General features: G+C 47.7%; 5 protein-coding genes across 5 annotated transcripts; 3 read left to right on the forward strand and 2 right to left on the reverse strand.

Moving 5' to 3' along the window:
- Positions 1-20,006: 20,006 nt before the first annotated feature.
- On the forward strand, positions 20,007-37,527 carry MIS18BP1 (MIS18 binding protein 1; the record flags this gene model as incomplete). Its single annotated transcript, XM_079537504.1, is given in 17 exon segments — positions 20,007-20,343; positions 20,346-20,810; positions 21,930-22,061; positions 23,583-24,085; positions 25,770-25,846; positions 26,724-26,854; positions 27,261-27,351; positions 28,184-28,347; positions 30,332-30,498; positions 31,429-31,537; positions 32,128-32,896; positions 33,722-33,891; positions 34,794-34,936; positions 35,852-36,009; positions 36,531-36,612; positions 37,192-37,249; positions 37,433-37,527. Coding segments are annotated over 17 exon segments (3,651 nt in total).
- A 1,772-nt stretch (positions 37,528-39,299) lies between these two features.
- Positions 39,300-99,052, reverse strand: FANCM (FA complementation group M; the record flags this gene model as incomplete). Its single annotated transcript, XM_079537778.1, has 23 exons — positions 39,300-39,533; positions 39,885-40,176; positions 40,784-41,141; positions 42,169-42,699; positions 44,501-44,607; positions 45,484-45,640; positions 46,308-46,439; positions 47,364-47,432; positions 47,534-47,610; positions 48,891-50,772; positions 62,160-62,312; positions 62,886-63,043; positions 67,222-67,453; positions 70,116-70,322; positions 71,163-71,347; positions 72,627-72,728; positions 73,312-73,440; positions 74,862-74,994; positions 75,513-75,644; positions 96,237-96,395; positions 97,079-97,156; positions 97,864-98,036; positions 98,581-99,052. The coding sequence occupies 23 exons, from the start codon at positions 99,050-99,052 to the stop codon at positions 39,386-39,388; spliced, it is 6,066 nt and encodes a 2,021-aa protein (XP_079393904.1). The 3' UTR covers positions 39,300-39,385.
- LOC306947784 (heme-binding protein 2-like) lies at positions 84,083-92,440 on the forward strand (the record flags this gene model as incomplete). The annotated part of the gene is made up of 5 exons (XM_079537204.1): positions 84,083-84,311; positions 88,987-89,078; positions 90,271-90,412; positions 91,699-91,882; positions 92,269-92,440. 5 exons carry the CDS (start codon positions 84,083-84,085, stop codon positions 92,438-92,440), a joined length of 819 nt encoding a protein of 272 aa, XP_079393330.1.
- Positions 99,053-99,120: 68 nt separating the features above from the next.
- Positions 99,121-103,502, forward strand: FKBP3 (FKBP prolyl isomerase 3; the record flags this gene model as incomplete). Its single annotated transcript, XM_079537193.1, has 7 exons — positions 99,121-99,231; positions 99,314-99,415; positions 99,603-99,710; positions 99,815-99,950; positions 100,982-101,049; positions 102,356-102,453; positions 103,272-103,502. 7 exons carry the CDS (start codon positions 99,121-99,123, stop codon positions 103,324-103,326), a joined length of 678 nt encoding a protein of 225 aa, XP_079393319.1. The 3' UTR covers positions 103,327-103,502.
- A 1,850-nt stretch (positions 103,503-105,352) lies between these two features.
- PRPF39 (pre-mRNA processing factor 39) lies at positions 105,353-118,351 on the reverse strand (the record flags this gene model as incomplete). Its single annotated transcript, XM_079537610.1, has 13 exons — positions 105,353-105,469; positions 106,822-106,942; positions 107,484-107,558; positions 108,937-109,121; positions 109,679-109,947; positions 110,038-110,164; positions 110,477-110,641; positions 112,929-113,036; positions 113,406-113,571; positions 115,788-115,955; positions 116,229-116,347; positions 116,986-117,111; positions 118,007-118,351. The coding sequence occupies 13 exons, from the start codon at positions 118,349-118,351 to the stop codon at positions 105,416-105,418; spliced, it is 2,028 nt and encodes a 675-aa protein (XP_079393736.1). The 3' UTR covers positions 105,353-105,415.
- Positions 118,352-121,455: the final 3,104 nt, after the last annotated feature.

Below are 121,455 nucleotides of genomic sequence, written 5' to 3' on the forward strand. Positions count from 1 at the left end.
TCCACGAGCACGGCAGGCTCTTCCTATTAACTACATTACATCATCATTATCAAAGACGAAAGGAAATTAATTTTGTTTTCCAAAGACTTGGCAATAAGTCGGTTCTTTACTTCATCAGACATCTGCTGTTTTTCTGCGTGTGTCATTTGTGAAGCAGAGTTTTCCCTACGACTGGATTCTCGCACTGGTTCGTCATGCGGCGCTGTTTACTGGGGAAATAAAGCGGGGCAGGATTTCTCATTTGCCCCATAAAAGAGTACAGCTAACTGAAAGCCAACACCACCCGCTGTACTGCAGTTCCAAATACTTTTCTGCTTTAAAATAAAGCTCACCAAAGTCCGTCATGCAAAAATAACCTCTCTTGGTCTTTGCTTGAAATTTATTACTGGTGCTGCAGTACTTTGTTTTAACAGATGGGACTTTATCTGCAAATTATGTGGGCAGGCCACAACTTCCCTCGGGAATGGAGGAGTGCTGGTATTTACCCGGGCTCTTATCTTTGCACTTGAGGCCGTATTCTAACCACAAAACTCTATTTTCACTTATCGATATAGAAGACAAAGGACAGAGAATCTTCTGTTCTAAAGCACGCCGCATTCCTAACCTTTGTCTTCCTCTTGTATGTCATAGATAGCAGCTGTCACATCTCTCACTCCAGAAAACTTCTCACCTTTTTAAGGTTCAGTGCGCTCTGATTTGTTTTCATGTTCGCCATATAATTTCATTAACGCTGGACAAATTTACACCACTTTTCACAGTATTCATTTTGCTAAGTAATTTGATGTGGTTTTGTTTGGAGCTTCTCCTCTACTTAATTGCGTTGCAATTTACCCCATAAGTTCTATGTTAAAAATGAGTTTTGCTCACAACAAGCGCTCCTAAAGTACAACAACCAATGCATCAGGAGCCAGAAGGTTCAGAGGACCCCGAGTGCTGTGCCCCCATTCCCTTTGCAGGGACCGGCAGGACCTGATCCTGTGATGAGTTCCATGTAAGCAACTCCCACTCATTACTTACCACGATGTCTTACATATGGCATTCTACATTCTGTCTACTTTTCACACTTCATTTTGCATATTCTCTCTACAAAGATGCTTTTTTTCCCCAGCTATTACAAATACCTCTAGGCGAACCCATTAATCAAAGCCAAATACGAATCTCAAAATGGACTGAAATATCTGACTGTGTTGGACTACTGGATTTTTTTTTCTTCATAAAACCCACCTATTGGATCAGTCAATTTAAGAATCATCATTCAGCTAAGGCTCTTTGTTAATAGAAAGGTTCTCAATTAATTGTCAACTGTAAAACACAAGTAGCTTACATCGCTGAAACCAAACAAGTTGTTGAGCGCAGCTAAACACAGCTTGTCCTCCTGAGCCCTGACGTGCTGTTCCCCAGCCCTACACAAAGCCCTGTTAAGCAGCGAGAGATCTCCACTGTTACTCAGCAGGTATTGGATCAGAGCTCGATCACCAAAGTTTGGTTCTTTTATCCCCAGAAATATTAGTCCCTGTTCCATGGGGAATAAGCAAGAAAATGCAGAGAACAACTTAACATACATTTGTAATGCAACACTATGAAAACCTGGTTGTGGTTCTACCCATTCATATGGGAATTTTCAGTGCTCCAGAACATCACAGAGTCATTGAACCACCAAGGTCGGAAAAGACCTCTAAGATGATCCAGTCCAACTACTCACCTACCACCAACATCTCCCCACTAAAACATGTCCCTCAGTGCCACATGTAGATGTTTGCAGGCAGAGATAGAACACGGATGGTATGGTATGGATCACTGTAAGGATAAGGGGTTTCTGGTAAAGAAGAGCTGAAGTCATACGTAGGGGCAGTAAATAATTGCCAGAAGTGTGACCAGTATGAGAACACAGAATCACAGAATGGCCAGGGTTGGAAGGGACCTCAAGGATCATGAATCCAACCCCTTTACACATGCAGGGCCACCAACCTCCACGTCCAACGCTAAACCAGGCTGCCCAGGGCCCCATCCAACCTGGCCTTGAACACCTTTAAGGACAGGGCATCCATGACCTCTCTGGGCAGCTGTTCCAGTACCTCACCACTCTCTGGGAACAGCGAAGCAAAACCAAATTTCAATATCTTCACTGAATATTCCATTCAAATTCTGACATGTAAGGATAGGAACTCATGTGAAACATGGGTCTGGATTTAAATCTTAAACATCTTGCCATTAAAGTTCAGGGTACGTTTGGGTCACAGCTCAATGCAGGTTTAGATCTCCATGGAATATCAGGTTTTTAAAGATACTTTTCCTTTTCAGACGTGACAGTTACAAAATCCCGGGCACAATAAACCATTTGACTTGGGGAAAAAAGGCTGAGCTATAAACTGAAACCAAAGTAGCTCAACTTGGGAGTGTCCCAGCTGCAGAAAACCCTTAATTTTAAAACACTTTGATTGATCCCCAATCTCTTCAAATTTCACCACAGTAAGGACTGTGCACCCTTCTGAAATCAGGCTATGCTTCAATTACTTCAACCGTGTATAAGTTTCATTGTTATTTGAAACATATGCAAAACACAGATACCAGTATTCTCTACAATTGATTAAATATCTGCCTCATTAAAGAACAAATGTGGAGTATAAGAGGCCCTACTGCGAGGGTTCACTTTGCATCAAGAATGCTAAACCCTGCCAGGGAAATACTGTTCTGGATCAATCCAGTTTAGCTGCACAACATCTGTATTTTAGCAGCTGGACACTCATACCACCAACACCCTCACTGAGGTTTTCACCAAATTTCTGCTGACAGAATAGAGACAAATTGAGCTCCGCACCCTAATTCCTCTCACCTGATTCACTCAAGCAGTTCAAACGAGCAAAGTGGTCAGAAATGGGCCTCAGGTACAACCTTGGAGTGAAAAGCTTCATCCCACAAACCAGCAGTGCTGACAACCAAATTTGGACCGGAGCATTTCGGAACGTTTTACGAGTTCAAAAGCAGCTTACAGAAACGTGAAATCCAAGAGACTGGGAGCCTGGGGGACCTTCACAACAATTACTGTTGATATTTAACCGTGAGATCCCAAGAAACCCTTGTGCCAATTCGTGAGGATCCACATTCTGTTGACCAAGAAGGGTGTAGGTATGGCCAGTGCCACCTTAGCAAGGATGCCAACTGAGCGAGTAGTGCTCAGGATGCTGGCTGGGCCGTTCTTTCCCATCCTCCCTCCACAACCTGCCAAGACACCGCGTGCCTGAACAGAGGAACAGAACTTCCTGAGGCATCCCAGGAAAAGTAATGCTGTGGATTTTAGATGAGCTTGAAGAGCCTGTTCCCAGCAACCTTTACAGAGAGACTCAGGATGATATATCCTGCAACCCAAGCAAACTGCTCCAGAGGTGGTACTCTACATTTGGCTGATATTTGTCACAGGACCCCGTTTCTGGCACCACATACCCCATGGAAGACAACTTCAGGAACCCCAATAAAAAAAAACCAGCAAGAACTCCACAAGAAAAATTTTCACTGAGAGGCCAGTGAGGCCCTGGTACTGCTATCCAGAGAGCTGCAGGTGCCCCATCCTTGGAGGTGCCCAAGGCCAGGCTGGTGGGGGCACCTGCCCATGGCAGGGAGTTGTAACTGGATGGGTTTTGAGGTCCCTTCTAACGCAAGTCATTCTATAATTCTGGGAAACACAGGCCATGCTCACCCAGTTCCAACCACCAAAGCACCATCTGAAGCCACCTGCCCACCCTTCATGAGTTACTACCTGAAAAGGAGGAACCAATTGCAGGTGGATTTATTTTATCTGGGGGTAATATCCAGCCTCTGGGTCACAGGCTGAGCACCCTTGCAGTCAAAGAGCTCTGTGCCATGGGTCTTTCAGTCCTGTGTTGCTACGATTAGATGAGCAGCAGTACAGCTCCACACTACTGCTTCTGAATGGGCACTTTGTCAACAGGATGATTTTTGTAGTTGTATCACAGCATCATTAAGGTTCGTTGGACTTGGTGATCTTAGAGGTCTTCCCCATCAATGCACCCCCACCGTGCCCACTAAGCCACATTCCTGGGTCTAAATCTATCAGGTTTAAATCAATCCCTTTCCAAAAGGGCACTTTAGCATGTGATTACCTTTAGAGACTTATGTTCCTCATCAAGCTAGTAGAATGAAGCATGTCCTTAATGACATAAATTGACAAGAACATGCTTAAGTATTTGAGAACTGCAATTTTCTCAGAACCAACAATGTCACACACTGACTTGACAAAGGAATTGGTCACTTTTACTACAGGGAAAATTGGATGTGGTCTTTCTTAATGCTTCGAGTACGAAATGCAAAACACGGTTTTGCAGTTTCCAGAACAAAGCTGTTCTCATGCACACAGGCATCCATCCTGGCCATATTCCCACACATCTTCCTTCTGAGCTCTATGGGAACCTCTCTTGAGTATACCAGTGAGGTGAATTGCTGCCCTTGTAGCTGCAGGGACAAACATGAAACAGGCATTCTTGGAAGATCATCCTACACTTGGCACAAGGTTTGTTTTCTGAAATGCTGATGATTTGTCAGGGATTCGAAGCCTGATGAACAAGCCCCTTTAGGCCCATTTGGAAAAAGATGAGGACATAGGCATTCCTGTGGCCCTACTGGCTTTTCTTATCCCTCTGTAAAGTAGTTATGAGAATGAATTTGTTCAGTTCAGATGGGGACTTGAGAGGATTTAGCTCCCAAACGCTAATGAGCCTCTCCTAAACATCTATGAACATCTGCAAAGATTCTGAGAGCCACACAGCTTGGTCAGACTGGGGATAGAACACTGCACTGGGATGCCAAGAGATGCTTCCGATATCAGAACAATTTCCACTTCCAGGTCAGGTTTCACGTCTTTGTCCAAAGCGTAATTTTCATAATATTTTCACTTTGAGCAACAACAACAACATGCATCTTTCTCCAGTCTCAGAACAAGGCAGTTGGTTTTGGCTATTGCTTAGAAAAAAAAGAATGACAGAAATATCACCAACCAGTATTACAATGTAAAGCTCCATACAGCACTGCCAATAGCATTATTTAATGTGCATAACTAACCTGATGCTACAACATCCTCCAGATATTTTTAATACCTGAAGGAAGAGCATGATCCCTCAGAACATGCCATGTCACACAGTTATTTATCAGATAAGCATTTCAGCAGCTCACAGCTGAGATAACTCCATAAAAACCACGTCAGCTTATTCTTACTAAGGCTACAACCTTAGTGTGCTTGAGCTTTTCCTTCCCAGAATGAATAAGAAGGGCTGCACCAGACTATTCTTTATGAGTGCCCTTGACTTTTCTGTTCATTTCACAGAACCACAGATAGACATCAGCTGGAAGGGACCTTGAAGATCATCCAGTTCCAATCTTCTGCCACAGGCAGGGCTGGCAAGCCATAGATCAAGCTGTCCAGGGCCCCAGCCAACCTGGCCTTGAACACTTCCAGGGCTGGGGCATTCACAGTTTTTCTCTTACAGCAGGGCAATCTACTAAATCAGTCACAATACTTCAGCAGATAGTCCTGCATCTGATTTGGCAGGACTCGTTGCACGTGGGAAAAAAGGTATCAAGCAAAAAGGACACAAATACAAGACAGCTTACATCAATGGCACGTTGATTAACGTAAATTTCACACACCAATATCTGGGCTCTGTTGTCTCAATCACTGCTGACTTCACCATTGTGAGAATAAGTTGCTGATGGTGGCCAGCCGACCTAGAAAAGAGGGGATTATCTGTATAAAACATGGCCACCCACAGCATTTTAGGACAAGAGGCAATGATCTCAAGTTGCACAAGGGGAGATTCAGGTTGGATAGCAGGGGACATTTCTTCTCCAAAAGAGCAGTGCTGCAGTGGCACAGCTGCCCAGCAGTGGTGGGGTCACCATCCCTGGAGGTGTTCAGGAACGTGGAGATGTGGCACTGAGGGATGTGGGCAGGGTGGGTGGTCGGGGTTGGAGGTCTTTTCCAACGTTAGTGGACTCCAGGACTGTAGAAGGATGCTCCCAGCAGGCTGGTGGGATTAACTGAGGCACAGCCCAGAACAGAGGCAGGGCACTCCATGCTTTCCTTTGGGCACTGCCAGATATGAAATTTCTATGAAGCACCAATGAAATCTGACAATCACTTTGTGGCAGCTGGAATTACACTCTAGCTGGGAAGCATCACGCAGGGAACTGCACAGTAGCGGTTTTTTTTTTCCTGTCCTATTTCAGCTATTTTTTTAGTATCTACTTCTCCTTTTCTCCTGCCCTGAATTTCTGGATTGCAATACAAATTTGCAGACCAAGAAGTACTTGAACATGCCAGGAAAGTATTAAAAGCTTATTAAATCTGCTTGCAAAATGATCAGTGCTTTCGCCCTTCCTGGATGTGTCAAGAAAAGGTAACCATTTCCAACACATTTCCAGCAGAAAATAAGGATTTCCAATCAATAAAATGATATAAAAAGAAAATAGAATTTCAGCACAAAATATAAGTCTTTGGGGATTTAGTCAGAAATTTCCATGGAAGTAGATATTTTCTATACACGCAACAAGTCTAAAGGTCTTAAAAAAAATGAAAGTTAAAAAACACTACAGCAGATTTACTTCCAACTTTAACTTAATGGCTGTTCTTTAATGCGGCCTTTTATTTTAACAGCTCTTTTCTTTTCAGCAAGTCCTTGAGGGCCACAAAGAACAGCACGGCACCTCTGTGACTCCTTGCATAGCAACACAGAGTGATCCTGGAGAGCAGCCAGTGGGCCAGGTGGATAGATGAGGGCTGCAATGATTCCTTAAGGATCTGTGGGTTTATTCGGGGGATTCCTGCCCATTGGCCTCCAAAGGATCCTCCTGAGTGCACCTCCACCACCCAGCACGCATGCCACAGGAAGCTGTAATCCTTCAGGATAGATGCACACAAAGGAAGATGGAGCAGATAACGCAGTGCTGTTAAGCATGCCTCTCATTCACTTAGCAATGGTCTTCTAAAAAATGATATAATTATTTGTAATGCTTCATTAGAAACTAGCCTTGGTGGGGAGGAATACAGCTGAGAGAAGGAATACAGCTAAGGCAGATGTTACTACTAAACATACAAATCATTATGTGTTACAAAGGCTTTTTTTTTTTTTTTTTAAGGGATTTTCTTTCCCTTTTTAAATTGACTTTGCAATCCAATTAATTCGTTATTACTTTATGTATCAGCCCAAGTATAAGATCCCTCCCTCTCTTGTCTTCACTGCTTTAGCCAGCAGCAGAGTCCCGCACCCATGGCCACACATGGGGCAGGGCTTCACATCACAAGGCCCCAGCACTGAGCTGTGGAAAAAAACCTTTCAGCAGCAGGAACAGCATCTGGCTTCTTGGCATGCTCCACACACAGTTGTGCTGACAGATCTAGAGTTGCCTTTTACAGTGTCATACAGGCAGGCTGCTAATGGGATGTCCCTCCCCACTTGTCCTCCTCCACGTCATTTTTCTTCTTGGACTCACATTTAAGCCATAATGAGGCTGCAAGCACTCCCCCCTACGGATGGGCCTATCCCTTCTGCTTCACAGCAAACCCAGCCAAACATCCATACTGAGGCAGCATCTACACATCCCTGTACGGGATTTCCTTAGGAGGGTTCTGATACACATCCAAAACCCAGCCCAACAAAGCAATGGCTGTCTCTGACACTCTCCTACCAGAGGACCTTAATTCCAGCCCAGCATCACAGCCAGCTCATAAAACAGACAGCAGGGGTTCCAAGAAACTGATGTGTCCTGCCCCGGCACTCCGGTTTGTCACGATCTCAATGTGAATCAACACCATTTCAGATTATTTTCACAGATCGCCGGTGTGTGAACCTGGGACATAACTTGTGAACGTGAACCTCAAAGCAAGCTAGCGCTGCAGAAATAAAGTATTCCTTTTACTTACTCATTTAAGCATTCACCGTACCGAATACACAAAGCATTCCTCCTTCCTGTGTGGAGGGAACCCCTCTCCTGAGTAAGCTCATTTTCTTAACACCACATGAATGAAAATCAGCACTGGAAAGCAATTTACTCGAGATCCATTTCTGTTAGTTTATGGAAATATCAAACACCATTTCCTAAATCCATTTGGTATAGTTCACCTGACTCTGATCATCTGGTTGAGAAGGATTTTTCTAAGAGTTTTCATGATATTCCTGCACTATGCCTGTGTGCATTGCTGGGCTCTCCAATTCAAAAGAAGCAGGGATCTCTTTGAAGGAATCCAGCAGAGGGCCACAGAGATGATGAAGGGCCTGGAGCACCTCCAGTATGAGGAAAGGCTGAGTGACCTGGGTCTGTTCAGTCTGGGGAAAAGAAGGCTGAGAGCAGATCTGATAAACGTTTATGAATCTCTGTAGGGAGGTGGGAGGCAAGTGGAGGAGGTCAACCTCTTCTCGGTGGTACGCAGCTATAGGACAAGGAGCAATGGCCTAAAACTTCTGTTATGCTCACAGAGAAGCAAAAGTGCTTCAGACAGGTTCTTAGCAATAGCAGGAAAACATTCAGAGGTAAGCCACCAATCACATACAGAAAAGAGCTGCACTCACCCTACTGGTGAAGGGCATCTCTAGCTATGCACCACTCCTTCCTGAGAAGCAGCCCAAGTCCAAGAGATGCCCCCCTGCTGTGGCTGCCCCTTATGTGAGCCCAGCAGGGGCTCTACTCTGGGTCCACCCCTGCTGGTCCCCCAGGGAGCACAGGTGCAAACTGTGCCTGTGCATCCTGGGCCAGCTGCACTCCCTCACCAGCTGCTCCATCACCAGTTCAAGTTGTGACCTCACAGTGACCCCAATACTGAACAAAGGAAGTTCCTTACTAATATGCAGAAGAACTTCTCTACGGTCAGGGAGTTGGAGCTCTGGAAGAGCCCAGAGTGGTGGTGAGGTCTCCTTCTACGGAGACATTCAGGAGGCAGCTGGACACCAACCTGTGCAACATAATGTCCAACAGGGGGTTGGACTCAATGATCTCTTGATGTCCCTTCCAATCCCTGTGATTCTGTGATATGTTAATATAATTACCTCTAAAAGAAAAAAGTCCAGTTGCAAAAAGACGTACGGATTTCCTGATGCAAACTCTTCAGCCTATCTTGCCGAAAAGTAGCATGAAGCAACTTGCATGGGGCAAGAATCTGGTCAGCCATTCACAGGTGAATGACTGTAACTCCCCAGCATCTGAAACGATTTTTCTACCAGAAGTCAAGCAAGAAGATCTCAGCAGATTGCAATGAGTACCTTACAGGCTCAATGCTGCAAGATAAAAAGCGTGCTGGCCATTTTCCAGCAAGGAACTTGAGCATGTGCTTATCTTTAAGCTTACGAGCAGTCACACTGAAGTCCCATGCTTCATGCCTGAAATTAAACATTAACTCAAGTATTTTGCTGGACTGGGGCCAACGCAATTTAAAAAGTGGCAGCTCCAAAAGCAGGGTTGCTTGGGGAACAGTTACTCAGGTGCACCTCATATGAGCTCAGCCTACAGTTGCAGGAAGGGATGAAAGTGCTGTTGCCTTTCCAGTAAACTCCAGGCCTGTCAGTCTTTCATTTAACCCATGATGGAAATCAGAGCAAACTCATGGCTATGGGCAGCCCATCGTGGCAACTGATTGCCTCTGTCACACGCAATGAGTGGGATCTGAACCCAAATGCATTTGTATCTTATACAAATGGCCTTGCAAAATGTAACACAGATGCAATTTTATCTCAGCCACATAAAGATGGATAAGGTTCTAAAAAGTGGGGTTAGATTATTTGTTCCAGTCCATAACAGAACCTTTTGCAGCATCAATCTGCAACTTCTCCCAGTGAAGTAAATCAAAGAGAGGAAGCGGAGGCAGGAATCAGAAAGAATTAAGCACTGCAAAGTTAAGCTGCTCTGTTTCACACGTGAAATTCGGTATAAAATACTTCCCTATAAATAGTCGTCAATAAACACAACTGCTGCAAATGTATTTGGTAAATGTTGAGGTCAAAGGCCTCAACTGTTTATTGCCTTGTAAACTCAAAGGCAAGTAAATTTATTGCCTGAACGAGCTTCAGAGTATCGGCCATCATAAAAACTCTGCATCCGAGGCACAAAATAGCCCATCAGCTCACACCACAGCCATTCCACACGTAGCTCCGGGGCCACCATGTGCAGCATAATTCAAAGAACCAGAACGTATGTTGTTGCCACGCCAAATATCCACTGCCATGGGCTGGGGCAGAGCTGTCTGTCACTGCTATTAGAACCACCACTGGGAGAAATTATACACTTTTGTGCTTTTAAAAGCAATTTGCTTGCAGCACATTTGCTTGGCATCATAGAATCATAGAATCATATGATGGCTTGGGATAGAAGGGACCTCAAGGATTGTGAAGCTCCAAATCCCTGCCACAGGCAGGGCCACCAACCTCCCCATTTCACAGCAGCCCAGGCTGCCCAGGGCCCCATCCAACCTGGCCTTGAACACCTCCAGGGATGGATGGGGCATCACAGCCTCTCTGGGCAGCTGTTCCAGCATCTCACCACTCTCACAGCACACAACTTCCCCCTGACATCCAACCTCCATCTGCCCTCCTTCAACTGCAGTGTTGCATTTTTAAGTCTCCAACTGAAACTGGAGGAGCACTGGACCCAGTGCTGCACAAATGCATACTGAGCAGCACTATTTACCTGAAATGCTGTGAGAAGACTCTGAAAGTTTATTAGATCTTGGTCTTACAGATAAAAGAACTTTGCTTTAACCACATACTGCTCTTTCCTAGTGTCTTAGTTTCAGCTGGGATGGAATTGTTTTCTTCAAAGAGCCTGATATGATGCTATGCTTTGGTTCTAGAAGAACCATGTTGATAACACACCAGTGTTTATAGTTGCTGCTAGGCAATGTTGCACAGAGCCAAAGAGTGGATGATTGTGTTTAACAGGCTGGGTTGAACCACAGCAGTCAGTTTGGCACCAACACGGGGCTCAGAGGGTTGAGACAACAGCAGATCTGACCAGACTGCATTAACAGTCCACAGAGTGTTAGCACAGTCACCATGTTAACTTTTTGCCTATTTGTTATGGAGCTCTTTGAGATTTTTCTCATGGAACCATACTGTGTAGCACTTTGCTTGCTGCTTATTTTCCCTGCCATGTCTGTCATCTCGAGGGGTTGGATTAAGGTGTTTATTTTGCTGTGCTGTGTGGCATATTATGACAAAATTGGCAGCTGAGAAACTGCTGTTTTGTGTCTATTCAGCTTTGCAATCATCTTTGGGCTATGAAACCCATACTGTCAAAACTATTAGTAATTATACCCTATACTTTGTCTCCTCAAGGACAAAGTTATGGAGGAGATAGGGGAGGACGCTTTCCAGCTGTCTCTGAGCCTTCCTTTCACTGTTCTTTCCTTCCATAGAGCTCTGAAGGGGAAATACAGTCCAATTTGCCACAAGGGGAAAACAAACGCTTAACAATGCACAAATATTAAATATTAAATGCTTTTATTATGTCTATCCCATTGATCTGTTTAGTAAAATTAAGGGATTAACAAATACGTGATATTGTGTTACCCACCAGCACACTTTCACTCAAAAAACTGCACAGCCATGAATTTTCTCTGCATAACATGGAATATGAATGGGGTACTGTTCTTAATCATCCTTCTAATTGTTCATAGGATGGAAATTAGACCTTAACACAGCTAGAGGGCTGTGGGAGGGACACCTTAAAGGTTGCACTGCCACGTGTGTCAGTACCAAGAGCTCAGCATCACCCGCTTTAATTCATTCTTGGAACTGTTTACTAACTGGAGACCAGGTGTTATTCCTCCATGAGAGGGAAACGCCTTTAATTGAGGCCAGTGCATCTCCCTGATGGCAAACGGGCACTCACAAGACACCATGACAACCACTTTAGCAGTGATGGTAGAAATGGAGGCTGGGATTTTTCTACAGTGCCCATTTAGAGGGAAGGCCCTCAGAAAAAAGTCACCTTAGTGAGTGTGTCAGCACAGCGCTTGGCCTACGGGGCCTCAGTTCACACAAGGCTTCAAAATGTTAGTGGAACACACACGTATGGGAAGACTGCTATTTCCAAAATCTGCACCATCCTTCTTACAAAGGAAACACACCACTTCAGTGTCATGTTTTCCAAAACATCTTCCAGGGCAATGCAGATCTGTAACGAACAGTGCCCACCACACAGCGTTAGAAAGGCGCTTTAAAAGCAGCTGCCCTTCAGCTATGGCATTTTGGGGTGGCTTTTGCAGAAGTTGGAGCCAGTTTGTATTTCAGAAAGAAGTAAAGCCCCTCATGACAAATGCATGAAGAAACTTTTCACATCCATGTTTGGCTTGTGTTTGTATCAGCAAACAAGCTTAAAGCACTGCAATGGCCAGGCTATGCAGAGAGGCTCTTGGTGCATGCTCACCAACATCAAACCACAGCAACAGCCTTACAAACTTGAAAATCCTTACGTATTCATCCCTAAGAGCAACACCTTGCGATCCCCACTGTGCAGGCAGCTCTATTGAAGCCATTTCCCTTCATGTCAGACATGGCTTTGGATGTTTGGCAAGGAATCCCGTTAGTATTTTTGTGAAGGAAACCCTCAGATTCCACAGCACGTCCTTGAAAACAGCAGTGCAAGGTAAGCCTTTGGAATTTTACCACTTGCAACCCAATTTCAACTTCGCCTTACGTCACAAGGAAACGGCTTGAAAGCTGATTTCAGTCTGGACTCAAGAGAACGTTTGCTCGGTGAAAGCCAGTATTCAGTGTAACACCACTGCATACATGTGCATGGGATGCCCGGCTGGAATCCTGAGCATTAAGCTCAGGATGAAGGTGTGCTGGTGTTGCTTGGCAGGGAACCTGCTTTGACTGCTTTTGGCTCTGGCAGAGAACATCAGTTTCTAGTCGGTGAGTTCTGAAAACAAAGGCCTTTCCTAATACAGAAATGAGATAAAAGAAGCCCCTTCTCAAACTCTGCTTTGAGCAGTCGTGTATCAATGCCACAACTAAGAATCAACAAGCCATACACAGGAGATCAATAGCAGTTGAGCACAAATGGACACAACATTCCTTGACTCTGTTCCCCACAGCACTTTTGGAGGAGGCTTCAAGGCGTGGGGCTCAGCTGGCAGAGGCACTTTGGTTGAGTTGTGCCCACCAGAGCTCCTGCACAGGTATCAGCTCCCCCTGGACAGTGCAGGCACACAGGTAAGAAACAAATTTGCTTAGTTGCAACATCTTAAAAAATGTAAAAATGCTAAAAAGCCAACTGTAAACTGATCTCCAGCCAAAGTACACATTAATTATACAGCTTAAGTCAGGCGGATGCTCAAGGAAAAGAGAGATAATGTTACACCCAGCTGGATACTTTGTAGTTAGCACAAACGTAATATAAAGCGTACCAGAGTTTGTCAAGTGTCTGTCTGGATTTTCAGTTTTCATTAGTACTATAATTAAAACCACATTTTCAGCTATATTACCTATAACAAGAAAGGAATGAGAAATGAGGTTGTCAAGGTCAGTCTCTCTCTGCTCTTTACGCTGAGTATCTGCAGGCCACAGGTTGTTGAATTTGGTGTAAACCAGAGTAATCAGATGGAATGTCACGTTACAACCAAACCTTTGTGGCTGAACAGACAAACTTGTGAGGTCACTTCCTTTTCATCGCCAGTGGAGCGTATTTATCTGCAGCACTGTGCGTCGGGAAGACGGGCAGGCAGATGACAGACAGGCTGACAGATGGGAATACCAGCGCCCTGAACGCGGCTACGATGGAGCTGATGCACAGAAACATTCCTTTTTAGAAAGCTGTGCTTGAGCTTATGCTGTCGTTGCCTTTCCCATTTATAAGTGACACCACCGTGAATGCTTTTTATGTCCTTTCTGTTGCTTGTCACAGAAGACACAGGGAAGATGAAGCAAGTAGGAACACTGGATAATTTGGATGAGAATAACAAGGTTAAGAACCACTTTTAGTGCTTTGGGGGAGTTAACAAGTTTGCAGGATAGCTACACACCACAGCATCCAGCTATCTGACTGCAGGCTTCCCACCCAGGGGACATACTGATCCCATCAGCAGTGGGTGCCTTAATTAGGTATCAGTGGTGAAAAGCGGCATCGCTTCATTGGAGGCAGAAGAGGTCAACATTTTACTGAGGATCTGGCCCACAAATTTCATTACTAAAAATGTAACTCGTTAATATTCAAGTGTCTGGGACAGATGAGGAATGTGGGCTCCCAAAATGAGTGAGCGGTCTAGAAAGCAAATCTGGGTTTAGCTTTCAGGAGAGGCTGGGGGGAGGGGGGAAAGGGGGGAATAGAAAATGAAACAAACCAAGGCAACTGATAAGTATTAAATATAAATGGCTAGTTTATCTGTGATAATAAAAATGGGGTTTAGTTGGATTCAAAAAAACCAACAACACAACACCAAAAACAAAACGACCTGCTTCAAAGGAGATGAGTGAACCTGCAAAACTGAAAGACTTCAAGATGATACCCCAGGAGATAACATTCTAAGAATAAAGTGCAAGAGCTCATATCAAATACAAAAGGTGTGTTGTAAGGAAGGATCAGAAGGGCAGACTTTGAGCTTCATCTGTCATAAATCAAAAGCTTGTTCTCCGTCATTCTTGTCTATGAGGTCAGCTTTGATTCCCAAGCTGCAATTCCCAAAGGATGGAGGCATTTCTATGGGCAAGGATGTGTCTTTCTTCCCCCAGGCTGGATCTGCCAGCCCTGCTGTCACCATGAACTGTCATTATCTCAATCTCTTTACTGCCCAGGATTGTTCCATCCCGGAGCCACAGGGCGCTACGGCAGGACGGCGAGAGGAAAACGCATTGGAACGCAAAGGGCATTTGTGGTGCATTGCTTCACAAAGCAGTTTATCGTGACAGGCCATCTGCAAGAGCTCAGCCATTGTTAGCGGCCAAACGATTTAGCACTCCGGTCAGCCGGTAACAGGGGAAGAATACAGAATGTGCTGCGAAATAAAAACAATGGTCAAAAATATCAACTGCCCACAAAATCCACCACTAAATGAACAGTGAAAAGTGTATCTACCTGCCCTGTCGTTGGATTCACATCTCTTTCTGTCTGGGTAACTTCAGCACTAATCTTTTAGCTTTTACACATGCAGTAAACTAAGAGGGGGGATGAAATTGGGTGTAAGTTTTTCATAACGGGGGTAGCGAGGTGCTGGCACGGGCTGCTCAGAGAGGTGGTGCTGCCCCATCCCTGCACACAGCTGAGGTCAGGGGATGGGCTGTGAGCACGGATGGAGCTGTGGGTGCCCTGTGCACTGCAGGCAGTGGGACCAGAGGGCTTTGAAGGGCTCCTTCTAATTCATACAACCCTATGATTCGATGATTTCATGAATTAAAAAGTTTTAGTGTTAATTTCAGTTCTATCAGACTTTCCTATTGCGCAGTGCATTCCATCATTTGCTCCATTAGCACTGAATGGTTTTACTTCAGTAATTCTCACTTAATCCAGAGAAACACTGCTGTGTGGCATAAAACCTGATAGTCACTGCAAGCATCTTTAACAAAGATAGCATTTACAGAGAATAATGCAGACATTTGATCCTATGGGCTTCTGCAGATAAAAACCATCGTTCCTTCGGCAATAACTCAGAAAAGCGAGGCAGAAGGGGCACGAAGCCTGGATTTTTAAGACAAGCCCGCCCTCTACTGCTTAGGAGACGGAAATACTGGGGATGGTCACCCCGACCTGCCTGAAGTCTTCGTACAACCAAGAAGAGCTTCCATAGATCCGAGCCCAGGAAAGATCTGCAAAATTCCGTGGCACAGTAATTTGGTGCTGGAGAGTCAGGGAGCGATCAGCAGAACCCACTCACCAATTAACGGCCCCGTATGGCCAGGGCACAAAGCCCTGCAGAACGGAGGCTGACGGTGGACTACCATGGCCTGAGTGAAGTCACATCCCCACTGAGTGCTGCTGTGCCAGATATGTTAGAACTCCAGTATGAACTGCAGTCAAAAGCAGCCAGATGGTATGCCACCACTGATATTGCCAATGCATTCTTCTCCATTCCTTTGGCCACAGAATGCAGGCCATAGTTTGCTTTCACATGGAGGGGCGTTCAGTATACCTGGAACCATTTGCCCCAGGGGTGGAAAAACAGCCTGACAATTTGCCATGGGTTGATCCAAACCACGTTGGAAAAGGGCAGTGCTCCTGAGCACCTGCAGTACATTGATGACACCATTGTGTGGGGCGATACAGCAGAGGAAGTTTTTAAGAAAGGAGTGAAAATAATTCAAGTTCTTCTGCAAGCTGGTTTTGCTATTAAACGAAACAAAGTGAAGGGACCTGCCCAGGAGATTCAGTTCCTAGGAGTAAAATGGCAAGATGGGCATCAACACATCCCAGGAGATGTGATCAACAAAATCACTGCTATGTCTCTACTCACTAGCAAGAGAGAGAGACAATCTTTTCTGGGTGCAGTGGGCTTTTGGAGAATGCATGTTCCAAACTACAGCCTTATTCTAAGCCCCTTTTATCAGGTGATGCAGAAGAAGAATGATTCTACGTGGGGCCCTGAGCAGCAGCAGGCTTTTGGACAGATTAAACAGGAGATAGCCCAAGCTGTGGCCCTGGGACCAGTATGGATGGGACAGGATGAAAAGAACATCCTCTACACTGCTGCTGGAGAGAAAGGTCCCACTCAGTCTGAGGCAAAGAGAATCATAGAATCGCAAGGTTGGAAACGACCTGCAAGATCATCTAGTCCAACCACCCTCCCATTCCTATCAGTGCCACAAGCACTAAACCATATCTTGTAGCTCCTCATCCAGGCGCCTCTTGAACACTGCCAGGGACGGCGACTCCACCACCTCCCTGGGCAGCCATTGCAGTGTCTGACCACCCTCAGGAGAAACCTGAGGAGAAACCTCAGGGATTTTGGAGTAGAGGGGTACAGGGGGTTAAAAGAGTGCTACAATCCAACTGAGGAGATCCTAGCCATGTATGAGGGGGTTCAGGCTGCTTCTGAAGTAACTGGCACTGAAACGCAGCTCCTTCTGGCACCTCGACTACCAGAACTGCTGCTGAACACGTCCCTCAGCACAACATCCCAATGTTCCTGAACACCTCCAGGCACAGCGACTCCACCACCTCCCTGGGCAGCCCGTTCCAGCCCCTGACTGCTCTTTGGAAGAAGAAATGCTTCCTAATATCAACCTGACCCTCCCCTGGCACAACTTGAGGCCGTTCCCTCAGTGCTGTCGCTGTTACCTGGGAGCAGAGGCTGACTGCCCCCTCAGCACATCCTCCTTTCAGGCTGTCATAGAAGGCTATAAAGTCTCCCCTGAGCCCCTTCTCCACACTGACCCACCCCAGCTTCCTCAGCTGTTCCCCATCAGATGTGTGCTCCAGAGCCCTCACAGCTCCGTTCCCCTCTCTGCACACACTCCAGTGCCTCACTGTCTGTCTATCTGGCAATGAGGGGCTTAACACCAAACCCTCCAGACTCAACATACTGCAACAGGCCAGCCCCATCTGCAAACAGACCAGGGGAATAAACACAAACCTCTCCTGGGCAGCTCTGCACTGCCCCAACCACTGGGCCAGGAGAGACTGGGAGAGGATTTGAGCTGGAACTGCCACACACCCACTGGAAATTATTCCTTGTCCTCAGCAGTGTTGTGGCAGCTGCCACAAAGGCTGCACTGCAAAGTGCGGGTGAATTCCTGTGTCTTCAGTCAGATCTGCAGTGTATGGTTAGACACAGGAAAACCTGTGTGCTTTTTGGCTGCAGTGTGCATAGCTTCTCATGGAAACGCTTGAAGGACTTCACCCTTTTTTGTGTCATCTTCAGTGGGTGCTGTCACTGAAGAGTGCTATACTCTAAGTGCAGAGGCATACAAATGAGCACCTGCAGTCCTGTGAGCCATGTCACTCTTCTGCATCATGTTTCTGTCCCGGGGAGATGCTTGATGTACAAAAACCAAGGGAACAAACAGCTTCTGTTGGTCCTTGAACATCTGTGGCACCCATGAGAGAATGCAAATGTTCTGTGTTCCCAAAGCAAGGTTCTGATGGGAGAAGTAGAGCAAAGGGAAGGAGAATGTTTAAAATTAAGATCAGTATTGGTAATTAAAGAAATGTCCTTTTACTGTCAGGTTTTCTGTTTTCTTTTCCTATCATTACTGTGAAGAGCTGCAAAGAGGCATAGACTTTTAGTCTAACTTTTCTTCCTAGAGCCATTTTTCTGGTAGCTCAGTCATTACACTAGTGATATCTACACATCTGCCTGGCTAACTGATGTGTAACTTGCTGGCATTACCTTCACTGCACTTAATCCCCATTTCTTTTTTGTTTTTCTCTATCTAATGGAAGGCATACACCAATTTCTGGGAGAAAACTGTAGTTTTGTTTTAATTTTCCAGGCTTTTATGTCATCCAATTTGTCCTTCAGATTTTTGAGACCTTAAATCAATTGCTTGTATGGCTGAAAAGAAACCCACAGGTTTCTTTGTCAGGGTGGGGAGGGCAGAAGTAAATATACCCATGTTTAACATGTATACGCATGCCTGCACATGCAGGATGGTTTATTATGGCCTTCAAAATTCCCTAGTGGGGACAGTTCTCTATTCCTCTCCCTTTGCTCATTGAGCTCTCAAAGCTTTTGGCCTTGCTTACAATGCCTGTGCATGCCTTCCACTAGAAGAAATCTCTGCAGCATTGCTTACTCAATTACCTAAAGATAAGGAGCTCCTCTCCCACACAAAAAGGCTTCTGCATTCTGATGTGAGTTTGCACAGTGTTCATTTACACACCTTCAACATCAGCCCACATTACTACCCAGTCCCAGGAAACGCATCTGTTCAGCTTTACAGTCACAAGAAATCAGTGGGACTACTCAGATACCTTGGCCATATGCTTACTGACCGGTAACACTAGAACATAAGGTGGGCTAGAAACCAACTGTCAGATGAGATTCAGCAAGAGGACATCCAAGACCTTCCTGCCAGTGGAGAAAGAGGAGGCATATGCAGAAGGCAGAGCATTGTTCCACCTGCCTGGCCATCTGAAGCAGGTGAGCATGGCCTTCAGCTGAGGGGAGCCCTACCCTGCAGGACTTGCTGAAATTGACTTTCTCTTAGTGGCATTTTCCTGTGCTGTTTCCATGCTGTTCTGTACTCCAAACAATCCCCAAGATCTGTGCAGTACCTAAACACAGTATTGATGGGACCTTGCACATATGGAGCATGTTTTGCAGGATGACTCCTTGCTCCTTCAGGCTTCACTGGCATCAAAACAGAGCAGAAGCTGCTGTTTCAGACAACCAAAACAATCATGACCCAAGGCATGCAAAAGCATCAGATGTTTTACCCTCATTCCTGGCCTTGGATATCAGAAGTGCAAACCATTACTGGTTTTAATTTTTACAACCTGACAAGGCTCAGACACAGCTGCCACCCTCCAGGTGTGACCCTGAGCTAAAGAACCTGCAGTTTTTACCTCCAAACCCAATACTGGCCCTGCAACAGTCAGCTCTCATCCATACACAGCTGCTGCTCCACCTGTATGCAGCACCATAAATACCCAAAGAAAATCAATTAACTGCCCTACTATTTCTTGTAAGCTTATGTTCTCCGTAGGCAGCCAGGATTACTTTTACTTCCTTACATAATCAACCGCTCCTCTCCTTTAAGGAACAAAGGAATAGCAAATTAGACATTGTCCATAGGAAGCTCTCCTGGGGCCCAGCATGTAGAGAGGAAAAAAAAAAAAGCCTTGCTTCGCGCTGTTAATGAGGTTTATTTATCACCTGTGAACACCTACAGCTTCCTCAACTACACTCTTAGAGCTCACAGCCCCCTTTTGCCAGAAAGGAGGAACTACACTCACCGAACTTCTTACAGATCCTACTGCGCTTTCCCAAAAGGAAGAAATGCAAAGGCTTCGGCAGGTAACGAGTGAAACAGGTCTCCTCGGCTTAAGAAAAAGCTTCACAGCCGTCTCAACCCATGACAACAGAGGAACTACGCGGCTCTCTCACTACCCTCCCCATCACCCAGCAGCAGCACCAGCTCTGCACACCGCTAACCCAAAGTGCCGCACCGGGGGCCGCCACAGCCACAGCACCGCCCGCAGAGAGCGAGCAGCCCCAGAGCAGCTCTCTGCCGGAAGCACTACCTAACCGGAAGCGGCGCTCTACTATTTCACTTCCGCTCAGCTCCGCCATTTCCGTCCCGCGCCCTCTGACGTCACGCAGCCCCGCAGCCAATCGTCGCGAGGGAGTTCCAACTCAAATCCTCTCCTGTGCGCTGCGCGCGCTCCGTGAGCGGCGCGGGGCGGGGCGGGGCGGGACCGGGATCTGAGGAGCGGGCCGCGGCGGGACGGCCCGCCGCCTCCCGCCGCGATGATCGCCACTCCCCGCCGCGGTGAGATGCCGTTCCAGGCGGTGTTCCTCAGCTCCGTCCCGGCGGGCACGCTCACCCCGCTGAAGGCCCTGCGGTGCCGCGGTGACGCCGCGCTCCTCCCGCCCGGCCCGGTGCTGCAATCCACGCTGCTGGATGGCGGCGGAGGCGGGCGGGAGCCGCTGGAGATCGGCGAGATCAGCGAGATTCGGCCCGGACCCGGACCGCCACCGCCGAAACGCCGCGCACGCGAGCCGCCCGCCCGGCAATCCCCGGCCGCGGCCTTCCTGAGGATGAAGATGAAGATGAAGATGAAGGGCGGCGGCAGCGACCGCATCCTGACTCCCGGCGGGCCCGGGCCGCGCCTTGCGGGCGGTGGGCAGCGCGGGGCCGCGGAGCCGCTCAAGAGAGGTTCGTAACGTGGGGCCGCACGGGGAGCGATAGCGGCGTTCTGCCGGCTGTGTGAGTCGGGGGCGGGGGGGCTTAGAGCTGAAACAGGGCGGTTGGACGCGTTCCTTACCCAGAGGCGGTGCGGCCCGGCGCTGCTGCCCGAAGCTCTGGGCGTTCCTCTGTGTCTGAGTGGGCAGCCTGAGCTGCTGGCACCCGGCACGCGAAGGGGTGGAACTCGATGGTCTGCAAGGCCCCGCCCAACTCCTCCGTGCTGTGTGTGCATCTGCGATCTGTTTGAATCGCAGAATGACAGAACGGCCCGGGTTGGAAGGGACCTCAAGGGTCACGAAGCTCCAACCCCCCTGTGCCATGCAGGGCCACCAACCTCCCCATTTCACAGCAGCCCAGGCTGCCCAGGGCCCCATCCAACCTGGCCTTCAACACCTCCAGGGATGGACGGGGCATCACAGCCTCTCTGGGCAGCTGTTCCAGCACCTCACCACTCTCACAGCACACAACTTCCCCCTGACATCCAACCTCAATCTTCCCTCCCTCAATTTCAAACCATTTCCCCTTGTCCTGTTGTTATCTCCCCTTTCCGAGAGTTGGTTCCCCTCCTGTCTCTAGGCTCCCTTTAGGTATGGAAAGGCTGCAATGAAAACTAGGCTAAACACTGAGCTGTACCTTGCCTGTAGCACAGACAGCTGCTGACTGATTGCTTTTGCTGGGAAGTTGTTGAGTGTTGCTGTGGAGATAGTAGTGCCCAAGCTTCATGTTTAGTTATTAAATAGCCTTCCTAAATCTCCTTGCTGCAACTTAAAGCCCCTCCTCACTGTCACTGTTGAACGTGATAAAAATGAGTAACCTCTAATTTATGCAAAAAGTGAAAATTCTGAAACTTTCCTTTCTAACCCCAGTTTTCTAAAATGCCTGTTTCTATCCTGCATCATCCTATTTGTATCAGTAATGATTTCTGAGTCCTTTGTTCCTCTGTGGGGAACTGCTGGTTAGACCTTACTGCTACAAAATGGATCTCGCTTGCATTCAGATCTTACGAAATGTGTATTTTGCTTCTCCTCCCTCCCGCCCCATTGATTTTCTTCCCCAGTTCCAAATGATTTTTTGAACTGTTGTTTCCAGAATTACCTTGCATTCGGATTCCTCAGAACCAGGCTGTGAAAATGCTGAACGTAGACCCCATTGTGTTGGAATCTCCTCAGAAGTTCTTCTTGCGTGTAAAGCAGAAATTGCAGCAGAAGCAGCAGCAAAAAGGTACTTGGTACTGCCTTTAGAAACACTTCAAAAGCTTGTGGGACTTCAGGACTCTCTTCTTGCTTATAATTTTCGTGTGCTATTGGCAGAATATTGCAGGGTATCATTTGCCTTTGTAGTCTGTGCACAGAGGAAGGAGGTGCGAGAAACCTGCAAGTCTGCCTTTTCAGCCCTGGGGATGGAGTTAAGACTTGCAGGCTGCAGGGCAGGATGCTGCTTGCTGGCACTGAAGTTTGACATCGTTTATCTGTTGGTTTTTTTGTTTGTGTTTTCTTTCATGTGTGCACGTACTGAGCTCACGGTGTCGTGGTTAAGAACTCTTTATAAATTAGGTGTGACAGTTTGGTACTGGAATGGGAATTTGGTGGAAATATCCTAAACTTTTTCTTGGCTAAGTCTTTTCCCCACTCTGTTGCTTTTAATACGTAAAAAGAAAAAGCTTGGTTCCCTGGTGAGAAAAGTGGAACAAAGACTCAGGGAGCTGCAAGCCGGTGAGCCTCACATCTGTGTCTGGGAAGATCACAGAGCAGATCCTTCTGAAAAAGATGTTCAGTGAGGGAGGAGGAGGTGATCTGAGACGGCCAGCACAGCTTCACCAAGGGCAGGGTGTGCCTGAGCCACTGCTGGCTTCTGTGCTGGAGCGCTGGCACCGCTGGGCAGAGGAGGCAGCTGATGTGCCAGCCTGGAGTTGTGCGGGGCCTTGACGCGGTCCTGCAGCGCATCCTTATCTCTGAATTGCAGCGATGTGGATTTGAAGGTGGACTCTTTGGTGGGTTAGGAATTGGTCAGGAGGCTGCAGCCGTGAGGCTGTGGTCAGTGGCTCTGTGTCTGTGTGGAGGCGGCCGCAGGCGCTGTGCTCAGGGGTTGGCCTGCCTTGGACCAGTGTTCTTCATCAGCGCAGGCGGTGGGATCGAGTGCATCCTCAGCAAGTTTGCTGATCACAGCGAGCTGTATTTCTCACTGGTACCTCATCTAAATCTACCCTCTATTATTTTAAAGCTTAGGATTCCCCATATTCATTTTTGTTCTGCATGGTTTCTTGAGAGCAGCTCTGTACGTACGTATGTTGTATCGTTCTTTTCCTAGAATGCAAACCAAGAAAATGATACATGGCAAAGACAGTGTTGTTCAGCTTCAAAATAGCAGTTAAATTAGGGGAAAACTCAGAAACCAATGTCTGTAGCTCCCAGCATAGCAGCAGCATGGGTAGAAATCAAGGTCTTGCAGTTTGGAAAGAAGGATGTGTTTGAGATTCTGTTTTTTATGGGTAACAGAACCTTTTCTCTATAGGAAGAAAGGTAAGTATGCTAATAGATGTGTACATCAGCCTGCTTTTGGGGGAGGGTGGGATGCTTATTTGTTGATCTGTGATGAAAATCTAGTACAAACAAATTCAAAGAAGTGCTTGCTGTGAGGATTGGCAGTTGAATTAGTGCTTTCAGAATAGTAGTGCTAACCATGAGAACATACTTCTATTAACATCACTAATGGCCTTTTTTTTCTTTTTTTTTTTAACAGCAGATCCACCACTTCCAAGCCCAAACAAGCAGAACGTTCCTCCTCCCCCAGCTGCAGAAAAGCCAGTAATCGAATCTGCTTGTGGTGAGCTGCTCCCCAATGCTCAGACAGCGTGTGTGGCTGCTGCTAAGGACAATGAGGATAATTTCCTTGTGGAATCGATGGATGCTGATGATGAAATGTCTCTAAATACAGTAGCAAGTACTGTGGGTGTCCATTGTACCCCTTCTGACCCTGGGGATCAGCTAGAAGGAAGATGTGGAAACAGAGAAGCAAAATGTACTGAGCAGGAGAAAGGACGGCTGCAGCCGAGCAACCAGCGAGCTGAGCACAGAGCAGAAAAGATACTGGAGACTGCAGCTCAGAAACCCACACAGCACTTGTGCAGCGTTGTGCTCTCTCCTCATAAAGCCAGCGTGCCGAGGAAGCAGAAGCAGAAGGAAAACTGTAATGGCCCTTTGGATAAAGCTCGGGCAGGTCAGATCGCTGTCGCAGCCAACAAGGAGGTGGGAGAACTTACTGCCTTGTTTCACCCATAGAGTAAAACTTCCCGTGGGCTGCCTGTAGCTTGTGTCATGTTTTTCTGTCAGAAGTAATGAGTGCACAGCTGAAACTGCTGGGTGTGACTCTGGGATGGAGTCCACCTTCCATGCAGCAGCCCAGACAGGGCTGCACCCTGCGCTTGTCGCTGGAGCAGCAGTGATGTGCAGCACCGCTCCGTCTCTCGCTGGGCAGTGCTGGCACAGCAGCAAGGCTGCCCCAGAGCCAGCGGGGAGGGAGCGGTGCTGGGGTGCTGCCCTATGGCACCCAACTGATATCTCACACCGTGGGACATCGCAGCAGCAGTGGGAGCCGGGGAAGGAGGAGGGGAGCTCTCATTATGGCAGTGTCCTCCAACACTGTGCTACATCAGTTGAGGCTCTGTTTCCTAAGGTGTAGCCGAGCGTTGCTCGCTGATGAGAAGCAGAGAGTAATTTTCTCCTTTTGCTTCTGTACAGTCTTTGTGTTGTTTTTTGTTGTTTGTTTTTTTTTTTTTAATTAAATCAAGCTGTTCTTTAGCTCAGCCCACAAGGCTTCTTTCACCATTTGTTTTCCCCCTGTTTTTTTGAGGTGGCGTGGTGAAGCTGAGCAGAGTAAAACCTCCTCAGACTGTAGTGGTAAATATTTTCCTCTCAAAAGACTTCATTTTTTTTTTCCCAGACGAAGGTTTGGTTGGTTTGTGTAAAAGGCTTTTTCCTTTAGTGTTCACAAGCTGCAGTCTGGGCTCGAAGAGCTCTCAGCTTGAAGGGATTTTCTGGGAGATGAATTAAATACGTTCATTGCCCCACTGCTGTGATGTCCCACTCAGCTCTTGGATGTATAGGCAAAGCTGAGAGGAGGAGGGAAGATAATTCCTAGCTGTAGGCTCGGTGGCCCTTGAGCTCACTGAATCTCTGTGTATTGGATAGGGAGGTGGAGATCTTGGGTTTAGTGCCAGAATACCAAACTGATGTTATGGGAGGCAAGAATTTTTCCTAGAAGTTTAGTTTGCAGATAGAATTTTCTCTTCAATAAGCACTTGGTGGTACTTAGAGCTTGCTGATTCGATCTCGAGGAAAGCAGTGTGTTGTGAAGCTGAACCTCAGCAGTGAGCCTAGGGGCTCCCCAGGGGCTGTGCTTTTGTGGTACCCATGAGACATTTCAGCCCAAAGTGATCTCTTAAAATATGAAGGTTGTGCACAGTGAATGTCCAGCAGTTTTTAGTATTGGACACAGTCATTTTAATGTGCTGAATTTTAGTAAGAATGTAGCTAATAACTTTATTTTCTGATGACAACTTGTTTTTGTGAGCGGTGCTCTGAGGACTGATGGTGTGTAAGAGGGATGGCGTGCTGGTGGTGCTTTTTGAGGAGGGCTTTTTGGGTTTGCTAGGAGCCCTGGCCAATGAGTTTGACTTCCAAAAGCCAATGCTAAGTTTCTCAAAGAGTTTGTTTGAAATTCATATATTCTGCACTGTGATCCAACTTGCTTGTGATTCTACATTTATGCATTTAATGGCTGGTTTCAGGTTTTTTTGGTCTGGAAGATGATGCCTAAATAGATTCTCAAGCTGTACAGGAGTTGGTTTCTACTTTGCCAGCACATTGGCAGTGTTACATGGCTTAGTCTGATACAAGAACCATGGCAGATCTGATCTTTTTTTCCCCACAGAAAAGAATCTGCCTTTCCAGGTGGCGCATTAAAGTGATGAGCGGTAACACTGCAGTGTGCGTCGAAGGAAAGCGAAGGTAAGACCAACATTTCTGATTTAAATGCAGCGTGAGGCATGTTGGAGGCTTTTCAACATCTCAGCCCTAGAGCTGGTCGCATCCCTTGAGATGTGGGGATGAGCTCGTGGGCTTGCAGTACCTTGGTCGCTGTTAGAATCGGTTCCGCGCAGTTCTGCTGCCTGAAGGTCTGAAGAGAGCTCTGCTGTTTGTGGCACGTGAGGCAGGTCAGCATTTGGGCCGTTTGCCCTTAGTGCTGCTCTGCAGCTCTGTTTACTGCTACAAAAGTGTACTTAAAAACATCCCACGGAGGTTCTTTTTACCTTAATGCTCACTTTTATTTCTCACGGAGAGGTTCCCTAACCACTTGTTAGTCTCTAATTTTTGCATGGACTGGAGCTCCTTCTTCAGTTATTGTCTTTTAAATAGAAAGGTAAGAAACAAAATACTCCCACTTAAACTGGACTTGTATAATAGCACCTCTATAAACTTAAACTGGACTTGTATAATAGTACCTCTATAACATCCACGAAGGTATCACTGCAACATGGAGCTCAGTGGAGTCCTTTAGCCTACTTTGATTTTGCAGCCTCATGCCAGGCATGTTCTGTGATGAACACTTGCAGCAGTGGCAAGTTTTATTCTGTCTATATTGTTTTATTTTATATTCTTTTATTTCCTGTCCAAATATTAAATAAGATGTCCAGAAAATCTTCCAAGCTAAGAAAGGAAAACCCAGCACTTCCTACCAGTGTCCGTGTGACTCATCACATGGGTAGTACTGTCACACTGGTGTGGGATAACAATTTCTTGTCTTAAATTCCTCCTTTTATGAAAATTGTGTTGGCTTTTTTTTTTTTGTGCATGTGTGTTGTTAATATTATTTATCTTTTCTTAGAGATATGAAGGATATGTTATGGCATAGCAATGCAGTTGTAGAACGTGTAGCTTACAACCAAGTTAAAACATCATCTGGCAATATCTACCTGCTACAGGGACATATAGATTCTGTTTGGATGAGAAAAGAAGGTAAGAAGATCATTCTTAAGGAGAGCTGTAGAATTATGGCTGCTTTCTGCTATCTTGCACGTACTGCCAAAGTGAATGTTGGTGTTACTCTGCAGTCTGAGCTCAGGGGGCTTTGAATGGAGCTGGGAGCTTTGCCCAGTCCATCAGTGCTGGGTGGGCTTCTGTTCCTGGCTCCCAAAAACTAGAATGCCATCTTCACTTGCTGATGTCTGCATCCTGTGGCCCTCGGTTCACTTCACCATGACACACACAGTTCTTTCAAACTGGCAAAGCCTGTCTCTCTGAGTTTTAAGATGTCAGTGAGTTTCTGAAGTGCCTACAAACGGATCAGACCAAGTGCTATTTCTGTGCTTCCTGATTAACAATATTGCTCAGCTGTGCTTAATGCCACTTCTGTTTCACACAGGATTTTCCTATCAGTTCATCAAAAGATTTAACTTTGGGTTTTCCAAAAGGTGGAAGGAACACGTTGAGGAGTTACTCAAGGAATTAAGAAGGTAATTCCTTTGGCAATTGTTTAATTGTAATACTCTCACAAGTATTAGTTGATTTTTAAGGATCTTAGTGAAAGATGAAAGATTGCAGATGTGTTTGTGGAGACTTTGATCCAGGCAAATTCTGGTCGCTTTGTTGGAAGAATCACATCACAAATCACAGAATGGCCTGGGTTGGAAGGGACCTCAAGGATCATGAAGCTCCAACCCCCTGCCACAGGCAGGGCCACCAACCTCCACATTTCATAGCAGCCCAGGCTGCCCAGGGCCTCAGCCTCTCACTCTTCTTCATAACACTGCTTTGGATTGTTTCTGTTGAGATGGGATCAGCACAAGTGAAGGGCATTGCTGATTCAGTGCCTTGAGCCATGCCACTATTTAGCTACCCTGTGAGTAGAGCTGCACTGTGCTGTTGGGTTTTGCTGGGATGGGGAGAAGACTTGGAGTCTACGTAGGTCTTTTGTTAAAGGGTAACTGCTTGGGGTCTGGTATGGGAACTGCTGAGTCACAGCCTGAACCTCTGATTGATCACCTGAGGTGAGCAATGAGCCAACCAGAGGAGCACAGGTGAAGGCAATCCACCTGTGCTGCCTGGCTCCACCCATCTTAGACCTATTTAAGAGCTGGCTGCCAGTGGGAAAGGGTCTCTTCTGGAGATCTGCTCTGCTGGAGTTTGTGAGTGAGCCCAGGATAGGTGTAAACCTTCTGTTTATTCTCTTTTGTTATCATAGTCTGTTTTGCCTAACTCTCTTGTTTGTTTGGTGATTATAACATCCTAATATTCTTTGATTATACAGGTCTTTATTATTTTTTTTCTTAAACTCTAAATCATTAGGAAAGAACGCAAAAAAAGGATCAGTGAGGATAAAAATGATGAGAGTGACTCAGTGGTGGATACAGATGGGGCGAGAAGTTCGGAAGAGTCACCAAGAAATGTAAGGAAGCGTGGAACGAGGAACACTACGTATGAAGTGCTACCAAGGAAAGATGAGCACACCTGTGAGTCTTGGTAATCTTTTTCTCTAGGGAAGAAATGGATAGCTTGTGATAGCTTGGCTTTGGTGGCGTTGTTGTTTTCATAGAGCCATAGAATGGCCTGGGTTGCACAGGAGCACAGTGCTCATCCAGCTCCAACCCCTGCTGTGTGCAGGTCACCAACCAGCAGCCCAGGCTGCCCAGAGCCACATCCAGCCTGGCCTTGAATGCCTGCAGGGATGGGGCATCCACAGCCTCCTTGGGCAACCTGTGCCAGTGCCTCACCACCCTCTGGCTCAAAAACTTCCTCCTCATATCCATCCTCAACCTCCCCTGTCTCACTTTAAAGCCATTCCCCCTTGTCCTATCTTTTTAAAGCCTTTTCCTGCCAAAGGATATCTTGTTTTGTGTTGTTAATTTCAGGCTGTATGGAAGATATAACGAACTAATTGTGAAAGTTGCTCTTTGTGTTTGCACGAGCTGCAATAATGAGGAGCAGTGGCTTGTTCATGTCCTGGTTTGCTGGTGTACGAAAAATAGATGTTGTTTGGAGTCTCTTCTGAGGAATAACCCTGGGAAGGAAGCAGGAGCCTGGTTGGGTCTGTAGAGGCTGACACCAGTGGTTCCTCAAACTTGACTGAAGTTTTTCCTGGTTGCTGTATTGTATGTCATGCTCTTATCAGTCATTCTGGGATGTCTGTGGGATTCAGTCTCTCCAGGCTCTGTTCTTGGGACTCCCATGCAATGCTGGCCTGCACCCTTTTCTGGCTGGCTTGACTTTAACTCCTTCCTTGGATCTGTTCCTGCAGCAGGTTTGTTTTATGGCATCTTAATGGTTTATTGCCAGAGCTGAGGAATAGTGATGTGCTAACAAGCATTGGGCATGGTCTGAATGGTTGTGGAGGAATTACCTCCTTTGGCTTTCTTTCCAAAGGAAACAACTGTAAAGCCACAACCCCATGGCCAACATTTTTTCTTTGCCCCTTAATGCAAACTTCATTATGGACACTAATAGCTTCTGGTTTTTAACTTCTTTTCTATATCTTGTCATAGGCAGGGCTTGCAAGCTGTTGGTACTGTCATCAGGTTGTGTTGCTCCTACTATGACAACTGTTTTATTTTGTCATTACTGTGAAGATTTGCTCAGTGTGGCAACTTTTATCGCTGTAATTCTCTGTGACTTTCAAGTTCTTCATAGCCTTGTAAGCAAAGCTAAAGGTTCACAGTGATGTGGTTTATAATTCACGAAGATAATTATTTCAGTCTTGTTCAAGTATGCTTCTTTCTGACCTGCATGCTCGTAAAAGAGCATCATTACTTTGTGGTACATTTGTATTTTCCTTATCATCTGTGCAAGTTCTAGGGTAGTATCACAGAATCACAGGGTTGGAAGGGACCTCAAGGATCACAAAGCTCCAACCCCCCTGTGCCATGCAGGGCCACCAACCTCCCCATTTCACAGCAGCCCAGGCTGCCCAGGGCCCCATCCAACCTGGCCTTGAACACCTCCAGGGATGGACGGGGCATCACAGCCTCTCTGGGCAGCTGTTCCAGCACCTCACCACTCTCACAGCACACAACTTCCCCCTGACATCCAACCTCCATCTGCCCTCCCTCAACTCCAAACCATTTCCCCTTGTCCTGCTGCCATCTCCCCTTTCCAAGAGCTGACTCCCCTCCTGTCTGCAGGCTCCCTTTAGGTACTGCAGGCTGCACTGAGGTCACCCCGCAGCCTTCTTTTCTCCACGCTGAACAAGCCCAGCTCCCTCAGCCTGTCTTTGCAGGGGAGGTGCTGCAGCCTCTGATCATCTTTGTGGCTCCTCTGGACTCTATTCTGGTCCCTAAGTATGGTTGGGTTGTGGCTGGTCTTGATCTTGATAGAACTGAGCAGTTCTATGATTCTAATTTAACAGGTTTAAGTACAAAGTCGCTCTTGTGCTTGTGAAGTGTGTGATAGTGAGTTTTCAGTGCGACGTTTGGGCAGAACTGAAGCTGGTTTCTCTTGCAGATCAAACACCACAACACAGACCTGCTCTGGACGGCTCCAGTGGGATCTACACTCGGAGCGGCCGCCTGGTCAAACCCCCGCTCAGCTTCTGGTGTGGGGAGCGTGAGTTTGTGGATCAGGAGCTGAATGTTACGATTCAGAAAGGTGGGACGGATTATCTGAGCATGGTGAGTGTCCTTTGCACGCTGTGAGCTGTGTGTTTCTGTCAAATGCAGTAACAAATACAGCGGCCACTTGGGCGTGCGTTGAACTGGTGGGCTGCTCTAATGAGTGCCTGACTAGGTAGAATGTTTTGGAACCATAATAAAAACATTTTAAAGCAGAAAAAAATAAGTCTGAATTAGCAAGTAATTGTTGCATGAGGAGCTGAGATAATATATGATTCCTTCTGGGAAAAATGGAACGTTCTGGAAGGCCAGGAAGTTGTGCAGAGGTACTGCTTTGGGTTACAGAGGTTCCCAAGTAAAACACTTCCTGCAGTGTAACATCAGGTCCCTGCCAGCATGGCAAAGCTCGCAAGGGACGTCGGGGCTGTAGGCTGGGTTTTGCATCATCTCTGCTGTTCTCAGCTTTCCCTTTTCTGTGTAGTTTCATATTCATTAGGAGCAGATGATTCCTCATTTCTTACACCTTGGTCTGTCCACGCGCTCCTCAGTTTTGATTGGGGTGGGTGATTCTCATTTATTACGGCACTTCAAGCAACTCTGGCAGTGCTGTGGTGAGGGAATTGTGTGTGAAGGAAGGCAGCATTCTCTTCAGCAGCTGTTTTTTCCTGAAGATGAATTGCCCATACGCCCAGGGAGCGCACTAACTCTTGTCAGCAGCTCCAGCAGTGCGGCCGTGTCCGATTCACCAACAGGTCCTGGCTTTTGAGATTTTAACTGTTAGAGAATGGAGCTGGGTCTGGTGAGGTTGCCTCAGTCACAGGCACTCCTATGAGCACCTGTGTGCATCACACAGCCCTGAGGAGCTTCTGGGCAATGCAGGAGTCTTGACTTTACCCATCCTGTAAACATTTGGCTTTTCCAGAGCTGGCGTCGGTAGGCTGGGTATGTAAGCTGTAGCAGAAGTTTAGATTAAATTGTTTTATTTTGAAGATGTATAGTACTGAAAAACCTAAAAGAAAGACCAGCTCGCTCTCCAAGATGAAGGAAAGAAAGCATTCAACAAAGACAGTGGAAGAAAAAACAAAAAGTCAAGATAAAGGTAAGGAAAAAAAAAAAAGTTTTTGCTTGTTCTATCCAAAGTTATTGAGTGGATTCGGTGGATGATGAGCCGGGTGCTGCAGCAGTGTGGTGATGTCTGGCTGATGCAAGCAATTTATTTACACCTTTAATTATCATTCACTTCTGTGAAGAGTTAGCAGAGTAACACTGATGGCCAGTTTCACAGCTCAGAATTGTTTGTAAACTGCTGCTTTGGTTCAGCATGGGAACATGATCGTTTCTTTCCAGAAATCAAAGCGGTTATGAGTTTTATGTACTTAAGTTTCTGCTCCTGTGCTTTGGATCTCAGTATGCCTGATGTGTGCAACCTGAGGGAGCTGCATAGGCCAACATTCCCTGTGGGAACAAAGAGTGCAAGTACTGGAAGTCTCCCTTGCATGAAGGGCCTGCCTGCTGCTGGCTGTGTTCCCTCTGAGCTGAGGGAGGAGCATTTGCTCAGTCTAAATCCGCTGCTCAGAACTGGCTTCATGCTGTTCTGAGTTGGGAGTGGGAGTATTTTCAGCACTGCTCGTCTATCAGAGTGCAGTAATGATTTACCTGAAGTGTGTGATGTACTGATATCTCTTTCAGGGAAAGGTGAAGAAAAAAGAGTGAGTACTAAAAACAAAGCCACGTCCACTGGAAGCAGAGAGGCCAGGCGCTTTATTTCAGATGATGAAAGTGATCATGCAAGTGATATTAATAAAATTAAAACATGGCTTTCTAATAAGGCGACTCGCTTAAATGCTGAAGATGCAAACAAGCTTAACTATAATAGCAGAAACACAGGAACAAGAAAAGAAAAGACAGGAAAAGAATATGGAGAAGTGACTACAGATCAGAACATGTACTCCTTAAGGTCAGCCCAAAAACCTTGTCAAGGTAAGCCTTTAACAGAGGAATCCTCAAGCAAAGATGGGGAAGAGGAATCCAGAGACTATATCCAGTTGACTGTCAGAAGGAAAAACAAACCTTTTTTGCCAAAAGAGGTGCAAAACTCTGAATCTTCGTCTGCCTGTGAAAGGCTGCAGGGCAGCACAAGCGAGGTGTCGGGCGAACGCCAGGCAGTCGCACACTGCACTGCTGCCTCCCATTCCATGCAGCTGAGGCAAAGGATACCTGCCTTCATTGAGAGCTCTGACTCCTTCACAGAAGAAACCTCTTCTGGTGAGGAATATCACAGAAGGGAAAAGAGATCAGAAGCGTCCAACAGAAAAGCAAACGGTGCTGTTCATCAAACTGCCAAGCCTTCAGCAGCAAAACCGAGTGAAGCCAACGGGGACAAGGTGCACAAAACTCTTGCTTTTTTTTCAAAGGCAGCTGATGACTGGTCTCAAAAGGAACTGCAGAAGCTGCACAGGCAAGTGGTTCCCTTGTCTTCAGAGGGCAAAGCCTCTCTCAGATAGCAGGAGGCATAATTCGGGTACTGGAATGTTTGGCTGGTGGTCTTCTGAATTTGGATTTCTCAGGGTTTTGGTTTTGAAGCAGCCCCGTGTTATTTTATATTTCCTTCTGCTGTAATTCCCTCTTAGGAAATACTTTTGGCTCTCAAATTAAAAGAACAGTAGAATAAAGCAGACCAGGATTTCCTGCAGTAGCTGTGGTGTGTGAGCTTGCAGCAGCCCTCGCCTCTTCCACGTAATGCAGAGTGAGAGGAGCACAGTTAGCAGCTGCAATTTGGTGGTTCAGTGCTCCTCCACTTTCCAAATATGCCTGCTTTTTTGTGAGACAGGCATCTCTACGAACAAAGCTGAAAAACACATTAACATGTATTATAGGAGTACTGATATATAGACAGTAAAAGTGGTCATATTTCTCTTCCCTGATGGACTGAAACACTGACCATGTGGTGTTTGTGTATTTGGATCTTGTGGAGGGGAGACTAACACGAGGATATTCAATTAGCACATTGGACAATTACTTCATTAGCTACTGGGCAGTGTTTAATATACACGCAGCGTTGGAAAATAGCCAGGTTTGGCTGTATTTTTTGCTTTGTAAGGATGATGAGCGCCTCGTACCAGGCGTTCACATGAACAGCTGCATTGTTACAGTGCCTCTGCTGCCTTCTGCACACCAGCTCTCCCCACGCAGTGCACTTGGGCACGCTGTTATTCTCAGGTGCGTGGCAGTGCAGCACAGATTCTCCTGTATGAGGAAGGCTGTGCTTCTGTTCTCTTGGCAGGGCAGTGGCTTCGTTTCCCAAGCACAGGAATGGTTTCTGGGTGGAGGTGGCGATGGCTGTCGGGTCTCGTTCTGCTGAGGATTGCCAGCGGAAATACACGGAAGAACAGGCAAAAACTTCCCAGAGACCTGCCACAAAGAAAACCGGGTCAGGAAAGCCAGGACAGAAAGGTACTGAGCGCTTGGCACTGACTATAAGTTGGTCTTTGCGTTTGGAATTTGTTATTTATTGTATAATGGGAGATGCAGCCATAAGCACACACACGCCTGATAAATACACAATAAGCAGTTCTTCGTTTTACTGTGCTTGGATTGGAGTCCTGTAGTAAAGGAGGCTGTCTTCTACACTGCAAAGGTTTGTTGCAGAGCTTGAGGGATGTTGTAGCAGAAATGCTAAGTCACGGCCTGAAGCAGTGATGGAGCATCTGGTGGGAAGGCAGAGCCAACCAGGGGAGCTCAGGTGCCTGCAATGGAAGGTGCCTGAGTGATGGAAGGGCTGGAGCCAGGATCCTCCCCTTCCCAGACCTCACTGAAGGTTGGCAGTGCAGGTGAGGGCGTCTCTTGCTGGAGATCCCTGCATACCCGAGGTCTCCCAAAGATGAGCAGCTCTCTTCCTTCAGTTCTGCATCTGTGGCTGCTGCGTTTAGGCTTGCTCTCACTTGCTGTATCCAAAGGCTTTGCACCCTGCTGTTATCATCCCATTACAGATGCCATAAGAGACTGAAGCAGAAAGGAGAAGAAAAAGGGCAATTTAGAGTTTTTTCCAGGCAGACTTAACCTGTGTTCCTCACCTAGGAGGAGGCAGCTGTTTATAAGGCTCTGCAGTAACTTTCTGATTAAGATGTAGGAAGGATTTATTTCTGGAAGTGTAAATTGTATGGAAATCCAGAGGACCACAAAGAAGCTGTGAGAAGTTCCTATGAGAGAAACAACCTTCTTGCTAGCACTGATCGATTCTATGATTCCATTCTGTTCTACAACTCCATTCCATGATTCTCTGATTGCATCCAGCTAATTTAAGAGTATGCTTTGTAATTAATGTCTTAGAAAAAGTAATGCTTGGATTCACGCAGATAAGACAGAGCCAGTTGCAATAACTGCCAAAGTGGGAACCTTCAAAAGAAAGCAGCAGATGAGAGATTTCCTGGACAATTTGCCAAAGGATGACCATGATGATGTTTTCACTGCTACACCCTTTCAAAACAGAAGAGTGAGGGTAAGTAAACCTGGAAAAGCTGTACATATCCACGTGCTTCTCTGACTGGTAGTTGAAGGGTGTGCTACGAGGCAGCTGGTCAGTGCCAGTTGTGGTTTGGGGAGGTGAGGGTTACCCACCTGATTCATTTTTGCAGTGCTTTGGTTGCTGAGAGGGAGAACGTGGAGCATGGCTTCCTGCTGTTGTCTGTCCAAACTGGCTCCACTTAGTGATGCATGAGCCTTGATCTGGTACTCATCCAAAAGCAGAGCAACACGTGGCTCACTGAAATGCCAGAATTTAGGCACTGGTAGCTTCCTTGCTTTCTATAGACTGCGCTGTGCAACGGAGCAATCCCTGTGACTGATCTGTGCAGGCTGGCCATGAGAATCCATGCATCCACGTCCAAGACTTCCAAGATGATGGAAGTTCTCCTGTGTTTCTGGTGATGTGCTGCTCCTGTCTGAACCTTTTCAGCTCTCCTCTCTCCCTTCGAAATGGAAGGACCGCAAGTTCCCTGAGAATTAATGGTCAACTCTGAGCCTGGAATTTTAATCAGACTTTTTTCTTTTAATACGTGGTAGTAACCAAAAAAGGGGCAGCAAAATGTTGGGTATCTGCAGGAGCGTTGAAGTGAGACCAAGCTGTCGGCTGGCCACCCTGCGGCGTCCTCACGTACCTGCATTCAGCATTGCTGTGTCCTGCTGCTATCTGCATCTCAGGAGGGATGTGTAGTGGAGTCAGGAAAAGCATCTGCAGTGAGCAGAGGGATGGGGAGAGAATGCCTGCTGAGGAGAGAACAAACATGGGCCTGTCAGTGTGGGGAGCAGGGGTGCAGCTGCTGGCTGCGATCGCTCTGAGGCGGAGTGGTGAGAAGCCTCTTATGCAGGCCTGGAAGAAGGGCAGATCTTTGAGTGCTCTGGTGTGTCTTTGTAGTTGCCAACCTTCCTGGGAAGCCATGACGAGGAGGATGATGATGATGATGACTTTGCACTTACAAACAACCCAATCACACCTTCCTCAGCTGTCTTCCCTCTGGCCAAAACCCCTCAGTGTGAGCACATCAGCCCTGGTATGCTGGGACCTATCAACAGGTGGGAACTGCATGAATGCTGCTGTTCCTTTGCTAATGCTTTCCTTTCTCATTTCTTCTGAGAAAGACCACTCAGAAGGGATTAACCTCCAGTATGCAGAATAAAGGCTGCAGGCCTTAAGGTATTTGTTTAGAGAGATCTTCCATCTGACAGCTGTGCATTTTGAGCTACTCAAGTAAGCGGGCAACTAAAAACACTGGCAATAAAGCTTCAGGCTTTATTGGAATAAACTGACACCCTCTTTAGTGAGAAGTGGCATTTTCATGTAATGGTTAATGGACATTCTGGGAAGATGATAAAGCTTTTTGTCTGATATTTGCATTATGAGTTCTATGCATGTGATTAAATTAAACTCCTCTGCATTGAGTCATACTCCAGGGACTGTTGCTATATTTAATTGGCCAACTGTTTTAAATAGCCCTGCTAATCTTCTTTCTGGACTAGAACTGTGTGTGCTGCCTGTAGCTGATGCCCTGAGCAGAGCACACCACTGCCACTGACCTGTTTGTTGATGCTTGCAGGAAGGACTGCGACAGACACGTGTTCAGGATGCAGAAAACTCAGGGCTGCAGGAGCAGCTGGGACAAAGTGAAGAAGCAGCAGGTAATGCTGGCTTCCTGCCTGTGGGTTCCACCTTGTAACAGTGCAGGTTCTGCTAAGCAGGAGGATCCCTGGCTCGCAGTGTGGGCACAGAAGGAGCACAGGACCTGTCTCCATTGACACCAAACTTCTGGGTTTTGTGTCTGTGTACTTCAGAGAAGAGTTACTTCTATTATGATTTATTGTCTTGATCAGACAGGCTGTCTTTTTCAGGGTCTGTAATTGCTTTTGGGTTCTGAGACCTTTCTGATGCTTTCAATTCCTGCTATCTTTTTCCTGTACAATGGGGGAGGAAGTGGGACTCCCTACCTTGCACCCTGAGTTTGTGCTCCTTTCCTGTCCTTGCCTTGGTAGTTCTGCCTCTTCCATGAACAGCCGTGATCCCAGAAGCAGAACAATGCCACTGGTTTAGCCAGAGATTTTGGTAGATGAGCACTTTAAATCTGGTGTGAAAATGTGGCATAGCAGTAGGGCAGCTGCACTCTAATGGATGCTGTGCCTTTCCTTCCCCCCTCTCAAATGTTTCCCCTTTCCTATGCTGCTGTCACTGCTGTCTGAATGCAGACCTTTCCTTTTTGGCAGGCTGGCCCTTTGCATGGCACACCAGCTTCAAGCAGAACCAAGTTCACCTTTGATAAAAGTAAGTGTGTTTTGTTTCTCCTTCATGTCAGCTTTACTCACCTTCACGCTGCTGCTGCTGTGTGGGTGTTCACAACTGCACTCAATCATTTTCCAGCATCCTGTTTCTCACAGGACCTTCAGCTGCCTTGCCAGCTCAGGCACACACACACTGATGCTCTCCTCCCTGTTTTTCATGTTGCAGAAGCGCAGCAGAGCCCTGCTGTAGGGAAGCTCTTTGTGGCTGAGGCAGCAGATACATCAGATGAAGAACAGGAAGATTCCTATTTTTCTGTTTGAACTTCTGGAGGTTTTATTTAGTATTTATGAACTTGTATAAAAAAGCCAAAGGAGGAACTTCAGCCACCTCTCTGTGCTCCTGTGTTCCTGCTTGAAGCTCGTTTTGGCTGACCTGGCCTGCAGTGGTTGCAGCCTGTTGTCAGCTGGGTGCTGCTCAGCACTGAGGATGGCTTCTCCTGTGTGCAAAGTGGAACTTCCTTGCCCAGGTTCCTCCTTCCTTTGCCGTGTTTCTCCTGCTGAAGGCAGAGATGTGCTCCCATACACAGGTTTGCTCTAAGATAAAATCTAGGAATGTTGCTGTACAGTACGTTTTTAATAACACAGTTTGTAATGAATTGAAAGTGCTTTATACTTTGAAATTTTTTTTAACATGAATGTAGCAGCAGTTTTATGAGCTTTAAAGAAGCAGTGGTCTGAAATTGGTAGGGACTGTTATATGTAAGCACTCGTTTTAAAATACTGCTTCCTGTTCCCTGTCAGCAGTGCTCAGTACTTTTAGTGTAGTACAGAAGAATAAAGCTTTGAGCATCTCTTTTCTCTGCATGGGAGGTAACAGGAAAAAGTAATTTGTGGTTCTTCAGCTCAGGAACTCACGCTGCAGGCTGTCACGCTCTGGGCCCCATGCCTGAGCTGCTGGGTGCCCCTTTCTGCCTGCTCCTTACTGGGAGAACCTTCATGTGCTCTGAAATAAATTTGCAGGACTTACATTTGAGCTGCTTTGAAAGCGGCTGCTGAGCTCTGCTGGGCTCTTCAGCTTTATCTTTCCTAGAAAGATCAGAGAGCCCTCTGCATGCGTGGAGATGGGCACAGCTGTACCTTCCCAGGGGGAGCAGCTTCTGCTGTCCCTCTGCCACTGCTGCAGTTGGTGACAATGGGCACAGTGCCATCCCAGCAGCACCATGTATGTCTGATGTGAAATCACACACTGTGAAGGTAAGGTGGAGTGAAGCCTGTGAGTAATTCCTGTGCAGATAAGACAGCTTTTCTTGAATTTCTGCCATAATTATTCATCTGGCCTTAATTGAAGCTGTGAATGGTGAGTAAGGGCCTCTGCTTGCCCTATTCCTTCCTACTGCAGGACTTCAGTCAGCTGGGCAGGGCAGGGAGCAGCTTGGGGGCATTCCTTATGGGAAGAGGGGGGAAATAACACCATGGAGACCCGAGGAGCAATCCTGCACAGAGCAGTGGGGTGGGAGCGAAGGAGGGCGGCTCTTTCACCCTTTTCAGCTCACTGGCACCACTCCACCTTGCAGCATGTGTGAGCGCAGCTCCACTTCCCTGCCTCCAAAGGAAAAATTGCTGGTGAAAAGGAAAAGAAGTTAAAGGTGAGCCTTCTTCCAGTTGATGTGGCCCCCGTTGAGTCCTCTGTGCCTCAAGGGCAGGCTGTCCCTGCGCGGGGCTGCAGCCAGCTGCTGTGTGACAGCACACGCTGCTACAGCAGGGCGCTTCTGCTGAGGCCCCAGCATCGCCCTGAGCTGTGGGTGTCCGTCCCTGGAGGTGCCCCAGCTGGGGCTGTGGGTTGTGGGGTGCTCCCCACTCGGCTGTGCAGTGGTCTGATGAAGGTGGGTGCTTACTGCCCTGCTTCCGTCCATCCCAGCCCTAACCTCGAGGACTGCTCTGTGATCTGTGCAAAGCAGACACCAGCAGCAGGGCAGCGGTGCTGAGATAACGGCTCATCTTTAGGCACTGTGGCACCACCACTCCTCCGTCACAGCAAGGAAAGTAACTACTCCTTCCCTGTTAGACACAGTCTCTGTGCCCCAAACCCCAGTGTTTCTCTGAGGATTTATTTACATATTTTACAGCTACTGTAAACTCAGTAAAGTGCAATCAAAAGAGCAGCCCCGTGTCCCTCTCCTCAGCTCCTGGGGGCGGTGTTGTTCTTCCCCTTGGCACAGAGGCTCTCGGGCAGCATCTGCGTGTCGAAGCCGTAGCGCAGGTAGCGGTACGTCTCCTCTGCGCACTGCGGGCTCACCTGGGCACCAGCAGCGATGTCTGATGGGGAGCTGCAAGAGAGCACAGGGACGCTGAGCCCGGGGTGAGGGGTGGGTGTGAGGACACAGCAGGGGCGGCCTGAGCTGCGTGGGGAGCAGAGCGGAGTGAGCCCAGCTCAGGAGGGCTGCTGGGAACCAGGGAGTGCTGTGAAAGGAAAGGGAAGGGCGCAGCGGCAAGAGAGGTGGAAGCAGGGATCATTGACAGCCACAGCCTGAAGAGATCGAGATCCATGAGGAACAGCACAGAGCTGGGGATGGGAACTGGGGGGAGCTCTGGGAGTGAATTCAGCACAGCCAGCACCCTGAGTGTGAGACAGTGAGAAAGTGAGGCCTCCAGAGCCCAGGGTGCTGCCCTGCTGTTACCTGTTGACCATCGTCCTCACAGAGCTGAAGTGGTGGCACATGTTGAGAGCAGCCAGGTAGCTGATGCTGGGAATGCTCAGGTAGAAGTTGAGCATTTCCTGCTTGTGCCCCTCCACCTCTGTAGGCACGCAGATGGCAGCATTCTTCCTCTGCTCCAGCAGGGCCAGCTCCTTCAGCAGCACGGCCGTCTCCTCTTGGCAAGAGCTGAACAGAACCCGGATGCCGGCCTGGAGCAGCGCAGCGAGCGTGACATCGTAGTGCTGCGTCCTCTGGAAAAACCTCGAGGTTTCCCCTGCAGGGGGCGATACAGAAATCTCAGTGCAATTTAAGTGCTACGTTACTGTGAAACAGTCATTTGTAAGGGCAAGCAGCCCAAGGACCCCCTGCTCTGAGATCTCACTAAAACCAAGAAGATGGAAAGCTTCTAAAAGAATGGGGGAGCTGTGGGACAGGACTGGGTTATGTGAGAGGGAGAGGTAGGAAATAACAGCGAAAATGTAATTGTAGGGAGAGATTCTTAGGAGAGGAGGAACGCATCCATGGTAAGGGGTGGGCAAGAGAACAGCACAGAGGGCTGAGGAGGTTTCACAGAGCTACAAAGGAGAATCATAGGATGTAGAAGAAAGCACTTGGTTGTGTCCACTAATAAATGAGCAGCACTCCAGAAGCAGTGTAATGAGAAGAGATAGACAAAATTGATGGAAATGCATCACTAATGAGTAGTTAAGTATCTCTGTGCATCTAGGTCGGCCTGTGATCTTATGAATGTACATAGCCTACAGAGGCTATAGGAGAGTTTTCAGTCCAATTTCAGTTCCACAGTTACAGGGCCAGCAGGGCCGGGACCTGCATGGAGCAGAGATCAGCGCCTCCCCACACCGCTGCCCCCAAACACCCACCTGGTTTGGTCCTGTCCTTCTCCACGATCACACACACTCTCTCAAACATGCTCCGCAGGCGCTGGATGCGCTGGGTGACCTTACTCCTGTTCACAGAGCTCAGCAGCTCCGACTGCAATTTCCTTTCCACTGCCATGCGGTTGCTGACAACGTAATCGCTGCTGCCCAGCGAGCAGACCTGCACCTTCACCCCATGGACGGCCTTCAGCGAGGAGATGATGTCTGTGCCAGAGGAGATCTCACGGCTGTCCACCAGAACACACAGCGCTGTGCCTCTGTCGGGCAGAGCTGGAGAGAACTTCGTGGGGCCCGAAGCATTCCCAGCAGTGAGCTTCACTGAGCTTCCCAGCTGTAAGTGCTGCAAACCAACAGTGTGTCTGAGACATCACGGGAGTGTAAGCGCAAAGAATGAAGGCCAGCTGAAAATGCAGTTCCCAAAAGTGATACTTAACGTGCCCTGTATTCCACAGAGTTTGGAAAAGTCCCATTCGTAAAAGCTTTTTAAAAGGTCTTACTGACATTGCAACTCAGGAACAATTTCAGATTAATACTACAATCCCCTGCAAAAAATCTCCTGTATTAGTTGAGCATCCAATTACTGAGCAGCATGTGTGACAAAGTGTGCAGTGTTCCCTGCCACTGACAACTTCAACACAAGCTGAATAATGTAAGAGACAGAGGTGTAGCAGAAAAGCATAAGGGTAGGGAATACAGCTCAGGCTGTTTTCATTGAGGAATTCTAGAATGGCCTGGGTTGCACAGGAGCACAGTGCTCATCCAGCTCCAACCCCTGCTGTGTGCAGGTCGCCAACCAGCAGCCCAGGCTGCCCAGAGCCACATCCAGCCTGGCCTTGAATGCCTGCAGGGATGGGGCATCCACAGCCTCCTTGGGCAACCTGTGCCAGTGCCTCACCACCCTCTGGCTCAAAAACTTCCTCCTCAGATCCAACCCAAACCTCCCCTGTCTCACTTTAAAGCCATTCCCCTTGTCCCATCACCACCCACCCTCACAAACAGCTTTTCCCCTTCCTGTGAAGAAGTGAACAAGTATTTTAAAACTGCAATACCAAATTGTTAATTGTGTCCCTCTTCTACTGGAAATAGATCTATATTCCCTCACAGCTGTCAGACTCAAGAGCAACTGATTCCAAACTTTCTTAGTACTCTATTGGGTGCTCAGACACCCTGCAAGCAGAAAAGCTTCCTGTGGCAGCAGCAGGGCTGGGACCACAGAGCAGAGCTGGCAGCACACCTCTTCTCCTCTCTCACCAGAAGCACTCAGCCCCATGCTGTGCTGCCAGCCCTTACAGAACAGCCTCCAGGACAGGCTGCTCCTGCTGCACACCGCGAGGCAGGGAGAAGTCGCTGCCAGCCCCCGCACCCACCTCAGCAGGAGCCGGGAGAGCCTCCTTCCCTGAGGCGGAGCGAGGCCCTGGGTGGAAGTCCAGCATTTCGGACACAGACGCCTTGCAGGCCAGCAGCTCCCCACTCCTGCTCTCTGCAGACTGACGAGCGCTGATGTCCCCAGCTGTTTTTTTATGTGGTACAGAAGAGACCGAAGGCGACGCTGTGAGTGAGGCAGCGTTCTCCTGTTCTGCCCTGGAGCGGGGTGACGCCGTGCCCTTCTCATTGCTGACACTTGTTTCCTCCCCGCTGGAATCACTCAGGACAATAATTCGGGATGGCTTCTTCCACCCTGGCGCTGAGCAGTTCTGTTCCTCCTTGGCCCTGTGGAGTTTTTTTCTCCGCCGAGTGAGGTACCGCTGTCTCCCACCACCAAAGCTCTCATTATTCAAGAGATCAAAGTTCACGCACATCTCCTCCTCCTCGCTCGATTCACTTTTTTTGCACGTCTCTTCATCCCCCTCTGCAACACAGAAGCTGTCTTCTGCATAGGTCTCGTCTTGCTCAGGGATCTGTGGGGGGAGAAGAACAAACCTGGTGAGAGGGAAGGAATGCAGTGACTTTGCTCTTCCTCTTGGCCCACCTTTGCTTCTCAACCCGGCCCACACACACACACAGCCCCTGAGCTTCTCACACATCCACGTAAGACTTCATTGGCTCAGGTTGGATATTAGGAACTATTTATTCTCTGGAAGAGCAGTGCTGCATTGGCACAGCTGCCCTGGTTGTGGTGGGTCACCATCCCGTGGGTGCTCCAGAAGATGGAGATGTGGGACGTGGTGGGGTGGGGTTGAACCCACTTGGTGATCTTGGAGGCCTTTCCGGCCTTAATGATTCTGTGACTTGTAAGCAGAAAGCTTTCAGGGAGCATCAACTAGCTAATAATGCCACTGAAGAGGTCTGTGCTTCAGGCAGGAATACTGTACTGCACAGGGCTGCAGGTCAGTGCCACAGAAGCACACTCAGGACAGGCTGGGTTTGCAGGAAAACCAGGCAGACTCTAAACACAGCACTACCATACAACATCAGCGCTGCACAGACACACACACCTTGCTGGCAGAAACTCTTCACGGTGCCTTTATGATTTTAAAAAGGAAATGGAAGTTCAGGCTTTGCATCTTCAGTAGCACCCTGCCTCTGTGTGAACAACAAAGCCAACGCTGTAAGCCCACGCTGGCTGGAAATTGAATTGCATGATTTGTTCTTATCTGCTTGCAAATCATCAGTGAGCACAAGCTGAGTTTTTGTTCATCACCACCAGCACCACCGAAGTTGTTTGTTCTCTTCATCAATACAGACCTCAGTTTTGTTTTGCCAAGGATGAGATACAGACAGGAGTATGGGAAAAAGAAATAAACCTCGAGGTGGGGGGTGCTAAGAAACCATCCCAAGCAGCCATTGTTCCAGTTCTGTGACATATTTGGTCTCTATGAAGTAGAGGGGAAATTAAAGACTAAATAACTAAAAAGCGATTTGCCATGTGATGTACGAAGAGTGTAGAACAGAACAAAACTGAACAGACAGTGCACAGAAGACACATCTCCAAATTAGTGCATACATGTGACTGCGTGCAGCAGGGCAGCAGCCCACCTGGGGATCAGCTCCAGGGCTGCTCGTGCTCAGGACACAACGTGTTCTTCCAGGGCCACATGAGGGCTCAGGCTGCTGGAGGGCTGAGCAGCAGCAATGAGATGGCAGTGAGAGAGAAAGCATGCTGCTTCATTTTCTCATTCTTTATCACCTGTATCTGGGGAGCTAACCTTGTCTTTTGCTAGATACACTGGCACCTGTTGGCATTGCTGGCTTGCCTGGATAGTGCAGGGCATACAGCTGGGTAACAGCAGCAGCCCAAAGTGCCACACTTCTGCTCTGGGGCTCCTTCTTCTTCCTGGAATTCAGTACAGGACAGGAAACATCGTGTGCTGAGTGAGAGTGGGCTTCCTGGGAGGTGCCAGAGGAGGACAGAGGGAGCAGAGAGGGAAGGTAAGCTGGTGGGCCTGGGGGAATCTCACGAGCCCTACGTGGCTCAGCAGTGATGACCACGACTCCTGCACTGGGATGAACGCAGAGCACCGGGCTGCTTTTGCTCCACACTGCTGACAGCCTCACTGCAGCCAAAGGAACGTGTGTGCTTCTGTCACAGAGCTTCTGCATGCTTTCAACTTGAAAATCAAAATGATGCCAAAAATCTTTTCTTAGAACTTACTTTTTAGCAGCAATAGGCTGCAAACAACTCCTGAAGGTAGGACTGGGACTGAAATGCCGTCACATGTAACCAAGCCTCACACAGACAGCAACTGTTTGGTTCCATACCTGTGAGAAAATGTCAGTGCTGCTGAATTCCCGGTGCACCATTTTGTATCTGCTCCCCAGAGCTGGGCTGCGCACGGACTTCAGGTAAACCCCTCTCATCTCAGAGTCTGAATTAAACAAAGACATTGCAGGACTATTGAGGATACATTTTTTCTTTCATTCTTAGGATACCTTCTTTTCCATGAGCCATTCCTTACAGCCTCCTACATCTGAAGTTCTCCACGCACCCCCAAAGATCCCCCCAGGGCTCAGCAGCAGTGTGCACAGCCTGCACTTCAAGAGGGCTGCCCCTGAGTTAGAGAGATGTGTCCCAGCCTACAGCAGGGGGGTGGAGCTACACGGTCTTAAAGGTCCAACCTTCCGACCCAAACCATTCTTTGATCCTAGGATTCCAGAGATTTCAGTGGAGGAGGAAAATCCTGAACAACATCTGGGAATCTCTTAAATGGCAACAGGACGATTCCAGCATGCAAATATCCTAGGGAGAGACGAGGTTTAGAACCACAGGGTGAAGTGAATCTTGGCCAAAAACCAGCACCATCTCAGCTCTGTCTCTGCCAACATCACTGTTTATGTTTAACACTGGTACTGGTATTTCACATCATGTTATAGACCTCTTTGTACGAGAAGACCTGCAACTTCAGAACTTTGTAAGTGAAATGGGAAATTCTGCTTCCATTTGTTCATAATGTTGTATGAGGGGTTGGCTGACTCGCAGTCAGAGAACTCCAGCCTCAAAATACCCATTTTCCACTCTGCACAAAGCAATTGCACAGCAGAGATTCCTGTGAAGACTTACTCCATAGGAAACCCACGAGAACACGAACAGTAAAGGTACAGAGATGGAGAGCACCTCGTCTGCCACAGCTGAGGAAGTCACTGCTTACAGCTGAGGCTTGCGCTGCTTACACAGCAAGCAGCTGAGGGCTGCAGCTCTCACACAGCACTATCACACCTCCCTTCACCAACCACACACCACTCACCATTTAATGCCTGTGTCACCTCCGCGTCGTCATTCAGGAATTGAGCCAGTGAGGAGCTCAGCTCCTTGTCTGTGTCCTCAGTCTCATCAGAAGAAACGCAGCTCTCATCCTGCTGGGACAACTCAGCTTCTTCATCTAGAAACTGTCTTCCTGCATCCTGAAAAAGAAAAAAAGCCCCAGTCAATCGATTCGTTACTGCTACAATTAACTGATGTTACAGGAGGCCTCCCATTAAATGCTTCCATGGACTCAGAACCAAAAGGAGAATCCGTCCCAAGGGAAGGAGATGGGAAGAACACAGCGCTCAGGGAAATAACAGAGCACAGAGAGTGCTGAAGGGTGAAGCTGGACTGCAAAGTGCTGGCCAACCACACGCAGTGTGCACTGCTGCTTGCACCAGGTTAATGCTGCAAGGAGGGGGAACGGCTGTTTGTGAGGGTGGATGGTGACAGGACAAGGGGAACGGATTTAAACTGAGACAGACAAGCTCTACAACAAATGACTCTCAAACCAGTGCTTGAGCTTTCTGCCATTTTTGTGGCTTTTTAAAACCAGATGCAGACAAGTTAGATTTTTTTTTTCTTATTCTCACAATTTGAACACAAAGTGAAACCTCACAACTTCTCTTTTAGTTTGTTTGCTAACACGTGCTGCTCAGGTTCACAGAGGCATTTCTCTGAACTAGATCTTCTGTTGCAAACACGTACACTTACATCTGTACATACAAGCAGGGCAAAGCAAAGCAGCTAAACGCACTGCAACCTGAATGCCAGCTGCTCCAGATGCGTGCTTCAGCCCACTCAGAGGGACAAGGAATGCCTTACCTTATGTGGAACATTGCTCCTGACCTTCTGGCGTTTCACACCTCTCAGCTGTGCCTTGGTGCCCACTGCTGAGCAGCCCTCGCTGCTCCTGTTTGGGTTCTTGTGAAAATCCACGCTGTCATCACTGTCAGACTGGAGGAGAGTTTCACAAACACTTCAGTAAATAAGAATAAAGCAAGCCACCCTTCAGTCACAGTCATTCTTCAACATCTGGCATTTCCTAAGCAACACCAGATTAGTGTAATTGATTACACATGTCAAAATGATGCTAAGCGTTCTAGGAAATGCAAAAACTGGGCCTTTCAGAATAGAACAGAAAAACACATCATTTAGGGTGAAAAATCAGATTAAATGTGGTGTGAACGTTGTTTTGGTTCCAAGTGTCACAGAAGGGTTATTGACTGCCTTTTACAAAGCTCAGCTCTCACACCTGCACCAAACAGCTGCAAAGTCATTGTAGGAGACCCTGCAGGAGAACTGAAGGAAGGAAGCCCTGCAGGCTGAGGGAGTTCAGCATGGAGAAGAGAAGGCTGCGGGGTGACCTCAGTGCAGCCTGTAGTGCCTAAAGGGAGCCTGCAGACAGGAGGGGAGTCAGCTCTTGGAAAGGGGAGATGGCAGCAGGACAAGGGGAAATGGTTTGGAGTTGAGGGAGGGCAGATGGAGGTTGGATGTCAGGGGGAAGTTGTGTGCTGTGAGAGTGGTGAGGTGCTGGAACAGCTGCCCAGAGAGGCTGTGATGCCCCGTCCATCCCTGGAGGTGTTCAAGGCCAGGTTGGATGGGGCCCTGGGCAGCCTGGGCTGCTGTGAAATGGGGAGGTTGGTGGCCCTGCATGGCACAGGGGGGTTGGAGCTTCGTGATCCTTGAGGTCCCTTCCAGCCCGGGCAGTTCTGTGTTCTGTGAAAGAACAAATGGCATTCTGGTGTGCCTTGGGGCAGAGGGCAGAAGGTCTGTTCAGTGACACCTTCCTACTGAGTGCAAATGGAGTGAACGCTTACAAGCACACTCCATAAACGAGTTTACACTGTTTCCCCTCCTTGGCACACAGCCCCCACTCACCACGCTCAGCGGATGTCGGCGCTTCCTGACGGCACGAACTGGAGATTCAAAATCACTGTCATTCACAACCTGTGCAGACAGAAAGAAGAATAATTGCAGGGAGACGTTTGTTCTGATGTTTGACGCACTTGGCATTTTGCTCCTCTTGTCTTTTCCCTTTTAAGACTCACATCAGGAGACTTCAAAACATTCTTTCTCCTATTTTTCCTCTGGAAAACAATCTCCTCTTCGCTTTCACTGCTGGTTCCTACACAAAAAAACAGTAAGCAACAGTGGTAAGGAAATGTATTGTCCAGAGTGCAATATTGCTACAACTGAACAACCAAACTCCATCTCTTATAAAAGTACCTCCAAAGGAGATTGCTTATTGAATCTGTGCTGCAGACACTGCTCTCTTTAGCCCTTTTAATCAAAATAAATACTCTCCAGTTGAGATGTACAATAAATCCCACTTTCCTGGAGATTCTCCGAGAGGAAATGATTTCCCCAGGCAATACAGATACAGAGAAAGGGAGGAGAAAAATGGAGCAGGAGCTGGGACGTGCAGAGAAGCCCTTAGAAGGTGAGTTGAAGTGTTACACCTCTGGAGACTTTCTGTCATCTGTACAACTTTGGATGCACTGAAACAAAGCCACAGCTCACCAAGCAGTCCCCTCTAATCGTATTTCACAGAACTGCAGCCTTTCTGCTTTTCCCCAAAGGATTGCTTTTGCTGAAATAGAGAGAACAGGATGTCCAAGCAGCGTATGAGTGGAGAATGATGGCCACTTGTGAGGTGCATTTAGTGGATGGAAATTATCAAAAGCACTTAAGAAATAAATAAATATGTTGCTCCCAAATCAGACAAGTGCAGGAAATAAAGTCAGAATCGATCCTACAAAGGGCTGATGTTTCAAACACAAGCCAGGCCAGTGCAGAGGGCATCAGCAGAAAATTTTGGACACGTCAGTTGTGATGTAACTACAAGAAAGAAACTCATCAGTAGAGCTTCTGTTCCTCAGGAACAACGATAGAAAAATGTGCAAACATGCACACAGGGAGTGAAGCACAACGGATCTGATGGTTATAAATAAGCTACTGAGAGGACTGAGAAATGGCTTTAAAGGCAGGTGTAGCTCACATGGCCGCACTGTTAGCATTTGTGGAGGGTTACCAGCAGTTTAATTCTGACTGCTTTCTCCAATATGTATGCATGCACTTCAGCCTCAGCTGGGTAAGTTAGAATGCAGGACATATTACAGGAGGCTGAAGCTCTGGAAAGCCTCCTGATGGAGCCAGATCCAGAAACACAACCATTATTCCCTTCTTCTTCCATCTTAACCACCTAAGTCACAACAGCCAGCTGAAGATCATAGAATCATAAAGGCAGGAAAAGAGCTCCAAGATCCCGAAGGCCAACCCTACCTCCACCACACCCAGTGACCACATCCCTCAATGCCACATCTCCAAGGTTTTTGGAGTCTGAAAGATATTGGATTCAGCAGTATTTGCTTAAACATGAAGCTAACTGTACTCTGAATTCCCTACCTTCAGCAGGAAACACACGTGAAGCATGAAGGTTGGTGCCTTCCAGGTTTTCAGTTCTTCCTCCAGTGGAATCAAGTACATCCAAGGCTGAGCTCCCGAAGCTCTTTCTCTGTGAGTCTGCATTCACTTTATCCGTAGGATGAACCTCTGGAATTTCCTCCCTGACAGCAGAGAACACATTCTTACGAATCCTTTTGGCAGCTCCAGCACTGCTAACCTTCCTGCCCGTTGGGGTAGAAGGTGAAGGAGGTGAGGCTCCCTGTGAGCCACGTCCCGTCCTGCCCTCTGGCATCCCCCTCACGTTTCTGCCCTGCAGGGCCAGTGGTGTGGAAATGTTTCTTCCCTCTAGATCTTTGCAATCCCATTTTGGGGATGTTTGAATCCTGCAGCCATCGTTCAGAGATGTTTTATTGGCGGCGAGTTGCACATCCGCACGGCTCCCCGAGGCACCGTTTAACTTGGGGGTATTAACGGCATCTGTCTCTTCTTCAAAGATTTCCTTCTCACACTCTTCAATGGAAAACCCCAGATCGAAGTTCACAGAAAACAGTTCCTGGGAACAGTCCCAGAGGTCACTGGTGTGCAGGGCCCGCTCAGCCGCACTGCCGTGGCCCTGTGCTCCCCTGGGTGCCGCTTCCCCCCGCGCTGCCCCTTCACTGCAGGCCGTGTCCCCATGTGGGCAGCCCGGCCCTGAGGGAGGCAGCTGGGAGTCTGGCCCTGCAGCTGGCCAAGCAGGGTGCCTGCCTGAACCCGACCTGAGCAAAGGTTCCGCGTCCACAGGCGTCGTTTCATCATTTGCTCCGTAGCTGTGCTCATCTTCAAACAAATGTATGCTCTTCTCTTCACCAATAGTCACATTTCTCTTGCTTGTTTCTAGAGCTCCATCTCTCTGAACAGAGTGTTTATTTGAAGGGTTATTTGTGTGATCTGCTGTGAGTCCCTCCTTGCCCAGCAGACTGTGGAAGCTGCCACCCCACGGAGGTGCAGCAGCTGGTGGTGAAGATGAGGCAGGTTTTGAAATGCAGGTATTTACAGAAGCACTCAGGTCAACAGTGACCTCCAGCTCCGGACTTTCAGCAGGCAGCAGTGAGTGACTGACTTCTAAGGAAAAGTCTTTGTCCAGCAGTTGCCCTGAATAACTCCTGCAAGACACCTTTGGAAGAGGGCACGGTGTTTCCTCCTGTCTCAGCAGCTTTTCAACATCTTCAAGTTTACTGACAGGAGGAGGAGAATGTGCTAACAGCCTCCTCACACAGGAAAATGTTTCTTCTGGCCTAGAAAGCTCTTCAGAGGAGCTCACAAGAACAAATGAATCCACGTGTGATTCTGGGAGATAAAATAAGTCAGAGGACACAGATTTCTCAGCTGTGAAGTTGCTGTAACCCAAATCTGTGTGGTTCAGCCCCACTGACCTGCAGTGCTTATCTAGCAACCTGAGATCCTTCACTGCTGCACTTTCATGAGTTACAGTACTCTCACCATCACCGCAGAAGTCATTAAATTCATTTAAGTCAAATGTCACCTTCTCTATTTCCTCCTCCCTTTGACTGCCCTGCTCAGCACTCTCAACCAGAGTGAGCCTTTTTGCTGAGCAAGGCTCTGAAGCACTGGCATCTGTAGGCAACTCAGGCTCTTCCAAATCCAGTGCAGGAGTTCTTCTGGAAGTCTTAGTGTTTGTTTTAAATATAGAAAAGAATTCTCTCTCGTTATCACTTACATCAGGTACAAACATTCTTTTTGTGTGCGCCGTGTCTCTTTTAGAAGAGCGAGTCTTCTGAGCAGACGTGGAACTGCTTGAGGAAAGATGACTTTTATTCCTGTGAACCTGAACGTCTTCAATACGAAGGTGAGGCTGAAGCTCCAGTTCATAGCTGCAGTCCCCCTGGTGGAAAACACGGCGTCATATTTACTATAAATGCAAAAAGGCCTGCAAGGGTTTGTCACGAGAATATTTACAACAAGCGACAAAAATAACACAGGGGTTATCAGAAAGGTTAAAAAAAAAAAAGAGGAAATGCTTTGCATTTAAGGTCACAGCTCTCAAAGAAAATGCCTCGCTGCAAAGCCATGCTTGAGTAGTCAAACCTGGGTGTTTCAGAAAGACAGAAAATGCTGGGCATGAATAAGGACGGCACTAAACAGAGCTGCAGTGCACAACACTCCCTGCTGCGCATGAGCAGCTCTCAGAACATAACAAACAGCTTCACTTCAGCAACCGAAGGTGCCAGGTTTTACCTCCTCAGCATAAACTCACTAAATTAACTAGTTAACAATCAACTAACAGCGAATTCAGAAAGGTGGAGGGAGCATAAGAAAGCCTTATTTGAGGAGCACCAGAGCCTGTAGTTCTCTGTTCTCGTGGTACTACTGTTCTTAATTTGGCTACTGCATCCATGGCACGTTAAGAATGTCTCACTTCTATACTCTGCTTTTCATAAATGCACTGAGCTAGGCAACCAACTAACTCTTAGAAACACAGCTGAAGAAAGCCCAGCAGCTTTGGTGTAGCTCCCAGCTCCCAGATCTCCCAGGAGGACAGCCTGGATTGGAAAGCTGCTTCTTGCTGTGCTTCTCCCTCTCTCTTTTAAATTCACATTGCAAAGTAAAGGCACTCAATCTCTAACAAAAAGCAGAAAGGCCAAAGGAGGCTCTGTAGCAGTGGTTTCAAACACTCTTCCAAAGTATCAAAAAGAAGTTTTAAACTTGCTTCACTAACAATTACTTCTTAATGGAGGAGTAATATCTAAAGACAAGGCATTTTGTAGCAGCTCAGTCAGGATCCCTAGGCTCCTTGATCCTTGCAATAAAACAAAGTACCTTTATGCTGGATGAGAAAATGACTTATGATGTTACATGCTTCCTGCACAATTAACAGTCTCCAAAACTCTTACCAGACAAAAGTAGGAAAAAAATAAGGTTCTTGCAACCTTAAATTCCTGAACCTTCCTCACTGTCCCAAGAGAACATTATTAGAGAAGTTCTGCTTCAGCTTGTGCTGGCCACCACTCAAACTCCAACATCCTCCCTTTGCATCCGTTACCCTTCTACCCTTCACTAACTCTTCACAGGCCAGACCCTTCACTTCCACCACATGTACCCAAGCAGTGCACAGGCTCTTCTTGCATGGACACAACCCCTGGGCTTCACTCACAGAGAACATGACTCTCATTTCATGGTCTCTGCATAATGGAGCTGTTCTAAGAGATGACATTGTGACACCAACATCACGGGACCATCTGGTCATTCCTTCCAAGACAGGGAAGAAATTGGACTTGTTGGCCTCGAAGGTCTTTTCCAACATAACAGCCTATGATTCTATGAAACGACACAGCCAGAGCTTCCACAGCCAGCACGCCTGCAGCTGAACTGACTTTTGCTGCCAGACCCCTTGTAGGAGCCAGAAGTTCATCATGGAAAACAAGGCTGAGGAATACTCTGAAAAACATTCCCTCTATCCCACTGCACAAGGCAGAAAGTCATACCTACATTGACTGCTGCCTGCTTTCTCCAAGAATGTTCCTGAAACCGCCCAGGGCTGAATCCCAGGCTGTCTTCCATGCCTTTGAAAACATTACACCCCAACACAGCTTTGGATACTCTGGCTGCAGCAGATAAAGCAAACTATCCAGTATTAAGAGCAATGGTTCATTGTCAAACTATTAATAATAATGATAATCAATATTGATCTTTTTAGATTTTAATACTAACTTCACAAGCAGGCCGCAGAAAGGATCATAAGCAGAATGAATACTGAAGAATCAGTGCACAGGCTGTTTTGAGGCCAGGGGCACAGCTGGCTACAAATCCTGTTTACTGCACTGATATCTGTGTCCTGGTGACAAAGTATGAGGTTTCCATCAGGTCAGAACAGCAGAATGGAAGAGCAGGGGGAAAGGACTCCATTGCTGGGGATTCAATGCCAGAGGGCCATGAAATACCCACTCTGTTCATCACAGCAAAAGCTGGTACTCAGTTGCCACACACTCACTGCCTGTGTTTAGCCTATCTGTGATAAATAAGCATGTAAAAGCCAGGATTCCTCACAAAGAGCATGAAAAGGAGACCCCTGGACTATACACGTTGACTTGTAAGAAGTCCTACTGCCAAAGCAGTACAGAAAACAGTGAGTACAAAAAGGGCTAAGTTCCAGATGACTATCTTCAGCCAAAACAGAGACAAGATATGGAAGTTTTCTGTTACTAACAAAGAAGAGCAGCAGCAAACAACAGACAACAAAACCTGCTCAAATTAACTTTATGCACGTCCTCAGAGATTACCATCTGGCTGCCAAGGTAACAGTGCTGACAATGATACCTTTAGATCTGTGTAAGCAATGTCTGAATGTGCACATGGCTTTGGTTAAAGTATCCAAGCACTGTAGGAGTACAAGAGATATAAAATGGATTAAAGACTGATTAGCTGCCCAACCATTAAGTGTTATTGAAATAGAAGCAGGTGATGCTCCTTTCCACCCACAACACGTGGAAGAGCTGCAGCTCAGCCCATGCCAGACCCTACACCATCTCACAGTTTTAAAGCAAACCAAAGCAGCACACAGCTCGACCATCAGCTAAACCTGCAGGAAAAGATGAGGGCTCTAAGTAGGGAAAATCATCATTCAAATTGCAACTGGATCAGAGGTAAACCAGTTAAGAGCAAATCAGAAAAAACGTATAGCAGAGGTGTTGTGTGCCAGAACAACAGGAGACCAATACAGCACCCAGGGCCAACGCAGCCACTGCTTTCAGGCTTACATGCAGTTATGCAATTGTTCTAGTTCAGCTCAGTTCCACTTGGCCATTTGAATGCTTTCTCCCAGCAAGCCCAATTAACGTCGATGGAGTGAAAGGGCAGAGTTAAATTTCTCACCTGGTAGCCTGGATATGTACAACCTGTAGTACAGGGAATGTTCTGAGCACAACAACCCAGCACCAACACAGCAGTGCTCTGTAAGCAGGTCATGCTTGCAGCAATTGGCACCTTGCTCATTTTGCTGTACTGCATCAGTGACCTCGCTTAGAGCTACTGATTCACTACAGAAAACAACAGGCTGCCCAATGCACAAAATTAAAGGGACAAAAAGGAGATGTGGATATTTAAAGTTTTAATATCTTATGGCTATGCATTTTCTAGCATTTAAACTTAAATATACTGCTAATGTCAAAGCTGAAATTAGCCTCTCCCTTCTCTTAAGCCACTTTCTGTACATTTTCTAATGAGACTGACGTCTGCCCAAGTCTCAGTGAATTTGCTATCTAGAAAAGAAAGATAAGTCTGTCATCAGATAGGACATAGATTTAACAACTACAGCTTCTTTAATTGAATGCTTGATTAAAACTGTGGCAAAAGCAGCACAAACAACTGGCATTAACATCTTTCCTGAGGCCAGACAGTAAAACCTACTTTCAAATTGCTTTGAGCTAGATCTAAAGAAAGGCTTCTGAACTTGTAACTTCCATCCTGAATGTAGAATCCTGTGGAGTAAACACTGCCAACATATGCAGTCACTCGGGTGCATTTTCTGGCTAACTTAGGTTTCAGCTTGAATATTAGTAATAATAACAGCAACAAGGCTGGTGGTTCTCACACAGTACCTTTCATGAGCAGGCAGAGCAGACATCAATTAGTGTTCCATCCATGTGAATGACAAAAGTGTGTATTTATCTCCATAGGGACCCACTTGATTCCATAATACTCAAGGGAACCCCTTGTGTTTGCCCTGCACTCGTGGCCCTTACCATGCAGAAGACCTGCCATGTGCTCTGAAAGACAAAACTGCGTCTGAACCCTGAGCCATGGCCATTCCTCCCCCACTCCCTACACTTCTTAAGTATCTCTCAGGCTGTGATTATTGCTTTGAATATAATGGATATTTTAAAACACACACGCTCAGGAAGTTAAACCACACCTCAAAGGTTGGAAAAGACCTCTAGGATCTCCAGGCCCAGCCCCAACCCACCCCACAGCGCCCAATGACCTCAGTGCCACATCCCCACGGTTCTGGAACGCCTCCAGGGATGGTGACCCCCCCCAGCTCCCTGGGCAGCTGTGCCACTGCAGCGCTGCTCTTTTGGAGAAGAAATGTTTTCCAACCTGAGCTTCCCCTGGCACTACTTGAGGCCACCACCTCTCATCCCTCAGCTGCTCCCCATAAGCTGTGTGCTCCAGACCCCTTACAGCTCTGTTGCACTTCTCTGGACACACTTTAGAAGACTTCTGGATAACAGAGGAATCAGTTTATCCTCCAGCAACTTTTGTGCCTACTAGAAAAGCTTCTCCTGATGCTCTGGAGGAAGAAATTCTGTCAAAAACATTTGGGGGAAGTTCAAGTTCATTATACACAGCCAGAGACCCTTAGAATTACCCATAGCCGATAAGTCTGATGACATAAAAAGCACTCTGCAGCAGCTGTGCTCCTCTTGCTGACAACAAGTGGTTACCAATGAATCCAGCAGTTCTAACACTGCCATGGTTTCAGGCAGCTTCTTTGGAACCAATCCACCACCAACTCCCCCTCTTGCTGTCCCCACAAACACGTCCTCACACCCAAGCCACTGCCATGTCCCACAGCCCCTGCTGATCAGAGTGGCTGGGAATTCCTGACAGGACACCATCTGCTCCTCTTCATTGGCAGCTGGTTGCTGTTCATTTATCTGCTTACGCTAATTTTACTGACACATCGGTTTGAGAGAGCAGCAGGCTGTGCAGCAAACACACAATAAGAGCATTAAAAACATCCTTCACAAGATTTATTAGCAAAATCAGGCTTCTGCACCCTACCAGCCATGGATAGGTGGATATTCCAGAACAACACAAGTGTCAGCAGCACAGACTGCCCTGTTATCTGACATCACAGATAGGTTATTACAGTTGACATTTGCCCTTTGACTTTCTCAGCCTGGCAGGGTAGGAGCACACAGGGAGCCATGGCTCAGAGGCACGCTGGTGGCAGGTTAATGCTTGGATATGGTGATCACAGTGCTGTTCTCCAACCTTAACCAATCTGTGATTCTATGATTCCACGATGGCTTGAACACCATTATTTAATTCCTATGGAAATACAGAGAGCAAACTCCTTCCTGCATTTCCATACCCCTCAAAATATAAATAGCATCTTCAGTGACATTTGGTGTGTAAGAGCTCCTGCAAGAGGCACCACAGGACTGCCACTTACCCTTGGAACTTAGTAGAGAAGTGCTTTGCCACATCAGTCATCTGTAACAGCTCAAAGGAACGACCAACCAATTATTTACCTACATATTTTTAGCTGGTGAAACACAGCATGCAACTACTTCTTAAATGCATAGATCTAAATGCAAAATTTCAGTGCACAGTGTTCCCTCCCAGAATCTAATCAAATAATACAACAGAACAAAAGAGCACATGTGAGCAGCAGCCAGAACCTACAGACCGAGATCTCCAGGACATGCTCCAGCACTACACTGACAGAAGGGAGGGACAGCAGGAGTGCAAACATTAACAGTAAAAACTGGGAAACAGCAGGCAAAGGCATACAGTGGTGTTACGGATTTCATGACACAGAATGCACACAAAGCTGCTCTCGCCTGCAGATTTAAGGCTGGCAATTCTATATCATGTCTTTTATACTCTAATGGTTTCACTATGATAGGATATTACTCTATGATTTCCAGAAAACTGAGAACATTTAATCGAGATGGAAGCAAGTGCTTCTGGCTGATATGCCTGAATCTGGCCAAGGAAACTTTCATGCAGCACTGTACAGGAACAAGGAGTCACCACTGAGCACAGCAGGAGCATCACCTCCATCCTTCCAGGTGCCACACAAGTGCCCGATCCATTGCCCCTTTCACATGGCCGACACCCCAAAATCTTTTGCCTAATCACTTTCCTGTTCTTGCTGTGAGCATAAAACCCCATAGGAGCATTAAACACAAAGCACCTGCAATTAAAGGTTGGAACCATCTAAACAAGGTCTTAATTATAGTTTGAACTCAAAATCATCTGGCAGTGAGATCAGAAGAATCGATATGGCACAAGTAAACTATTTTAATTGGAGAGCTGAGATTTTTGGTCTTGCAGGTTCTGCCTGGCAGCCTCACTGCCTGAGGACAAAGCAAACCTCCTTCCCCATCACACTGTGAAGCTCTGCTTTTCTTGGTTTGGTTTTTTCTTTCTTGCAGTGAAGGATGAGCAGGGATGCTTCTGCACAGCGTCTTGTTGGGAACCCCAAGAGAAAGTATTTGCTTTAGCTGGTCACTGCAGTCTAAGCCAGATTTGGAGCCCAGGCTATTACAGCTGCCTGCAGTTAAAACCAGCAGTTCCACAAATAGCTCAGAGTATCTGCCATGAACACGGTAAACAAATACCATTCACTGCCTTAAATTCATTCTTTGTGCTGGGAAGGAAGTTTGGCACACCTTAGAGCAGTGTTTCAACCAGAAACACACTACTGCCAACGAGGGCCTAAAATGCTGTCTACTTCACAGCCCTTATTTGAACCATTTCTAACCTTGATCCAGTATCTCCTGGGAAAAGGTCATTTGGAAATACCCTCAAAAAATACATCTGATTTAAAACTCCAGGAGAGCATCTTCACGTTCTTTGGAACTTTAGGCTATCCCTGAAGCACTTTTCCCCTTGTCAGGAACTTCACCCCACAAATCACAGTTGGAAGGGCTCTCACACCCCCCAGCTGAGGCTGCTCAGAGCCCATCCATGGCCTCAGGCACTCCAGGGATGGGGCACCCACAGCTCCATCCATCTCCCACTCCATACACATAGCTGGGATTGTCCAGATGCAACACCCTGCACTTGTTGAACATCATTATGTTTAGGGGGCCCCCTGGTCCCATATGGACACCACTCATCTCCATCTCTGCACGGACACAGAGCTGCTGACCACAGCTCCCTGCTGCACCACCCAGAAAGGTGCTGTCCTTCAAGGCAACACAGCACAGATGGGAACAGACAGAGGGTTTCAGTGGCAGTTCTGACCTCATCCCCTAAATGCCGTCTCTCGAGGTGTTTGGTACCACAGAGTACCTGGGGCAGAAAGAAAGAGTCCTTCTAATGGGAGACTTTGGTTTTTCTAAGGAGAACCTTTGCTCTGACTGAAAGTTCCAAGTCCAGCCCTGAGTGGGAAATGGATACAGTGGTACTCCTGCATTTGACTACGTTAAGACTGTTCAAGAGTCATTAACAACTGCCTGCCTCCCAGAAAACAAAAGAATGCTTTTGCACATCAAATTCCTGTTCTATCCTCAGCAACTCGGGCAAATAACATCTCAGTAAAAGTGATTACTTTGCCCTGACCTTGTTTCCAAAGGTATACAGTTTAATTTTCAAACATGCTGAACAGCTCTTATTTTGCAGAGGGACAACTCGATTTGTTCCCATGCTGCAGGACAATCCCTGCTTGTTGTCCAGTACAAATCCAGGCCCATCTGCCTTGTTGCTGCAGGCATTAAAGGCTTTAATGGAGGGATGGCAGTGTTGCAGGGCTCTTATTTGGGAAACCCTTCTTGATCTCCTCTCTGATGTGCCTACTTTTCCACCAAGCTATTAAAAGCACATGATTGCAATACAACTGTAATTATTTCACTCATTTTCACCTTTTTCATTTGAAAACATGTAGGCCTTTGAATCTTTTTAAAGGTTATGTAAAACACAACTGCATTGGAGGTTTCTTGGAAACATTAACTTAATGAGTACAAGGAACAGAGAACCATATCAGAGCTGATACAGTCTGAGCTGTGTTGTGTTACAGAGAGAACACCTGCATACCCCTGAGTGGCTCCTATGACGTTGTGATTGATCTCTGAACGAGATCCTTCCCGTGAAATAATTAGCTTCATTAGAAACTTGCAGATCATTTGGTTATCCGGGGGAAAATAGTGGTTTGCCTGGCTTTATATTTCATTCCTAAGTAAGAACATAATCCATAGAACAGTGGTTTGAAGCTCTCTCTCGTGTTATTTAAGGAAATAGCTCTGACTTGTGCTCGGCGTTATCCCTCAGCTACTAAGAACTGCAAGTCAACGTCAGACAGATTAGCAGTGATATATTTGGCTATGGAATATTTATGGTATGAACATGGCTGCATGTAACTGCAGAGCCTGCAAAAGCTCCTGAAGCTCTGCTAAAACATTACTGCTTCCACCCACTCAATGCCATACCAGACCAACGTTTTAGGCAGATTTTCTTACAGGCTTAGCTTCTGCTCAAGGTTAACTCCCCAGAGCCTGCTCTAACATAGAATCATAGAGGTCTTTTCCAACCTTGATGATTCTAAGATCACCCAGACCAAGCACCAACCCATCACACCGTGCCCACTGCCCATGGCCCTCACTGCCACATCCTCTTCGACACCTCCAGGTGACCCCACCACCTCCCTGGGCAGCCTGTGCCACTGCCTCAACAAAATGCCTGAATTTGATTTGAAGCATCAATATTCTGCAAACACACTGTTTTTGGTAGAGAAAAAACACAGGCTTACAGAGAAGAATATAATATGTTTTTAGAGAGGTACTTTTATAGGATCAGCTTGTAGCCTAAGCAGGACCCAGAACCTGGCTGAAAGTCTGTGACTGAGTTACCTGCTCTTGTATGAGCCATAAAAACTCCCTCTATATAAGAGGATATCAGAAATAAAAAACCAGCCAAAGTCATTGTAAACTGTCTAAAGCCAGATATGTTCTGCTCAGGGCCCCACCCAACCTGACCTTGAACACCTCCAGGAATGGGAATCCACAGCTTTTCCATGCAGCCTCTGCCAGCACCTCTGAGTGATATTCTGTCCCATCATTGCTTTGCCACTTAAGGAAGATGGTCACTCAGGTGCCAGGAGGAGCATCCCTTTCTCCAACCCCACCACTTCATAAAAACGTTTCCTGCCATTCCAAAACACACTCACATCCTAAAGTAAGGTGTGAAAATCACCATCTGCTGCAGAAACAACCTTAACCAAGAATGCTTAGGTCAAAGCTATCTAGCAAACACAGAGCTGGAATTCAGAGTAACCCACCTGTGTGCTTACACTGAGCACATACAGCTGCAGATGCACTGCCCTGGCACAGCACACTACAAAGCAGGCACTGAGTGCAGCCCCATCCCTGTGCCTTCAGCAAGCACCATGCATCACAGGGCATGCATGTGAAACGGAACAGGACTCCAAACAAGGAGTGAATCAAATCTAGCAGAAAGGCATGACTTTAAACCTCACAGTTAAGCAGCACAGAGGCAGAAAGGCACATGGGGCTGCAGTTTGCCCAGCATGGCTACTCATAGTTGCACAGAACCAGAGATAGGAACATGCCTAGGATCGATCGATCTATCTATCTATCTATCTGTCTATCTATCTATCTATCTATCCATCTACCCATCCATCTATCTATCTCTGTATATACGCTCACTGTTATAAAGGTGCCTTGATAGGCATGCAAAAATGTAAAGCACCACCTACAAATCTAAACTTATTTTATTTTGCTCCATTTACATTTTTAAACAAACATTTTCTTCTACAAACAAGCACTCCCTATGAGAAAATGGTGGTGACAACATGCTGTCCTGGGAAGACTGGTACTGTCTTTCAGAGGTGTCAAAGCTGACTTAAGAAAATTAAGAGAAAATTAATAAAGCTTTTGTGCAAGAAACCTCTGCCAGTGAAGACAAAATAATTAAAACATATTGCATTTTTTGTTTTCTGAAGCTGTGATGTCCTTGAACCTTGACAATTTGGTGTAGATACACTAACTTATGTCTGAAAACTGGGTGTCAGTGCTTGTGAAGGGTCACCCTCTGTTCACTACACAGCAGAGACAGCTGAGCTGTGCTGTCACATTCCAGCAAGGGACAGCAGGCAGACACATCTCTACAAAAGCTCTGCAAGAGCAATTTTGGCACTGCCCTTTGCTTACAGCTTCTCCTTTGGGAGAGCTGTGGGAGAAGACTGAGGATGCACTTGGCAACTAATGACACTGCTCTACACATTATTTTAAAGGTGCCAGAAGTGAGTACAGCATGTTCTGCAACTACGAACCTAAAAGTGTTCTGGCACCAATGCATTTTCACTGAAGGAATTTAGAACACAAGTGTTTCAAAATGCCTGATTTGGTAGTGGGGAGTGAAGTCTCAATTAGACAAATGATTCTAAATCTTTTCACCACTGATTCTCTCATCTCTGAACTTCCTTCAGCTCTCTGTGTACCTGAGCTGCCCCCTGAAGTTCTCTCTCTCTGACAATGTGTTCTTAACCCAATCTTAGGAGCACAGAGCCTAGAAAGAAATTAAGAATGCCATTGTTCTGTGATGGAGAAGCTTATCTTAGCTCTAAAAATCTATTTACAACTTGCCATTAATTTACTTTCCTAGCAAAGAGTACAACTACAATGTCTCCATTCTCTTCCTTGATTAGACTAGTTATTCAGTAAACTCCAGCAGCTTAGCAACAGATTCTGATGACCTAGAAAACTTCAACACAGTAAAAAGCAATATGAGGAGAACTGGAAGAAAAAAAATAACATGATGAACAACTGAAGACTTCAGGTACTCTCAACTGATCTACAAGCATTGCTGTGTACGTCTGTGCCTTTCATTATATACAGGAATATAAGCTGTACAGAAAAGTTAGCAAATGAAACTGTCATCTCCCAAATGGTTTTCATCACGTTTGCTGAGTACCCTCATCTTCTCCTTTAATTCTTAGGAGTGATTAGATTTTTAATTAGAGCTTTTACAGAAAACAGAAAGCCTCAAAACACACCTGTCTTAAAACGTGGAAATCATTTTTATGAGATGCCTTTAATGCACATACAGGATTCATTTCAGCTTGAAGCAGAGGAGGCTCAGGGGATCTCCTCAATGCCCATACATACGTGCAGGGAGGATGGAACCAGGCTCTTGTCAGTGGTGCCCAGTGCCAGGAAAAGAGGCAATGGGCTCAACGTGGAGCACAATATGTTTCTTCTGAATATCAGGAAGTATTTCAGTGCTGTGCAGGAGCCAGCACACTGGCACAGCAGGTCTCTCTTTGGAGATGTCCAAAAGCCATGCATAGCACTGGGCAACACTGCTGGGGCAGAGAAGGAGCAGAGGGACCTCTAGCTTTAACTGTTCTGTGATTCTGTGATGTTACAAACCTATCTGCAATTCCCATTACATCCTGGAATAGTGCTAGTATTGCTTGTAGTGACTTTGCACACTGACTACACAGAATGAGAGAGCTCATTATTTAAGCATTCTAACTGTGCATTGCACACTCACGTGCGTTTTCGAATGCAAACACCTTACCTGTTCTTGTCTCATCACTTCTATCATTTCCATAACGCTGATAAAATGGTGGCAGCGGTCGGAGTGGTCAACCATACTTGTAGGAAAAGGGCGATTCTGCCAAATACTCCACTCAGACAAGGACAGCTTATGCACTGCCTCCTCTTCAGGCTTCTGCAGTTTAAGATTGGCAAGGAGATTTTAGTCAGGAGATTGTTTAGCAAATCCAGTGCCTACTTCTCTGTCAAGGACAATAACTACTCTGAGCGCAGGAAAGAATATTGTCACAAATGCTGAAGTCTGGTGGGAAACAAAAAAATCACAGGCTTTATGTTGCCAGAGCTGCTGATGAAGTACAGGGTGCTTTAAGCAGTGAAATGACAAAGTAATTCCTGTTTTCTCCCCTGAATGAAGTGCTTGTACAACTTGAGTTTTTCACCAGTCGCACTGTTATATAAAGAAGGGAAGGAAAAACTGTGATACAATGCCATCATGAATACAGCATCCTGCTAGAATGTCTCAGAAGCAGAAGACATCTTACTGCATACCACGTGGGGCTTTTCCCCCTGTTTTTAATGGATTTATTTCAAACATCAAATTCCTAAATCCTTATCTTCAAAAACCTAAGGGAAATTCTCAAAATTGCCTTTTTAAGACAGGCATCCTTCAAACTCATGGGTAACTCTGTTACTCGGTGTTTCCATTAGGCCCAATGCCAAACACGCATTACATTGAGGTTAAACTCACTGATGTCTCGTCCAGGTTTTCTAAGGTTTCAAACCGAGTGTCAGGCAGTATTGGCTGCTTCACTCCATCATCTTCTTTAAGTCTGTACAGTCTGTCCCATATTTCAAATTGCTCAGGTGACAGAGACCAATTCTCACCACAATGCATTTCCTTTCGATCTGGAAGGGGGGAAAAAACAAGGGGAAAATATTACATACTGTAAGAAAAGTGATACATAGAAAGATAAAGAAAAAACTTTGTATAGTACCAGCCAGAAGAAAATACCTCCTTTTTGCTGCTCCTTTTTGCCACAAGTAAAATCAAACACAGACAATCTGCTGTCAGAAACAAAACATCAAACCAGATATCTGTACATGTTATAATTATGGTCCCATCTATGGATTGTTTTGGGAAAGGCCTCCTATAAAGAAACATTGGCAGACACAAGTACAGGGACATTCATTCAAACACCAGCTGGCCTTGAAGACAATACAGCAAACAGGGAAAGCATTTGGCTTGAATTTGTAAATGTAATTCTCAGTGATTTGTAAATGCAATTGCAGGGACAAACTGCAAATAAGCTTGGGGAAGTGCTATACCTTGTTTGTTTAAGTTACTCTTGGAATATTGGAAAGCAACATTATTTTGTTATGCCAAAAATATTTCTTAGTCATTTCTTGACTAGATCTGTTTTCTATTTTAAGCCGTTCAGGACATGTGGATGAGCAAGAGGACAGAAACAAAAGTGTTATGAAAATTTCCCAGGAAGAAACAGAGGAAGCAGAGGGCTTGTTAGCTGTGCAGATGCTCATAACACCAAGTGGGAAGCATGGGGCATCTGTGAGCATCAATGCCAGATGAAAGCCAGGTAGGTGTTTGTGTTGCAGCTGACTGAAGACAAGGCCCTGGTGCTGCTTGGCTCAGAGAAGGAAACCAAGTTACTGCAGCAGTCTGACAGCAAGCCTCAATGCAACCACTCCACGCTTTGGCAGCTGTATGCAATAAAAACGCTTGAACCCCAGCAGCCCTCAGTGCAAACAGCAAAGGAACATAGGAAGCACTGCTGTCAAGAGCAGTTAATGTGACTGCTTGAAGCTTGGAGAAAACTCCAGCTGATTTGACAACCGCCCTGAGACTGGATTTGGGAAGAAGAGGCAGGCAGCACCCTGTGCTGAGCTAACACTGTGCAAGAGGAATCAGCCTGCACCTTCCAGTCCTCTCACAGTACCACTGCCAAAGAACACATCTCCATGGAAGCACGTGAGACTCAATACCAGGTCCCCTGAAATTCTGAGTACAAGCCTCAATTCCTCTTGAGACTTTCACAGCTGGAAAAGATCTAACCAACAATGACATTATTAAGACTACGGTTAAAAAACTAAACAAACAAAAAAAAACCAGAAGATTATTACTGCTACTAGAACATTTTTGACCCAAGCCTAGGAGTTGTTAGACTCATTTGTAACTACCATACAGTTCAGGGACCCAGTTCAGGGAGGAACAGAGACCTGTAGGAAACGAAAATCAAAGAAACACTTATCTACCTCATAGTCTACCTCATAGCCTTCTGTTATTTATAAGAACAGCTAAGTTTTAGGTTTGCTTGAGCAGTAACTATCCACAGCCACACACCAAGACAGTACTTCAGTCTTGAATCAGTGTGGAGCTCTGAACATTGTTGTCTGGGCAAGGAATAAAGGAAAGGCCAGGAAGAGGAGTCCCATTTAAAGCCTAACAGCCAGTCCAAAGAGAGTTCCACTGCCCTGCTTCAGACATGTCTTCACATCCAAGAAGAGAGCTGCCTGCCAAGGAATCAAGGAGGCACTTCCAAACAGCAAATTGCTAGATGGGAAATAGCAGGCATCAGCAAAAACCTTCCCAGGCAAACAGATCTGGTTTGAGATAGCTCTGGCTGCTCTTGAAGATGGTTATCCAAAGAGCGTACCAGAACCTTCTGTAACAGTTCAGGTGATGAACATGTCATCCAGACACATTAAAGGAAACAATGAGAACAACAGATGACTTCAGTTTTCCTGTTACAGATCCAGAGAGTGACTCGTTCTGACAAAGCAAGAGGATCCTGTAATACCATCTGCCCAAGTAATGCACAGGGATCCTACTGTCCAAGGTCACATAGGCAGGAAGGCCTCCAACAGCTTGCAGCATTCAGTAACAGCTACTTTGCAAAGCTCTGTGCCCAGTAACCGAGCTATTACATTTCTGTTCCTGAGCAGAACAAACTTTTTGGGCAATACAACGTACTCTGTGCATGGCAAAACACACAACAGGTCTCCGTGAGAGAGGAGAATGGAAGGGAATCCCCTTGGCTTGCAGAGAGCACAGATTAATGCCTGACTTACAGGCTGCTCAACTCTTCCCTTCTCCAGAAACAACAATTCCATACAGCATGGAGAAATGCCCCAGTCGTCTGATCCAAACACTTGGACGCCTCAGGCTAAGGGAGGAAAGCAGGAGCTGAAGTTGGCATTCAAAGCCTTCTTTTCCTATGAAGTGTAGTTGCTGTCAAACAGGGAAGGAACATGAAGCAGACTGAAGGTAGCCAAACACCAAATGAACCCCAAGAACAAGTGAAAAGCAAGGAAGGATAAATGAGAACATACGCAATGTTCATTACAGCTTCCACCTTCAACTTTCCAACGTAGAAGGGAACACTTGGATAAGAAGGAGAAAATGCAAAAAATTAAAGAGCTTACTCTTCTTTTTGAGATTTGCCTTGAATATCATTTGCACTGGCAGCAGGCACTGCTTCATACAGTAACGAAGGGAACTGGAACACAAAGCTGGTGCTCAGTATGAAGAAAGTATCAGTAATTTACACTCTTGTAGCACTTGTTTGCGAGACAGGCAGTCAATCCCATCCATCTTCAGCCAGGGACAGATCACCACCTACACAATGTATTTCAGCTGTGGCTGCTGCTAACCTACTTTGCACAAAAGGAACCTGGTAATTATTGCAGCCTGCCGAGTGCTATTCCCTCAGCAGGAAACATGTTCAGCCAATTATCTGCTCTGTGCACCTTGTGCCTCTTGGTCCTATTTTCTAGGACAGACGTCCAGATTTTCTACAGTGATTAATTCCACATTTTGTTCTGCTCTATCTTTTTATACCACCCTTGTTTTTCCTTACTGGGTGCCGCCTGGGTTGTGTGCAAAGCCCAGATAAGCACACCTTACAGAGGCATGGAAAAAAGTGATCAGGAGGAGCATCATGGCTGTGCCTGCAGCAAGGCAGACTCACAGAGAGGTGAGGCTGAGGATGGTATGTGCAGACTGATTTACTGATACTGATCCTTCTCCTTCACATTTCTCCCATGAAGGATGCTGAAATGGGAAACTGTTTCGCAGCCAAAGAGGAAACTGATAATTTCTGCACGATCTTGTAGCTTGCTTCCCCATATCTTCCCCACATCAAGAAGTTCAGGCTTCTTGATAATAAGAAATTCTGCGTTCAGAAGTGCTTAAAATCCACAAATACACTTTAAGTGTAACTACTTGGATACTGAAAGATAAAGTTTCTCAAGTCTTTCAGAAGCTTCTTCCTTCAGGGCATTTGCTGTTGGTCCTTAAGGTACTGAAAGCACCTAATAAAAGAGATTGTGAATGATTTCCAAGTATTTGTAACAATTAGCTGTTTCATCTATCTTGTAATCTTATGCCAGTGCCATGTCAGTGAACCACCTAAGGAGCCATTTCTCTTTAAAACTCATTTTCCTCCACAAGTTTTTGCAATTATAAATCACAAAAGAAATTACAGAATGGTTGAAGTTGGAAGGGACTCGGGGGGTCCAAGCATCCTGTTCTTGCTTTCTCCCTTTCATCCCTTAACATTCTCTAGTTTTCAAGCACTTCTGTTTCACTGTAATTTCCAGCAGTATAAAAGATCTCTTTCCTGTATTAATAGAAGCATCAAGCCTAGACATCACAGCTCCAGCCTAAATCCAGTACAGATTTATCACCAAACACTTGGTGACCAGCATGCCAGCTGACACAGGCGTATCAGAAGCCTTCAGCAGACATTAACGTTTGCTTCTGCTTCTTGTAGCTCAAGTTTCTGACCCTCAGTCATTGACTCTATGGGAAGCTCTATGGAGAAGGATGAAACAAAGATCTGATATGAAGGACAGACATTTAAAGGCAGGACTGTGATGTGAGGATGTTGAAGAAAAAGAAGGCAGCATCGAAGCAGAATAACACAGCTGCAAGGTTACAGCTGTTAGAAGGGCACTTCTGCTCTAGACCCAAACCGATGTGAGCAGGCACTTTTGATATGCTGTAAGATAACAACATGATACAGCAGCTTGCAGAGTGCTTACAGAAAACACCATAATCCTCTTACCAGTGACACAGGAGAAGAGAGCAGATTTATGGTGGAGAGAACTAGGTCTCCCTCTGGAAAGCTTTCTTGAATCGCTCGGTTCGTATTTTTCAGCAGTAATAAACATTCGGTGCAGCTCTGGATTTATGCCTTCTGGAATCATCCGTGGGCTGTGCTGGTAAAAATGAAGCATTTTGTTTCCTGAAATAGCTTTCTGGATGTTTCTTTTGTTGGACTGGCTTTGATTGTAAGTCTGTAAGAGAAAGGAAAACGTCATACGTTGCTGAAACGCACAGGGCTCGATCAAAAGCAAAAGAACACCTGAGTGTCTGTGAGGTCTTCCACACAATAGCAGGGGTTGGAAGGGCCCTCTGGAGATCACGCAGCTCAACCTCCTGTCAGAGCACGTTGCACACACGGGCATCCAGTTGGGTCTGGAATATCTCCAGAGAATGCTCCACAACCCCTCTGGGCAGCCTGTCCAGCGCTCTGCCACTCTCACAGCAGAAGTTCTCCCTGGTGTGATTACGGAGCTCCCCGTGTTTTGGAACGTACTGTAATGCATTTCTATCACTGGCCCTTTTCCTCCTCAAATGCAGATAAAACAAATCACGATGGCCAGTTAGGTCAACAAAATGCTGCGTTCATGTTCTTGACCCGCAAGTTCAGGGCTGGCAGCATGCATCCACACCATGGGAACCACAGCAGAGCAACAGGATTTGAAGAAAACATAAAGCAGTGCAGTTCCACAGACAATCTGATCATGGTTACATCAGAAATAACTTGCGAGTCCTTTTAATTCCTTCTTTTTCAAAAGCTTCCACAATAACACACATCAGTCAAAGTAAATTTGAACTATCATCTCTTTGTACCCATGCAAGACGTGCAAAGCAGAGTAAGAATCTAAGAGGCACCAAAGAACAGTGACTGTTCTCTAAATTGCAGGCATGCCTTAAAACTCCTGACTACAAATAAGACAAAACACAAACACAACATGCAGCTGTTTACATTCTGTCAGACGGCCAGAAGTAGGCACAACGCTTGCAAGAAATACAGCTCTTGCCTGGAGGAATCTGCCATCTACAATAGATACAGGGATGATGTAAACTGGATTACATCAGAATGAAAGGAGGTCAAGCAAATTAAGGTATAAAGTCATTAGTTACTATCATACGTGCTTCAAGGCCTTTTAATTACACTTCCTTTCATTGCACAACAGAGAAACCAAGATGAGAATGGAGAAAGTAAGGCATGAATCCAGTTCCCACAGCACATCTCTTGCCCTCAAACACTGCTCTGAGCACTGCTGGAGGCAGGGCAGCAGCAACGTTCTTTTGACAGCTCCAGTTGGAAACCAGGACTCGAAAGGATGGACACAAGGAGATGCTCCCTGAATAAAGCTGGAAGGTGCTATGGTGAGCTTCATTAAGCTGCCCACAGGCATTCTGTTAAACGCTGGGATCCCAGCATAGGTTAAAAAAGTTGTTTTATGGAACAAAATTTGAGCAAGATTTTTGAGTAACACAGGAGAACTCTGTAGAAATACAACTGCTTAAGGGAAACGTCAAGGAATTCAAGGGATTATATCAATATCCCATCAGAGAGTGGAACCTTCAGTCTTCATGAGCAACATAAGAAAACATCTCTTTACAAATACCATTCACCTCCATTTTAAACTCTCTTCCCTTCAAATATGCTTCCCCCTTTCTCCCCCCCTCAGACAGGACCCTTTTGACCAATTAAATTCCAGCTACCTACAAATCTAAATCAGAGGTACATTGTTGATAGGAACAGATCAAATATTAGTAAGACTCTGAAACCTGGGCTTTGCAATTAGCTTACAAAGATCTTAAACTTCACCTTCATGAAAGCCAACCCACCTGAGAACCAGCCAAGCGACTAAATGAAACCAAACAACAAACAACAAAATCCATTTTCAGCCAGAACAGCGATAAAGCCTACAAATGCCTGGCATTCAAGATGATGTTGCAAGGTGAAAATGTGAAAGTGCAGCTTCATTTCACGCTGCGACCAATCTGACCAAAGAGAGCTGCCCCAGGGATTGCCAGGCTTTCTCCCACCTAAGCACTACTGTGTCATCTCGGGTCCCAAGCCCGTGGTCATGCAGCTGTGGGCTGACCCTGGTCAGGCTGCTGGTACAGCTGAAGATCAGTTCCCAGCTCTCAGCTTAGCTCTCCCAGGTACATTTGTTTCCCAAGGGGCAGCCGGCACTCAGAGAAGATTAACTGTACTCAGAGCTGAGTGCTGAGATTCAGGAATTTAGCAAAAGTAGATTTCCACTTAAGCTGATCTCTTCAGACCTCATACGCAAGCTGCTGCCACTAAGCACTGCTCTGAGAGCGCGGTGCGTCAGCAGCTCAGAGCGAGGCACTTCCAGCCCCAGCCCACAGCACTGCATTCTCATCTTTTCCTCAGTCTGTCCCCTACCCTTGGCAAAAAAACCCTGTGCTTTCTGCATCTCAGTTCATCATGGACAAACTAAGCGCTTTTAACAACAAAGGCTTCCAATCACACAATCATGAATGCTGGGGAACAGCTCCGAGATCCCCAAGCCCAACCCCAGCCCACCCCACCATCCCACTGCCCACATCCCTCAGTGCCACATCCCCACGGCTCTGGGACGCCTCCAGGGATGGTGACCCCACCCCAGCTGTGCCACTGCAGCACCGCTCTCACAGAGAAGAAATTTTTCCTAATATATCCAACCTGAAAGTCAAAGCCCTTAGCACTGAGCAAGCACACGCATTTTCTGATGCCGTAGGCCACGATACCTTCCAGCGCGGTCAAACAAGACATTGCTGAGAGCACTCCCACGCAGCCCAACTCCTAACACAAGCGCCCCGTTCCAATCCAAGCCCCCCATGCCTCCCAGTGAGGATGCAGCTCACGCTCACCCGCTCCTCGCGCCCCTCGGCGAGGATGACGACGACCCGGCCCTGCCGCTGCCGCCCCGTGCGCCCCATGCGCTGCACCAGCCGGATTGGGCTCTTCTGGGCATCAAAGCAGATGATGAGATCGACTTCCCCAATGTCCAAACCTTCTTCTCCCACGCACGTAGACACCAGGGTGTTATAGCCACCCTCGCGGAAGCGTTTTACCACCTGAAGAAAGGAATGGATTTCACAGGTTAGCCTGGAGGCCCCTCATGCACGCTTCCAGGTTCAGCCAGGTTTTGAAAAAGAAATAAATTTATATTTTAAACCTACAAAACTCAGTCAGTCTTCCCGAATGTGTTGATTCCTTCATTGTGATCAAATATCACACACTAATACTATCAGCGCAGCCCTTCAATTCTAAACCAAAAAGAACACCTTATTCTGACTCTAACCATGGTATTTTTCTAAAATTGATCTTCCAAGCCTTTCAATTATTATTTTTTTAAAACTCTGCTCCATCAAAACTTAAAGATACATCTTATTTTCCTATCTACGAGGAAAAAAAATCCCCAAAGCAAGTATTTATGTTTGATCATAGAATCACAGCATGGCCTGGGTTGCACAGGAGCACAGTGCTCATCCAGCTCCAACCCCCTGCTGTGTGCAGGTCGCCAACCAGCAGCCCAGGCTGCCCAGAGCCACATCCAGCCTGGCCTTGGATGCCTGCAGGGATGGGGCATCCACAGCCTCCTTGGGCAACCTGTGCCAGTGCCTCACCACCCTCTGGCTCAAAAACTTCCTCCTCAGATCCAACCCAAACCTCCCCTGTCCCACTTTAAAACCATTCCCCTTGCCCTGTCACTGTACACCTTGTAAACAGCCATTTACATTCTGTTTAGTGAGTGTAGTTTTGGATAATCTGAAAGCAATTGAACCACCTAGGAATTTATCAACGACATCTGACGTCTCAGTCATCACCACGCAACCCATATTAATAACAATATCTTAATTTATACAATTAATGTTCCTTATAAATACTTCCAACTTCAAGATTCAGCTGCTTACCTCCAGCTGCTCCTTTTGGGTGAAGCCCTTTGTGCTCTTTCCTGTGGCGTGCCCAACAAAAGTCATCACTCTAACAACTGGGCTGAACCGGGACAGCATTTCTGCAATTTCTTGCACACTATCCCGAAATGATGAGAAGATCATCACCCTGGTGTCCACAGGTGTGCTTCCAGAAGTGGTTTGATCTGTTTAATTAAAGAAAGGCAGAAAAATACTTCTATAAGTGATACAAAAGCAAAGATCTCCCCAAAAACAGAGGACATCCCACAAGTTACACACTCACAGCTCTCATCTGAGTCAACAATCACAAGATACCCTTCACCTATATGGCATTTTGATTTTTCAAATAAATTTTATTTCAACAAAATTATTTTTAAAATAACTAAAAAAACCAACAAAAACAGTTAAGTTAATTAAAAAAAATCAACAGTGGAGCAAACAGTTAATTATGAGCCCTTCAGCCTCCTTAGGCTAACCTGAAATTCCCAGAAAACGCTCCCACATAGACCTGCTCCAACAATTCCTCTCTGGAATCGAAGCAGCATTCAAATTTTGGAGAATTTGCACCAACTCTAGTGAGAATGGCTGATGTCTGAGGTAATGTTATTAATGCTGCTTTGAAAGGCTCAAGTTTGGTGGCAAGTATCTTGAAATAACATGAAAGATGCCTTCTTCCGAGGAGCGTACAACATGACTTCGGGACTTCACTGCAGAGTCCAGAGCAAAACAAAGTCAGCTGGGCATAGCAGTGAACAGCAGCACAGCAGCAGTCCAGCACAGAGCATGGTGCAGTGCAGGGATGTGTAACAGCTTTCTGTGACTTACTGCCCCAAGCCACACCTGCCTCTACAGCACAGGAACCCCATGACAGCAGAAAGGTTCAAAACCTTCCCTTGCTCTCTTACTCTTTTGCTTCTGAATGTTCTTCCGTCACAATCACTTGTATCTCCCAGCTCTGTGGCAAAGACAAGCTCTGCTTCAAAGCAAAGGCAGAAAGACCTGCACCTGTATTAGGTTTCTTAGCAAGGTGCCTTTAACCAAAAGCATATCTTCATGCTACACAGAGACAAAATGTGCCTCCTAGACACTTCTCTTTTTAATACTTTATTTTAAATCACATAGGGATACTTTTAGAGCACAAGGCTCAGCAGCGAGACAACAACAGCATCTTTCCTAGTGCGACGAGGCCAAAGCTGTCTCCCTTCAAAAACTTCAACTGCATTTCAATGCTCTATTAGAGTTCATCAAATTTCTTATGAATATCCATCAACAGACCAGGTAATCTGCAGTGAAACACAATCTAGAGCACAAGCCTGTAGCCAATTAATTTCCTTAGCACAGTACCCACCAGAACAGCCTGCCTACAAGAAACACCTGAACAAATGAAATCAGAGGGCTCTTCTGTTCATTTCTGTCAACAGCTTCAACTGTTCACTCCTTTTTCTTTGAGCTGTCAGCACTTACCAGAACATCCCATCTTCCAGGACTTGAAGTGCTCTATTACTATTTCCTCCAATTTCTTTAATTTTGGGTGACTGTAAATAAATTCCTTTTTATTTTCAGACACTGAAAAAAAAGACAGAAAGCAATTAGAGATATAAATGAAGCTGCCACAACTATAAAGATTCAGTGAAGTTCTCCTGCTTTTCTCCTTTTCTCCTGCTACAGTTCTCCAGTATCACAGAGTCACAGAATGGTTTGGGTTGGAAGGGACCTCAAGGATCATCAAGCTCCAACCCCCAAGTCAGGCATACAGATTCCTGGTGCCTGCACTCACTGCATTCACCTAAACAAAAACTGAAGTGAACTACTTACTGAAGTATGTTTGTTAAATCCAGTTTTTTAAAGCATGCTGTTATCATGTCACAGTCACAGTGTGAAAGGTATACAGCCAAAGCATAATATTTCAACCTTTCATTTGAAATCAAATTAAAAACTTCAAATGCACAGCACTCATGGGAAGGTAGCTAAACCCACCGAGAGATGGGAAACACCACAAAGAGTCTGGAGAAACTGATCTCAAATAAAGAACTATATAGCCAGGTGTATCAAAATGCACAGCTTCCTGCATCTACAAACTGTGCAGAAATACTCAGTGTTTCCATTAAACAGAAAGTAAATATCCTGTCCCTAAAGGGGAAACACCAACCTGTTCTACTCTTGTGAAGATTTCCATTTGCTGAAGTCTGACACATGTCTGAGAACATGTCTGCCAGCTGCTGGTACAGCCTCATGAAGTCCTCATTGCGACCAAGTTCATTCTTTGTACGAGTTAATCCTGTGCAAAAGAAGTTAAAACACCTCAGCATTCAGACTCCAGAGCAAATCTCACTTTTGCAGTCCAAAAGATAAACTTCTCAAAAGCAGTGAACTCCTTTCAAGAGCTAAGTGCCATAAGTTGGCTTAGGAAATACAGCAAACGTTGTTTAGAGTCGGTATTTTCTCAGGGAAAATGCCACTGGAGATCTGAAGGATGAAAACTATTTGTAGGAACAGAAGCCTGGGGTGCCTGGGTAAACTGAAAGCTCCTACCTCAACCATTCAGCAGGAAGAAAGCTGTCCAGAAATGCTGTGGGTTTTTTTTTAACCAACTGACAAGAAAGAAACCTCGTTTAAAAGCTCAAACTAACAAACCAACAAGTCTCTGGGATGACTTTCTGACAGTGCAGAAAAGAATTTTGTTCTATTCAAATCAGAAAGCAAACGTACCAAATGCAGAGCAGAAAAACCAGTTACTAAAAATATTTTCCCTCTGTCATCTTTTAACAGCAGATGTGAATTTGAGGGGTCTGAGAATTGAGGAAGCACATGAAGTGCTCCCCAGCACCAACAGGAGCTCTGTGCCATCAGAGAACAACAACCTGAAATCAACTGTAAAAAGGTCAGAAGCATAGAATTCACAAGACAATATATTAGCACACACACAGCATAAACAGACATTCTGCAGACACTGTGGTATGTGATAGGCACTGCACACCTTCGGGTCACACACAGGACAAAGCAGTGCCGTTTTAATTAAGCAGTGCTTTGGGCAAAGTGCTGGCTAAGCTATCCCAAATTACGTGGCCAGATGACACACATGCAAACGAAAACGAAGCAAGAGACCACAGAGCTTCATCCCAGGGCATTCTGCACGGCTGAAACCATCCCCTCCCTGACACAGACTGCAGTTTGACACTGCCAAGTGGAAATTTCTCAGCAGAGATGTCAGAACCAAACCAGCTGCAGCTTCATATCTCCCTATGTGAGATCCTGCACAGCTGGGATAGAAATTCTAGTGTGATGTACCCCCATTTATAATCTTCTGACAAAGGTGCTTGAATCATGCATACGCTTTAAGAACTTCTGCTACAGGGGGAGTTCAATACTGGGAGAATTGCTTTACCGAGCAATTTTGGCTTAAACAGTTTAGCACTTTATCTCTGTCTGTCCTGAGGTATTACTGCCTCTTAGTTTGTTTTTTGTGCCTTATTTTTTTTCAAAATTACTGCTGTACATACACGTGCTTTCCCAAATATACCCCATCTGTAACGCTGAGTTAATGCAATTCCTAGGGGGTCAAAGGAAAAACAAACACCAATTAGGCTTGCAACCCACTTGTTATATTAATTGATTTGTATAAAGCTAGCGAGACAGATGAGGTAAATTAATTGAGGAACAGTGGGAAAAAAAGGAAGGATGCTTCTGAAGACAGCTCACCTTTTGATCCATCCATAATTCCACAAAGGTAGATGAATAACGATCGCACTCCCATTTGCTGCAGCAGCTCATAACCATGATATAAACTGATACAGAGCGCAAAATCTCCTTCAATTATGCCTTGCTGCATCCCCTGTGAAAATACAACCAACTCATCATTACATGAGATGATAAACAGCAGGAATCGTACTGCCATTCTTACAACAAATACGAGATGAGCATCTGAGCAACAGGGCCAAAGAACAAAGCGATGCATAGCAAGTGTCTGCCTGCCCAGACCTCCAGCAGGCAGGTTACAGGACTTGGGCACCCCATGACAACTGACAGACAAGAGGTGCAGTCATGGCATTTTGAAGGGAGGTGCAACTTTGCTCACCATGAACTACAGAGCAATTTCTCAAAACAATCCCAGTTGGGAAAAGCGCTTCTTCTCTTTTTAACTCTCCCACAGTAGAATCAGGAACGGTGGAGCAAGTAGGCCTGTTTTATTCCAAAGCTAAAACCAGAATGTTACATTGGAAATCTAAATGCCCCAAAAAACCTCATCAACTCCGAAGTGCTGTTTTTTATTTACTACTTTAATGTAGTAAATGTTTAACTAAAACGATTAACTTCTGAGTTTAATAACACGAAATAAATGACGGCGCTTACCACGTTTTGAGGAGAAGGGTTTTTTCTGTACTGATCTCTCGCTAGAATTATCTGGTACTTGGTGAGGCTGGGAATGTCCCGCCTTGCTAAAACCCCCATTTTGATCAGGCGTCCAGCAAACGTTTCTAGCACCTGCAAACAGAAGTATACAAGACATGTGAAGGTTAAAGATGTTCAGCCTCCTGCAGTAGTTTTATTTTTACATCTCTGGTACAGCAGGATGCAAATCACTCATTTACTTTACTTGAAATGTTGAATTGTTCATAACCAGGTGGTTTCAAAGTAACTTGTTAGTGTACCAGACACAACCATCACAGTATTTTACCACAATGCGGTTCCCTACGGATCTGTGCCCACCATGGCAGCTCCTCCACGTGCTGCCAACCCCAACCTTCTCCACATGCTCAAACCAGCACCAGCAGACGACCGGCCCAGGTTGGAGGTGTGTGTGGCAGGGGTGGGAGCAGAGGTGAGCAGCAAGGGATGAGCAGAAAGCAGCCGGGCCCACAACACAGGCTGCCCTGCTTCCCTCAGCCAGCAGGCAATTTATTTTTACACATCACATGTACCTGCTTTCCACATTGGTGAAACAAGGGAGCTGACCTTCACTAATTCACCGTAATCTTGTTTTTCCTCTTTGTTTCTCAGCCCTCTGCGGTCAGGACTTATTTATGTATTTATTTATATAGACTTAGCTTTGCAGGAGCGCTAACTGTAATAATTGGAGTAATCAGATTTGCTCTGCAGAATGACTTACAATCCACCAGCCCACTTGGCGAGCAGAACCCAAAGCACTCGGTGTCCTACGGCACGACGATACGCCTGCCAAAGGCACCCTGACCTGCGTGGCAGCAGGCAGCCCCTGACCTGCATGCGGTGCTTCCCTGCTCTGCTGCAGCCTGCCCCAGCTCAGCCCAACCACAGCGCAGAGCTGCAGCCTAACAGCCCCTATCCCCTGTGCTGCTTCTCCCAGCCTGCTGAAAATCGAGTCTGACTGAACCAACGGCGACATTCTTTCATTCTACACACAGTGCTGACTTAAGTATGTCTGCAGTTTCTGAAGATGAAATACCCTAAGATGAAAACCAAAGCCATTTTAAAACTGTGATGCATGTTTGAACACTAAGTAACAACGCTCCGCTCGTCCTCCGCGTGCGTTTCATGCTGTACTGGGTTTTCAGAGCCCATCAAGTTGCACCAATATTACTAATATCTGCACTATTCATACACCGCCAAGCAGCAGCATTTACTTTAACTGCTCTCTGCTGCTTTGGTTGTTTTCATAGCTTGGTGCTGCCTCAGCTTCTTGCTCTGTGTACGGTGCCTGCATGGCACGAAGAGGTAAATCCCGAGAAAAGGGAGAGGCAATGATTGCCACCACAACTCCAGCGGTATTAATCACCCAAAGAAACAAAAAGCACACAGAGAACGGTGATAGGGCAAAGGAAAAATTGTGAAAGCAGAAGCTAAACTGAGAAAACAACGCGCTGGGGAATTTCCATGCTGCTGGCTGTGGGCCCACAGCTCTTTCAAAAACAACTCTCTGCAGTCGGCAGCTAAGCGGATTACAACAGATAAAGGCTGCTGAGAAATAATAGAAACACGGCCTAAATTCCAAACACCGGCGCACCTCAGGCTGCCGTGGGCCTTTGGACAGGAACAGCACAGAGTCACAGAATTGCTCAGGTTGGAAAAGACATCAAGGATCATCGAGTCCAACCCCAGCCCAACCATCCTACCCCAACTCTAAGAACATCACGGCCCTGAGCACCACATCCAAACGGTTTGTAAGCACATCCAGGGATGGTGACTCAACCACCTCCCTGGGCAGCCCATGGCAGTGCTTCACAGCCCTTTCTGCAAAGAAGTGCTTCCTGATATCCAACCTAAACCTCCCCTGCTGCAACTTGAGGCCATTTCCCCTCATCCTGTTCACCTGCTCACCAGTGAGAAGAGACCAGCCCCGCTCTGCTGCAATCACCTTTCAGGTATTGGAAGAGAGCAGCAAGGTCTCCCCTCAGCCTCCTTTTCCCCAGCCCAAACAGCCCCAGTTCCTTCAGTCTCTCCCCATAGGCCACATTCTCCAAGCCCTTCACAGCCTTGTTGCCCTTCTTTGCACCTGCTCCAGCACCTCCATGTCCTTTCTGTACTGAGGTGCCCAAAACTGAACCCAGAACTCGAGGTGAGGCCTCACCAGTGCTGAGTACAGGGCAGGAGTTCCCCAGTCCTGCTCACCACAGCATTCCTGTCACAAGCCAGGATGCCACTGGCCTTCTTGGCCACCTGGGCACACTGCTGGCTCATATTCAGCTGCCTGTCCATCAGTACACCAAGGTCCCCTTCCATCAGAAAGACAGAATGTAGAATATACATACATATACACACATATGTATACATACACACACAGAAAGCCACCCAGAAGCCTGAACTGCTCCTTTTTTTAGTGGGATACCACCGGCACAGCACTTCTTGCTCCCATCAGAACCCAAGCAGTTAAGTGATGAGAACACTGGAGATGCTTAGGATCAAGCTTTGGTCACAACTAGTGGAAATGGGGTCAGTCTCTCATCACAAAAATATTTATTTAGAAAAGAAATTAATGCTTTAATTAAAAATTAAAGCCCACATGAGTATAATATCTCTGCGCTGGTTTGTTATTTCCTACGCTTGTTGCATAACTTTTTTGTTTTTTAATTTCCCATTACTTGTATTTTTATGTTTCTTCTCTTGACCTGGTTTATAACATGCAAGAAAATCATATTGGCACTGTTTGCTCAGTGTCCAATTTAATCATCTTCTGCAAAACAAACCAAGGAAGACTATTACAAAAGACAGCAGGATCCAGGCACCTGGAGCTTCAAAACTAACAGAACAGTAAACATAACCTACTTAGAAGAGATACAGAAACAAGCACTACTCAGAGTGATTGCTTTTATCTGGTCTCCCTACCTTTACTTTTAATTGAAAAGATAATACTTCTGGATTAGGTCTCCTGAACCTTTCCAAAACATTGACATGTTACATTACACTCATTTAGATGAATTTCTTGCTAGGACTAATGACTTCTTCTAGCTTGCTAAATGCAATTAAAAAGGCTGACAGATTTACTACCAGTATATACAAGGCAGCCGGTGAAGTTACCCATACTGCACTAAAACTGCCAGGAACACAAAGGTTTTGGCAGAACAAGAACCTTCCCAGCTCCAGCCGTGCCAAACACAGAACCTATATGCAAGGACACAAGGCTGCAAGGTGTGACGGAGAGCTACCATGACACCTGTCCTGTGCAGGAACACCACCGTGTCCTACATCTGCACATGGCCTCCTGGGACACGGGGCCAGGCAGCTTCACAACACCCCTCTGGGTCTGTTGTGCCCCACACAAACATTGCACTGCTCAACTCTCAACTCTGGAGTACCAACTTTTCAACAGAGTGAATTAAGAAAAGAAGGAAAGAGGAGGCTTTTCCCACGTCTGGACCCCACAGTTCTCAGTTGGAAAGCTGGTTGAGCAGTGTATTTGCCACAGGTCTTCAGGGAAGGGTTCTGGTTGTACCGTGCTGGTGGAGTGATTTTGTAGGAAGGCGTGAAGGCAACAGGGGTCTTCCAATATCACATAGAATCACCTAGAATCACATAGAATCAATGGAAACGACCTAAAAGATCATCTAGTCCAACTGTCTCCTCATCACCACTGCCACCACCAGCACTAAACCATATCACGCAGCACGTCATCCAGACGCCTCTTGAACACTGCCAGGGACGGTGACTCCACCACCTCCCTGGGCAGCCATTGCAGTGCCCGATCACTCTCTGAGAGAAAAAGTTCTTCCTCATGTCCAAACTAAACCTCCTCTGGTACAACTTGCGGCCACTGCACCATGTCCTGCTCGTTGCCTGTGAGAAGAGGCCAAACCCCTCTTCACCACAGCCTCCCTTCAGGAGGTTGCAGAGTGCAGTGATGTCTCCCCTGAGCTCCTCTTCTCCACACTGAACATTCCCAGCTCCCTCAGCTGCTCCTCATCAGCCCTGTGCTCCAGACCCCTCACCAGTTTCGTTGCCCTTCTCTGCACACGCTCCAGGGCCTCAAGGTCTTTCCTGCAGTGAGGAGCCCAAAACTGAACACAGCACTCGAGGTGTGGCCTCACCAGAGCTGAGTGCAGGGGATGCTCACCTCCCTGTTCTGCTGGCCATTCCTAATGCAGGCCAGGATGCCGTTGGCCCTCTTGGCCACCTGGGCACACTGTGGGCTCATGTTCAGCTGAGCATCAACCAACACCCCCAGGTCCTTCTCTTCTTCACACTCACAGCCACTCATCCCCAAGCCCATAACGCTGCATGGGGTTGCTGTGCCCAAAGTGCAGGACCCGACACCTGGCCTTGTTGAACCTCATCCCATTCACCTCAGCCCAGCCATCCAGCTGATCCAGATCCCTCTGCAGGGCTTCCCTGCCCTCAGGCAGATCCACACCACCTCCCAGCTTGGTGTCATCTGCAAACTTGCTGAGGATACAATCAATGCCCTCATCTAGGTCATCAATAAAGATATTAAACAAGATGGGCCCCAGTACCGACCCCTGGGGGACACCACTTGAAACGGGTCACAGCTGGACTTCACTCCATTCACCGTGACCCGCTGGGCACGGCCCTCAGCCAGTTCCTTACCCAAAGAAGGGCAGACCTGTCCAGGTCACAGGCAGCCAGTTTCCCCAGAAGCAGCCTGTGAGAGACCATGCCAAAGGCTGTGCTGAGGTCTAGGAAGACATCAGCAGCCCTTCCCTCATCTACCAGACTGGTCACCCAGCCGTAGAAGGAGATGAGGTTGGTCAAGCACAACCTGCCTTTCACAAACCCTGCTGGCTGGGCCTGATCCCCTGGACACTGTGTACATGCCATGCAATCTCATCCAAGATGATTTGCTCCATAACCTTCCCTGGTACCAAGGTCAGGCTGACAGGCCTATAGTTCCCCGGATCCTCCTTATGGCCCTTCTTGAAGATGGGAGTCACATCAGCAAGCCTCCAATCCTCTGGGACTTCACCAGTTAACCAGGAGCACTGATAGATGGCTGAGAGGGGCTCGGCAATCACCCCCGCCATGGGGTGCAGCCCATCCGGTCCCATGGACTTGTGACAGTCCAGACGGAGGAGGAGCTCTCTGACTGTCTCCACGGAATCGCTGGGGGCATATTCTGAGCAGTGTCCCAGACTTCCAGATCAGGGCATGAAAAGCCCAGAGGATAACTGGTGTGGCTATTAAAGGCAGATGTAAAGAAGGCACTGAGGACCTCAGCCCTCTCCTTGTCCTCAGTGACCACATTCCCTGCTGCTGAGATTTGGAGCATTCATTGCTTTGTTTTAGGAACTAAAAAGGGCTGTGTTTAACAAAGTGTCATGCCTTGGGAGGGGTAACCCTAACATCCCCTAAAAGCTCCAGCAGGAACTGTGCACCACCTGTGCAAACTGTAACTCAGCTTCAAGTGGAAGAGCCCAGGGACGCCAGCAGCACAGAGCCCCATGGGGGGAGACACAGAGGGATGGAGCAGCTCACACACTGCTCACCAGCTGCAGAGAGCCCTGCACTCCCTGCACACAGGAGAACAAACAGCTCATTGGCATGTCTGGGGAAACCTCTCAGATCAGTCAACGAAGAGGACAATTATTAACATAAAAAGGTGTGGGGCTGCAGCAGAAGATGGCTGAGGAAGGCACAGGAGCTGGTGCTCAGTTTGAGTTACTCTCTGTGAATCTCAGAGCTGTGACAAACGAGCAGTAGACTCTAACTGTAAGCCAGAAGAGTGCTGTTACATGTAAGCTTTGTGCTGACAGATTCCTATCTCCCTTAAAGCAGAAATACAGAAACAGGGACACAGAAGGGAACGGTGCTTTTAAGATGATCTTCTGATTCTCTAAAACCAGTACCGATCAACAGACAAAGCATCTTTATTCCTCTCAAAGTTTCTTTCTCACATTGATGCTAATTCATAAAATCACAGAACGGCTTGGGTTGGAAGGGACCTCAAGGATCATCAAGCTCCAACCCCACTGCCGTGTGCAGCGTTGCCAGCCACCAGGTCCAGGACCAGATCACATTGCCCAGGGCCCAGCCAACCAGGCTTTGAACATCTCCAGGGACGGGGCACCCACAGCTCCTCACCATCCTCTCAGTGAAAACCTCCACTGACATCTACTCTCAATCTCCCTTCCTTTAGTGTAAAACCTTTCCCCTTTGTCCTACCGCTGTCTGCCCATGTAAAGAGTTGACTTCTCTCCTTTTAGTCTCCCTTTTAATATTGGAAAGCCGCCATGGGGTCTCCCCAGAGCCTTCTCCTCTCCAGGCTGAACACCCCCAGCTCTCAGCCTTTCTCCATAGGAGAGGTGCTCCAACCTCTGAGCACCCTCTGGACCCACTCCAGCAGCCCCACATCTCTCTGTGCTGGTCCCAGCTCTGGATGCAGCACTGCAGGCATGGCCTCACAAAGGCAGAGCAGAGGAGGACAGCCCCTCTGTCAGTGCAGCCGGCCTTCCAGACTGGAAGTGCACACTGCTGGCACAATCTTCTATTACAGCGTATTTCACTTATAAAAAAGGCCTACAGTTTGTACTTTTCAAGTAATTTCACTGAGAATATTTTTCCTCTGTTACTTGAGAGGTTATAAAAAGAAATGGTATTTCTATACCGGTCTGTAGTTCAGTAAATGGCATCTCTTTGCACATAACAGAATGCATTGTATCCTCAATCTGCAAGGCTGAATATTTGTTCTTCTTGTATATACAGAGAAATAACCCTCAGGAAAACACCAGGAATGCAGCACTAACAAAACCACCAAGATCCAGCAGCTACACACAACATCAGTAAGTTGCAGGAAAAAATAAGCAAAAAAAAAAAAAAAAATCAGCTTTGTTCAGCTCTAGGAATAGTCCTATGCTAACAGCCCTAACAGCACCAGACACAGACCATGGCACATCTTCAGCACTCTATCAGGCAGCTTCTTGTACAAAATTACCAGGCACATCACAAAATAAAACCAAATGAAATAAACAAAGAGCAGATCTCCGAAGGAGGATCTGAAATTCCTGCTAGCCTCTCTCTTGGAGCAGCCACTTACCCTCCAAATGATGCCAGAACAAGGGTTGGAATAGTTTTCTGTTACAAAGCATCAGAATCACTTCTGCAGGCTGAGGAGGAGCCTCTGCACACTGAGCCCAGAAGTCAGCCCATCTCCAGAGCACTGACCAGCTGGGAGCCATCTGAGGTGCTACGATTAAATTGTAGTAATTCAACTTGCCCAACCATGCAGAAATTCCCAATCCTCACAAGTGAAGTAGGTGCTCGTACTGCACTGAAGCACTGTTCAAGACGTTACCTGTGATGCGGATGCATTCATACAGTGACTTGTTTCATGATACCCACCTGCAGCCAAGCAGCTGCCCCACATAGGAACAGCTTGATGAACAAAGTCTGATAACACCCACAGCTCAGCTCCCGTCAGCATGTGCTCCACGAATCCCGTGATTCAGCACATCAGGAGCTGACCATGAAATCACATCACCAAGCAAGGCTGTCAAGAGACAACCTACCTCGGCTGGCCACCTTTGGCTGGCAGAAGGAACGCATCGCAGAACTGATTTCAGTCTGTTCTGTGCCATTACGACCAGCGAACTCCTGCTCCTAAGGCAACTAATACTTTGTTGGATCAGGGAACGGAGCCTGGGAGGGAGAATTAAGTGTCACATCTCACAGACAACAGCTTCATTCCCAACCCATGTTCTCCTTCCCCTGCAGGCATCTCAGCAGCGTATGGGAGAGATTCCTTTCCTTAAAGAAAAGTGAAAGGCCCATGGCTTCCCTTTCCTGCCTGAGACAAAGGGAGTGCAACTCATATTCCAGTAGTGTTGGGAACCAAGGACAGGCAGCTACAAGCAGGGCTGCACGCTCTGCACAGCCCACAGTCGGGTCCGGCTCTGGGACAGCCCTCCCACATTCCGGGGAGCTGCGTGCCTTTTCCTTTCCATAATGTGATATAGCCATCAAATCCAAAGCTGGATATTCAAGCACAAAATGACTCCCGGATTTTGTGTGCAATCAGCTTCCAATAACATTGCAGGAACTCCTGAAAAAAAAAAGATGGGTGTGCCAGGAAAGAAAGGGAGCAGGGAAAGGAAAGGAGTTGGGAAGGGAAAGAAAAGCAGACAGGAGAGAGAAAGGAGCTGGAAATGGAAAAGAGCTGTGAAAGGAGAGAAGCAAAAGAAAAAGAGCGGAAGGAAAAGGAGCTGGGAAAAAAGAAAGAAGCAAGGAAAGGGAGACGGGAAAGGAGCGGAGCTGGGAAGGCGAACCTTCCTTAATACCTGAAAGCACACGAAATGCAAACACCCTGACAGCTGCACGGCTGGGAGCTGGCAGCAGCAGGCAAGGCAGAAAGGCAGCTGCAGACAGGTGTGTAAAACACACGCACACACTCACACGCACGCACACCTGCTGTCCCCGTGCCCGCCCCCTCGCTCCCGCCCCCTCCGAGCCCTTCATAAAGCGGCTCTGCACACACGGCGCGGCACGGCGCACCCGGCGCGATGGAGACGGGCGGCTGCCGCATGAGCGGCGCGGAGCCGAGCGGCCCGGCCGCCATCACGCTGGAGGATCTGGACGGCGTGGCGGAGGAGAGCGCCGACTCGGCGTACCACAGCCACGGCAGCAGCCTGGAGGAGGAGGGGGCCGAGCGCATGGACGACGAGGAGCAGGAGCGGCTGCTGAACTACTGGCAGAGCGTGGGCAGGGGGCACCAGGTGGACGTGCCCCGCGGTAAGCCGGCCGAGCGCGGGGCGGGGGGGCGCGGGCGGCTCTCCCGTCGTTCGCCTTCCGAGCTGCGGGGCGTCGAGCCGTTTCCGCTCACTGGAGCCGATGGGGCCGGCGGCCTTGGTTAAAAGTTCAATCGGCCGCCTCCGAGCTACGGAATGGTAGAACCGCTCGGTTGGAAGGGCCGGCGCCAGTGATCCTATGATGTTGTAGGAACGAGCCTCAGTGGGGCGAGCCAGAGGTAGGCCGTCTGTTCTTAAACGTAAGCCATCTTTCAGTGCCAGCTTTCAGTAGACTAGAGGCTTACATTTGCTTTTGACAACAAGCTGCCAGGTTTGTCCCAATGAAAAGTTCTGTATTTTCCACGTTGAGCATAGAAAAATCAGAGAAGCTGTAGCAAATAGCACAGCTCAGCGACCACAAGCTGCCTTTTGCAGTGTAACGCTGAGCAGGGATCCTCAGCACTGCTGCTGGGCTCCTAAGCAGCCTTCAAAGAGGGGGGAGGCAGCAAGCCCCAAAGAGACTGCCTTAAGTTCTGCTGAAATGGACCCGCCGCTATTGACGCTCCTTCACTCCGGCACAAAGGGCACAAGCTCACTTTCTCCCTTTTCAAGTAATTCCCAGAAATTCCATGTTACATTTCTGATGCCTTAAGAAGGAGAACTGATGGCTCCTCGGGTACCAGAACACCTCGAGCCTGGCTGAGAGCTGTGAATGCACAGCACCAGCAGGGCAGCCCTGGGCTCCAGTACTCACTGTGGGGTCCTTAGGATAGCAAGCTGAGCATCACAGAATGGTTTGGGTTGGAGGGGACCTTTAAGGTCATCTGGCTCCAGCCCCTGCTGCAGGCAGGGCCACCTCCCATAGCCCAGGTTGCTCACAGCCCCATCCAGCCTGGCCTTCAGTGCTTCCACGGAGGGGCATCCACAGCCTCGCTATGCAATCTGTTCCAGTGTCACATCACCCTCACAGTAATTAATTCCTTCCTGATACCTGGTCTAAATCTACCCTCTTCCAATTTAAAGCCATTTCCTCTCATCTTGCTGCTACCTGCCCTTATAAAAAGTCAAAAGTGGTGCACATGCCAAAGTAGTATGTTGCCACATTTTGGTTACTACAACAGAAAAGGTTTGCTTCATAATGTGAAGCAGGTATTACAAAAATCAGGAGAGGGCTTCCTTCAGGTCCTGCCTGGAGCTGTCAGAGAGGGTTGCACCTTACCTAGCAGAAAGAGCCTGTCAGATTAGCTTGCATGCTCCATTCTAAGTACAGGGGAACTGTTATCCCCCAGGGCAGCACGCAGTCAGCTAGAGCATCCCCAGCCTCAGGATTCCCAGAGGAAACATGGATGACTCTCTGTGAAGAGAAACCCACCGCTCTACCCATTGCAGCTGATGCTGCAGTGCACACAAATGTGGGATTTATTTGCTGCCACAGTGGTAGCTGTGCAGCCAGGGCACTGCAATCTTAACAGCAGAGCATATGCTTGCTGTAGCCTAGTGGTAAAGTCTGTGAAATAAGAGCAAAACTGCTCCTGTCCATAGTTCTGGGCCGTGCAAGCTTGGCACCTTGCTGCATGGTGGCAGCACGCCTTGGAGAAAGATATCTTGCTAGTAGCTTTTGTTAGTACCTTGTAAGGGTTACGGAGCAGCATCACCCTCCTACAGACATCGTGAGATTAGAACACACGCTTATAGGACTGCCATACCAATTTGTCACTGTTAGCAAGACCACAGTAATCCTGCAGTGAGACTAATCAGCCTGTGCCAATGCAGCCAAAAGGAAAGTACAGGTGTAGGATGATGCAATACGGCTTTCTTGGCTTGAGAACTCCATGTATCCACTCCAGCAGAAGCAGAAAACATGCTGCAGCAGTTCCTTCACATTTCTCAATTCTAACTTCAACACAAGATTAACAAGAGAGCTGTTAAGCATGGAAAACATCCACTTGCTGTAGCGTTAGGCTATCTAAAGATCCGCAGCATACAAAGCAGCATGTTCTGAATTGAGCACCCTGGCTCCAGATCAAGCTTCAGATATTGACTTGCACGTGATTTTCCATCAGTTCCAATACACTCCCCATGCTGAGGTTATGTCACATGGGCAGTAGCACATCTGTGCAGATATGTGGCTGCTGGGCACACAGGGAAGGATGGAAGGAAGAGGCTGCTGTCAAGTGTGCATCATCTACAGAAAGCCCTTTGTAAAGATTAGCCTCTTTCACAAACCTACCCACAGCTTGGGATACAATTATTTCATAACCGTAATTTACAATTTTAAAATGTAATTAAACCAAGCCCTCACCCAGGTGCACTGTTACAACTCGTTATCATCTCGCCTCATTTTGTCACACCAGGATTCAGGTTCCCAAGCCTGGACTGAGAGAGCATCTGTATGTGAAACAACTCCCTTGCTTTGAGCCATGAAAGCTGAGTGCTGTGCAGGGCTGAGTATTCACAGTGCACATCATGCTGCTGTGCTGGTGGGCACGGATTTGTGGAGTGAAGAGTAAAACTGAAGGGACTTCCATTGGTTGTAACTGTTATCCCGTGTGTTAACATGCAGAAAAGAGTCTGATCACATTTGTCAGTGAAAGAATAAGAAATAGAGTTAAGGTTTCCAGGGCCTTAAAAGATCTTCTAATTTGCCACTATAAATCAGAGCTGAAGCACAACGTGCTATTTTTTCCCTCAGCATCCAAGGAGGTCAATTTTAAATGTCATTACTTGCATTTTAAATTTATTTCTCAATGCCATTTACAAAAACAGGTTTAAATAAGCTAAAGTGTATCTTTCTGCCCTTATTAATAGGATCTTTACTGCTCCAAACAGCAGTAGAGCCCACACTGAGTGCCAGGAGATGCAGGTTGATTCCCAGCTCAGCTCCAGATTTACTGAGTGACACAGGCAGGCCCAGTTAATCCCTCTGCACTTTAACCCTCTCCTCTCTGCAGCTCTGTGCCCCCAACACCCTGCCTCCCTGCTGAGGGCACTGGGGCACTCGGGACACAGAAAGGGGATCTTCAGTTGAAACTTCCAGTCCTTTGCACACCCGTGTCTGACACCGGGGGGACGTATGGCAGAAACTCACAGACGTGTTTTCAATCACTGTACAGGAAAAACAAGTTTCTTAACCCCTACCCAAGTGCACAAATGCTCGTATCAGCCCAGCTTGGAGAAACAAGGGAGCAGCTCCTTTGGCAGAGAGGCTCTGCGTCGCCAGGCACAACCCTGCGGCTGAGCTGCTGAAGCTGCCTGTGAGGGCTGGCCAAAGCCTATTTACCAACTGCAGCCAGAGGCAAACACAAATACATTCACCCCAGCCATATTTAAACTGCAAAACCCACAGGGGGACAGAAGCACAGGGATGTGCTGGTATTTCACATGTGAGTACAGATACTGACCGTGTGAGCTCAGCTGGGAATATAATGATTAATACAGCTGCTTTGCTCTACTCCCACCTTGCTCTTGGGCTTCACTTTGCTGGAACATCCACATCACTGCTGGCTTCCACCAGCAGCCCCCTGCCCCTTCCAGGCCTCTCACAGCCCACACCTGATGTCCTCAGCATCCAGCCACAGACAGTGGTGGGCTGCTGGGTGGATTCAATGATTTCAGTGATCTTTTCCAACCTGAATGATTCTATGATAAAACCATCATGCACCAAAAAGAAATAGCCTCAAATTAACACATGCACAAAAAAAGTTCTATTCTAGTTCCTTTGTTAAACAATCACATCTTGAGAAGATGCATTTCTTCAGTGAAGCATGCACTGAGGAATTTCAATTTTGCTCTTATTTCTCTTATTTCTTTAATTTAACAGGACACTTTTCTTCTCTCTTTTCTGTGGTTTTGGTGCTGTTAAAGAAACAAACATCTTACGATCTTAAGAGTCATCCATCTCTGCAATTTCCCAAGGGCAGGGGTTCCTTAACATACCCAGCACACTGGGTTTGATCACAGGCAGTGTGTTTTTCTTTACATACACAGTCAGAATTTTCTATGCTAACTTCTGTCTGCTGCCTGTTCTCCATCACTGCATCCTGAGCACAGCTGTGATGGGATCGAGGCACTCCCATCCCACCTGCCCCACCTCATGGGCTGCTCTCAGCATCCTTTACTCCCACTGTACACCTTGGTGCTCTCTGCTGATGTACAGATCACAGAATGGTTTGGGTTGGAAGGGGCCCTTCAAGGCCCTCTGGTCCCACTGCCTGCAGTGCACAGGGACACCCACAGCCCCATCAGTGCTCACAGCCCATCCCCTGAGCTCTGCTGTCTCTGGGCTGGGACACCAGCACCTCTCTGGACACCCTGTGCAGTGCCTCAGCACCCAAACCCTCCCAGCTGTGCAGCCTTAACAGCAGAGCTTGCATTACAAATACCTTGCGTTTGCAAACAAGAGCAGCTGACACAATTTACTTTCTCACGTGAACGCATCCAGCGCTGAAGGATTTGCCAGGATGGGCAGCACCATCTGCACAGAGCCAAGTGGGCACTGCCAAACCCCCCAGGAGACACAGCCGTAACGTACAGCACACAGACCAGAGCTGCTGACTGCACCTGGTGATACGAAAGCACTGCGTCTGCTCCCATTCAACCGACAGAAAGCAGCGTGAAGCGTTCCACTGCTGTCTCTGCAGCTTCACATCTAAAACTGGGAATGCTGTCTTTTGTTGCAGATATGGCAGAGCCCATCCAGCAGCTGACCCGGAACAACAGCCCCCAGGAGAGGCAGAGCATCCCATTCACCCTCATCCAGCGCAAGGAAAAGGTACCCAGCCCCTCCCAGCTCCCTTGGTAACAGACTTGGCAGTATCCAAACTGAGATTTGAAAGCTGTGCTCCTTTATAAAGTTACCTACTCAGGATTTTTGGCATTGTAGGTGCAAAGCGTTACATTCACACAACTGCATTTCATTTGTAACCTGTCGCCATTTTTTCAAGCATGGGCAAACTTTCCTGTTTTTATTAGCTGGAAATCAGAGGAATGTCAGAACACAGAGAGGTATCACAGTCCTTGTGACGTTTCAGAACTAATTTAACAAAAAAACCTCCTATTTTGAGACTTGAAACAAACCCAGCATTTCCTCCATCTAAAATAATGCACTTGCTTCTTTACAATCATGGTAATTAAACACCAGCAGAGGCTGGAACTGGAAACAAAAGTTGGGAGTTCTGTGTCATGGGCCATTATCAAAGAGAACATCAGTTTGCAAATCCATATCCCACAGCCAGCTCTTATGTAGTAAAACCTTCAAGTTTGATGAAGTGTGATGCCCAGCAAGTTGGGCAAATGGCAAATCAACAAACCTCTCCTTATCACTTACGAAGATTTCCTGTCACATTTACTTTAAACAGAGCCATATAATTCGAGTTTATAAATATCACCACTTGACTGTATTTCATTTAACCAGTTCAGGACTCCCATTACAGCTTGCATTTTGCATTAACCTTACAACTTACACTTTGCATTTACACTGCAATGAAACGCTCAAAGCAATGTCTCAGTGCTGCTGTAATAAATAAATACTCAGCATCACAAGCTCCTGAGATGGCAGTTTCTTTAAAGAAGAGCCACCTGTGAGTCTGCCAAGAGATCCCTGTCCATGCTCATTGCTGCAACCCCTCCTGGCCGATATGAGGAAGGACTGAAGTTTGCATAACCATTTCAGTGACAGCAGAAAAAGATGCAGCTCTTCCTGCTCTCAGGTGAGATGCAAACACTGTGCTGGTTTTGAGAGCCTGCCTGCTGCATGCCAGCCTGGGCCTCAAAGCACACAGCGTGCCCAAGGCACAGCCAGCACCAGCCTTTCCAATCGTTCCTTGTGCTTGCTGTTCTCTAAAGAACAGCATTTCTTGATGTCAAGCTGCTGAGTAACGTATGACTTTATGACTTCTGCTTGCTTGTGGGTTTTTAAATTAGTGAATTTGAAATACAAAACCATGATCCTCCTGTGCCTGCAGCTCGGAGACCTGCTGTACGAAAAGCGTCAGTATGGGAAGGCCAAGTGGGCCTGCATAAAGATGAAGGAGAAGCAGTACGAGCAGAGCATCTGCCTGGGCTTCATGAAGCTCATGAGGTACATCTGTGAGCAGAACTCCTCAGGTATGGTACCACAATTCTGCATTAGAGTAAAAACAGCAACGTGTGTGCATTGGCTCCTCCCAGTTAGACAGATATTTGTTATTTTCCTTTTCCCAAGCAGACCACCCCAGTCAATGGACATTTTCACGCCATACAGCCTTTCCAGCACAACATCAACCAGGCAGCTCCCCCAGCACACCTGCTATTAGAGAGCACCTGAAGGAGACCAGCCCTCCAAGGCTGCGTGGCACTGATGCTGGCTGGCTCTGTATGCTGCCAGCCAGGCCCAAGGCCTTTGCTGCAGGATGCCATGGTGTAGCTTCACAGCAGAAGTGGCATTGTGTGCTCACAGTTTAATGCTCAAGAGGCAGAACGCGATGCTTGCCTCGCTGCAGCTCATGAAACTCAAACTGTGCATGACATGAAACATGCGTGCAGTTGAAGCTTATCTTCCAAAACCATAATCCAGTTTTAACTCAAGAACTGTCAAGGATGGCAAGTGCACCGTGCCCTCGATTTTCATTTTTCTACCCTCCATTAAAAAGTACTGCAGCCTCCAACGCCTTGTTCTGCCCTAGCACACGTCAAGTCAATCCTTCATTTTCTTTCCAAGAAACTCAAACCATTGCTCTCCAAAGTTTGTCCTTAATCAGGTACCTTCCCTTTCCCCGTCCTGTTAATGCTTAAATAATTGTAAAAATGTTGTTCTGGCTCCAGAACAGTTCAGTGCTGTTTTCAGTCTGCACAGAGAAGCTAACTGCTCACTCCCGATCATCACTGCGATATGCACCCTCATAGCTACAAATTCATTTACTGCAGCACCACACAAATGAAGCACCGTGTTTGTCAACAGCAAACCCTACAAGAACTCACAGTGCAGACCCCTGTCCTGTCTACGCTTTGTTCCCAAATACTCAAAACATGACACAAGAGCAGTATGCAAGATAAACACAACCATCTCAAAATGGAGGAAAGTAGTTAAGTCAATTCACACGTGAAGACAGGGGAGCTCACTAACTGCTGCGTTTTAGACAGATATGCAAACCTATGTACAAATTGAAGTTCTGTGTATATACACACACAGATATATACACACAGCCACACACAGATGACAAGGTTTAATTCAATGCCTCTTCCAATCTGGAATGCAGAAACCCACTTTCTGAAATATCACACTGAATTCCTTTGCAATGGAAACCTTTCTTCTCAGCAGTACTCCCTTTCTATTGCTCACTGTGAGCTCAGAAGCCAGGAACAGCACACAGGCATCCTTTTGCACTTTCTAAAAGCCATCTGTGTCTCCTCAGGGCTGTACCTGGGGATAACCATCCCCATTGTGACCATCGTCCACACCAACGAGTCTCAGTCAGAGATGAGGCAGGCGGTGACGGTGGCATACTACCTGCCCCAGGTGCTGCAGGATCAGCCTCCTCATCCTTTTGACTCCGACATCATCATTGAAGAATGGCCTTCTACTATTGTTTATAGCAGGTAAGAAACGTTTTCGTTTTTCAAACCAAATTCTTAAAGCCAACCAACTTAAAACGTGACTTCCGGTAACTTTTCAAAAGCTGCCTGCTGTGTGAAACGAGGGCACTCAGCAAATAACAGCTACCAACTCCCCTGGGAGAGAGATGCGTGTGAATATACGGTGTAACTGCTTCCCAAAACAGAACATTCTGTGTAGCTGGGACAAACCATCCAGCGTATCACTGAATGTACTGAGTTAAGGAAAAGCGTTACCTGGCTGAGGTCAGCCACAGTCAGTGTCACTTGTGAATCACGACCAAGTAGCTTAGAAGAGAAAGCGACGCTTCCAGGCTCTGGAAAAGATGCAGATGTTAAAAAAGAACCTGATACGAAGTTGCTTGTTACAGGAGCTTCAGAGGAATCACCAACGAAGACTCGATCATGAGAGAAATAAACCTGCTGGCGGAAATCCTGGAGAGCCCCGAGCTGTGCCTGCAGGACACGTTCATCATCGCCGGCTACACAAACCCCGCTGCTGCCAACAGACACAACGAGATCTGGTTCCTGCAGAGGCCATAGCCTCCTGCTCCTGGTGCTCAGCCCCCCCAGAACCAGTCCTGACCTGCTGGCACCATCCCACCTCTGGACGGGGCAGGACTGGCTGTGAGAGCCCGAGAATCGCAGAGCAGTGGCTGGCAGCACAGCGCAATCACTGCAGCTCAGCGAGCACACAGAGGTAACGCCTGGCACCGACATCATTTCCTATGTCTACTTCTACAATTTCTCAACAGTCATCACAGAGATTTTTAGCACTACAAAGAGCTGTTCACCCTATTTATTTTTCCCCTCTATCAGATAAGGGAGACAGAGCCCTCCCCCATCCCATCCCTAGGGCAGATCCCCAGCACCAGCTGCAGCCGCTGCCAGCAGGACACAGCACAACACCAAGCCCATCTCCTGAAATACGAACACCAGGTCTTCATTTCTAAAGAGACTGCTCAGATTTAGGGACCAAAGCAAGGAGCGAGGCCCAGCCAGTTCTGACCCCCTCTCTTGTGCAGCAGAGGCTCTCAGTGCTAACCTCAAAAAGCATTCAACCAAAGTAACTTCAACCTCGTGAAGAGACCAAAAAGGCAGAACAGCACTAATGCTCACTGAAATTTGAGGGGAAAAGTTATAGTTCACCTCATTGACACACATACAGCCCCATGACCCTACTTAGCACTCCTAAATAGAGAGTGCTCGCTCTCAATTCTTTTAGAAGTGTTTTCTGAGCACTTTTTCCTTTAGTCTTTGCAGAACGCTGCAGTGCTGCCACTGAAGCCACCTGTTGGCTCCTCCCCACATCTCCCAGCAGTACCACCAAGGTTCAGAACCACCTCAGCCAGAAATGCCCTCTGGCACAGCAGCTCCGAGCCCCACACGGTCGCTCAGAGCATCATAGAATCATAGAATCACCAAGGTTGGAAAAGACCTAAGAGATCATCCAGTCCAACCGTTCACCTATTCCCAATAGCTCCCACATCCCTTCTGGCTGGGCTGCCCCCACCTCTCCAGGCCCTGTCCCAGCCCCTGACCACTCTCACTGTGACAGTCCCTTCCTGATTTCTGACTTCCCACATTGCAGCTTGTTTCCTCCAGCCACATCCTTAGGGCAGCTCCTGCACGCAGCTGAGCACCCCCACAAAGCCCAGCTGCGTGTGGGGCTGGGGGCTGCACCCGCAGTTACAGCACCTGACACTTTAGCATTGGGTTAGCAGATGGCTTTGCTCCCAGAAATCCCTCCTTAATGTCTCCCCTTACCTGATAATAGAATATAGGACTTAATTAGTACCTTTTTATACAAAATTTAAGGAAGCCTGTCACCAGTTATTTATCAGTTACCAGAGCGATGCTTCATAGAGAGCTTTGTGTTCTCCAGCTGCAACACACAGCGTGAAGCCCAGTGCTGGGTGTGCAGTGCTAACAGGTCAGGAGGGCTTAAGGGGTTCTGGGGCAATGCCACTCCCACAGACCCTGCTGGAAGCGCCAGCATCAACGCAGAAGCTAACAATCTAATGGAGGATAACTTTTCTAAAGCTGACCTGAGTATAGAGCCCAGGGAGGCATGAAATGATAAGCTTTGCTCCTCTCACGCCCTTGTTCCCCCACCCCCTCCAGCAATACAGCAAATAAAAAACAGATTTCCAGCTTTGACAAGATTTGTCAAATTAAATTTTGCCAGTGACACAAGCGCCCAAGGAGGCTGTGGATCCCCATCCCTGCAGGCATTCAAGGCCAGGCTGGATGTGGCTCTGGGCAGCCTGGGCTGCTGGTTGGCGACCTGCACACAGCAGGGGGTTGGAGCTGGATGAGCACTGTGCTCCTGTGCAACCCAGGCCATGTTGTGATTCTGGCACATCAAACACAAAGTACCCATTGGAAGCAGTTAACCCTCTCACCAGAAAGCATTGGTTTGTACATATTTTATACTTCAGATGCCTTTTGTTTGCTGCTATCATGTCTCTTTCCATAGGCAGCCCTCACCGAAACACTTCTGTGGCTCAGCTACTTGTGGGTATGTCACAGAAACACCTTGTTACCAAACACACAGCACCTGCTCAGCGTGCTGGCAATATCTGCAGCGAGTGCTCAGTGTTGTTCAATGTAAAACTGTGAAGTCCAGGGTAGTAGTGATGCTGACTTAGGTTAGGCTGCTTCTGCTGCTGAGAAAGAACCAACAAATCCTAATTTGAAGGTATGGAACACTTCTGTGAATGGCCCCCCGAGGCACAGAGCTGCGTTTGCTAATTGCCACCACAAGATCAGCCTCACAATCAGTCCCTGAAGGCCAAGGAGGTGTTACAGGGACTCAGATGGATCATCTCCAAGTCCCACACGAGTCCCTAACCCCTGTTATTGGAACAGGCACTGCATTATTCACCTGCAGCTCTGCTTTGTAAGCTCTTAATTAAAGGACTGTCATTTTTAATTAGAAGCATCTGATTTCCGCTATCCAAAGGCCATAGTAAAACAGATTCCCCCCTATTTCTGGAAGATTAAATGCTGTAGCCTTAACAGATAAACGCTGTCCCGCATACTGCGTGTTTTCCAAACAAGTGTTAGTGCCTCAAATGTCTGTTCCAGCTTTGTGACGCTCAGGGCCTTGCTTACTGTGTGTATCCAAGTACAAGCATCGGCAAGCTGCGCTGTTTTACGCTGCCCTTTGTTTTTACTTCTGTGTTGTCTTGTTTACTGTTACCGTTTCTCAAAGTAAAGGTGATGATTTTAATGTGCACAGAGCATCCTTGGGTTTCATTTTTGTGACACACAAATTCTTGCCTTCAGCAGCACTGATTTCAGAACTCAGTGTGTCAGGGTCTCTTTGCTGCTGCGTCTCCTCTGAATGGAAACAGCAGAAGGTGCGGTTCTGATGCTGCAAGAGGCTTGAGGCCTGCATTTGAGACTGTCACTGTAAGAGCCAGAAGATTTGAGCAGCACTCAAATAGTGCTAGCAGTGCTCAAATAGCACTCTGTAGTGTAGAGCACAGCAGACGGTCCTACCTTCCCATTCAAGCAGCTCATATCAACTGCCTCACCCTCTCCAAAAATGGAGAACTGAACACACAGATGAGCTAAAGCTCTCAAGAACAGTTTCAATCAGAGAAAATGTTTGAGCTCTGCAGAAAGCTGAGCACAACCAGGACAACACAAAACCTCCCAGCACCACCACATTCCACCTCAACTAGAGGCCCTCAGCTCGGGTGTTGTTCTGCAAGGAGGAGACAACGAATTAAGCTCTCCACTGCAGCTCCTGAAGGGTAACAGTGGTGCAGAGCAAAATAGCAGCTCTTGTAGTTGACAGCACAAAATGAACCGGGGAGCAAAGCATTGTAAGTTCTTGCTGTTCTAGGTGGAGATGTTAGAGTAGGAAGGCACGCACACAGAAGTACCTTGGAGAAGCTACTTTGAGAGTGAAGAAGAGAAGGCTGTGGGGAGACCTCATGGTGGCCTCCCAGTGCTCGAAGGGAGCGGATAAACAGGAGGGGAACGGCTGTGTGTGAGGGTGGATGGTGATGGGACAAGGGGAATGGTTTTAAAGTGAGACAGGGGAGGTTTGGGTTGGATATGAGGAGGAAGTTTTTCCCCCAGGGGGTGGTGAGGCACTGGCACAGGTTGCCCAAGGAGGCTGTGGATGCCCCATCCCTGCAGGCATTCAAGGCCAGGCTGGATGTGGCTCTGGGCAGCCTGGGCTGCTGGTTGGCGACCTGCACACAGCAGGGGGTTGGAGCTGGATGAGCACTGTGCTCCTTTGCAACCCAGGCCATTCTGTGGTCCTATGAAGTACACACTTGGTGACAGCCCCATTTAACAGTAAGGAAAGGAAAGGACTCACGTGGATGTAAGCTCTCTGAATCCCACCCAGCTCTTCACCAAGAGGAACGACGATTTTTTCCACTTGCCGCTCATGAGAATAAGGCTGAATTTCTGGAGAATCTTCAGTACAGAGCTCTATCTGAGCAATGAGTAAGTTGGAAACAACTTGCTGCACAGCCTGTGGGAAAAGCCACCAAACAAAAGAGCACGTGTTTGTGTTAATATCCCAACCACGCAAGTCAACACGTCATGAAAGTAACTACTTTTAAACAGCTTTGAATGGCACATCAAGGAAAACACACTATGCAAAAACTGAAATGTAAAAACCTTCAACTTGAAGATTTTAAACAGTGTATTAACAAACACTGCAGCGGCACGAGGGCTGGAGTGCCAGAGCCCTCCCTTAGGGCTGGGTACCCCAGGGAGGTGGTGGATCGCAGACCCACAGCACAGATGGGGTGGAAGGTTCCCACAGCCCCACGTGGTAATTAAATGGCAGAGCTTTCCCTTTCAGTGGGTTTGGACGTCCATCTGCCTTTGGTGCAAACCTCAGCCCAACTTACTTTCACACAGCAGACAATGCTGAGGGGAATACAAGAAACATTCTGCATGAGCTGTATGTTTTCTTTGGCCCTGGTAGGTTTGCATTCTCAAAGAACAGAAGATAACGTTTCCTCTGAGGAAGGGCAGGAAATAATGAACAGAGCCTACAGCAGTAATTAATTCAGAGTCTACACGACCAAGATAAATGCTGAAGAACCAACGGATGGTGAAGCGATTCAGCTTTGATTTACAACTCCCCTGACTTCAATATCCCACATGTGCTGCCAAGCAGAGCCCGTTCAGCTCCAGCTCCCTCACCTTGGTGTCACTGCCTGGCGTTGCACTCAGGGCCAAAACCCGGAACTGCTTGGTGTATCTGCTCAGCTCCTTCACGACCTGCAGACAGGAAGGGTCCACATCAGCACCCACACAGGGGATGGGCAGGGGACAAAAGGTGGTGAATGCTTTGGCTCTGTGACACAGCAGCGTGTCAAACAGCAACATGTCTTCAGGAAAGGTTTTATACGTTACTTGGAAATCAGATAACCGATCAGCTCCAAGTCTTTGACACCTAACTTGCTATAGCTCTGAAAAGTAAAAGGGCAACAGAAGAAGAAAACTGCAGCGGAGGCAAAGCAGCACGCACTGCTCTCAGTTATCAAGCTAACATCTGTCCTCCAGCACAGCACGTCAAACAGGCACCAAAGCCACCTCCTTTCCTCTACAGGGACACAGCAAACAGCCACACACGGCTCACGGACATACGATCAGCTTCTCCAGCTTACAGAGCAGCAGCTTTGCCTTCACTCACCGATCCATGGAGGTTAAGATGAGATAACACGACAAACTCTTTGCTAACAAGCAAAATCCTGGACCCTCCCCATCTCAGATCTGCTCAAGGACAGCAAAGCAGCACCAAGGAATCACCTTATCAAGTCTTAACACAAATTATACTTAAGATCAACGTACTGATTGAGCAACGGGCAGAGAGCGGACAAACAAAGGAACTGAAAGATCTCCGTACAACTGCAAACTGCTATGGAGGACAGAAGGGATGTTGGTGTAACTGCAACCCAAGCGCAGGGCTGGGCCCGCAGCGTTACCTGGCAGTAGGCATGGTTCCCCAGAGCTTTGTGGGCTTCGTCAACGACCAAGCATTTAATTTCCACAGCAGGGCACGTTCCTCGGCTGAGGTCGTTCACCATGATCTGCGGGGTCAGGAAGAAAACCCTCCTGCTGGCCCACAGCTCCCTGCGGCTCAGGGCCTGCGTCCCACCTGGAAACGAGGAGCCGTTAGGGGTGGGAAAGATGGAATCTGACCTGATGGGGTCGGATGGGAGCTCTGGAGCTCCTCCAGCCCAACGCCACGTGAAGGCAGTTCCCCGAGCAGCTGCACCCAGAGCGCGCAGGCGGCTTTGGGTCGGTGCAGAGGAGACTCCCTCCCCTCTCTGGGCTCGGTGCCACCCTCACGGCCGCACGGATCTCCCCGGCTCCTCGTCCCGGCGCTGGGCACCACGGAGCAGAGCCCGGCCCCGTCCCCGTCCTACAGACGCGGCTCGGCACCGCTCGGATCCCCTCAGCCTTCTCTCCTCCGCCCGCACGGCCCCGGGGCTCTCAGCCCGTCCCGTCGGGAGGCGCTCCAGGCGTCCCCGCCATCTCCGCTCCCTCCTCCGCGCTCTGCCAGCGGCTCCCATCCGCCCGGAGCCCCGCGCTGCAGCCGAGGCCCCTGGGCGGAGCGGCTCCGCGCACGGCCGCCCGCGCTCCGGCCCCGTTGCCCCCGGCTCCCTTCAGCCACGACCCGCCCCGCGGCGCCGCCCTACCGGTCATCTCGGCCATGTCCCGCCCGGGGATGCCCATCAGCTGAGCGCACGCCTCCATCTGCTGAGCCACCAGCGCCTTGGTGGGCGCGAGGAAGAGCACTTTACCGGACGGGAACCAGCGGTAGAAGTTATACATGACGACGGCGGCCACGAAGGTCTTTCCCAGCCCGGTGGGCAGGCACAGCAGCGTGTTGGCGAGCAGCGCGGCGCGGGCCATGCGCAGCTGGTAGGAGCGCTCCGGCCGGTTGCTCGGGTAGATCCACAGCGCGCCCGCAGCCGAGCAGAAGCCGCCGGCCGCCGCTTCGGGACCCGGGCTCGGGTTCGGGTCCAGCTCCGCGGCCGCAGCCGCCAGCAGCTCGTCGTCATCGTCGTTGTTGTCGTTGTTAACAGCGGCGTCCCGCCCGGCCTGGAACGCGGGGCCCGCGGCCCGCCGCCACGCCTCGAGCAGCGTGCGCTGCCGGCCGCCGCTCATCGCGAGCCCGCGCGGGGCGGGGCGGGGCGGACGCCGCGCTGCGGGAGGAGGAGCGGGGCGGCGGGAAGATGGCGGCGGCCACGGCGCCCGCGCAGCCCTGGAGCGCGGAGGAGCTGCGGAGCGAGGCGCTGCCCAAGAAGGACATCATCAAGTTCCTGCAGGAACACGCGGCGCAGGCGGTACGGCACGGCACGGCGCGGCGCCCGGCCCCCAGCCGCCCCGCTCAGGCCGGCCCCGCTCAGCCCGGTTCTGTCCTTGCAGTTCCTGGCCGAGCACCGCCTGCTGGGGCAGGTGAAGAACGTGGCCAAGACGGCCAACAAGGAGCAGCTGATCGCGGCCTACACGCAGCTGTTCCTCACGCAGGTACGGGCGGGCGCCGGGTGCGGGGCGCCGGGTGCGGGGCGCCGGGTGCGGGGCGCCGGGTGCGGGGCGCCGGGTGCGGGGCGCCGGGTGCGGGGCGCCGGGTGCGGGGCGCCGGGTGCGGGGCGCCGGGTGCGGGGCGCCGGGTGCGGGGCGGGCCGTGACGGAGCTGCGACCCCGCGGCTCTCAGCGCTTCAAGGGCACGGACGGAGCCGAGCCGGCGGCGGAGAAGGCGAAGCCCGGCAAGGCGGAGAAGGAGAAGGAGAAAGCGGCGAAGGCCGAGGAGCCCGCGGAGGAGGTCGGTGAGGCCGCGGCCGGGGAGCCGCACGCCGTGCCCGCAAATGGGGGGCGGGCGGAGGGGGGGGAGGCGGAGCGCTGCCATCGGAACCATTCTGCGATCAGGGGCCGCCAAAGTACGTCAAATCCATCTTAAAGAAGGGTGACAAAACCAACTTCCCAAAGAAAGGAGACACCGTGCACTGCTGGTACACCGGGAAGCTGCAGGACGGAACCGTCTTCGACACCAACATCCAGACCAGTAAGGCTGCGTGTGTGCTGTGCGTGCGCCCTGTGAGCCTTTGTGCCTGCCTTCGTGGAAGGAACTGAGCTGGGCTGTGTGGGTGCTGGGCGTTACTGTGGGCTGCAGTGTGACACGGCTGCTTCCTGCCCCTCTGCTGTCCCCAGAGCCACAGCTGGCACTGAGTGCAGCGCTTCCAGCAGTGCTGCAGCTGCTTGGGGTGAAGGATGGGGTCTGAACGGAGAGCTTTCCTATCTGTGGAACAGGGCAGCATGGTTAGCTTCTCTGATGAGGCACTAATTGGTGTGCTTGTGTAAGAAAACCTGCACTGTGGGAGCACTGGAGCAGCAGAGCTCTGAAGCAGTCTCCTCTAGAACACCAGAAGCACAGAATGGCCTGGATTGAAAGGGACCTCAAGGGTCACGAAGCTCCAACCCCCCGCCACAAGCAGGGCCACCAACCTCCACATTTCATGCCCAGGGCCCCATCCAACCTGGCCCTGAACACCTCCGGGGATGGACGGGGCATCAGAGCACAGACGTGTGCTGATAATGCGCACTCATGGAATGGGGGGGTTGGAAGGCGCCTTTAAAGATCATTTGGTTCCAACCCCAATCAGAGAATTCAGGTGTGGGACACTGAAGAGCCAGGAGCCCTTCCAGCAGTGCTGCCCAGCACTGCGAGGAGCTCAGAACTGCCAGTGATTCATTGCTTGCTTTAAAACACTTCTGCAGCATTCACAGCAGAATCGGTTCCCTGCTGGCTCTGCTGTTTCAGTAACACGTTTATGAGATGTGCCATCGAATCTAGTAATTCAGAACTGACTCTCTTAGGTTCAGTGGGTCGGCATGTGGAAGATGTGTGTCAGCATGCAACCTGAACATTTAATGGTGTTTTTAGTGCACAACACTGAATTTTCTCCTAAAAATCTGATAGTTCCTAGAGGTGATACAAGGAGGATGGGTATTTATTTAAAGCATGACCTCAGCAGTAATTCCAGATAAAGTTCTGCGTGTGATGTTAAAGCACATAAATGTAAAACTGTCTTTCAGGTTCAAAGAAGAAGAAAGCAGCCAAACCTTTAAGTTTCAAAGTCGGCATAGGAAAAGTGATCAGAGGCGTAAGTACAAATCAGTGCCGATTCCCTCGGGACCCAAAGAGTTTTCAGCCTTCAGTTACATGGCTGCAGTGCAGAGTTGGAGCTGGTTTGTTCCTTGCTGAGGTGAAAAGGGGAAAGCTGTGCCATCAGCAGGACGTGCTGCTGGTCCGTTCCGGTGCATCCATCCACCTGCAGCGGTGCGGGGGAGCGCAGCCCCTTGCTGTCTGCACAGCACTGCAGCACAGAGATGATCGGGTTCCCAGGCTCAGCTGCCGCAGTGCTGTGTGCTCTGAGCAACCAGGAGATTGGCTTTTGTCAGCATCTTTTCTGTTTGCCTCAGTGCTGCTTTGTGTGCTGAGCCTCCACATTCTGGTTGCTGTCGTGTACAGAGTTGCGCTTTTGATGCTGTGAACTGTTCTGCAGATCCACCTGCTTGCTTAAATCTTCAGCTCGCAGGTACTGGTGTGCTCGGCTGTGTGGGGGAGATTCCAGCACAGAGCGGAGCAGTGCTGAGCCTGTGCTGAAGTTGGCTGTCTGTGGCAGATAAGGATACAGGAGGGATCTGATGCTGACCTGACTTTGTATCTGTTCATATGTGTGACCTTCCGTGCAGCTGCTCTGCAGAAAGGCAGCCTTGCTGGGTGGAACTGGGGAGGGGAAGCAGCCTCGGGCACGTGGCCAGCACTGCAGAAGTAGGGGGGTTTTCTTTAGTCACTGGGTTTGATGCTCCTGTGGCACAGAGGGTCCTTCATTGGTTACAGGCCATGAGGAGCAGCTGTTGGTTGTGATGCTGATGTGGTGCTCAAATGATTGCTGGCTTTGGTAGGGCAGTCTCAAAGAGGGACGAGGACTGATGTAAAGTTGGCATTTAAGAGCAGACCTCAATGAGCACTGATCCGTGGTCAGGAGAGGGGGGAGATTGAGAGGTGGAGACGGAGCAGAAGACAAAACCTCTCAGTGCTGAACATGCGGTGTTCAGCTCCAAAACGTGTTCTGAGGCCGTGCATAGTTCCCTTAAGCAGGCATGTTCACTTCTTTGGTTCAGCAGCACGTTTGCTACATGGATCTGTGGGGTTGAGCTGTGCTGGACGGCCAAAGCCGGTGCAGATTGGGTTGGTGCCAACAGCAGCTGTGGGTAAATGCTTCCTCAGATGGAAGGAATGAGGAGGTGCCTTACAGCATGCACTGGGGGGGGTGAAATGCTGGAAGAAGTTGTTCTATCACACTGAGCTTTGTAGAAACGAGGTGAGAAGCAGATCAGCATGCTTTTTTGTTGGTGGTGCTTTAAGACTTTGTTGTGTTTTCTTTTGTTTTGGTCTGTTTGTAGTGGGATGAAGCTCTCTTAACTATGAGTAAAGGAGAGAAGGCTCAGCTGGAAATTGAACCTGAGTGGGCGTATGGCAAGAAAGGGCAGCCGGATGCTAAGTATCCTTTCACAATCAATAACTCACTGCTATTTTAAGTGCCCTGGGAATGCAGCTTGGCAGAAGGATGTGCTCTGCAGGCAGGGACGCAGGGCAGAGTGTTCACTTGCTGCTTAGAGCAGGCTCAGAGCACCGAGGGATATAAATAAGTGTCACGAAGTGATGGATCCGACTGCTCACTTGTTTGGAAGAAAACCTTCTGTCCACGTTGCTGCATTCCAGCATGCAGCAAAGGTTTCTCATTGTTTTCTACCTTTTTTTTCCTCCAGCTCCTTCTGAACGCAGCAAAAGCACAGATAACAACCAGTGTAGCTGGAAGAAGCTGCTGCTGCTGCTGTAGTGTTGGAGCTTGCAGAGCAGCAGCTCTGGATACAGCAGAAATCACAGCTGAATGAGTGGTCCTGTTGATTTTTTACCAACCCTTCCTGCTGCTTATTAGGGATTGCTCTCCTGTTTTAACCTTACGTCTGGTAGCTGGAAGTGTTGTCCGAGCAAATTTACGGCAGCGTATCTTGAAATGAGGCCGTTTGCCCACGAGGGGAGACAACACTCCAGCAGTGAAGGTAAAACTCAGCTCTTCAGATGGAGAGGAGTCGCAGTAATGAAAGCGTGTTTCAGTAGCAGCTCGCCTGCAGCCCTGCTACTGAATGTCTCACGACCACTGGCGTTGAGCAGCAGCTGTGGTTCCACACTGAAGTCAGGATGTTAACACAGGCCAGGAAATGTGAAACAGACACTGAGCAGAACAGGTGCTGAACCATTGCTCAGCCCCACGGGCTAGTAACCGCCTTGTTCAGTTTCCTTAACTTGTGCCAACAGAATTCCACCAAATGCAAAACTTTTCTTTGAAGTGGAATTGGTGGATATTGAGTGAAATGAAGGTTTGTCTTTGCTGCTGGGAATGCATTTGAGCGAGAAAGCTTCTGACAGCTGCAGTTCTGCTCTCGTAACTTCAGGATATAACTACAACTGTGGCCTTGTATTGAAATCAGATTTGCTCCCCCCAACTGCTGTACAGTAACACACCACTAAAGAAAACATTGTTTATACACGCAACTGTTCTTTTGTGTCTGCTTGCCTCCCACCTTCTCTTGCTCTAGGGGGGAAATGCACAAAGCTCCAGTTACTGTAGAAGCAGCCCCCTCTGAACTGCCAGTCAGCGTCCCTGCCAACCTCACTGTCCCTTCAGTGCTGACCCGTAACTGAAATGCCTTCATTTTGATCCTGAGCTCAAGTCCTCAGCACAGCCTTTCTCTCCCGACTTCATCACAGTGCAGCTGCTGCAGCACTCACCAGCACTGTTGGTTAGAGGTGGGAAATTTCTCCTTTAAATACATTCCAAACTGTTAGGGCTGATGTCGACCCGCCTCGAGTTTGAGGTGTTTCTGTAACTACAGCACTCAATCTTTGTTTTTTTGAACAAAACTGGAATTTATTCTCAGTGTGAATGAGGACATCCAAGAAAGCTCCAAGAACTGCTGAATTCCTTGCTTTTATTACGAAAATGAGAATGATCACTTTGATCAAAATGAAAAAAGTTTGCTCACATTGTGTACATGAAAAACTCTAGATACAAAAATCATCCCAAACACAGTTTGTGCTTCTTAAAAAAAGAATGCAACATCATTTTGCACTGCATTTTAATTTTTGACCCCCCCACGTGGAATAGAAAATACACGTCACAGCTTTCAGAGGCTGCCACCTCCAGCTGAAGAGGTTCAGCCACGAGCCTACAACAAAGCAATCTGGGATTTGCTCACCGGGGCAGAACAGCATCGCTCCATGGAAATGGGTGAAGTTTTGGTTGGGAAGGAGAGCAGAACAGGGCAAAGAGCTGCTCCTCTCCCGGGGCAGCTTCTGGGGCCGACAGACCTAAGAACTGCTTGCTTTAAAACAACAGGAAGGTTTACTGCTTAGATCCACAGCGCCGCATTGGGCCTGTGGGGCAGGATGGTGCCTGCAGGGTCGCCCCAAGCACCGCCTCCATGCAAGGCGCAGTCGGCAAGCTGCACCACCTGCACTGCTGTGAGCCTGCACTGAAGAAAGGCTTCAACACACTGCACAGCAGCTGTGCGAGGGGGGTGAGAGAAAGGGGGCAGCAGCCCCCGAGGTCAGCAGGGGGCAGGAGGCGCTGTGCGCTGGCTGTGCCTCAGCACGCAGGGACCATGCAGAGCTGCTGCAGCCCAGGGAGAGCGGCCCACCCCGGTGCAGGAGGGCTGCAGGGCTGCGGCCCATTTGAGGTCCTGCATCACTGCCTGCGGCCACGTGGGAGGAGCTCCTGAAGGCAAGGCAAGGGAAGGGGCCACCCTGGGGCTGGGAAGAGGAGGGGAAGGAGGAGCAGAGGAGGAAATCCTAGGCTTAGATACAAGAATGGCTTAGATACAAGAATTGAGGCATGGCTTAGATACGAGAATTGAGGCAGACGTTGAAGCTGGGAAGAAGAGGAGCGGCAGGAAAGTGTTCTCATTTGCTTTTAGTTCTCACTGCCCCGCTCTGTTACAAATTCATCTTCCACACGCTGAGTCTGTACTGCCCACGGTGGTAAGGGGTAAGCAATCTCCTGTCCTTGAGACCTCAGCACACGAGGTGCTGGGGTTCTGTTGGGCAATCACACTTTCTCCATGTGGGCTGAGGAGAAATGAGGGAACAGCTTGGTGGGCAGCCAGGGTCAGCCCTGTGCAGGGATCGATACGAGACTGAACAAAATGCTTCAGACAGCTCCATAAGTTAGTGCAGGGAATTAAAAAAAATGCATTTATGGTAAACTAGAATTGTACAGATACCAATTTTATCAGTTACCAGCACACAATTCTTGCTTCACACATACCCTGTGAACATCAGCTCATTTTACATGCAAAAGACCAAAAAGCAGGTATTACAACAGTTCTTTCACAACCCTAATTTAGAAAAATATATTTTACTCTTTGATGATACTGCACAGTGAACTTCACTCGCTCTTCTGATCAAGTTGAAGGAGAATAATACTGTCCATAATTCCATGCGTTCTGGTAATTGTACTAGAACACAAAAAGACAAGAGATAAATAAGTCAGAATGCCTTGCTGCTTTAAGCTGATGCACTTCTTTCCAGAAAGGCACACAGGGCTTCAGCATTTCGTCCTATCAGCTGCTCTGATCACAGCAGCCCCTGCAGCCACACAGGTGTCAGTTCTGTGTCACATCCACAACACCTTCGGCTTGGAGCTCTGCTGCTCCTGTATCTCAATCTGATACAAAGGGTGGAACAGCTGCAGGCGTTCCCTGCAGTGCAAGGCCTGTCAACTCTGAACCGCCTTACAAGAGCAGCCGTGCTTCAGTTGCAATAACAGAGCAAGGCAGATACTGTTGCCTGGGATGTTTTTGTCCATCCGGTCAGAGAGGGCTTCTGTCTGATCTTCTCCACATGATTTGAAATACAAGAAAAGCACTCAGGGATGGACTCAGCACTTCAACAACAGCACAGAGACCTTCACCAAGGAAGGGCACAGGTCCTTCAGAGCTCCTCCCATGGCTCTGACTCCAACAGGGGCTCTCCCCCTAACCCACCACAGACTGGTTTCCTCGCACTGCACAGCTGACACAACTTTCCCCACCTGGCTTTGGAGTGAACATTTGTCCTTAAGGCAGACAGTTCTAGAACAAGTTACACAGCTGCCTGTGCATCTGGGAACACTGCTCTCATTGGCTTGGTGGGCTCCATGCAGCTAAAAACAAGTTTCCATTGCACTGCTTGAGCAAACGTTTCAGCTGCCCCTCTGCTACTCAGAACAAGGCCATGCACTCCAAGCCCACAGCACGTGATGCCCATCCCTGCTGACGAGGAGCAGCACTATCCAACGTCAGGACTAACCTCATACAGACAAGGCAAGTCTCAATGCTCTGACTTTGTAATCCTCCCCTTGGCCAAGACACAAAACGAGCTGTTAGTGTAGAAGCAAGCAGAGCATACACTGGAGGTGCTGCACCACAGGCCCAGCAACAAGAGGAAACCAAGCTTACTACGTTCCTGTGTCCCTACAGGGGATAAAATGCCATCCAGAACAGCCTCTGATCTCGCACACATGGTACTGGGGCAGGAGCACACACAGAGATGTTACAGGAAGCACCAGCTGGAGAAGTTAACGATGAAAACTCTCCTTAGGTGCTGCTGTGCTTGCCTTCATCTGAAGAGTCACCAAGCTGTTATCTGCCCCACGCTACACAGAATTATTTTACACTTACAGGATAAAGAGCAACAAAAGCAAGATGAGGCTTTATTCCAGCCTTTCCTTAACGACTGACACTTGGCCACAGGTAAAGAGAAGTCCCCAGGAAAACAACAGCTTGCATACATCCAAACGTGTGCAGCAGGAAGAAAAAACCACCCTCACCTGATACCAGGCATTATAGTTGTATGCTGCCTGATTGACCTGCATGTCTCCATCCATCATCTGTGCTGATGCCATGGTTTGCTCGTCTGTGAGCATTTTCTTCTCATCTGGCTCCTCCGATCTGCAAAGTCAGCACATGCCTGTGAAGGGTGCCTTACGTTGTGCACACCAGTGAGAAGTGCTGCCACAGACAGGAGTGAGCAGCATTTCCAAATTCAGCATCCTGTTTAATGGGATAATGCAGCAAGGTTCTGAGGAGGACAGTGATGTACGCTGCCTCAGAACAGCCTGCTGTTTAAATCATGCTGGTGCTCCAACTGAGACATCAACTCCGTGCCCCTTCTTGGAGCTTTTGTTACTTTTACCAGCATTCTTTAGTTTTAGTGGAACTAAATCTAACTTGTAATCACTTACAGAGGAAATCTCCCAGGATTTAAACCCTCAGTGCAGCCCTAGGGTACGCTTTTAAGCGAGAAAGCAGCAATTTTGTTCTTGCAGTCAGTTTTAAAGACAAATATATTTATTCCACAAAGTAGCAAAAAAATAAAAACCAACCCCAAACCACCAGCCTCAGAGGCTGCTCCCTGCAGTATTTCTGCATCAGACAATACATCAGGGCAGTACATCATCCACCCAGTTAGCTTACACATCAGGCTACCCACCCGTTCTCTGCTCTCCTCTTTAAAGTATCCTGCTCCTTCAGAAGTGCTTGGTGCTCGTCATATGCATCCAAAAGCCTGAAGGAAAAAAGAAACACAAAGTGCTTTGCTCACCATGCTAACATTTTAAGCACAAGCAATCCTTTTAAAACGTCTACTTCAAAATGTAGAAATACTACAACATTCTACCCCAGTGACCAATGGATTGAAAAGCCAAGGAAAAACAAAGCAAACAAATTCCACATCTTAATTTGAAGGGAGATTCCATAAAGCACAGCAAGAATTTTCTCAGGACCGTTAGCTGACAAATCCCCAACTTGCTCAACTCCTCGCACTGCCTGCAGTTCTTTTATAGCCAAACTTCACAGAGGTTTCCAAAGCGTGCTGCTCCTTCCAGCAACGGCGTCACGTCACCTTGGTGCTGCTGCACCACACTGCACTGATGCTCAGGACTGGACTTGTCTTTAAATACTGGCCATCAGTGTTATACAGAATGAAACCTGCAGCAGAAAACATAAGGGCTTTCCTCCACCAGGGAAGGACAAGTAATGTGCTGCAGCCCACCTGAGCTGTGCCACTGCTGCTTTATGGATGGCTGCGTGCTGCTGAGCAGAAGTCTCACTTCCTTTCCTAATTCAAACTCACTATCATTGCAGCTGATCATGCTACAATTCACAAGGCACCAAATGCAAAATGCTTCATCTGTCAGTACTGCTCCTGAGAAAAACGTTTCTTGCTCTTATTCTTGCTCCTGCAGTACTGTTTGCAAGCTTTACACTTCCCTTTCTTTGGACTGCTTCAGACCCAAAAGCTGCAGCGCCCAGCTGCCACGTGAGCCACAACGCTCAGAGCCAGGACAAGTTGAGGACAGCTACTGCTAAAAACACACAGCAGAAAGATTAACTTCTGCTTCATCTTGCCCAGTTACTTAGCTGCAAAATGTAAATAAAAACAAGAGCTTATTTTACAATAGAGAATCAAGACACATAAAGCTCATCTAAGTGTTTCAGTAAAAGCTGCACTCTTACAATGATTGTGCCATGGAAGCGTATGGCACTGCTAACACTTCTAAGTGCAGGGGAAGGAAAAAAACAACATTGTAGTTTTGGGATCTCAAGCAGCTGCTCACAGGGCACAGCAGTGCATGTAGCAGCCACAGAACTCGTTGGGAAGCATCCTCCTTCAGAGATCTTAGGGGAAGAAAACTACAGCAGGAAGTTACGGGTGGCGAGAGCTCACTCTGAGGCATCCTGAGGGACTGCAGAAAAAAGGGCTGATTTTCAGAGCAGAGATTCCTACTTCAAAATAGGACTTCAGTGTGGAAAAGCAGCCGTACCTCCAGAAAGAGCTGTGGTGGAAATAAACAGCTTTATGGGTGCACTAAGCCATCCCTGCCCTGCCACTTCTACAGGCACTCCGTGACCTTAATTTGGCCAATGCACACACTGTATCTTACTTGTTTACATCAGAACCAAAATCTTCAAGAAATTCCACTTTCCGCTGTGAAAACGTAACCCTCATTTTTATAGACAAAGAGCCATTAACAGCTTTATCAAAACAGCTCAGAATGTTTTCTTCGTTTTGTGTGAGATCACCACAGTACTCCATTTCAAGCAAGTTGAGGTACAGCTTTGTATTTTCCTGTACAAAAAAAAAAGAAAAAAGAAGAAAAAAGGAATAAGATCAGAACTTGTCAACCTGTTGCATCAGGTATTTAACAGACTGTGTATCTACTGAACACATTCCATAACAGCACGAGGATACATCAGAGCAGCCAACATCAGCATTTTGTTTTCATACTGGTCATCTTTGACCTGGTTTGGTGCACAAAAGGATCGAAGTGATCCAACACCCCAAAAACAGGTGCTGTGTGGAGCCAGCAGGGCTGCAGCAGTTACACAAAGCAATCCAGGAGCAATGCCTACGTGACCAGTTTGGTTTGCCTCGAGACGGGAACACTTCCATCACATTTACTACTCCTAAAAGGCAAAGTGAAGCAAACCCCACTTCCCACTAAAGAGTTACAACTGCAAACTGCAAATATGGCAACATCAGTTTAGAGGGACTGGTGTCTCCACGCAGTAACGAAACATCACATACAGTTACAGTACCTGTCATCATTGTTGCCATATTTTAAGAAACGGGAAAAAAAGACCGGTTTGTTTTTGTTTTTAGTACAGCAAGGAAAGAACACATACTTTGTCGATTTCTATGGCATCTGACAGCACTTTTCTTGCCTTTGGAAGATTTTTCTGCACTTTGAAGAGGTGCCGAGCTAATTTGATGGCATAGAATGAGGATTCACTAACTGACTTGGCATTCCTAACAGCTTCTTCCAGCAGGCGCTCGGCTTCTTCCATGTTCCCGTGCCTGCGCTCCAAGCTCACTCTGCGCAAGCGAACCATGGCCAGGCCTAGAATGCACTCCTCAAAGGTCTTCAGGATTCTCCTCGCCTCATCGATGTTGCCTAAAACACCAGGGGAGACGCTTTAAAATATGACACTTCCAACTGCTTCCTTCCAGCAGAACCGCTCCCAGAAGCCAACCCTGCTCTTACCCTGCTGTTCCTCAAAGGCAGCCCACAGCATGTGAACCATCGGTTTCTTAGGAAGGTGTATTGTGCAAGCCCTGCTGTAGACATGCCTCACTCCTTCAATACTATGATTCTCCATGTATTTGGCATACTATAGTTGAAAACAGAGCAGAGATTGAATAATTTTACAGCTTACGTTTGCCTTTAAGTACAGGACAGAAGGATAAAATTCTTTTGTTTAAACCCATTCAGCACCTTTATTGAACCACTAGACTAGTTTCTGTAAGGAAGGACGTAGAGAGGCAACGAAGTTGGCATATGCAGCAGTCAAATCTGGTTGCAAGCAGACCATCTCCTAATGCAACAGATATAGTTATATATGAACAACGTTCGACAAGAGTACAAAAGGTTAGTCACCAGGTCAGCGTATGCCATGGGAACAGTGGCCAACCACCTCCCTTACCTTGATCCAGAAGTCCTCATAGAGGGCACATGAAATAACACATCTCTCAAAGAGGACCACAACTCGTTCATGCGTCCCATTTTCTATCTCAAATTCTAAGTACTCTTTCCAGTTTTTTAGCTGAGCTTTCTCCAGAGGTTTCACGTGGAAGTAAGGCCTCTTTATCTGCAACAACCACAGGACGTGAGGTAAGACTAACAAGCACACAGGCAAGCCGGTTAAAAACCAACCACACACCATTCAAGTAATGGCATTTTATAGCAGGACTTCAAAATGGTACCTTATCACCTATTCAAGTCAAGTGGGGTGATCCCACTTAACTGAGAAACGTGGCTGATGGCTACATGTTAGTCTAGAGCTTGGTTTACCCTGAAAGCTTTCTGAGTGCAGACGTACACAGCATCTGAAGAAGGCGACAAACACAACGACCCTGCAAGCCCTTCCACTGCAATCTAACAGCAACGTTATAAGCAACAGTTACTGTGCACAAACATACTGTCCAAACACTCACCACTGCACTAATAAACATCCTACAGGTCAACTTCCACATCTGGTTGAGGATCATGGCAAGGAAAGACAGCATTGATTTGAATTCCATATCAAATGTTTAAAGTAAGCTGATGACTCCATAAGTAGTGAGACTGCTAGGCCAGGCTGGATGGGATCCTGGGCAGCCTGACCTGTGGCTGCAGCTCCATGACGATCCTTAAGGTCCCCCCCAACCTACACCGTCCTGATCCTGTGACTGCACTGGCACTGCTGCCAGCAAGAGCTGGGCTGGACTGAGCTCAGCACAGGAAGTATAAACGCTGCTCTAAACTAAGCATGGCAAAGCACCCTTCCAGAGATGTCCTTTCTTTCTCTTCACATTTAATTTTAGTTGATTATTCATTGCCCATACTGCAGCTCCACCTCAATATACACTCATTCACTCAAGTGTTGCGTTATTACAAGTGTTATCACAATTAAGGAGGAATATTCAATCCCTTAAGGCCACTCCGAATTTAAAGCCCATCATCTCTGTGATCCTCACTGAATCCTACGGTGAGCCCTGGTAGTTTGTTGTGGTGATAAATCCACATACATTGTTGCTGCTAAAAACTAAAAGTAACACAGGGCTGTGAGGCCTCTATCACTCCCTGACATCTGCTGCACTTCTTCCCCATCTCTGTTGTGAAGACACATTTAACATCACATTACACACTCCATAGATCCAAAGTGTTAATGTCTACACAGCAGATGCTCTCTTGGTAGAGCAGGTAGAGATTCTGGCCAGGACTGTTACAGAATAACCTGTTTCCAATACACTTTCCATGGCACACCCACACTTAGAGCATTCTCAGAAGCTGCGGGAACTGTAGCTAAACCTGAGCCAGTGACAGCTCCATTCACCACCATTCTGTGCTACCCAACAGCACACCTGAGCCTCACTTCCTCTTGAGAAGCTCTCTGTATCTCTGCTCCCTCCAGGACAGATACCTAGCACAAAGGAGATCCTGCAGCACCTCTAACTGGTGACAGCCCTCCAAGCTGTGCTTCCATTCACTGCAGCTGGCTGCCTGCTAGGATGGGCCACAGAACCGCAGGTCTGAGTTCCCTTGGCTTGTTTACCAAAGCACAACAAGGAACACAGAAACAGGTCTGAGATCATGCAGGCTATTAAGGAATCTCCGACCATCCCACCCGAAATTCTTGAGCACAATGTGCTCTTTGTTCCTCCTTTCAGTGTTGCAACACAGTACCAGCTCACCAGAAAACACCCAGAACTGAAAGCCTCAGGTTACTTTGCCTAAAGGAGTTCAACTTAACTCTACACAGAAAGTGTTTTCTACTTGCTGTGATCAAATTATTACTTTAATTAACTACTTTCAACATGTCACACATGGGAGCAGCATGTTAATGACGGATACTTCTGGAAAACAAAAGCTAAATGATTTTAGATGCAAGAATATAATCCGAAAATACACAGGCAAACCAAAATCTGTTTTTTCTTTTAGGATATGCCTTCCTTTCAAATGGACGAAGGCAGAAGACAGCAATTCCAATTACTGTGTAACACTGCACGCACAAAGCAGGGCTGAATTACAGCACCACCCAGCTGGAAGGTCGGAAGGGACCTCTGAGGACCACGGAGCCCAGCTCTCCCCTCAGGCAGGCAGCACCGCAGCACCACAGCACTGCACAGCACCTGTGTGCACGGAGCGGCTGCGCAGCGCAACAGCGCCATACGACCCTGCCTCTGCAAATACTGCTTAAAGGCCTTTTCAACCTCAGGTGACAGAGCCGGCCCCACAAGCTGCTTGTGACAAGAAGAGCAAGAAGTGAAGCGAGATCTTTACTCAAAGTCCCACAAGAGCTTAAACTGAAGGCCTCACTGTTACTCAAGCTCTGAGTTCCCAGTCTTACGCTCAGAACTCTCGCGTGCCGCCTTACGAAGAAAAAACAAACTTACCCCTTCTTCAAATGTCCACCTCTTACTGACTTCATGTTCATTGTGATTGAACATTTCCTGATGAATCTCAATGATTCTGTGCCTCATGTTCTCTATTTCAGTGATTAGCTAAAACACAATTGTTCAGAAATGTAACACAAGGAGACGCTGCATCAGCTTTGTAAACACACTTTAAGACAACAGAACTATGCATAAATCAAAAGTAGCACGGATGCATTAAATGCTGCACAACACAGCTTGGGGGAGGGAGGAGTATTACCCCGATGATGCCTTGGTTCTTAGTGCAACCCAACTAAAGGTTTTCTACGTGAAGTTTTGGTCTTATCTTAAAGATGAGCTCCATTTCTTTGACACCTACGGAAGTGCTGTTAGAGCATGCTCTACAGACAAAAGCTGTCTGTCTACAGCATGAGGCAAGGAGCAGTGATATGCAAGAGTAAGGGAAGAGATCCCGACAGAAACTCTCTGCATATGTACCTTGGCAGGGTCAGTGATATCCTCGGTACCCGAGGGCAGGTCGTCGCCAGCCGACGCGTCGCCCCCTGCGTGGCCATTCACAGATGCCAGCTCTCTGCGCAGCTGGATAAACTGCTCAGAAGTCAGCAGGTCTCGAGGCAAGTTGTTCTGGACATGGTCTTTAAACCTACAGGTAGTCAGAACACATCATCGCTAATTTGGCATTTTATGCTTACACACACCATCATGGCACAATAAATCCTGTCAGGTTCTAAATCACCTCATTGATCTGGAGCACCAGTGAGCACACACTTCTGAAAACAAACACACAGAACAAACCTTCTACTATGTATCAGACGTTCACGATTTTCACACTTCAAAGAAAAATGGAATTATGAACTTAAATAATGAAAACAAACCACTTAGATCTGCAGAAATTACAAGGAAGATCAGTGCATAACTTAACCAGGGCTTCTGGTTCTCTCTTAATCTCTCCATACTAATGTAGATCTCAACTATCTGTAACTTAGCTAAGCATTTCTACTTATGCTTAAACAAGATGACACCACGCTCAGTAGTGCAGTTGATATGGCAGAAGGAAGGGATGCCATCCAGAGGGATCACAGTCATAGAATCATAGAATCACAAGGCTGGAAAGGACCTACAAGATCACCAAGTCCAACCGCCCTCCCATCATCATCACTACAAGCACTACCCCACATCTCACAGCTCCTCATCCAGACACCTCTCAAACACTGCCAGGGATGGTGACTCCCTGGGCAGCCATTGCAGTGCCTGATCGCTCTGAGAGAATAAGTTCTTCCTTATGTCCAAGCTAAACCTCCTCTGATACAACTTGTGGCCATTTCCTCAGGTCCTGTTTGTTGCCCAGGAGAAGAGGCCAAACCCCTCTTCACCACAGCCTCCCTTCAGGACGTTGCAGAGTGCAGTCAGGTCTCCCCTGAGCTCCTCTTCTCCACACTGAACAATCCCAGCTCCCTCAGCCGCTCCTCATCAGCCCTTGAAACGGGTCACAGCTGGACTTCACTCCATTCACCACAACCCGCTGGGCACGGCCCTCAGCCAGTTCCTTACCCAAAGAAGGGCAGACCTGTCCAGGTCACAGGCAGCCAGTTTCCCCAGAAGAAGCCCGTGAGAGACCATGCCAAAGGCTGTGCTGAGGTCTAGGAAGATATCAGCAGCCCTTCCCTCATCTAACAGACTGGTCACCCAGTCACACCAGATCCTGGCCAACTCAAAAGGTGGGCATGTGTGAACTTAATGAGGGTCAACAAAGCAAAGTGCAACGTTTTGCTCTCGGGTTGGGGTAATCCCAGGTCTGCGTACAGAATGTGAGAAGACCTTACTGAGGGTAGCAGTGTGGAGAAGGACTCAGGGTCCCTGAATATGAGCCAGCAGTGTGCTCTTGCAGCTCAGGCCAATGGTATCCTGGGCTCCATCAAAACAGAGGTGGCCAGCAGGGAGAGGGAGGTGATTGTCCCCCTCTACTCTGCCCTCGTGAGGCCTCATCTGGAGTCCTGTGTCCAGGTCTGGGGCCCCCAGTACAAGAAGGATGTGGAGCTCTTTGAGAGGATCCAAAGGAGGCCACTAAGATGATCAGAGGCTAGAGCACCTCTTCTGTGAGGAAAGCTGGAGGGAAAGCGGAGGAAGCTGGGTTTGTTCAGCCTGCAGAAGAGAAGGCTGCGAGGAGATATCACTGTGGCCAGCCAATATTTAAAGGGAGATTATAAACAGGAGAGAAGTCAACTTTTTACATGGGCAGACAGTGGTAAGACAAAGGGGAACAGTTTTAAACTAAAAGAAGGGAGACTGAGAGTAGATGTCAGTGGAGGTTTTCACTGAGAGGATGGTGAGGAGTTGGCATAGGCTGCCCAGAGAGGCTGTGGGTGCCCCATTCCTGGAGATGCTCAAGGCCAGGTTGGATGGGCCCTGGGCACTGTGATCTGGTACTTGATTTAGTGGCTGGGAATGCTGCCTGTGGCAGGAGGGTTGGAGCGCGGTGATCCTTGAGGTCCCTTCCAACCCAGGCCCTTCTGTGATTCTATGAAAGCATTTTGCCACAAGTGAGCACTGCATGAGGTATTAAGTTCTAAAAGGGTCTCATTCTACGAGCTTTCATTCTATGATTGTTTTTGTTTTTTTTCCAAAGACTGACAATTCCAAGGCATTCTTTTAATCTGCAGAAGAATTTAAGATCTAATCTAAAACCATATTCCTAAAATGTGCACCAGCACTTTAAAATAGCTAGTCAATATGTATGAATAAATAAAAGAGAACTATTTTAAACTGTTGCTCCAGGTGACCATTTTCACATGCAAAGAAGTAGGTTTGCACACAGTTAAGAAATCCACAGCATTAGCTACACCTTTGGTTCCTCTTTACCTTTGGAAGTGATGACTGTAGAGCTGTGTTGGAATTCCAAGGATACGATCATATATGGATGTAACTTCCCTCAGGTTTCCCTGCTCATCCTCCCAGTTTATATACATTTCCCACAGTCTGTCAGAACGGAAATCTGTCCCAGCAGCTAAAACTGCATGTTCATAGGCTCTGAAAAATAATTTAGTTGTTTCTGGATGCAGTGATAGTGCAAGGAAGAAAAGTTCTCAGAAAAATGCTCATTTACTTGCAATCATACTTAAACTGCTTACTTAAAACTATCTTCTGTATGTCAGATGCATGAAACTGAGAAGGTTTCTCTAGAAGTTGAGAAGGTTTCCACTCGCAGCTCCTCCTCCAGCCCTCAGCTCAGACACACTCCTCTGGCTGCACAATGCAACCACACACATCCTTCCCACACCATTTACTCTGCTCTCAACTTACCCTCGAATAGTACTGTTAGCTTCAGGGTCATCAGGGTCCAAGGTGTCTTTTAAGAAGTTTATATAATGTATCCAAAGATCAACACTAAGAGGAATTGCCTGAAGCCCTCTGCGATAAACCTATGAAGAGAAGGTGAACTGTACTTCAAATACTTAATGGTGTCCTAATAGAGAGGCAACACTGTGTTATCCGGTGAACCTTAGAAATACTAATTACTGGAATTTTGTTTAAATAATCTACCATTACCATTCGGGTGGAGGTTGGATAGAACATGGCAATGTTCTGATCTCCACGTGCAGGTCTTGATCTTCAAAGCGCAGCGGTCCCTGCATTCTGACCAGGTTGTGTGGGCAGGCTTTGGGGTATAGACCATAGGGCACAGACCCATTAGATCATCATTGACAGCGTCTGACCAAAAATGCAATAAGATGGAGCAATTGTGACCAGCAAACCAACTATATTCTTTTGAAAATGAGTAATAAATGTAAGTGAGAGAAAAGCCCTGCCCTACTTGTTAAGCTGCAGTGTAATACAGAGGCTTGCACTGCAAAGCTTGACAAACTGTAGAGGTTTAACGCACCTGCCAACAAAGAGAGAAAACATTAGCTACAATGCCACAGAAGTGACAAGTGCAAACAAAATCCCTACAAACCTGACCGTACACGGCAGGTTCTGGCAGCCAAATGACTTGTGGTACCTCAGTCATTATTTGGCTCACAGGATCAGAGGCAACAGCTTCGTCCAGCTACCTACGTACCTCATCGGACTGCTTGATGTTGTCATGTCTCTTCTCCAGGTCTGCATACTTCTTCCAGTACCCATAGCAATATGGATAGTGTGTGAAAAACTTGTCAAAGGCTTTCCTGGCAGCTGGCAAGTGGTTCTGCAAAGAAGCACAAAACAAAAGGTAACAGACTGTTTCCAACACCAAGTTTGAAGAACAAAACAAGCATGTAGCTAGCGTCTTGTCCTGGCATCAGGTGCCATCAGACCAAAGTCACACCTAATGCACTAAGCCCACCCAAAGACTGACCAAGACAAGTCTAAGAACAGGGCAAACATACAACAAAGCTTCCTCAGAAACCTTTCCTGGCCACTTCATTTGCAGTTCAGAGACCTCCTTAGACAGAATCACTTGGACATTACAGCCATGCACTGTGTGTGTGTGTGTGTGTGTGTGAATTTACACAGGCTCAACAAGCAACAAGATAAACTTCTGTTTTCACATATCCTGCTGCAAGAAGCCCCACAGGTTATCTGCCTCTCGTGAGAAAAGACACTGGTCCCTGTTTGTTGTGGTGCACGTGGCTAAGCAGGACCCAGCTAACACACGGCAGGTTACACACAGCTTAGTCTAATTAAAAACTGAGAAGGGTGTTACAAAAGTCGAGCACAATCAACGTGTCTTTAAGCAATGCTGACTGTGCTCCAGTGCACAGCATTCAAAAGGCCAGCAAGAATTTTCTGTTTACATTACAGCTGATTGTTTACTATCAAAAACTAAGTGCAAAGATACTTTCACCTTTAGAAGCCGGAACAAAATTCTTGCAAGAGTGAAAACAAACAAACAAAAAACCACATTATTCCCATTTTCAAATTAGTTATTGTTTCAGTATCATCTCAAAAATAGCTGTTATCTTATGATCTTGACAACCACCTTAAAGCAGTGCACACCAAAGCCTGACATACAGTTTTTTTTGTTAGTGGAACATCCAGGAGCGAGTTTGGTTTTCTTTGGTTGCTTCTGGCAGACCAAGGAGGCAGGGGCACACACTAACCTCTTGCTCTACGTACTGCAGTAGATAGACCCATCCTGTGAAATCCTGGGGATTGTCCTCTACTACTTTCCAGAACTTGTCAAAATCCGGAGGGAAGCCAGCCTCAATATCTGTTGTCTGTAAACTCCCAATATTTGGAATTTCCCCCTCTTCTTGCGTGTTGTCTTCATTCAGGCCAGGGGAACTATCAGGTGATTGTTCCATCTCAGTTACACTCATAATTTCCGTGCTGAAGTCCATATTCTGCTCTTCTGCTGCTGTTTCAGCACCATTGCCAGTGCCGTCACTGCTTACAGCCGCTGCCGTTGTTGTCTTCTCCTCCTCTGTATTATCTGAGCTCTGCATAGTCGAGTTTTCCATGCTGTCCTACAGAAACAAAAAGATTTCATATTCAAGCAGTGAAGATTCAAACAGAAGTTGGCTGTGAAACAGCAGCCCGTGTAGTCATTAATTCAACCACAGTACTTCAGGAAGTGGCAGTGAGAGCTGTGAGTGCTTCCATTTAAAGGGAACCACTTATTCCAAACAGACATTACTGACAGCAGAAAGCTGCCTGCTGGCTCTGGCTGCTGCAAAGCATCCCTGGGTCGAGCTACAAAATAAAGAGCTGTGGCCATACAGATCCACCCATTTTGTTATCTTGAAAGCAATGAATTCATGTCGATCTCTCTCTTGTTCTAAAGAGCGAGTGCAGAAGGTTCTGAAAAGCCTAAAAAGCTCAGAAAAAAATTGGGATTTTCCCTCAACAACCTGAGGATGGTTTCTAGTTTAACTAGAAACAGAAGTCTGAACAGATCCTTCCACCATCAGATGGAAGCGGGTTGCACTTGAGCCCGATGTCTCCTGATTTCAACCAATGCTCCCTGCACTCCTCTCATCGCAAACCTCCACCAACTACAGCTGCTTCTCTCAGCCCCACTCACAGTCCAGTGCCAGTACCAGCCCTGCATTTGAACACAGGGACGCAAACACGTCGCTGTGGATTTTCCACATCATTATCACAAGGAGCTATCAAGGTATAAAAGTGAACAAATACAGCTTTCATCTATGACTGTGGCATCAGTTTATTCCAAGTAAAGAAATCCATTAAAATTTACACATCAAAAAAGAATTCTCCTGCTCAGTACAGATCAGCATCTTCTGCCAAAATGAATCTGTTTTGATTCTCGGACAAAAACAATGTTGGTAACACAGCTTGTAGCTGTTGCTAAGCAGTGCTGTACAGAGGCCATCCCAGCCTCTCAGTGAGGGCTGCTGGAGGCCCAAGGAGCTGGGGGGAGACAGAATCAGGACAGCCAGCTTAAAACGGCCAAAGGGAGATTGCACAGTGTGTGGCATCAGGTGGAAGGAGAGTTCTGAGGGGCGAGAGCTCATCTCGCTCTCTTCCACTCACTGGGGGCCATCAGTTGGTGAGTGGCAACTGCTTGTGCATCACTCGTACACGTATATATAGTCACAACTGCTATGCTTTTTTCTTCTCTCTATCTTAGTAACCAGCTTTATCTCAACCCATGAACTCGTTGGCTTTTTTCCCCACTGAGAGAGGAGGGCAGTGAGCAAACAGCCGTGTGCTGCTCAGCCACACGCTGGGTTAAAGCACAGCACCATGCTCACCGCCTGCCTGAAGTGGCCCAGGTGATAACCTCACAGAGAGCACAGCTACTATAGCTGCAGACTCAGTGAGCATTAAAGACACCCATACACACCAGTGGGCCACAACAGACACGTCAGCAGCTCCTTGTGTGCGGTCACACAGAAGCCAGGTGGTTGCAGCCTCCTCCTGCCCCTCAGGACAGACTCTGCCTGCCTCCCACTCCTCACTTTGATCCCGCTGCCAAACGCTGCCCTGCCCTCCTCCAGCCCCTACCAAGCTCTGCAAACCACCGGGGGGAATCACCCAGCCTGGCTCTCAGCTCAAGCCACATCCCAATGACAAACCCATCCCAGCTTCTCCTTACAGAGTAAGATAACAAATTCTTTAAAAAAAAAAAAAAAAAAAAAATCCCACCCCCATTTCTTATCTCCAGAATTCTTAAGCCACCAGTAACAGAATGGAAAAAAATTTGGCAAAGGAAACATGCCTGTCCCCTATCTTCGCTGCCTGAGCTAACAGCTGATGTTTGCCGAACAGCTCACCACGTCAGCTGACTCTGAAGTAGTTCTAAAAGGTCCATGTGGGTCTACTTTGTAAGTTTTCTAACTGCTACTTAAAAAGAAAGAATTATTTCAGCTCCCTACCGGATACATCATCAGGCAAATCATTAAACAGTGTCTTTCCTTTATGGAAAACTACTCAAATGTGTATCTTTATGTGACAACTGAAATCCAATAGCCACACCCTGACCATGGAAAGGACTTTGCTGTCCTGCCAGCAGAGAGGATGCCCTGTGTAAGACAAGCAGTTTGCCTGTGTTGGGAACCAGTTCTTCCCAGTTCTTCTTTCAACTCGGAGAAGAGAAGGCTCCATGGAGACCTCATGGTGGCCTTCCAGTACTTGAAGGGAGCTATAAACAGGAGGGAACAGCTGTTTGGGAGGGTGGATGGTGATGGGACAAGGGGAATGGTTTTAAAGTGAGACAGGGGAGGTTTAGGTTGGATATGAGGAGGAAGTTTTTGAGCCAGAGGGTGGTGAGGCACTGGCACAGGTTGCCCAAGGAGGCTGTGGATGCCCCATCCCTGCAGGCATTCAAGGCCAGGCTGGATGTGGCTCTGGGCAGCCTGGGCTGCTGGTTGGCGACCTGCACACAGCAGGGGGTTGGAACTGGATGAGCATTGTGCTCCTTTGCTACCCAGGCCATTCTAGGATTCTATGATGATGAACTGTTAGCCTTCTGATGTCTCAGAGCATCCACAACCTCCTTGGGCAACCTGTTCCAGTGCATCAACATCCTCTGTGTGAAAACCTCCTCCCAATAAAGCTGCCCTTACAAACACAGCAATTTTACGATGTACACTTTTCCTGAGATGCAATGGATGTTCCCCACTTCTGTACTCAACTTCAAGTCCAGCCATGCCCTCAGGTTGGGAGAAAGAAAAGAGAAGAAGGAAACAAAGAGAGAGAAGCAGCTCTTTCCACAAATCCACACAGCCACATAACAGAGCAGCTTAATTCCCGGAGTCGTTACGGCTCACACTAAGGCAGATCACCGTACCGGATAACCTCAGGTCCCAAACCATTTCTCAGCCGGTCTCAGCGGCCCATCCCGCACACGGCACGGCCGTCAACAGCCCGCACTCCCAGCGCCGCGCGGCTCCCATAGCACGTTACACGTTATAACGTTACACGTTACGCTACACGTTACGGCTCGGCGGGGCGCACGCTGCGAGCACCGGAACGCGAGGCGCGGAGCCGCCCGGTTACGGCGCCGCTCGGCCACCCGGCGCCCGTTTCAGCACAGCTGGGTCGAAGCGCCTTCCCCCCTCGCGCGACCGTTTGTTCCCGCAGCGAT

This window comes from Tetrao urogallus (genome assembly GCF_951394365.1).
Source record: "Tetrao urogallus genome assembly, chromosome: 6".
NCBI classification, from domain to species: domain Eukaryota; kingdom Metazoa; phylum Chordata; class Aves; order Galliformes; family Phasianidae; genus Tetrao; species Tetrao urogallus.